Below are 128,389 nucleotides of genomic sequence, written 5' to 3'. Positions count from 1 at the left end.
AAGGTGCTATGTCCCTGCTGCTTTTAAGTTCAAGTGTTCATACAATTCTGCTTAGTATGTATCACCGTGTTAGTCCCATTGGTATGCAGCTGTGGCAGGTCAGGTCAATTTTTTAGTGCTGTCAAATTAAAAGGAAGACTTGAGATTTACTTCAGGACCAAAGTGAGAACAGGCTTTGAATCTTAACATGCATCTGGATGACAAAAATGAATAAAAGTTTGGCATTGGCTTTCAATCTTGATAGTCTTAAGATGCTCCTGCAGCAGATGTGGATACTTACAGATATCTTTACAGTATTTATCTCTTTCACTTGCAGAGAAAGAAACCTGCAAAATTGTTTCTCACCAGATAAAAACTTTTGCTGGAGTCCTAGTAGAAGAAATCATCCCTAATTTCTACCTTTACCTTTGAAGCTATAAAGGCAAAAAATGAATTGGTGACAGATTCTGACAGCTGGTTATAAAGGAGCAGGCTGTGTTAATTTGCAGTGAAGAGGAACAGGGCGTTCTATTTCATGTGTCAGTGTGGGCAGGGAGTGGGGAGAGGAAAAGAAATGGGAAGAAGGCAATGCTAAGTGCTTTGCCTCACTGTAATTTACAGGACATTCTGGTTGCATACCATTGCTTTTGAAGGACCAATGATTTCCACATTCAGTTAAAATCTTTTTGAATAAAAAACCCCACACAGATTAACCTGACAACTTTTATTCTTGGAAACAGTGCCATTTTCAACTGGCAAATACAGAATTGTGGACATTGATTCCTTATTTCCTTAATGCCAGTTATCAACAGATTACAGTGGAATTTTCTTTCTGTCAAATACACACCTCTCTGAATTCTTTGTCATGCCAACATGCAAAACCTTGTGATAGAATTTTATAAAAAAGCAAGAGAATTAATTGAATTGATTTATATTGCCCAACATTCAGAAAATGAATGAGGATTCTTGGAGTGAGTCCAGAGGATTATTCTGAATTTGATGGGAAAATTACTAGAAGAAAGGATAATTTTGTGAATACAGTGGTGAAGAAAATACAGGAAAGCTCTGTTCTAGAAGACTGCTCAGGACTTGGGGAACATTAGTGCAACCAGATGTCAGGTGAATGCTCCTGTCTCTAGAGCTGTTTAAGCCCAACCATGCTTATTTGAAGGATGATAAGCCCAGCCTGTTGGCTAGGCCTGTCAGAGCCACAGGATTTGTGCCATGACCTGTTCAAAGGCACATGATGAGCCCCAGGGGAGCCATTCTTTGTTTAAGACTATTTTATACTAATTCTGGATCTGCTGATTTTTTAAAGAGTTCTCTCGAGTTATTAACATAATTGAAACATCTAATTTAAATGTATGATTTTTCATTCTTTCCAAAGAGAACAAAAATAGTTGCTGAGCACTCTGTTGTCACCAATACTTTTCTTGCCTCTGGATAGTAATGAACTGATGATGTTGCTGAAATTATTTGTTGTCCTTGGCAACTTTCTTAGCCATTTGTCACAGTATTCACGCTAAAGTGTTTTCTGTCAATGTTTTAAGGTACCTACAGGTTTGGAAATTTTCCGAAGTTGAATGTAGCTTTCGACTCCCTCTGGTGGTCTGGCAATGGAGCTGGCAAATAGTTTGTCCATCGCTGACTGCAACAAGCAAACGTTTGAATGCAGTATGACGTATTTTATTTTACCCTTAAAATAGGAATAGTAAAAAATGATACATGGCTGGTTTTCTGTTTTGAAAAGTGGAGGCCTAATAACGTGCAAAATCGTTCTATCTTTCTAAAAACATACAATTACTATTTTTTAAAAATCCCTAGTACTATTCTGGACACTGTTTTCGTTAGTCAAAGAATAGGAAAACATCTTTGTCTCTGAGGTTCAATTTGCCTAGGAAGATTTTCTTTTATGAGTTTAAGCTAGAGATTAAACTACACTCTGGATCACATCTAGAATTTAGCTGACCTGTGTCGTAAGTTTTGTTATTGTGCAAAGACAGTGCGGGGTCCCTCTTCATCTATTTCCCTACAAGCTGTGTTGGAGACCAGTTTGAAATAGAGCAGGAAAGAGGCTTACCATGAGAGTAGCACAATGAAAGACTCATTATTAGACCCTACCCTGGCTTTTCCCTGAACTTAAAAGTAGCCAAAGCACTTATCTAAAATCCTTAGATCTTTGAACAAGACTGAAATGTTTTACACTGGCACAATAAAAATGAGAAACAGCAAGCTATGGCATTTTTCTTCCCATTTTGCTCCCTATTTCTTACTACATGGTAATATAGGATAGCAAATTTACTGACACCATACCATTGTAAAAGTACAGTTGTGGAGCAAGTTGCAATTCAGATATGAATACATATATTCAGCCTCTGAAAACCAGTGGAGTGTATTTTTTTTTTAAATTCTGGGAGGTGACTCTTTTTTTTGTGTGTGTGTAAATATTTGCATTTGTGGTGCAGAGGATATTTCCAGGCACGGTGTGTCAGATTTAAAATGTAGTATGAAACACTGAGCTGGAAGAATATGATTTTAGTAGATACTGGCAGTTGAGTGATGCTCTGTTGCCCTTTCACTGGCAATGCTGGCTCCCATTTCACATGGGTGGGCTTAGAAAGGACCTCTTTTGGAGTGCAATTTTTTTTCAGCACATTAGGTAATTAAACTTTGGATTCATACAATCAATATCAATGACAGCTAGTCCCTGTCATTTCTTAAAGACTGTGTCTGTGAATTAACATAAGGGATTTCATAAAATAGTAAAAAATATGTTTGCCTGATTGTGCAGGCATACATTCCATTTTCAGTATCAATTGCCCATTATCTCACAAGTGAAGTGCAGTATGAACTGAATCACTTTGAAGGCAACAAACTACAAAATCAAAATCCATTGTGAAGAAAGCTTTTTGGGTTCCTAAGTTTTCTTGAATTGTTTTGTGTATGATATTAACTTTCAAATGCCATAAGGGCTTAATGGTTTACAAAATAATGTACATTTGCAGATGTAACTATCCTGTCTGTAAGAAAATAAACTCATCTAAGTACAAAACCTTGAAATGTTGAAATAATTTGATAAAGTTTATTTCATTTTTTACATAGCTGTCTTCCTTGCTATGACGCAGGGGTGGCAGGTTTTATAACAAAAAGGTTTTATTCCTTTTTGTCACTGTTGATTTAGTGGATACTCTTCAGTCTCACTTTCCTTCAAAGAACATGTTTATACTCTCAAAAAAGAGACAAATGTCACTGTGAAATTCTTTCCTCAAAGAATTTTCATATGGTCTGTTCTCAATTTCATTGAGATTACTGACTTCAGTAGAAATGGAGAACTGTGTAGTTCCTCCTCTTGCCAACAGTGTTGCACTAACTGAAAAAAAAGATGACTTGGGTCCCAGTAAAAGTTTTGCTTCTGTTAATGGCTATGAGCTATGCTCTTCATTGTAGAGAAATTAATTATTCCACTAATGAGTTTTGGCCTGAGAATTTTTGCACTTCACATTTAACAAAATAGCAGACGGTAGTAGGAGTTGATTCTGATCGCCTTAAAATACAAACAGTATTTGAATTGCATCTCTGATCACTTGCAGTAGGAATATATTTAACATTCTAATAGGTACTACAATGTTGATTTTAATTGAAAGACCAAAGATTGGTAAAATTATCATTTGTGTTGAGGAAAAGCTTTTCAATGTTTACTTTTTTGTTTTGTTTTACTATGAATATGAAAAAAGGACTTTTATGTTGTCTTCTGCAGCATCATATTTCCCTCAAAATTGTTTTCTTTCTCTGATGTGTGCTATAGGTAGAAAAATAATTTTAAGAGTCAGATTATGACTAGCAGTTCCAGACAAACTTTTTGGAAAAAAACAGCAGACCACTGGTCAGTGTGCCAACCTAAAACCAGAGTAGTAGGTAAAGTTGCATATTAAACACTTTTTCTTTAAATAATGAAACAACACTGGCATTAAGGTCACTAACCTTTGACACAAGTTGGCTGTTAATCTTGGATTCTTCCTCACCACTGCAGTGGTGAATAGTATTTGTCTAAGAAGCCAAAAATGTGGTCTGGAATAAAAAACTCATTGACCCTGTGAGTTTACTTGCAGGAGGTTTTTTCCTCTCCTCTGGGTTTTCAGCAGTCTATTTTCATATGTTGCCTTTATAAATGCAAGTAATTTTTGAATTGATTTTTCTGATTCCTTGTTAAAGAATGTTTAATATCTTAGCAGAGATTAAAGTGCTGCTTTATTTAAGTCAGTTTATATTCTCTCTAACATTGTCATCAGTTTAAAGGCCCATCACACCTGTTTCTCATAGATCTGTGTGGAGTCTAGTGCTGAAAGTTTCTTTACCAGGTTTATTTTCAGGTTATGAGAAGTATGAGAGTACCATATCAGTGTGTGTATTGGGTTGGTGTGGCCAGGTTTTGGTAGTGGAGGGGACACTGCAGGAATAGTTTTTGTGAGAAGCTGCTGAGGCGTCCCTCACATCCAGCAAAGCCAGAGCCAGTTGGCTTCAGGATGGACCCGCCTCTGGCCAAGGTTGACTTCACCAGAGATGATAATATAGCCTCTGTGATAACATATTTAAGAAGGAAAAAATGTTATTGCACAGATGTAATTGTGACCAGGAAGAGAGGAGTGAGAATATGTGAGAGGAACAATTCTGCTGACTCCAGGAGGGACAGGAGGTGCTCCAGGCACCAGAGCTGAGATTCCCCTGCAGCCCGTGGTGAAGACCATGGTGAGGAAGCTGTGCCCCTACAGCCTGTGGGGGTCAAGAGGGGAGCAGAATTCCACCTGGAGCAGGTGGGTGCCCAGAGGAAGGCTGTGAACCCATGGGAACACGCTCCTCACCTGCAGACCTGTAGAGAGAGAAGCCCATGTAAGGGAGAGTTTGACTTGTGACCCTATGGGGGACCCACACTGCAGCAGTGGGTTCCTGAAGGACTGCATCCTGTGGAAAGGGACCCACGCTGCAGCAGTGGGTTCCTGAAGGACTGCATCCTGTGGAAAGGGACCCACGCTGCAGCAGTGGGTTCCTGAAGGACTGCATCCTGTGGAAAGGGACCCACACTGCAGCAGTGGGTTCCTGAAGGACTGCATCCTGTGTAAAGGGACCCACGCTGCAGCAGTGGGTTCCTGAAGGACTGCATCCTGTGGAAAGGGACCCACACTGCAGCAGTGGGTTCCTGAAGGACTGCATCCTGTGGAAAGGGACCCACACTGCAGCAGTGGGTTCCTGAAGGACTGCCATAAAAGACCCACACTGCAGCAGTGGGCCTGAAGGTGCATCCCGTGGAAAGGGACCCACACTGCAGCAGTTCATGCACAACTGTAGCCCATGGAAAGGACTCACACTGGAGCAGCTCATGGGGAACTGTCTCTCATGGGGAGGACTCCTCTCCCTGAGCAGTGGCAGAAACAACAGGTGATGAACTGACTGTAAGCCCTGTTCCCTGTCTGTCTGCCTGTGCTGCTGGTGGGGGGGAAGGTGTTTTCATTATTTAGTTTATTTCTTATTATGTTTCTTTGATTTTGGTTGGTAATAAATTCAATTTATATCTGAAAATTGAATCTGTTTTGCCCATGACATTAATCAGTGAGTGACTTCTGCCTGCCCTTATCTCAGCTCATGAGCCTTCTGTTGTATTTTTCACTCCCTGATCACTCATGGAGGGCAATGATCCGGTGGCTTTGGGGAGTACCTGGCACACAGCCAGGCTCAAACCACCACAGTGTTTGTTTTTAGCTGAGTAGTGAAAGGTCCTGTTTCTTCATACCAAGCTCATCAAATTGCACTGAACAACCCACTTCTCTTCCCCCTGTGTTTGGGGGGATTGGAGTGGGAGAGATGGCATAAGGCAAAATGATAGAACAATACATCTTAGTTATTTTCCTGCATTTTAAATTTCTCTCCTTTTCACAAACAGGTATGTCTCTATATTTGCTAGCAAGCAGACTATTTCTAGCCAAGTGCATGTATGCTTTGGTCTGCCCCAACAGTGTAATGAAGAGGCCATTTCCAGAAAAGAGCACTTTGTTTAAGGCTGAAAAAAAGGAACATTTAACAAAATATGCAGGATTGTGCTTCTTTTCTCTTTTACTTTTATGCTATCCATTCCAAATCCATTATTGAATTCCACTATGGGTCATCTACAATGGAATCTTCTCAGAACAGTCTTGGGTGCATGGAAGTTTCATTAATGTTAAAGCAGATTTCCTAAGCATTTCAAAATGTGCTAATTCCTTTTGCATAGATGTCTCACTTCATAAATAGGAGCTGTTGAGATAATAAGCCTGATGAGCTGTAATGTAAATATTTTAATACTATTGCTGGTAGCTTTTAGTGAAATGATGTGATCAGTGCTAACAAAATGTGTTAGAATTATTGTGAATCAATATGAATAATCTTCATAGGCAAATTAGCTCTTTTAGAAAGTTGAAATTTTAGTTTTCATAGTCTTATCTGTAAAAGAACTAGTAGTTATAATATCAAACTTTTAAAATTATCATTCTTCTCCTTCCTAATTTTTAACTTATCTTTTCTCCCCCATAAAAAAAAACATGTTATAATCAGTTTGACATTCTCTGGATCTTCTGAAAACTCATGTATGAAAAAAATGCTTTATTATTTATTTATCCTTTTGTTTTTGTTACATTATTAAATCCTCTCTCCAATTCCTGCAGTACTCCATTGTATTTTTAAACACTGTTATGTTCTGCTACCATTTCATTTCGCTTTTAAAACCTGAAGGATATTTTGTTTGAAATGGACTGTAACCTGAAGGTGCTATAAAAGCATCTTGACTAAAAGGCAAATTACAGTATCTGAATTTTGTGTTGCTGTGCTTTTAATAACACAGGGAATGAAAAGTAAATTTGTTGAAACACTGAACAAGATATTTTATGCCTGTCATAGAGTTGCAATAGTTGTGATGGTCTAAGGATGATGGAAGCAAAACAATATTTGCTGGAAGTAGTACTTATTACATTGAGGGTATAACTGGAAAACACACTAACAAGCTTTTAGTTGTGTAAGCCTGGGTTTGTTCCTGGTCAATTCAATGGAAATTGCATCTCTTTAAAAAAATCCATGCTGTTCCTCATGTTTCAGCTGATGATCCAAACTAAGCAAAACTTCAGATAGCACCTCTCTCTAGTATAAGTGAACACACAGGAAGCAGATAATTGTTTAGAAATTCTGTTATGTAAACAACTCTCCCAATGCCCACAGGCAATGTCATATTTGTATTTAACAGATCTATTTATAGAACAGTCAGTAGTTTTACGTTTGCCCAAATCTGACTTCTGACTTTGTGAACTTGTAATTTCTGGAGATTAACACATGCTAGATCCAGAGAAGTACAATGCATGTAAAAGCAAAAATTGCATCCAGCCTGTTTTTTGAATCTTCATCACCATCTGCGACAGCCATCCTCATAAACTCAACCAAATTCCTGTGGCTTCACTGACTTCTCATTTCTGCGGATGAAAGAATTGATTGTACAAGTTTGCACTATGACCCAAGGATGTGGAGTGAGACACTTGAATTATTTGAATTCATGTTGTATGTAGCTACACCATACCTCTGCAAAATCTGTTCCTTCTGTCAATGGGCTGTATCCTTATCTTGTGAAAAGTAAGTAGCAATTCGTGAGATTTTTTTTTCCCCCACAGCTATGTCTTCTTGCTACTTTTTCAGTGAAAATCGGTCATGGCTGCAGCTTCGCAAGATGTATGTAAGTTTGTGCAATTGCTGTGTCACGTTTGTGTGATGCAGTGTTTGATGAAGATACACAGTACCATTGGAATTGTTTCAGCTAGTTGTTTTTATTCTAGCCAAACATTGGAAATCCATTTATTTTCTCAAATCATAGGGCATAATCTCTGTACTTTTCTTTCTCTCTGGTTTTTGACTAAGGCACAGGTGAGCCCGGAGCAGGTGGCCGTGCTGGGCTCTGCTTGGTCTGGAGCATGGTGTAGGCTCTGGGACTGCAGAGACCACGGCGTGGCCACGGAATGGAAAGCGCCATTAAAGGGACTAAAACTAAAACCCTTCGGGTCAATGCTTTCAAGGTGGGCGAGGAGGTGACCAGCGACGGGCAGGAACTAATTTTAGTTACCTTTTGTGGAAGGGGAAAGTGTAGCAGAAGGAGGCGGTGTGTGCTCATCCCTCGCCTGAGGAGGAACAGAACCAGCCGAAGGTGCCATCGCCACCCCTGGTGTGAGCGGGCTCTCAAGGGTCAGTTCCTGCCGGGGCCCGCTACCAGCGGCATCTTCAGCGGCGCGGCGCTGGCATTAGAAGGCTCGCTCTCTCCCTCCCTCCCTGTCCCTCCTGCTCTCCCTACGCCTGCCGCGGGTGCCCGGACAGCGCTGTCCGGCGGGGGAGCTGCCGAGCGTTCGCCCCCTCAGCCCGGGCCGCGCTCCCCGCCAGGCCGGCCCGGCCCCGCTGCTGGCCCCGCCCCGCCCTGCGCAGCCGCCAGGGGGCGCTGCTCCCGGCGCTCCCGGGGCCGCCAGCGCGGCGCGGCCGCGGCGCTCGAGTTCCGCCGCTGCCGGGGCCGCCGCCGCCCGTCCCCGCCTCCCCCGGCCCGCCGCCCCGGCCCCTTCCCCCGCCGGGGGCCCTCGGCCCGACCATGGCCACCAGGAAGGCGGGCTCGCGGCTGGAGACGGAGATCGAGCGGTGCCGCTCCGAGTGCCAGTGGGAGCGGATTCCCGAGCTCGTCAAGCAGCTCTCGGCCAAGCTCATCGCGAACGGTGCGGCGCGGGGCGGGCGGCGGCGGGGGCCCGGCAGGTGCAGCCGGGCGGGCCGGCGAGAGGGGCCTGCGGAGCCCGGGGAGGCGGCGGGGCCGCCGGCGGGAGGGCCGGGCAGCGGGTCGGGGCGGCCCGGCCGGGCGGGAACAGCGCGGAGGGAGGCGGGAGCCGGCCCAGCCCCGGCCCCGGCCGGAGGTTCCGCGCACATCGCCCGCGGACCCCCGCGGAGCCCCCGCGGAGCCGGGCGGGCCGCGCTCCGTCGGGCTGGGGGAGCAGCGCGGCCCTGTGCGCTCCCGGCCCGCGGCGCCGAGCAGCCCGGGGGTTATCACGAGCCTGCAGTTTGCAGGCGCACATGCTTACAGTGTGCATAAAGCCCGAAATGTCCTTCTGCCTTCTGTGCCTGCCAGAGGGTCTGTGCACAGCGTGTTTTAGCAAGGCTTCCGTCCTTTCTCTTAATAGCAAACCTCTGCAATATAGTACAGCTTCATTTATTTTGTTGCAGAAGCTATAAATATTTTGCTTGTTCTCTTAATTCTTATGTCACAAACTTCTATATGTGTAACTGAAATAGGTGAAAAGCAGTCCTTCGTTCTGAGTCATGGAAGTATGTAATGAACGAGGGAGATACGGGGAAGTTCTCTTTTACATGGATGCCTTAATTCTGTGTGAGAAAAAATATGGGGATAGTGTGTGCCTCTCTGAGCTCACTCATCTGCTTGAGGTGGACCTAGGGGTATTTTCAGAGAGCAGTCAAGTCTGTGAAGACAGAACTTGGTGTGAATTCAGAGGTGATAAGTTAACAGAGAGGATGAGGCATAACATTGACGTCACTAGAAGTTTGTTGTGGAAGCAGTGATAGCTTTGCATGTTTAGATGGCGAAGAAAACTGCATGATTCAGCTCTATAGAAATAAAAATAAAAGAGGGAAAGCCTGACTCAAAGAAGAGAAAAGAATTTAAGAATAAATGGCTAGTAGATAACATTTATATGTGTTTGCCTTAAAAACAACTGAGTGGTGTTCCTGACACTGGTGTTATGCTAACTAAAAATAAACATGAGTGAAAAGATGGAAGGTAGTTTTAGTTTCAGGACGTGCATCATTGAGTGATAGACTATGAGCTAGTTAGAGATCACTTCAAGCAAAGGCAAATATGATCTTGCTGTTTAGTTGGGAAGCACAATCTTCATAGTTTCAATATGGACTTAGGTATTTTAGACAGGCAGGGAGAGCTAGGCAGATGTTATTGACAGTTTGACTTAAATTTCTCTAACCTGTGTATGCTTTACCTAGCTGAAGCATATCAAGAGAAAATGTTGCAATCTGCATAACTTTACACTTTAGTGGTTTTCCTGTGAAGGCGTCTTCTAGATTCTGTACCAGTCAAAATACAAATTATGGAAGCATTTCCTGATCTTTAAGACATGGGAAAGTATCATATGCAGATTTTATCACTTTCTGACAGCACATGAAGGATTAAGTCAATGTGCATGACTTCCAAACCTGGCTAACTGAGAACATAAACAGAAAATTAATACATCATATGGGACTCTTCTTCTGTATTGGAGTAACACAGGAGGAGAGTAATTTATTTAATGAAATGTGTTCACCTGCTGTTGAGAGTATGGAAAACTGGAAGGTTGTGTCCCAAATCCAGGTGTACCTAACAGGTTGCAGGCCAAGGTTATCAGCTAGTAAGACTACCAAGGAGAGGCAGTGCCTCTGTTCCTCCCATGAAGAGACATGTGAACTGAAAGGCACTCTGATGCATATCCCTGTTGCTACCTAATCTGAAGCAATTAACTTAAAAGTTCAGTACCCTGAACTTTACTGCATCCTTCTGTACTGATGTTCAGTTTTGACTTGGGAATGGATAATAAAAATCTGTTTTTTGGCTGAATGTGTAACAATACGGAATATTTAAATCATAGGAATGATTTAAATCCATAAAGCATGGGGGAGAGGGAAGAGGATCTTTATTCTTATCATGTATTGGTGTGTAGGGAATTGGCTTCAGCTCTTGAATGCTGGAGCATTTTAACAGAGGCTGTCAATATTGCTAGGAGTAGTGTTTATTGCTCTTTGAACATAGATGGGAATTAATCCTTTTGGGAAGCTCTCTTGAAATCTTTTCAATCTTGCACTATTGCAAAAGAATAGACTTATTTTACTAGGACTCAGTAACAGGTCCTTTTTGGAATTGGGATTAGACAACTTGATAAGAAGTTTAGTGGTCCAAGTTATTATTTGGGCTGTTTTGCATTAGCAAATTCCCATCTCTTGACGCTGCAGCCTAAATAAGATGCAGGAAGAAACAGCAATGACAGCTCCCAGGACAAAGGTCTGTGTGGCTACACAAGGCAGTGTGTACTTCTGATGAAATGCAGCACTTGAGAAGTGCAGTGTTTGGAGTGGACTTGATTATTGTATTGTTTACTCTGTTTAGTTCTGGTGATGGATCCCATCTATTCCCTAACAGAAGCCTATGTATAAAACCTGGCAGTGAATCAAATATAAATGACAGTTTAGGTAGGATTTTGGATGCATAACAATGACCCTAGAACAAATTTCTCTGTCTGACTGATGGCATTTGAAAGGTTTTCTGAGCTTGCTGAACTTTAAGTAAAAGAGAGAAGAGAAATATTCATGAATTGCTATTCTGTATGTAATAGTCACAATTTGGATCACAGAAAATGTGTGTTCTGTGTCAAGCCTGTGACTTGCTTTGCTTTTCACAATGGGTAAATAGATAGATGGATTAAAAAAGGGTCTTTAGCCTGACTCAGATTTTGTTAGCCACTTAGCCTGTTTGTATTGTATTTCTCTGCTTCAGAGCCAGGACTCGGTAGCAGTAATGAGATTCATGCCATGTAACACAAATCTTGGTCTGAGCTCTTTCTTCATCAGCATTCTGCTAAAAGATTGGGTTAAAACTGTCATGTGCAGGGTGCTGAGTTAGCCTTGGCTGACAGCACATGCCCACCCAGCTGCCCAGTCTCTCCCCGTTATTAGAGGGGCAGGGGCAAAATGTAGAGTAAGATTGGAGCTTCAGATAAAGACGGGAAGATCACTTACTAGTTACTGTTCTGGGCGAAATAGGCTTGATTTGGAGAACTGAATTGAATTTGTTGCCAGTTAAAATACAGTCAGATACTAAGACAGAAAGACAGACATGAAAGTTACACCTTTTCTCTCTCCTTTCCCAGGCTGAACTTCGCTCCTGTGCCCCTCCCCATGTGGTGCAGGCGGCAAAGGGGTCGTGGTGCAAGATAGTTTCTTTCTGCCTCTCCTCCCTTGTCATGTTTTTGCTCGGCTCAGGATAAGCTCCCCACTGACAGTGGTCCTGCTTTGGAACAGGCTCTCCACGTGGTACAGTTCCTTCAGGGCATTCCACCTGGCTCTTCCCTGGCACTGTGGAACACCTCTGTCCCTCTCCTTCTCTGACCTTCATGTTGTGTTTTTCTGCTGTTTCTCACTGCTTTTGTTCTCTTTTATTTTGTTCTGTGGCATTTTCTGCCCTTTCTTAAATACACTTTCCCAGAGGTGTTGTCAGTTGTGTGGAGGGCTCAGCAGTGTCTGCTGTGGTACTGTTGGAACCAGCTGGGACTGGGGCAGGGCAACCCCAGCTTCTTCCCCCCAGAGCTGCTCCTGCAGCCCCTCTGCTCCCAGCACCTTGCTGGTTATAACCAGTAGAGCAGGATTTTTCAACAATTGTAGCAGCTGGCAAAGAAATCATGGTGCTGGCAGCAGAGGGTCACAAAGATGCAGTCCTTGGATAATCTGTAGCCTGTTCCGTGCCGTCCGCAAGTGTTTGGTGTTCACTTACTGAGTATCACCTCTTGAATGGAACTGAGAAAAAACCCCAAGTTGTTAGAAATAAAATCTTAGAGCAGTTTTCACTAATGAAACTTTGTGAGTGTTCCCAACTGGTTTAACTAACTTAAAAAGTTCCTTCTAAGAAAGTGAACTGAAGAAATTTTCATTGCTGGTTGAATTTTGTCTAACATTGCAAATGAACAGCGTGATGGTGAAGCATGGGCATGACAGATAGTGGATGCTTTGAGTACATAATTGCTTACTCAAAGAATATTGGGAGAGGTTACTAAATGCTGGATATCTGAAACTAATCTAAATGTATTTTGAAGTGCTCCCAGAACTGAGAAACACAACTGGAAGCTAATGATCACATTGCAAAGCTGATTGCGAGGCCATAATGTATTTTTGATGAAACAGTAGTGTCTCATAGGAAGTGTCTACAATGGAATTCAGTATGAAGGTTGTATCTGCTCAGGGCATTTTCAGGACATCAGTATTCTCGTGCTTTCTTTCCTTCCTTTGGAAACAAAGCAAGGAAACCGTAGGCTGGTTCAGTAGCCAGCTGAATGGATAAAATAAAGGATCCATGAATTTCCACGGGTGTTTCCGGCCATTCATTGTTGCTGTAATTGGAACGTGACCTTGCTCAAGTTCAGTGAGATGGATGGCTCTGTCTGGAAAAACACTGAGGGGGCGAATTTTTATAGGTCAAACAAGGTAGAACGGTGTAGTTCTGTAGAAACCTTAGCCAGTGCGAAATATTGCATTACTGTGGGGAGAGAATGCATGCCCAGGAAGTTTACAGATCTATATGCTACCAAGAGCATTGTGACATTGCCATGAAAATAGAACATTACCTACAGGTATCAAGTTCGCTCATGGAAATACACCAACATGGTAACACAATGGTTTTTTACGTAGTGAATTTCTTACTGCTTTCTCTATCCCATTTTTGTTTGATTTGTCTTATCTGGGATCTCTTTGCTGACTGCCTTTCCTCTCAACACCGTGTTTCTGTAGTCTCCTATCAGACCTAGCCTCACATTTAGCCCGGCAGAGTAATGGAACACAGAGCAGTTAGGAGCAGAGTAGCAAACCCAAAAGATTATGAATTATTTTACATGAATAATTTTGTTGGCCAACTTCTATGCTGTTCCCTTATTTTGATGTAAGTAGGACCTAAAAATAGAAACATCTTATCAGTTTTCATCTGTTTTGCAGCCTTGTGAAATACAAGACCTCAGATGTATGGTTAAAGCTTATTCTCAGAATAAACAAGGGATTTCTAAACCTCTTAGGACTCATGCCCTACTTAGAAGGTGTTTACCAAATTTGTTTGCTTTTATACATAGAGTTTGTAGTGTGATTTGTATATGCAAAGCTTTCCTAAGAGATTGACATCTCTACCAGAAAAATGTGCAGACCATGTGACATGCCTTTTTACATGTCCTCCACAGTAGAAGTGGAGGACTCTCTTCATTTGTTATCTTCTTTGTTTTCCTCCCGTTGCATTCACTGTCACATTTATAGTACAAGATTACGAAGGACAGACATTTTTCTGAATGAAGAGCAAAGGTGGTGACAGTACTTAGATGTGTTGTCTTATTTCTGACTGACAGCTTTGTTTCTTCAGATAGCCAGGGGTGTTACAACAGTGTAAGTGACGATGTGGATCATCTGCTTGTACTCACGCTGCATGTTCATCTGGAAGAGAAAATGCTAGCGTGTGATTTCACAAGTATCCAAGCTGGTCTAACACCTCACTGCTATTATGTAGAGTAGTTCTTTCTTCATGCCTTTAATCAAGCTGCTGCTTCTCTGAGCAGCTTCTCCTGGTTGTGTGTTCCTGGCCTCTCCCTTCTGTTGATGAACACCAGAGATGGGAATTACTGTGCTTGGCCAGCAGAAAACTCTGTGCTTCTTGTTCTGGGCCCTGCTGTGTTTGCTGGCTTGCCAAGCTCATTTGCCTCCCGCAGGGGCCTGAGAAGTGTAACAGCTGGTGGAAAGAACAGTAGCAGCAGCCAGTGGAGGGCAGAGGTGAGGGGAACTGTGAAGGAAGCATGTAGTTGGTCTTAGTGGAATGAAAGGAGTATTTTGGATATTTGGGGCTTATAACTGATTACATTTATAAGGATATTTCTATATATTGTGAATGCAATTATTTTTAAAATTGGATGTCTCATGTAGTAATGTTAGGTTGATTGAACTTTTGCCTTGTTTAAAAGTTAAAAGAAATGGTAACCAGATTTATCTGTGAATAGATACTGGTATATATCTGTATTATAGTTGCTGTCAGTTCCTTTAAACAAACTTCAAGGGTTAAAGGTTAGGATTAACTTTTCTATAGGGAAATAAATTCACTAGCATAAACTCAGGGTCATTGATACCACTTTTGTTTGGGTTTGATTTGCATGGCAGTAAAGAAGGGGGCAGAAGGTGCATAACTTACCAAATTTGAGCCATTCTCCTTCCCTGCCAAATCTGGGCCATTCCTCCTCCACACAAATCTGTCTTTTTAAGAATAAAATATTAGAATTTAGTGATTCAGTTCTTCACAGTTTTCTCTGCACTGAATGCTATTTAATTTGATAAGGAGTGACTGAAGATAATAACTTTGTAAGAAGCAAAATGGTAGGATGCTGAGATAAGTTGGAGGAAGTAAGGATGTTGTCTGACTAATAGTGTGAGGTGGATAGTCAGACCTTTAATAATTGGAGAGCATTTGATCTCTGCTCCAGGCTGTGGAGGGAGATGCTGAATCTGGGCATTTCTCTGGTGTTAGCAAATGTGTGGCAGAATGCATAGTGGCAGTTTTTAGTAGCTGCTCTGATCAGCAATGTTATCAGTTGCTCAGGAGTTACTTCAGGAGGTGTTGCACGAGTTTCTGCAAGTTCCCACCCCAGTGATGACCTGTGTGTGATTGGTATGACTCCACTCAGAATTTGTATGCCTAAGCTGAAATCCTTTACTATAATCTCATATTATCTGGAGTTGTAAACTGTGCTTCTTTAACAAAAAGTGGATTGAAAATAGCTTTTATTTCTAGAATTTTGAATGCAGCTCACCTGAGACCAATAACTTGGTTTATCTCCATAAAACTTTTGCAGTGGCAGCCAAGATATGAAAACAACAACAGCTGACAGGCCCTCCCATACTTTTCTGCAGTTAATTATATGAACAAGTTGTAGCTCATCTTTTAAGTGTGACTTATCTCAAACTCAGATTTGCGTGGGCTTAGCTTGCAGCTACACTTCTGGTTTTCTTTTTACTATTTAATTGCAGTCTCTTTACCTTAATGGGAAGAAAATGGTGTGCATTAATCAAGCCTTTAATGGGACTGCATTAGAGCTGGGTTTAAGGAAAGGCAGAATGTGGACCTGTTGTTTTTGGAACAGCTGGTACAATAAAAACATAACAAACAAAAAACCAAAATGAAGCCCCACCAAATCGGCAACCAACCAAGCTGCCAAAAGGTACTTTCTGTGTTAACACTGGTAGTTATGTACCTGAGGCAATTGTCTCTGAGACTGACAAATGTAGGGTACTGTCTTTCAAGAATTTACTTGAGGCTTCCAAGGTGGACCTGGAAAGTTAGGAGGAGAAGATTGGAAATGGTAGAGAACTTCAAGATCTTGCCTTCTGGGGAACAGAGGCTCATCTGTGTGCTTTCATCTGAGCTTTGGGTCACCTCAAAGACAAAAAAATCTCTCTTCTGACCTGGCAATTAGTTAGTGATTTCGTTTTTTGTCAGTGATTTTCTTTATCTTTTTGTGACAACAAAAGTTGGATTGCGTTGTCATCATCTCTCAAATTTGCACTGTGCTGCAATATACCTGTTTGGTAGAGAATGGACAGGAGCCATCCTTATGACATGGCTTGGTTTTTGCCTTCCATCTAATTGTCTCTAGTATTTTATTGTTGTTGTTAGTAGCAACAGGAAAACTGTTTTACCCTTTGAGAAATAAGTCATGGCAAGAAGCAAGATTGGAATGAATTCCTAGCTCTCGGAGCATGTGCTTTTCCTGTTCTCCCAGTCATTCCTTGATCTTTGTAACCTAAACAAAACATAGATGAGAAGAAGCTAAATTTTGATCGTTCTTCCTCGGTGTGGTTGATAGAATTGTTTCCAGTTAAACACTCGAAGATGATGGTGGTCCTGTTTCCCACACTTTGTGTTCCCAGTCTTGGGTTTCATGTGCATCCTATTTCTTGGTTTTACATTGTATTGGACTGAAGGGGCCAAGTTTGATTCAATTGTAAGCCTGTCAATCTTCTAGATGATACATTGTGACTTCCCTGGCTTGATTATTTACTGTTCTGATGGCCTTAATATTTCACAAAATTTGGTGAGCTTGACTATAAAAAAATAGTTTGAAACAGTTTTCTGTTCATAATATGTGTCATCATAAAATAAATTTCAGTAGTAGTGGTACTTTGAAAGTAAACTTGCCTATGCATAAATAGATTGGAAAGCCTGTAATATTTTTCTTCAAAGCAAGTTTTGGCTGTCAAGCAGGAAAATTGTGTCCATACTATATAGTTGCTCAGTAAAAAGGTGGCATGCCCACTATGTACTTAAGAGGCAGAGAAATGAATGACTGTATATAATTAAAGGTGTTAGTGAGTAAAATTAAATTTCTTTGAACAGCTGACTCTGTATTTTCTGCTTCTGGTTTTATATGTGTGACATCTGCATCAGTGTGAAACCTTTCTACCAGTAGTGCTTGTTGGGCTGCGCATATTCTCTGGATACTTTCCTGCTGTCTCCAGAGACCTGGCTGGACAAGATCCTGGGCAACCTGCTCTAGTTCATCTTGCTTGGATTAGGGCTATTGGACTAGATGATCTCCAGAGGTCCCCTTCCAACCTCAGCCATCCTCTGGTGCTCTGAATTCTTGCTAATAAGTAGTCAGTAATGGCATCATAAGTGACTCTATATATGTATATTGTTTTTCTTCTTTTTAATATAAACCTTGTAGAAATCTAAGAATAGTTTTAGCATTCATTTTGATTTAAGTAGCTCCTGGTCCAGATTTACTGGGTGCTGAGCACAAAGTTGAATGAGTACTTGGAGACTTGTACTGACACTCCTCTTCAAGCTAATGCTCTTACTCATGGTTTGATACATTGTGAACAAAGCAAATGCATGCTTTAAGTGCATAGTCAATTTGTTCCTGGGTGAAAAACCATGTGGTTCATGCTTTTTCTGCCAGATGGATATGAAATCAGTTCTGGATCCAGGATTTCCAGATCCCTCTCTGGAAGAAAGCTCAATTTTTAAATGGTCTTCTTAGTAACTGTTCTGTGGGAGGCTACAAATTTTTCTTGTTTTTAGCTGTTTTATAGAAACGTCACTCTGAAATCTTTGTCTGGCTACTATATAGAACAAATGACCTGTTTGGGATTCTTCTTGCAGTATACCACTCCTAGATAAAATTCCTTAGGGTTTTTTTGTTGTTGTTGTTGTTTTTGTTTTTCTGTTTGGGTACAATGATATTCTGAAATGTTATAGGATGTCTGAGGGAAAAAACATCGTAAAATACTGCAGCATGCCGCCCTTTAGGTACTCTGAGCTTTTAATTTCACCTTTGAGAGACTTAAGAGTTTAGCGATTGAGTAGGGATAGTTTCTTTTCTCAATCCCAAGCTAGTTTCCCTCTGGGAAGGCTTGAAGCACCAGAAGGGAGTTTCCAAAGCAAATCTCAACTTCCTGGAATTCTGCACATCAATGTATGGTCCCTTTAGGATCCTGGAAATCTCATACTTGTCCTCTTTATCCCTTGTCCCTTTCACATCCTGATTTTTTTCTTTTTTATTTTACCTTTTTTAAAAATAGTCCTGAGTTAGGACTTCAGTTTTTCCTCTTTTTTTTTCTTTCTGGGCTCCAGGACCGAGCAGTTGAAGCAGCAGCATCTTCTATTCTTACAACTCCATGCTTCATCTGATTAATCTCACCTGATGCAGTCTTCATTTGAGACTAATGATAACCATGATCTTTAAACTTCAATGCACTTGGACAGTTGGGCTTTTTAAGAGTCTAAAATATGTTACCTGAAATATTTAAGATTTAGGTGAAGAGTGGCTGAAATAATACAACATGGGATATAATGTGCTTCTAGATTTATCTGCTTGCTTACAAGGAGAGATTAAAGTTTGTTTGGCCAGTCAGATTCTGTAGGTATTTTTCTCTGAATTTCTTATTCTTAAATGCATCCTATTCAAATTCAGATCCCCAGGGCCTGAGTCTGAGGTTGAACCTCTTTGCTTAAATCATTGTGGTAGGAGATTTTATCCTAATTATGCACTATTTTTCTTGCATCTGTGTAATTCAGAGGAAAGGGAAATGAAATACTAAAAATATTTCTTTTGATCTATGCCATTTGGCATATAAGGGAGAAGGGGTGCTTTTCTGCATAGTCCTTCTTGCTGTAGATGTTGAGTGGTTGAGGGAGGTTCCATAAATAACATGTAAGTATTGATAGCACAGGATCATGTGTATTCTTGCAAGTGTTCCACAGCAGCATGATATGGGTGTTTAATTGCAGAGAAACATCTGGTGCATGAAGACTTGATAACAGGACCAGGGTTGTTGATAGTTGTTGCCATAGTTGTGATAGCTGTTATCCACGAGGTGTGTTTCCCTTATACCTTCCAAGTATTTCCTTCTGAATAAAACTAATTATCAGACTCTTAAAAGTTTTTCTGCATTAATAATAGGAACACTTGAGAAGCCACATATATAGTAGTCATGATCTGGACAAACATCAGTGTTTTGCTTTGGTTTTTATCTGAACCACCACAGGAAAAGTAATCCTTTACCAGAACAGTTACTTGGTGCTCCACAGAACAACAGGTAGCAAGCAGGTTCATTAGTTCTATTGACACCATGTCATCATTCGCTGTAATGTATCTTGGTGTACTTTGGGATTGAATAAACTTTTAAAGTCACTTCTTGGAGTGAATTCTGAAGACAAGAGAGATCTCCTAATCTGTATTCGGCTATGCTTTTTTTTTTTGTAATTGTATGCAATGTTGCCATTCTTTTCTTTCTCTCTCCTTCTGGCTAACCTTACTTTTAGAAAGGAATTTAGAGCTGGATATTCCTCTCACCTAGCCTGCTAACAACCCCTGGGTTATTCAACAAGTGCCTGGAGGTTGTGGTAGCATTCATCAGAAAGATGAATGTGATTCAGTGGATGGTTCAAGATAGACCGTGGTTTTAACCTAAGTAAATATTAGTATTATAAGTAATCTTCATCATTCTTGACCAAGGATAAAAGAAGACTAATCCTCTATTTTAATTCTGTTTTTCTGTGAGTAACTGCTTCAGATCCTGATACTGTGGTGAAGAATTTGCTTCAACAAGCAGATATTAAAAATAAAGTAGCAAAGTGGCTTTCATTAAGATATTTTTAGAGACTATTTTACAAAGGCACATTGTTGTGTGCTTTTTCCTATCCCCTATTTATGCCAGCCTGTATTGTTGTTTTGAAGATGATTCATATTGATCCATATTGCACAGAGGGATAGCCATGTGTACACAAGGCTCTTCTCAAGCCATTTTGTACAAATGTCTAAGCTTTCTCTAAGCTGAAAGAAAGCAGCTTACATGAAGTGTCTGTTTTTTATTTTTGCTTTGGATGGTAAGAGAAATGGGCCTTTCACCAAAGCATTCTTGAGTTTGTCTTGGAGTTCCAAGACGCTTGGAGTTGCCTTTGATTACAGGCAGAGGACATCCTATTAGTCAGGAGATTGTTTCAGTGATACTGTGATGTTGCAGAAGCAGATGGGCAGGTTAGGCTGTTCTTGTCCAAAATGGTTCTGCAATGCAGCCGTGATGTAAGTCATCAAATACCCCTTCATCTGCTAAGTAATTGTTGTTGATGAATTCTTCAGCAGAGAAATAGATGAATAAGAGGGAGTCTTTCCTTTAATCAAGAATTTTATACTAAGCCATAACTGTGTGAATTTTCTGAAGGTGGGATATTAGATTTCATGGTACTGAAACTGTTTTTGAACAGTTTTTCTTCTGAAGCATCTGCTTAAGCTGGCTGAAGGAACACTAATCTTCATGTTATCAACTTTACACAGTTTAATTCTGTCTCTATAAAGTGTCTAATAGAAAAATATAATCTAGATCACTCATACTGTGTTGGAAGAAAAAGAAAAGCAATTTCTTCTCAAACAGTTCTTACATTATTTCAGGATGTCTTAAGGGATAGCTATAACTAATGGGAAACTCTGCTAGAGCTATGGCTTTATAAATGGTTTCCTTCAGAAATGTCCATGTAATTGGAATTTTGTTACAAGCACCATTGAATGGTTGACACATAAAACCAATGCTTTGTTAATGAAGTATTCGCTCAGTAATAATTTGATTTAAAAGTTTGTTGCCAATATCTGGCCCTGATTGACTGACTTAGCAGATGAGAGACTCAGTAAATAAGAAAATTCTGCTTTGCAGTGGCTTTTATGGTTTGCAGTCTGTGACCTGTTGTTTTCAAGTGTTAGTCAGCAGCAGCTGCCCCAGAGCAGCCCCCCTGCCATGAAAGCCAGTCTGGCAGTAACTCTGCCTCTGTGTCTTTCATGGTGCTGTGTCTCATGACACAGCTACAGGGAAAGGCTGAGCTGTGCTGGGTATGAGTGACCTGGAAGAACAACTTTTGTTTTGCTGCTCAGGTCTGTGTGTAAGTTGCAGCTGCTGTTTTCTCCTCTCCCACGCTTCCTTTGAAGGAAAGCATGGGCACTACATGTCACTGCACTGTGACTGTCTCTAGCTCTCTGTGGATCATTAGCTTCTCTGAGGGGCATCAAGGATGGGAACAGAATACCTGGCTCCTACAGACTACTTTGATTCTCATCTTAAGGTGCCAGGATAGTTTTAGAGTATGTGCCAGCTTGAACTTAAGGATTTCTTCTTGCTTTTGTCCTGTCTTTAGAAACATTAAATTTCTAAAGTTTTCAAGTCATTTTCAGGGAAGTGAAGCTTATCTTAGGGTCAAGGTGGGAAGATGAGAGAGGATAAATTGAGTTTTCCAGTGATGGCTTCTTGTTTCTCTCCTCTTCCTTTCCCCATTGTGAGAAATTCTGCAGTGTGTAAGAAGAGAAGAATAATCTTACAAGCTTTCTGTAAAGTGCTAGATCTATGTCTATCACTGTCTTGTTCTATTGTGGTCCCACAAATGGGTGAGAAGATGGTCTTCCTCTTTCTGTGGTGTAGCTGATGTGACTACACTTTGCTCTTGCATGTGCCAGTGTTGTTGTTTGGTTACTTTTCCCCATTACTAATAGAGATGATTTCAGCACTTTGTTTTACAAATCCTCATGCCTCAAGGTATGCATTTTCATACCTAGCAGTGAGAGGTTTATTTTTTTTTTATTTGGTGCCTGACCTGTTCTTTGGCTCATGTGTTGTAAGAATCCAAACTATTTGTTTCACATGCCTCCTTGACAGTTTTTCAGTTTATATAAACAAAACACATCTGGCAGCTGGTGCTGTTCTTAGCTCAACAGTACAGTTGTTCTTACCTCTTTCTCCATAGAGACAGATCTACTGTATCTAACTCAAGTAAAGAAATGCTTGTTACAAGAGTGTGGACCAGAGCAATTTTTAGGACCTACTTGAAGGGCTGTATATGAGAGTGAAATGTACATGTGATACTTTCTTCTTTGGCACTTCTGAAGTTCTGCTATTTGAAGTGTTAAAGAATGTCAGTAATAGACCTCACTCTTTTCATTGTAAACAGCCTTGGTGGTATTTCAGCTCCTGAACCAAAGCCCTTGTTTTAGAGCATCATTTAGATTCCTTGCTATGTTTGACAATCTTGTTTCCTCGACCATCTTTGGAAATGGAGCTTGCTCAGTGAAGCATTAAACTGAATAAAAGGAAAGAGAAATGTTACTTGTTAAATGACATACTTTGGTTTCAATAAGTACAGATCAGAGAGAAAGTATCAACTTGCAAATCCCTTAAAACATAAAGTAACCAGTTTGACATATTTTCACCCTTTTAAAAAGTTGCCACTTAGCTTTAAAAGTACAATTAACAAAATTAGTCTTCATTGTTCTTCTTCCAGGTGGGACATTACCATGCTGACCTAAAGTATTATGTTCAAGTTTCACTCCTGTTTGTTAATCCCCTTTTTAAAGGGGCTCATAAACAAAAATTGTTTACTCAGAACAAGACTCCGGAGTCTTCTGAATATTATGAGTAAAATACCTGTCTGGAAAGGACCCACCAGTGACTGACTCTTTGAAAGGCAATTAACTGCCTACAGTGAACTGAAGTTCAGTTTTGTAAGTTTGGAGTGGGCCTCTGATCTCTGAGAGCCTTTCACACAGCCCATGTTAAACTCCTTGAACCAAACTAATCTGCCTTGAATTGCTGTACAGAATCAGTTGTCTGCTTTTTTGAGGAGGAAGGGGAGAATACTGACTTGAGGTTAATGTTTTAATTCTTAGAACACAGGAGACTTGATTCTACAGTGAATCAGGCAGGGAAAAGATAAATTGAAAAGTAAAACAAAATATCACGTGATGTGATAAACCCCAATACTTAATGTTGTGTTTGCTTTGGTTAGTTTGTGTTTAAAATCCAGGCAATGTTAGTGAAATAAAATTATTTCTAATACTTCCTGTGTTTGTTGTTTTTACAGATGACATGGCAGAGCTTCTTCTTGGGGAATCCAAACTAGAACAATATTTGAAGGAAAATACTCTTAAACACAGTAACAGTCCCCGGGGCCCCCAGCCAAAGCTGACCGAGGTCAGGAAACATCTCACGGCAGCGCTTGATAGGGGTAATCTCAAGGTATGTAAGGCGGCCTGAGCACAAGTTAGAAAAATTGACATTGATTGAAATATTGAGGAAAGGTTCCTTAAATTATATTTGCAGATTCTGAAAGTGAGACTAATACAAGAGAATATTTTCTAATGTTCATAACCATTCTGGTCCTTCTTCTACTTAGCTGTTGTTGTACCTACTATGTCAGCTTACCTCTTCTGTACTCAACATCCATCTTTTCAGAGATCAAAAGAAGCTTCTTCTACACTCATCTGTAACATTTTGTTTTCAGTGGCTTCTGGGAGTATTAATTTCTCTTTCTTTTCTCTCTTCATTCCTTCATTAGTTCTTTTTTTCAAGACATTTATTCTGCCCTGATACTTTGAAATGGTGTGAATTAAATATGTAGGCTGTGGAACATATATCATTAAGTTTTGATGCTATGTTATTTTCAACTGTGCTTGTGTTAGAAAAAGAAGTCATATGAGGAGCTGTAATGATAGGCTGCCTTTAAATAGTTTTATCACCTGGAAAAGCTGGTTTCCAACTGAGAGGTATTTCTGGTACCCATGTAAATACGCATGTGAATATCTAAAATGGCTGGTAATGCTTTTCAGTAGCTTGCTGGAATGAGATTTAGTGAATTCCCCCCTACTTCAAGCTTCTCAAATATTACACAAGACAGGATTTTGTTCATTTGTTGCTCTGTTAGAAGAGATATTCTGGGGGTGACAGAAAACATAAGTAATAATTATCAGAAAAAATTAGGTGTGTTTTCTTAGGGAAAACCCTTTCTTATTTCTCTTCCTTCTAGCCAGAATTCCTACAAGAAGCCAACCTAATAATGGCCAAATTAAACTATGTGGAAGGTGATTACAAAGAAGCTCTGAACACATATGCTAGAGTTGGTGTTGATGACCTGCAGCTGACTGCAGTGGCACCGTATCGGCTACGGATGATTGCTGAAGCATATTCTACAAAGGGTAAGAGTGCTCTTTCCAGTATCATCATGTGGAAGTAGTTTTTAAAAGTTAATTTATATCTTGTCCAAAGATGAAGAATTTTTTTGTTTGAATGTCATCTACACAGTAGTGGAGTGCCATATTCGTAGATAAAATTAGAGGATGGTTTGGGTTCTTTAAATTATTCTGAGTTTGTGATAGTTGACAAGACTTCTACCTCAATTAATATTCTAACTGTGATATCACTGTACTATGATCTCATCAAATTTTTTGAGTGTATGTATTCAAAAGTCCTCTCATAAATGTCATAGTAGCTGTGGCTAGTTGCCAAAAGTATTATCACTGTTGCTGAAAATTAAGGGCTACAAAACGCAGTGCATTTTTGTGCTGGCTGTGGGCAGAATGGAGAACTTTGATTCACAGTGATGCCTTTTACTGAATGTTAAAATGCTCAGCCTAAGCTAGGTTGTGTAGTTAAATTGCCTCTTAATTGAGAAGAGTATTAATAACATGATAAGTGATTTAAAGCAATTCATCACTTGTGCACTTTTAATTTTTTCTAATATGAATATAGATTTTTAAAAAAATTCAGAAAGTAAGGTAGTTAAAAACGATTTTCTTCTTTACTACTCTAGTATAGTGAAAATTGTAATGCTGGCCTCATGTCTTAAGGTGGCAGTGCCACTTCAGTTTAGAAAACTGTAATAGGCTTAGGGCTGGTCAGTGTGTGGAGAGAATGGCAGTTTGTATGCCAGGGGCTTATTACAATTTACTGAGTGAAGTGTTTGCTTTGGTTTGCTGTGTTTAAGCATGGCTTTGGTTGCATATGTACTTTTTGTTATGGCAAGAGGAGAGTCAAAGGCAGCAAAAGATTTGTGAGAGACTTCTATAGCTTTGACTGACAGGTGATGAAGGATTGTTTTCCACCAACACTGTCCTCCAGTAAATGTTAGACAAGCATGAACCATGTCCTATAGAGATGTCAGGGAAATAAGGGAACTAACTGGTAGCAGGGACAAAAGGATGCTTCATAAGTCTGGTCACTAGATTAAAGTGAGAAGTGGGAGTATAGGGGAAATTCTTGTATATGATATAAATCTGCTCACTTTTCTCAAACAGCATCTCTGTGGGCTTTGGAGCAGTGTCTGCTTTGGGTACACTTCCACTCAGGGTTGTGGATTTTGGCTGTTCTTTTTGTTTTGTTTTTTAAATCTATGAGGATGTCTGTTGAATTTGTCATGTTCTTTCCATGGACTTGAACAACTTTAAGAATCTAAATTTGCTTTTATCTCCAAGGAATTTAATTGACTCTTTTCCCAGAGCTCAACTCTTCTGGCTTTGTTTTATTTGGCCTCATAAGGATATAAACCAGTTGAAACCATAGTGGCATAAATTTTGTGCATAAAATTAGTATTATTAATTTTACTTTATTCAAACATAATGTATTAGAAAATAGAAAATAGAAAAACAGATACCTGTTCTACTCTGGAATATTTTGTAGGTTCATATTTTTTTTTAAAAAGATGACAACAGATATCCAGCATATTTTCTGTCTAGATGTGTGGGGTTTCTTCTTCTGATTTCGAATTTTATTCTTAAAACATTGAAATCTGTCATACAAGGCCTGATTTGTGATAGGGTTTCATTTCCAGTTTGAGTGAAATCGCAGGACAGTTTGGGTTGGAAGGGACCTTAAAGATCATCTCATTCCCAGCCCCCTGCCATGGCCAGGGACACCTTCCACTAGACCAGGCTGCTCAAAGCTCCATCCAACCTGGCTGTGAGCACTCCCAGGGATGGGGCATCCACAGCTTCTCTGGACAGCCTCTTCCAGTGCCTCACCACCCTTGCAGTAGACAATTTCTTCCTGACAGCTCATCTAAACCTGCCCCCTTTCAATTTAAAGCCTTTATCCCTTGTCCTGTCCCGACATACTCTTGCAAAATGTCTGTCTCCATCTTTCTTGCAGGCCCAGGTACTGGAAGGTGATTTAAGGTCTGCATAGAGCCTTCTCCAGACTGAGCAACACCAACTCTCTCAGAAGATTAAAAAATTTTAATTTCCTTTCTTGTCATGGTAGAGGATTGCAAGAATATAGTCTTCTGTGTGATATAGAATGAGGTGGTAGTCACAGAGCAGTCTTAAATTTAGTATTCAAAGTCTGGACAGGTTTAGAGTAGCTGACAACTAAATAGCATATGCTTTCTACCCAGTAGTGTACATTTAATTCTCACTCTCTTCCCCATTTCTGGTCAATGTTTTTCTTTCTCCTTTTAAGAGTGACTGTAAACTTTACAGTCTGAATCAGAGTCTCTTCAGAGGTGGCTGAGGCTTGTAAGTATTACCAAACTAAATACAAGTTATTCTTACAGAGGTTTTGTGGTTCACTGGGATTTTTATTTCTGCTTGTAGGTACAGGAATAACTGCATTATAGAAAGTTTGTAAAACTCTTCAGAGTATTTAGATTTTATTTCTTTGGCAGTCATAGCACTATGTTATTAAGCAGTGAGGGACTGTCCATGCCTGTTTGCAAGCATTGGCCCAGCAGCACCATTTAATGCTGCACCATGCAGTGAAAGATACCTGCTGAAATTTCCCCATTTGAATCCAGTTCCAGTGGATTTGCAGTCTTGTATACTGTTGTGTATTGGTCAAATACTGATGTTCTTACCACTGAGAAAGGCAGAGGGCAGATAACAAATGGTAGTTTTAAACACCTTAAAATAGTTTTCATTATTTAATGTGGGACCACCTCCATGTACTTACCTTTTCACTGTGAGGCTTCATTCTGTAACCTCAGAGGTGATGGATTGAGAGGGATGCAGGAGTTGACATATTTCTTCTTCTACAGTGGTTATAGGGTACTTATATGAGCGTGTTGCAGTGTAACCATAGACAGTTCCACAGCTCACACCAAGCCCTTGGAAATGAGCTGCTTTCCAGATGGCTCATCTTCCTCCTGCACATGGAACACACAGAGCGTGTCTCCCTGTTCCTCACAGCTAAGGAAGGGTCTGTATGAGTGTATGCATGCAGCAAAGTACAAGATGGATTCAAAATTTTGCTGGAGTTTTATCTACTGACAGCTAAAAAGAAGGGGAAGAACAGCAGTAGTGACAATGGTGGGGAGAAAAAATGGATTTGGAACATGAAAGGGAAAACCAGAGAACTGAGCCATCTACTGCCCATGGTGCAGTCATGAAAGGGGTCCTCACATTTTTATTACATAAATGAGTTAAATGCTTATATATGTATCTTTAAAATAATGCTTTTAGCTCTTTATGCTGCTTACAGCTTTAGTTGAGGACAACATATTTAGGAGACTGTATATGAGAAGAGGCATAATGTGAAATGATAGTAAGTCAAGCCAAGGAGTCAAAGACTCTCAAACCCAGCAAGGAAGATTAAATGATTGTTATTATTTTCTTGGAAATACCTAGTTAGTGAAATGCTGCTTCAGCTCTTCCAAAGAAAGTTTCTTGCTAGATTTGTCAAAATGGAACATTGTAAAGTTTCAACAAATTTAAAAGAAAATCCTATCAACTTACCTTTTGAAATATTTTCTATTTCCATTACATGTGACTCTTTGCAAGCCTCCTGAAAGATTCCTGTGGGGAATCACAAGCTCTCAGTGCCCAAGAAGTGCTGGAAAGTGGTTCCTTTCTGTTGCTCCTTCTAGGGAAAGTGTGCAAAATTGCTGCTGTGGTGATGAAGGCAGGAATGTATTTTATCAGACTGAAATAGCTTATAGGACAAGTTGTTTGGTTTTAATTTTTTTTCCTGGCTTCTGGCAACAAAAATAACTTCTAGTAGTGATGTCTTGTGCTTTATCCTGAATTGTAGAAGATGTGGGATGATCTGATGAAAAGGTATCTGCTTCTGTGTCCATTAAAACAATGCGGAGCAGACTAACCATGTGAATGTATGAGGCAAAGCCCCAGAAACTTGGTTAGTATAATTCAAATATTTTCCTGCCTTTTCTTCACACTTTTCCTCAAATTCACATGTTAAAAACAGAGTTGTAGAAGATGATTTTCTTTTATGTAGTTAACTTCAAGGACTAGCATACCTTTTTGACTTTACACTGTTTTTATGTGTATGCCCATAGAATGATTACACCTAGTGTTTTCTTTAAGGAAGGAGCTAATTTTGATTCTGTGCTTCTGAGTAATGATTCTGTATGGGTATGTAGAAGGTGTTGTGTGGGATAGAGTGTTAATAAAATCATAGTTTTTGTATTAAATACATATTTTTTTAGAATTCAAAGACTTGCTTGAAAACATGCAGTGGGACATATTTAAAATACAGTATAAAACATAAATTGAGAAGATGAAGCTTTTCAAATCAATGGACCACTTAGTATTTGCAAAAACATGAGGATACTTATTTGAATCTGTTGGTTAGCTTTTCCCCCATCTGCTTGTAAATTTATTTAACACATAAGCAGAGGAGAAGCATAGAATAAAACAATTTTCTGTAGCAAAATGCCTATGGTTGGAGTTGCCAGCTTGTTTCAAGAGGGTGTGATGAGGGAGAGAAAAATAGGCATAAAAGAATGACATTGCTGAGGAGACAGGCAGGTTTGCATGACTGTTGTGGCAATGTGTTAGCCTGAGAGCAGATGTATGAAATTGCTGGAGCTGGCTTCCTGGAGCTGTTGCCTGTTGGTCACAGGAGCATGTCATACCTTTAATATGAAATTTTAAGGAACACTAAAAAAAAAACCATATTTTTTTCTTCTGCCACAAATATAACTAGGCTATCAGTATGGTTATTAGAGATGTCTTATGTGGATTGAGCAAAGCTAAGAAATGAGGCTGGGCAGGGGAAGGAGGAAGGAAAGACAGTCTTGAGATTGTGGTGACAAGTCTTGGCTCAAAGTAAAACGTAGAGGTGTTTTGCACATTTCTGGATGTATTAAATACTTGATATTTAGGTATCCTCATAGGAAGAACTACTTTCTGATAGGTGGGGAAGGTTTCCTTGTTCAAAAGGTTAAGTTTGTCTCTTTAGGGTCTATTTGTTTACTTTCTTCCCTAGATCAGTTTAATTGTCAGTGCTCAGTTCTGAGATTGAGGTGGATCTTAAACTCATGAAGAATTGAAATATGACAAGTTATGAACCCATGGAAAAGTAAAGAGTATGTATGTCTTTTTATGTTAAGCTTGTTTTACTAGCTCCAACTTTTCCTACTTCCTTCTCTTACAAGACCAGTCAGAAAAAACTTTTATGTGCTGTTGCCATACAGAAGCATGTATTTTAATACTAGGTGAAGCTAATAATCCCCTAGGGTTGTGGCCTCTGGAAACAGAACAATTAAGTTTCTGCAAGTTTTCAGCAGTATATGAATGAGGTAATATACTGGAAAGCATGCATAGGCATTATTCAAACACTGTGCAGGCAGTATCTCCTATGTTTCTAAGCAACTTTGCTTATGGAAGCAGAGATGAAATGCATGCACAGTGGGATATTGAGGTGTTATTTTGGGGAAGAGCAACTTGTTGGGAACTCTGCAAGAGCAAGTTTTTATTTAAATAGGAAATAAGCTTATTGAAATTTTAGGTAACACAATTCTGATACTGCTCCCTTAGTCAGAAGACATAATTGAAAAAATGAATGTATAATACTTGGCATTATGAATTAATGACCCTTTCTAAAAATGCTTGTGGAGTAACATAGCAATTTACAGGTCTGATATTTCTTAAAGTCTGCAACTTAGTCTAGATTTTAGTAAAGAAAATGTGTTTATAATTAACACACTGTATAGATTCACAGACAACTTCAGGTGCCTGTCAAGATGACTGTATTGCATTACAGTAATGAATTCTTGTTAAGTGTGTGAGGGATGTTGTTTTATAAGTAAGATTGTGACATGACCGAATTTTAGTCTTATTGCTGCAGGTCATTTTACATTTTTATTGCCTACATCTTTGTTTGAATAACTGTGTTTCAATTTAAAGGATGTATGTTGAGAAAGGTGAGGCTGTCTTTACTGCTGCTGACCCATATTCAAATTTAATGTTGCATTTACCAAGTTAAATGATTGGCTATTAATTAGTTCTGTTTACAGAAACATGGAAATGCTCATTAGGTTCAGCAGCAGTGTCAGGTGCATGTGGATTGCTACTTTGCAGCTAGGGAAAGCTGCTGCACTTAACTTTAATCATATGCAATTGTAATGGGATCTTGTGCACTGCTAGCCTGTGTCAGCAGACACCAAGCAACTCTCATGGAAGAATGCTAAATGAAAGCTGGTTTAGTAATTATGCTGGGGATCTCTAGACTCATTAGGCAATGGGTCAAGAACTCATGTTCCCCCCCTCCTCCTGTCTTGCTGTGCAAGTGTTGCAGACTGTCAGTGAGCATTTTTCAGACCATGGATAGGAGGCCTGTGCCATAGGGAGTTCAAATTTTCTCCATTAAAACTTTTTTCTTTCCCCAGACTACATTTATGACATCTGCTCTACTGGAGCAGGGACTGGAAGGAACCCAGGCATTTGTCCTGCTTTCCTAAGTACTGCTTTTAGCTCTCTTGTTTGAAAGCTAAACTCTAAAAGAGAATACTATATATCTTATTAAAATAGAATTCTTTAGGACTTGGGCAGTTTGGTGTGTCTTATTCTTAGTTTCTCCCAAATCTTTAGAATTTCTTCAGAATCCTTTCTTTGGCAGAGTGAAGAGAGTTTATAAATGTTGGGCTCCAATTAAAAAGTAGTGATTCTGGCCTCTTTTTCTCATGCCACAGGAAGAACAGGTATCACTGTAGAGCTTTGTCTTTTTTCCTTAGAGGTGCTTGTAGGAGCAATCCTGACACTTTACAGAAGAACAGTGTAAATTCCATAGTTAAATAATTTCCTGTCCCCTGAGCAAAGAGCTTCCTTGACGCCCATTCCATATACTGGTGTGCAGCATTTCTGCCTTTGGGGAATGTTCGGCAGAGAGAAGTCCAGGATGTGCAACAATAACCAGTCCTTTTTCCTGCTTTTAGCTCTAGTTTGAACTTTTTCAGCTCTGCCACAAGATGCTGGCCTGTTAAAGGGCTATACTGTAGCAAGAATTGGCTGGCATATGGTTATTAAGAAACAAATGTGTGTACAGAAGAATACTGACCTCTTCTATTTAAAAGATATTGCAGAAGTCTGTTTCTTAAGAAAATACAAAGATTGGAATGCATTATATTTAGAAGAAAAGGGTGACCAATTGTTTCACAACAGTTGTCTCAGATGATGTTAGAAGAAATCCCAAAATGTTGTTATGCTTTTATTGACTACTTGGAGTAATAAGTAGGTATTCAATTCAGAAAAAAAGGTATTTCTCATTTTTCATCCCTTTTTAGCTCTGAGAAACTTCAAGACACTCAGAAGCACTAGCATAACTATGGCACTAGAAAAGCTGTAGTAATGAAATGACATTGCAGTTTGAGCATGCATGATAAAATGCTCTGTTCTGCCTGAAAGATTGTGCTTCTATTACTCTGGGTTTAGTCTAGAATGGAATTTAATGCTCTGTAAGTAGTCTGTGTTTAAAAGAGTGGGTAGCCAGAGGAGCTTCCCTTAAAATCTAGTGTGCTAAGAGCAGGGGATATTGGCCTTTTTCCAGTGCCTTTCCTGGAAAGCAGGTGTACTAAACTAGCCATAAAATAGCAGACTTTGCATTCTGACAGTTGTTGGAGATGGTTTCCCTCGAGTCTTGGCATAATGGGATGGGTAGTGCAAGGTACTTAAAAAATCAGAGAAATTATTATTTTTTCCTTAAATTGTCTAAACCAACAGGCAGCAGGCAATTGGCAATCCCTACAGTGTATCTGGAGTAACTGTAAAAGTAAAAGGTAGTTTATTAAAAATATATTTGCTTACTCTCTTTTCCTTTATAATAATTACTTTGCAAATATTAGTAGGGAATTGAAGACAAAAACAGCCCCATGCTTTGCTTTCTAAAAAAAATCTCTGAAAAAATTCTCTGCAAGCAAGAAAAATCTTTGATTGAGGACTTAATTAGTCCTTTCCTTCAGTGAGATTAGCAGTGTATGTTCTAAGTTCAGAAATAAATAAATGTGGGGGTTCCTTGATAGCAATAACAATATGCTAAACATGAAGTTTCTTTAGAAGGAGGTGAAAAGGGGCTTTTTGTGTACAGCATTTGGAACACTTACCATATAATGTATCAACACTTTGCATATCATATATAGGGAACACAAAGTTCTGTGTACTAAAATACACTTGGATTTTACATGTCTATGTAAGGAAAAGAGGAAGCAAACCCAGAAATCTTTATGTATCTCTCTCTCTTGAAAGAGCATGCTTACTGATTTAAGTGTAAAACAGTAGTTCACTGTTTTTCCTCTGTCCTTTGATTTCTCTACTGGAAACAGGAGATAAACAATGGGGTCCATTATTATTTGTGGTATCTAAAATGTTATACAGACAGGGTACTGCCTGGGATCATGGAGAATCTTCAGATACACAATACTCTAAGTGGTTTTGTTGTTTTTTTTGGAATGATCTCAGTAGTGGTCTGTGTGGTAAGAGCACTTGGTAAAGATCTGAATTGTGCTGTAGATTCCCTTTTGGCCATCAAGCAACTTTTGGTTTACTCTGTATGGTGAAATGGGAGTGTGGCTTAATTGGTTTCCCTACACAACTGAAGTCTGGGGGGTTTTTAACCACCACCCATAAAAATGGGTGTGAGGACTTCTTAAAAATAGTTTGTTCCTTGTTCTTGCTGAGGCATCCTCTTTTTTTGGGTAGTGGTCAGTTTCTGCAAATGTGGTGGTAGGGCCAGCCTGGTCTTCTATTTGTAAAAAATGTTTACTTGGCTTAACCTTGGCCACTGATTTGAGACTACAGACACAAGAATGCCACTTATTCCAAGTGATAAAACTGTCTAGTGTTTGCTTTCTGAATATTTTACAAAATATAGGTAACTTTTTTGAAAATTTAAGGAAAACCTTCGCAAGTTACCACATAATTTAAATATCAGTACTATTATTTTGTTGTCCAAATGCTGTTTGTTGCTCTTCTGCTCTTATGACAATCAATTTTAGAGTTACCTTGCAAAACATGTAAACTTAATTAGTATGGACTCGTATTTGTTTCACTACTTCTCACTTTCTTTTCCCTTAGGAGTCGTCTTGCTTGATATCAGGACTAGATATGTATGAGATAAGTGTCTCCCAAATTAAAACTGACCCAGTTTGTTGGAAGCTTTTATCTGAAAATTATTTTAACTGGAAGGGCTTAAATTTAAAAGCCTTGAATATCAAAGTCAACTTGTGATACCAGTTGTCATGATACTCTTGAGTGCAGAATCAAACAACATAAAAGTTAAATAAAGCAATAGCTATGGCCTTTTCAGCGAATGCAGTAACATTTTATGGCAATAACCTGTACTTTTTTTCCAAATATCTTTAAGTAGTGTATAAACAGTTAAAGAAATGCCTATCCTTTGGGGGAGAATGGCAGATTCCTGCCTGGCAGGTGTGGGAAGAATCACAAAAGGGACAATTGACTTGTCTGATTCTATGACAAGTCTTCAGCAGATAAATAAGGGTTATATGTGTTTTTTTGAACTTCATGTGTTTCTCTTTTGTATATGTTACCATGTGCTTGTTCTTGTTTTTGAAGACCTATTATAATGATCCCTATTTTAATTAACTCTTCATCTCTGTGTTCTTATGAGGAAGTGGGCAGTATACCATGTAATTGTTGTTGCTGTGTATATCAATTTAAATAGTACTTTTAAATACTTTAATACATTATTAATTAAATTTCATCTGTATTTAAGAAAAAAAGTTAAATGGGTAGTCTGGAGTGACTTGTTTTAACAAAGTCATAATTACAAAAAACATAATTTATTAAAGGTTTCTCCTCTAGTTGATATGTTTTCATTTTGAATACAGCAATAAATTGCAGTTTTTACTTGTGTCATCAAAACAAATGCAGCATGCAAACCATTCTTTTAAGTGGTCATTTCAGAATAGATCTCCAAATAAACTTCCTTCTCCAAAGCATCACATGCTTAAAATATATATAATTTCCTGGGTTTAATAAACATACAAAAAAAAGTGAGTGCTAGTTATACAGAAGCATTTCTGTAAGAAGTAGTGTTCTGTACTTCATCAAAGAACACTTAAAATTTAGTATGTCCCTGCTGCATTACTTAGAATTTCTGAGGTGTTTTCATATCATAATGAAAAATTCTCAGCTAAAATAAGAAAATGTCTTTGTAGTGAGTTTTTCAGATTTAAATATTATAGTTATGGCCATAAACTGTAAAAATAGAAAGAATATATCTGACTCAGATCTACAAATAGTTGAGTAATTTGCTTGATGTAGGAGATGGTTACTTGGGGGCATTGCCTGTTCATAGTGTGGGAGAGAAGGAATGAGGAGGAGAGATTCACACACAAATTACCTGGTGCTTTCAGTCATTTGATGTGTTTATTGCAGTGCATTTACTGTATTCTTTAGTCACCTCTGAGTTTGAAGATGTAAGTGTAGGATTAGCAGGACTTTTAGTACTGGATTCAGAATTTTGTGTTAACTGGATGTATAGCACATAAAACTGTAAGATATGTGTTGTTTGTACTGGTAATAGGGTGGTCTGAAGGGTAAAGGTGGCCAACAAACTGATACAGACTTAAAGCATCCTCTCAAGCCTGAAATCTGGCCAGAAATCTGGATTTGTACTACTTGACATTCTGCTGACACATGCCCAATATATAACTATGTGTTCTGTTGATGTTTTTTGTTTTTTCTCCAGCAATGGATTCGCAAAACTTTCAACAATGAATAGAGAATACAGTAATTTAAATTGTGGATTATATTAATGTGGGAGCAGTTGAAGGCACTTTAGGACTAGCATTTACTCCTGGCAAGCTGGGAGAATGACCTGAAAGAAATCTCCTAACATGTGGAAAGTGCTACTGCAAATGCAATTAATTATTCAAATAAATATAAGATGAAATAGTTGGCTTGAAGGATATGAGCTGGTGGTCTCTTGCAGATCATAAGTGGAAGATAATTTTTACTAATATGTAAGGGAAGGCACTGAAGTTCAGCTGATTTTTAATACTTTTTTAAAAGTATCCCTTATGAAAACCAGGAGGTCTTTCGTCTTCTCTGCTCAGTGCAGTTGAGGCCTCCAAGTGGAGCCATGTATCCTCTTTTGGCCCAGTGAGTGAAGGTAGACATAACCAGTTGGAGAGTCCAGAGGAGATAAAAATGATGAGCTGTCCAAGAAGCATGAAAAGAGAAATTGGTGAGAATTGGTGTTTTTTCTTGTGAGCATCTCTCTCTCTCTGGATGAATCAAAGAATATTCTGAGTTGGAAGGGACCCGGGAGTCCAACTTGTACATGAATGGCCCATAGGGGGATCAAACCCATGACCTTGGTGTTGTTGGCACCATGCTTTAACTTGCAGTGTTTTGTGAAGAACAGAATAACCTTTCTATGAGGATGAATCAAATTAATTAATCTAGAGAGGGGGATTTAAGAACTAGGAAAAAATACTATTTGTGAGAATAGTTGAGCTCTGTGGTAATTTGCATATGAAGGCCAGGGCATTCCTATTGTCAGAAGCTTTTAAGAACAGGTTGGTCCAATGTCAGGGGTTGGTTGATTCCTCCATCAGATAAATGGATTTATATTCTCAAGGTCCTTTCCAGCACTTTAATTATCTTGAAAATAGCTGTAATAGAAGTGACTTGTGTAGGAGTTAGTATTGATTAGTAAGAGTTGTTGGATTTTTTTTTGAGACAAGTGAAGATTTTTTTTTACTTCAAAGCACCATAATGCATTTGTTGGGAAGGTCCTGAGCAGAAAAGACTTACATGGCCTTGATGAGTGAACTACCTCTTCTAAATTTAAATACAAAAATTGCACCTCCTAACACATTGTTTATTTTAAATGTATTTTTTATGGATACTTTTGTCTTGCACAGTGACTGGGTTAGTATTACCTTGAGTGCCTTTCATCATTGTACCTTGGTTTCTATGACCATTCTGGAAAACTGAAGACATAGCAATGTAAAGCTGGTATAGAAAGACACTATATGTTTTTATGGTAGATTGTCAAAATGCCTTTTAAATCAAAATTGCTTTAAAAATTGCTGCTTCTGGATTTATACTTATTAAGAAGGAATAATTTTATTTATATATTTATTAGTGTCTGTTTTAGGGAACCATACCTTCATTTCCTTTGTTTCTTCCCCTGAACTAAAGGGGCTGAACCTGGACTATGTTTTAGCTTCTAATATTATATGACATTAGTTTTTAATGCTTTGTTTGAATTTTTTTTGCCTCCCAAGGTCTCTGTCTTGAGAAGTTGCCAATATCTTCCTCAGCGAGCAATCTCCATGTGGACCGAGAACAAGAAATTGTCACATGCTATGAGAAGGCTGGGGATATTGCTCTCCTGTATCTTCAGGAGATAGAAAGGGTAAGCTGGGGTCATTTTATAAACTGAAGATTTAAAGATTGATATAAGTGCTTTTTTGAAAGAAATTTGTGTGACCCTTTATTTCTAGGAGTTATACACTATTGCTTTTTATTTAGACTTTGAGGTACATTTGGACAAAATGCAGGGGCTGTGTTCTTTGGCTTGTGAATACTGTTAGAGTGAAGTGAGCTGGCAATATCCATCTGATCCTCTTTCAGACCCATTGCTTGCAAGCCTCAGGCCTGTCACTTCACAGCTGTCCTTGAAGGAGTTAGAAGACACATTTAGAGTCATGAAAAACAGAAAAAGGGGGAAAGAAAACTGATGTGATGGGGGAAAAAGTAATTCATACTGTTCTTAAAATACATGCAGGTTTTTATTTTCTGAGGGTTTTTGCTGTTTGATTATTTTCTTGTAGTGGTTGGTAGACTGCACCACTGAAAGCTGATTACATTTTGACAACATTTTTAATGCTGATGTAATACAATTATTTCTAAATGTTTACAATTATTTCTAAATTCCTTTTTGGCAATCACTCTAGAGATAGCTTTTAATCTTCTTACTGCTCTCTGCAGCAGTCTTTTCTAACCTAACAGGAGTTTTAAATTTTTGAATACCATCACCTCCTGCTACTGAATAAAGTTGCAAATATGCTTTTTCATATTCTTCTCTTTTGTATACCATTCTTCACAAAAATTTCTGAAAAAGTAGTATAAAATTTTGCTTAGCAGTATTTCTACTTGGTAGATTAATTATCTCTAAAGGGTACAGCCAAGAACAAAAGGGTTTATATTTAGGTGGCAATGGAGGTAAAGCTAGAAATGGTCTATTAGCCACCACCTACAAATGGCAAAGATTTCTCCAACATTAAATGTTAGCTTCCATGGAAAAGTACACAAACCTTGATTTTAAGTTTTTTTTTCTAAATACACTTCCCCCCCCCCCCATTTCTTGTGTTCTCTTAGGTAATTAATGCCAACATACAAAACAGAAGCCCTAAGCCAGGGCCCACTGCACACGAACAAGAGCTTGGTTTTTTCCTGGAAACAGGACTTCAGAGAGCACATGTTCTATATTTCAAGAATGGGTGAGATTTGACTCGTCTTTTATTGTGTTTACTTTTTTGTTTAGGTTTTGTATTTGTGATTTAACTGGACATAATTTTTAGCAATTGTGGATTCTGTAATTCTCTTGTTAATAAAGTAGTAACATTTCAATTAAAATAGTAGGGCTGCCCACATTGTATTTATTTACATATTGGAAAATTGTTTAGTCAAAGTATATTAAGCAGAAAGCATTTTATAGTTTTGTTTACTAAATGTACGAACTTAAAGTACCTTAAGCTTTAACTATTTGAAATTTACTATCAAACACTTAAAGAGTGATTGTCAACATATTGAAACTGTTGATATTTATAATTTTGATTTTGTAATTTTTTTCCAAATCTCTTCAGTTATCACTTATTTTAACATTATGCTGCAGGATAAATGTGCATGAAGATCAACAGTATGTATACAAGTATACAATCTTTATTGTACCTGCTCTGTAGATCCCTTTAGATTCTGCATGGGACTTCCTTTATAATTTATTTTAAATAAGGCTTTGCTTAAAAGCCTAAAAATAAATTCAGTTGCCACACAGAATGAGAAAAAGAATACAACACTTCATTTTTAAGAACTTCAAAACTTGGCACAAATGGGTTTTAAGTACATTTCTGAGATTTGTTGAAAGCACGTAGTTTAAAAACTTGTGTCTGGGGCTTCTTATTTCATTAGGAAAATGCGATTTTATTGAAATACTGGAACTCTTGATGGGACTACTATTTTGTACCAAAATGTTTCTTATTCTTTCAAGTACATAAACCAGAGATAAAGGAAATAATGCAGTGTCTGTAAAGAGTTCGAGATTTTAATGTACTGAAGGTAGGGTAAAAAAACTAGCTGAGTTTTAAGCTGTCCAGAAATTTCAACATGGAAACAATCACTACACTTCTGAAATCTCTTTCTTAAAGTATTGAAGTAGTGGTGCATTAACATGATCTGAGACTTACACTTTAGTTCTGTTTTCATAATTTAATTGCAGGAGGAATGGAATGTTCTGAAAGCTAATTTTTTTTCATTTATCGGAACTAAAAATAAGATCTCTGTTTTCATGTCTGCACAAAAATATAAATAAAATACAGTTACTGCCAAAATCCCAGTGGCAGTCATGATTAAGAATAAGCTAAGAATTCCACATTTTGAAGGATTTTGTTTGGAGGCCAGGGATGAAAATAGTGCATTTAATCTGACATGTTTTGTGTAAAAGCAACCAGTAGTAGACATAGCAGATTGCAATTAATGAGGAAAACAAAAAGCAACTGCACAAAAAGAGTCATGCAGTGGATTGTTAAGGAATATCCAGACAGGAGTGTTTTCCTAGGCTGTATCAGCTGGTCTGGTGTGAGCTTTGAAAGATTTTATTCCATGTGCATTTTAATTCTTCACAATGAAGTTGTTGGTGATCTTGTTAACTCCTATACAAGCATATATTTTTATTTTGCAGTCTTTAGTACAGTGGTCACTTGCAGTTTATAAGCTAATTCCACATTATATATAGAATTTTGAATTTCTTCTTCTAGTTCTGTTGGTCAGTGGTACTGTTTTTGTGGTATGATATGAAGCAAGGTGTTAGGAAAGATAGCTCTGTGATAATCATTATTTTACATATTCCTGCTGTTACATCCTTTAGTTTCCTTCCTTAATTCGGAGTCAATCACAATTCTTTCAGTATTTCCTAATATAGTCATTGTTCCAGGCTGCTTGTTATGTGGCTGCTTTTAGGGACTGCTTTTTTATTTTTATAATTTCTTATCTTGGGTTTACCAGAACTGAAGAGAACTTCAAATATATACTTTTTCTAATAGGGTTAAATTATAGCCTGCTTTTTAATAAATCTATTTTAAGGATATCTTGTTTCATTTTTAAATGTATCATCCCTCCTGATGTTAGGTTACAGAGAGTAGATTTGAGATCTTTCCAGGAAGCTTTACAACATACTTCAAGTTTGAATGTAATCTAAAATCATCTTTGTACATGTGTGTCAGTTTCAAACCAGAAAACAAAATAAGATAACTTTTATATGTGCTGGAAGACCACAATTTCAACAGTGACATAGGGAGTATTGCTGCCTACCTATAAAGTTGGTTGATCTACTTAAATTTCCCTTTCATTTGTTAACTGTACAGAGATTTTCTTTTAAGTCGAATAATCGAGATTTTGTAGAGAATTCAGTCATTATCTTTCAGGTATGCATTATCTTGTATAAAAAACTACAAAGTGCTTGAAACTTAACTTAGCCTTTCTGCTAAGTGGTGGTATTTTGAAAATACATGGAAATGCAATTAGCTAAAAAAAAATCGAAGTAGAAATAGTCTGAACCAGAAAAGTGTTACTTTAGTGCTAATAAGACACAAAACTGAAATGAATGGTTTCTTCTGAAGCGTGCAGAATTTTATTAAAGAAACAAACTACATGCCCATTTTTCACTTGGGAGATGAGGAACATTTCAGCTTGGAAATGTGTAACAAAGAAGTGGAGGAAGTTGTTCTAAAACTTAGAGTAGGGTTTGTGTGTTTTTTTAAAAAATGTTCTGAAATGTAACTTTCCATGCTTTCAGGCTGATTACATAACTTGTATAGTAGTTGCTTTGTAATTTCATATTGAAGGAGTTCAAAGCCTTGATGTTTTTCCAAGAAAAGCTGTGAGCACAGGAACTTTGACATTAGTATTTAACATAGCTATTTTCAAGTACAATGCCCCTGAGAAAGGACAGCTCTTTAGATACCCAGTGTTTCTTCTATCCTAGTATTTGTGTTGTTGTGAGATTTACAAGTTGATTTTTTCTTGTTTTTTTATGGTTTTTTGTTCTTGGTTTATAGTTTTTATTTTTGAGGTAGTAGTATTCACTAATATACTGGAAATGTATGCTCTTGAAGCAAAGTGGCATTTTGGTTGAAGTCTAAAATCAGGAGGCCATCATGTGAAAATCAGACTTAGCTAGCTTTCAGAGCAATTTTTTTGGCTTCTCGTTTATTTTACACCCCCTCCAAGGATATTGCTCTGGATCCAGACTGCAGTTTGGTCTAGTCTCCCTTATGGTTCACATACTCAGTCAAAACCTGAGCATCCCAGAGATGGACCCATCATGGTCCTCATGGGGCCATTACCTGTGCTGGCCCTGTCACAGTGAAGCAAGACATTCCTGGTCTCCTCCAGCAAGTTGTTTCTTATAGACTTACTTCTTCATAGAAAATTAGCCCTGAAAAAAAAGAATAAAAAATATAAACCAATTTTTCTCATTTTTCATATAATTGAGATAATTGATTTATATTGACTTCACATGTTTGACAAGCACAACAAAAGCCCTCCTTAGAGTATGGGACTTAACTATGTAGAATTTTTTAATCTGTTTTTTTCTTTTCACTATAGCATATAACAGAAATAGCATAAGAACATTGCTCTCTTTTTGGTAAGAGAGGAACAGTGGATGGGAGGCAGTCTGTAGGTGCTTCTGTTCCGCAGGTATATCCATACAGTGCTCACTGATAGGGGTTTTACTGGGATGAAGTCCATGAGAGAAAGGTTTATGTAAATGCTTGACATAAATGCACATGAAGATCCTGTAAGATCAGCTCTCTGCTGTATTAGAATATAGTGCTAGATACCCATCACTCTGCATCTCTTGAAATCCTTTTGCACATCCTACATCAGTCTCAAAACAAGTTGGTGTTTAAGTAAAGAATAGAAAGTAAGATGAAAACATTGAAATCCTACAACATATCACATTTCTTATATGTAAAATATCACTGCTGTGTGTTGGAAAGCAAACAAAATCACTTCTGTTGCAGTTTTCAACACAGCTTTGTTTTCTATATGCCTGCTTTTGTGTTTGTGTGGTTAGGAAGCTAAGGCAGGAATATACTCAAGATAGGAACAAAAATAATTTCTCTGTGATTCCTAGCAAAAATAAGGTTTCAAAGGATACTTTATTGTCTGTCATATCAGATGCTTTCCTCATCCTTGTTTCCAATACTGTTCTCACCTATTAGTTTTCATTGAAAAAGCTATTTGAACATGAGAGGAAATTATTATTCCCTCAGGTATTTAAGATAAAATCATCCATTATGAATGCTTTCTCTTTCAAACCTTACTGTATATTTATTGCTCAGAATTGTGTCCTACTTCAAGAGTTGAAAACAAGATTCCATTGTGAAGTTACAGGTGGGAAGCCTGGCAGTGTTACACGGAAGACTAAGGGGGATATAAAAATTAAGGAATTACTTCTATTCAAAATCTTATCAAGTTTTGTAATAACTGGTTATACAAAGAACAATGAAAGAGTAATGTTAGTATCTGAGTTATGTTCAAGACTGATACTCTTAATAATTTGTAGTTGGAGTTCTGACTCCAGCTCACTTCTTCCAAGAAGATACTCAGCATTTTTTAGCCTATGTACCACATGTCTTGCTGACAGTGGCTGTTGATTGCATTTGCAAGCATCAGATTGAAGGTTTTGGTTTTATGTTGAATTGAGATGGCTGACAAACAAAGTGATCTTGGATCCTCAAATAGGGGAGTTAATATTTCGTACACTTCCTCTACTCCCCTCAAAATGCTCATTTTACTGCCCTACTTAATGCTCTTGTTTTTCCACTGTACAGAGATGTTAATATTGTCATTTTCCTCAGACCCACCCTCCTCCTACCCTCCTAGTGTGCATTTTCCTTGTTTGCCTTTTGCTGGTTGGAGTGCTTGTTTGGTTCTTCTGTGGAGTTTTGTTGTCAAAGAAATCAGTGACAGTTTTCTGTCATTCTGGTGAGAAGAATTGATTCACTGGAAGGTTGATAATGGCTGGTGTGGCTGTCAGAGATGGGACCATGCGATTGAGAGTAGGAAAATATCAAGAAGGAAGAATGGTGGGAAAAGGGAACAAACACTAGGAGATGAGAATGGGGAGGATGAGATCTTCCTCTTCAGCTGGTGAACCATTAGATGGACTAACTACCAGTGGAACTGCAGTCTAGGCAGCAAGTGTTTTCATTTTGAATGCATGCATGCCAGAATTCCTGCTTGATTGTGCTCTTTCAAATACTTAGGCTTGTGTAGCTCTAATGGCACATTGAAGATGTTTTATTTATAATCTCAAGCATGTGTTAAGAACTTTCAGGCATCAAACAAACATGATCTTCTGTAGTAAATTTGAGGTATCTGGGAATTTTCTTTCTGCATGAGAGAACAATGGATAAAATAAGAAGTATGCCATGATAATTTTTTAAAGTAGACTTAAAATTTTTTTTTTTTAAAAAGTGTAGTTTAGGTCCTGGCAGCAAATCTGGGATTTTCTACATTTTATTCAGAAAATAATGTCCAGTGTTAATTAGTATTTTCTGGAAATTATAATATCGTGGGTGTACTGAAAGTGTAAGTATGAAAGGACGAGTGGGAAAGCACAACTGTCTGAAGTTCCAACTATGCTGCCTCTCATAGATAGATACCTAAATGCTTACTAGGATGTTTTTCTAATTGTGGATTAAGTTATACTTCTCCACCCTCTTAAACCTGATGGAAAACAGACACAGACATTAGTCACAATCATCCAAAGCACCATACATTGAGCAGAGTATGTAGTCTTGTCCATTTGGTCAGGCCTTTAATAAAGTTATGGAAGGGAGCCACAGAATTGTGGTCCTTTTAATTTTTTTTTTAATTTCATCTCTGTTGGGCTATAGAAAGCAGTAGGGTAAATTGCATACCTTGGTATTAGGATGTTATTTTACAGTTTAAGAATTAATATCTTGATTTGTCACCTTTCTTGCTTTTTGCTTATGTGGTAACTTATTTTAATGTGAAATTGTTTCTGGCCTTAATACTGTGTAAATGACTCTTAATTGGCTAAAAGTAATAGCTAGAGTATATGGATTTTAAGAATTACTTTTTTTGTAAACATGTCAGTTATACTGAAATTACTGAGATGTCACTGTTCTGATTGGCATATTAAGAGTTTCACTTGCCCTTACTCCTTACCTCTAAAATAATTCCTTTCTTTTCTTTCATATTTGAGTTTTTGAGAGGAAAAAAACCCCAAACTTTAAAACTTGCAATGTACCTATGGGTTTACAAACATTGCATTTCTTTTTCTGTTTATAAATACAGACAGAAAGAGAAAGCACAAGAGAAGGTGGAAGTGAGCTCAATTCCAAAACCAACCTCTACTTCATTGCTTTGGTCAAGCTGTGTAGATTTCATTGTTATTGGTTTTTCTCTCCTTTTAAAAGATTAATATTTAAAAAATGTGATATAGTAAGTCTCAGCAATGAAGTAATAGGATAGTATAAGTAGCTCAGCTTATTTACCGGCATGGTTCTGGATGTGCTTTTCTCTCTTAAATGGGAAAAACATTGACAATTTAGCCACAAAATTGCAGAGTAGGTGAGATTTGGTTTAGCTCAGTATGCAAAAATTTATTCTAATTAAATTTTTAATCATTGAAAGGCAGTGGTAGACTAAATATTTGGGGTTCTTGACTGAGAAGCATAAAGGAAATAACTGACAAACAAAGTCCTTTTCACTGATTAAGAAGTTATTACCAAAACATGCTGTAAATATGGAGTAAATTAATCTTATCAATCTTTCTAAGGTTAATTTTCAAACATTCCTTTTTTAGTCTGTTTTGAGTATACCATGATTTGATCTCACTAATTTTGTTATAGGCAATAGTGTTTGGGGGTTTTGTCCTAATATCATTCAAACATAGACTGCTTTTTGTTGAGCAGTTTCTTTCATTCTTTTCTACTTTTTGAATGTCTTTAAAACCGCAAAAATAAGTATTGGTGGGGGTGAAGTTTATCTGGACCAGTAATGCCAAAGCACTGTGTTGTCTGATGCTAAACATGCTTTTTAAAACCAAGAAATGTCTTGGTGATGATGGTGACAAATTTGTTTGTGCCTAAAGTTTGCTACTGCTGGCCTTCATGCTTATATACACCTTTTCTGATCCTGCCTTGAAAGCTTATCCTTGATGCCCCTTAATTTTCTTTCTGCACTTTGCTTGTATCATATCTGCAGTTATTAATTTCTGTCACCTTTTATAGGTGCAGATATTTGCATTATTCTAAACAGAAATACTGTCTGAAATTTTTTTAAGGAGCCTAAAAGCTGATCGTGTATCAGAATAATTAATTAGGTTCTAACATGAATATTTGGGGTTTAGGGTGCAAATATGTAGACACGAGGATGCAAACAGGCCCTAAGGGCATGTCTGTAGAGACTTTCAGTAGATCTTGGTTTTCAGCCTAACTGGCAGATTGCTACTTAAAGGGTCAAAGTAGGGGTGTTTTTCTTGAAGATTTAAAGCAGCAAACATTCTACTTGTCCTTAAAAATGAGGAAGATACAATTCAAAGGAGTTGATTTGAGCATGTTCTGGCAGAAGGCAATCATAGAAACACACAGGTACATTACTATCAGTGTCCATCTGTGGGCTGTCTTTGTCTTGTCTGAAATCACTGAAAACGTGTCAGTTCCAAGTCAATGTTAATGTACCTTAAAATTCCTTGTCCCTGAAAGGAAGGGATCTCAAAGTCTTTTACAGACACTCTGGGACATTGCTGTCTAAGTTAATGTGCCCTTTTGCTCTGGCATTCCATCAGCACAGGGAGAGCTGCTGACATGAAAGCACATCCTAGTGAAAAGCAGGTAAAAGCCATGTGTGTCCCAGGCTAGGAAGGAAACCACGTAGCAGAGCAGCCATCACTCTTCTCAATGTTACAAACTGTTAACAAATACGGGAAATGTACTTGGCTAAAACCAGTGTGGTGTGGAGATCTACCATATTATTAATGGTATATTTTGCTTCATTTCTTGTCTCTTAAAGCATTTAACTCAATTTTAGGGTGATTTAGATTGTAGTTTTGAAGGGTTTTCTTAAGTAAATTTCATGTAGAAAGATGCTTGACAAATCTGTTTTTGTTTGTGTTGATGTGTGCAGTGGATCGCTGTTAAATGCTTTATGAAGCAAAAGCTAATTCTGTATTTTAACTGCTTTCTTTCTTGTACAATCTTACTGCTTTTTCCATAATACAGTAGAACTTCAGTCACAAGTTTCATTCCCTTGCAGATGCTTAAAAAAGTGTAATGGGTAACTAAAAGTAGCCTGTCATGAAGTATTTGAAGGCTTGTGAAAGTTGCATGCATTTTCATAAAGTGTTTTGTTATTGTTCTTGTAACCCATCAAAAGACATAAACTTCATATGGAAAAAATGCCAATTCTTAACATTTAATGAAGTTATTGTGATTTGAAGTTCTACTACATAGTATGTGTTTCATCTGCACTGGGAAAATAAAATTTCAAGCTGACAAGTTCTTGCTCATAACTCTTTTTCAACAATTTTGCAGGGAGCATTTCAGTTGTTTTTTTTTTTAATCTTGTTATAAGGACACATTTGTGACTTTGCAATGCAGTCTGTGAGAGAGAAATCCATTAATGAGAAATGCTCACTTAGACCAGAGGACTTAAAGCTGGGATTCCAGTGGACTGGTTTTGTCTCTCTAAAATATTTGGAATGTGGCATTACTGAATGATATTTTGGCTTTACAAAAGTGCTGAATGTATCCAGCTTCAAATGAGTTTGGAGGTTTTTTTGAAATTGACCTAATGACTTTCTGTCCTTCCTTAGTGTGTGAAGTTGGTGTAATAGTCATCAGCTATTGAGGCTGCCTGTTTGAAATGTAGAAATTAATACAATTTTTCACACAGTTGTTTCCATGCAGATGTTTGCACAAGATGAATTTTATTTAGTATGTAGTAGCTGGTCACTCTGTTTTCAAGCTCTGCTGTAGCACATGGGCTTTTTACAAGCAATTTTTATGTCTTGTGTGACTGGTGATGATTTCTCTTTAGGCAACTGGTGGCATTCTTTAGCATAAATTTGAATCATTCATATGGGTTTTATTACTTGGACATGCTACTTCTTTTAAAATGAGCTTTTATATAAAAGTATTTTAGAAGGTGAACTTGTGCTGATGAAAGATGATGCCCGTGCTAGTGAAAGATGTGTGGAAAGTTTCTGAAATATCCTGATAATCCTTTATTATGTAAAACAGAACAGAGATGAGTGCTGTCATGTAATTTGAAGAGTAAAATAAATGAGTAGGTCTCTAGGTAAAGTGATAGGAGTTCTACAGTCCTATAGCAAGATCTCTTGCATCAAACACTAGTTTCAGATCTTCTGCAACTGAATTGAAAGAAAGTATCTGTTTAAAAAATGCTGACTTTTTTTTGAATTTGTATAGAGTTGCAGTTCAAAAGTCAGTATTTTAAACATATTTTTAAATACAGACAGCAGACTAAGGAAGGCAGTTTTAACATCTGATTTATAGTGCAGTGCAATAGTGCTTTTACTTATAGAAAGCTTACACAATATGTAATATTTCTTGTCTGTTTTGGCTCTGTCTTAGGTAAATGCTATGCAGCTTGCACATAACATCACACCTTAAGACAGTATGTGATGTAACAGCAATGATTTAACACAAAATACAGTTTTGATGAAATAATTTTATTTTGTAACTAACCCTGAAATAGTGAAATGGTTGTCCTATCTGTTGTGTTCACATTGCAGAATTCTGTTGTTCAGGACAGCCTAAAGCTCACCCAATCCTTCACTAGTTCAAAGACAAATTGTATTAATATAAAGTAGAATATTCTCAACTGCTTTTGTGTACAATAAAACCTCCAAACAACTGATAAAGAGATGAGAAAAAGGTAAAGCTATAAGACCATTCAATATAATCTATTGTTTGAGAAGAAAGTTCAGACCTGCTAAAATATCAGTGATGCCTCTGGGGGTCTTGAATCTCTGCCAAAGCTGTTTAGGCAGTGGATGTGGAAGAAGTGTAGATGGAGAAACTTTGGTTGCAGAAGCCACATGAAAAGCAAGTCAGAGTCAAGAACAGAACACTGATGCCCCAGTCCTCTTCTGGTCACACAGTGGGCCTTAAAGTGTTTGTGCTCTTATCCTTTTGAAAAGGAGTTCAAAACTTTTTGTCTTGCTTTCAGGGTTACAAGATTTACTCATTTCTAATCTCCCTGTTTTAAGGTATCAAGGGGCAGCTAAAATGGATTTTTTAAAGGTTTATACTTGAAACCTAATGTAATTGAAAACTTAAACTACTGTAGCAATGAGAACAACTTTGTTTTGTCTTTTTTCTTTTTGAGATGGTTGCTTCTTACTTTTTTCCTTGCTTTCCCTTGATCTATCTACTGATCATGAAAATGTTTCTTTTTTTGATAAACTGTCAGGGAATGTTGTTACAGTAATCAGTGGTGAGGTTTCCAGATGAACATCTATCTCTATATATCTATCTCACAGAGAGGCAATGAGGCTATGAAAGAAAAAAAAAGGTAGCATGGATTTTAACAACTTTATTGAGTAATATTTTAAGGTGTTACTTCATCCGAGTTGGAATTCTGTCAAATTCTATGTTTATATACAGGAACTTGACAAGAGGAGTTGGTAGATTTAGAGAGTTACTAAGAGCTGTCGAAACAAGAACTACACAAAACCTGCGAATGGTGAGTTGTATTAAACCCCTTTCCTATTGTAGCATCTGAGTTTCAGTAGGCAGAGAAAGCACAAATACAGTGGATGAGTTAGAGACAAATAATTGGATACGTAGCATATTGATAAGGACCTGTTAGCCAACACTTTATAAGGTTACATTTCCTGGCTTAAGGATGATTAATGAATGATTCAAGTAAGGAATATTTGGTATCCAGTCTCCCCCCTACTCCTTTTTCTTGTTTGTGGCTATGATTAGAACCTGACTGGTCTCTGATTGACCATACTTTCAGCCTTCGTTATAATTGCCCTATTTATGAGTCAGTGTAGTTTTATGTTTTTGTAAGGTAGTGGGGGTGAGAACAGAAAGCATCATTTTTGTGTGGTTTCTATACAGTTGAAGGCTATCAAGTTCCATCATGAATGTTTGTTACTTATATTGTCAGAACCTTGAATCTTTCATATAATAAAAAGTAGAGGCTCACATTTTGCTGTCATGTAATTATTTTCAAAATATCCTAGATTAGTTTCCTAATACTGGGCCTTTAAAACTTCCAAACTTGTAAGGAAGGTAAGTGAATCCTTAATTAATTCAATAACTGATTCCTAGTAAATATATTAAAATTATTTAGTAATAGACTTTCAATGGAGAGGGATAATATTGCACATTTTAATAGAAAAGATGAAGAGTTTCTTATGGTATGGGAGTTAAGGTGGAAGGTGCAGATCTTATGGTGCTGTCTGTGACTTAAACATTACACATCTGTTTTTGGGAAGTGTTACTGGAAATGCTGCCAATTTTGATGCAAATTTAGATCTTGCCTTCTTTCTACTGCCCTGACAGAAAACCTTTGCATTTTCATCATCATGATATGTAGTCGTGGAGGGTCTGTGCTGTGTGTGGAACATTAATGAGGAGATTTACCTGATAGCTATGGATTATAGGATGACTTAAAAACTTTAAATTAGTATTATTTAATTTATTAATATTTATGTAAGTATTTCTACAGGTAAATATGTGGTGACAATAATAGTTGGTCAAAATAAAACTTTTCATGCTGATTTTCAGCCTTGTTTCAGTCTTGCTGAGCTTTAACAGTAGCTAACACCAGCACCTTCAAGTATGAGTTGCCAGAAGCCCCATTCAGCCCATAGACTATAACTGTCTGTGATAGGTTAACCTTGTCTGGCTGCCACATGCTTGCCTGGCTGCTCTCAAACTCCCCTTCCTTAACCGATGGGGAGGAAATATCCTACAAAAGGTCCGAGATAGACCCAAGATAAAGGCAAAGAGTTTGCTTACCAGTTACTGTCACAGGCAAAACAGGCTCTTCTTGGAGGAAATTAATCTATAGTCACTTAAAAGAGAGTGGGATGGTGAGAAACAAAGAAAAAAACTGAAACACCTTCCTTCCACCCTGTTTTCTCAGGTTCAACTTCAGTCTTTGACTTCTGACTCTTCTACCTCCTCTCCCTACCTTCCCATTCCCTGAGTGGTGCATGAGGGTGGAGGGTTGTGGTGGGTTCCTCTCTGCTGCTCCTTGCTCCTCACACTTTTCCCCTGCTCCAGCATGAGGTCCCTCCACCAGGCTGCAGTTCCTTCAGGGAATATTATCCTGTTTTTCCCGTGGTTCTCTTGGCAGGCTGCAGTTCGGACTGCTCCACTCTGGGCTCTCCCATGCAAACAACTGCTCCAGGTCTGAAGAGGCAGTAGAGGTTATTGAGCATCTTAGGTTATTGATTTTCTTAGGAACAGCAGCTGGGTTGTTTATTTTTCAAAAGTATCTGGATTAACTGATAAAATGGAAAATTGTTTGTTATTGCTGTTATTTTTCTTTGTGTTTAGAGAATTGAACTGGGTACTTTTACCTTTTAAACAGCATCGTGCTTGGTTTTTTTGGATGTTATAGAATACAAAAATACATTCTGTATAAATAGTCCTCATTAGAAAATATCTGGACATTTTTTAATAGTTTGTATTCAGCATTTCTAGGGAAAATATTTATCTTTTGCTTTTACAGACAATAGCAAGACAACTTGCAGAAATTTTGTTACGAGGTATGTGTGAACAGAGTTACTGGAATCCCCTGGAAGATCCTCCTCACCAATCACCCCTTGATGATCCCCTGCGAAAAGGTTCCAATATGAAGAATTATGCACTCAGTAGGAGACCACGGGTATACACTGGAGAGAAGTATGGCTGAGTTTAAACCTCTTTTGTTTCCTTAATTGCAATTGTTACCAGTGCACTGGATAAGTTAGTTTGCATTTTTGAAAATGTAGAAGAAATTTGGCAGTGTGTAGATAGATAGATTCCCTGAGGAAAACCAGGGAAGAAATATGCTTCTCCCAGGGGAAGTTTGCACTGCATGCATTAGACCTTTTGTTCTCAATTGCGGAAATATTTTTTTCTATCCTGGTGTTTGTGATAAATTCAATATCTCTTATTATATGTGGGATACAAAAGAAAACATGAACCGGGTAGGAAATCAGATATTGCACATTTTAAAAGTTATGTGCTGCTTCTAGACATCTATTCTGCTTTATCATAGAAAGGAAATATTCAACAAAATGGAGATTCAAGTTGGTCCAGGAAGCATTATGAAAAAAATAACGCATCTAGAAATTTATCCAGCAGTTTCAAAGCTAGTTTATTTTCCCAAGGCTAATCTTTTAGCTAATAATCTTAGATTAGTTTTGCCATTTCTTTTATGATTCCACCTCTTTGTTCAGTTTTAATCTTTCATTGAATCAGGTAAGTGATACTTTTTGGTTCGTTTTTGTCTGGTATGTCTCATAGTGAATTCTAGAGTAGCTATGGTATGCTCTTCCTTCTTGAAAAATGTAACTTTTTTTTTCCAAACTAATCACCGTTAGGATTACTATTAAATATAGATAGCCATTTCCTTGAATTTGAAATTTTTCTTTGAAGTTAGTATCTTGACTATAGAAGTAGCCCTACTTACTTAATGGAGGGATGTTTTGTTTTAGTGTTTGCTTTATATTGTATCTTTATATTGTAACATAAATGCCTGCAGTATGACACCATTTGAGTTGTTTAGCTGTATTTATTTCAGAGCTCTATTAATGAATCTTTTATACAGCAGCAAGCCCACATAATTATGGTGTCTTTACTGTTATTAAGTAGAATGGTCTTTATCTTCAAAGACTTCCAGCAATTCTCCTTCCTGCATCCAGAATAGTTACAGGAGGTTTCTCAGGCTCAGTCTTTCAAACTTATGTTCTCCATTCTCAACTTGTCCTTCATAGCAACATGCTTCCTGCAAAAGTGGGGCTTTGTTCAGTTTAGTTCTCTTGTTCTTGGCACATGCAGGTGAGGAGTTCCACAATTTCAACAGAGCATATAATTAAGCCCTTTCATCAGGTCAGACTGGTTAATACCATACCACATAAAATATGTCCAGCCAAGCATCTCATCTCCAGCAGTGACTGAAAGCAAGTATCAAAGACAATGATATCTAGGAAATTTCTTCCTAGGTGTTCTTTTGACCACCAACTCTGAATCTGCAATGCACTGTTTTTTCTAAGTATGTTGCCTGACATTAAATAACTGCATTGTGTTCTTATGAGGATTATGGGTGTAATTTGGCTAATGGCATTTATCGTTTTTTAGATCTCTGTGTTATTGCCTCTTCAGTTTACTTGAACCAGTTCTTCAACTGAGCATAACTTCCATGGTTTGCCTTTGGTTGATAGCTGTTTCATGTTTTCAGTTGCTTCTTTTACCCTGTTACACTGAAATTACTTTACTCATGTGCCTGCATCTATCAGGACAAACAGAAAATTAGTTCAGTCAACTTAACTGAGCTTTTTTGCTTAGGTCAAAGAAATGTCTCACTAATTTCTGCATGGGGAGGATCTTGTTGGAGACAAACATCAACATATCTACAAAAATGTGTTTGAAATTGCTAGAGGAAATAATGTTTGCTTTTGTTTTGATAAGTGGCTTTTTAGTAGTTCTCTTTGGGGAAGCATCCCTTCTTTCTCTGAGAGAATAATTTCTCCAGCAACTCTTTCCAGTCATTCTTCTGCTTTCTGGGTGCCATTGTCAGTTGGTCAGGTTAAATCTTCTTCCAGGTTGTTAAATTCTGCATAGAGGAGTGGATTGTTAAATAAGGAGCACTCTGATGCTTCCTCATCACTCCTCATTCCTTATCGTGGGTGGTTCTTATTCATGACTAACTGTGTTTTGAAATTTCTTTTGTTATGTAATAACAAATTATGTGCTAAATTCTAAGATTTGGAATACTCTTAAAAATCTGGTGAGCAGTTGCATTGATTAAAAAATAAATATACAACAACAGAACAGCTGCCCTGGGGTCTTAGCTGTTGTATATTACCACAATACGTTCACAATGTTGCTTTCAAATTGCCTGGAATTAAGATGTCTTTTAGTTTCTATTTTTTTCAGGCATTGAATTACTGCTGATATTTCTAGTGCTTTAAAAAAACTGAAAAGATGTTTTAATGTCAGACAAGTTTGGTTTCCTGTCTATAATGTATTGTAGTTTAAACATCCTTCGGACCATAGGAATTGATTACTAACAGCAACAAATTAGTTTCTCCATTTAAATAGGTAATTGTGGAACTAACAGACTGAATTAACAGGAAGTAGTACTTGTGCTAATTCAGAGATAGTTTAGAGGAAGAAAGCTGAACAGATAAAATGTAGTTGCTGATTTGGGGGGATTTTTTTTAATGTGTATGCAGATGGATGAATGAATTCCTGGCGGTACCCAATGCAGATTACTGTTGTCTGTCCACCAGCATAGAAGAGTTTTCAGAAAGCATCCAGTATTCAGAGAAAGCATTAAAGTCTGGAAACTAGTCCTATGCAAACCTTCAGCATTAAGTTGGAAGGAACTGTACTTCATTACAAGCAAATAATTCTACTACTTGGAGCTAAGAGTGGTTATGGCAAACAGGTGGAGATTGTCATGGATCTATTTAAAAATATTCATAGTTATTGAAAGCATCAGGAAAAAATTCTCAAGCATATCTCATAGAAGACTGATAGAAGTGTTTCTCCACATATTGTCTAAAATACAAAAGCTCTCCTGTTCTTATGTGAGAGTTTCCTCTTCCAGCACTTGAATCAGTGATGCAGATGGAGCTCAGACAGATTAGGTGTAAGAGGCTAGTTAAACTATGGGTTTAGTGTTTACAGTTGTCATATTGTAAACAATTATGTTCAATTTTGGGATATTTGAATAAGTTCAACTCTGACAGCTGTGGTAGTTTTGTTCTTTTATTATGTTCAGCCAACTTTTCTGAAATGCAAATATAGAGCATTGCAAAGAAATGCATTTTAACCAATTGATCTTTCTATGCAAGTTACTTTCCTTTAATTTTTTGGACATTTTCCAGTTTTTATAGTGCTTTTAATATATGCGTGTGAACTACTCATACAAGTAATGTGTTCTGCTTAAATAATTAAATTCTCATTTTGAACAGCATCTTCTGTCCTCAAGAAAATACAGAAGAAGCCTTACTGTTGCTGCTTATTAGTGAATCTATGGTAGGTAAAATAGAGTGAATGTGCATTTGCTGTATGTGTGTGCTTTCCTTGTTTTGTTTGGTTTGTTTCATTTTTAATTAAAATAGACCCCTTTTTTCCCTCAAGCCTTTGCTTTTTCTTTTATTTTCTGTTAGGAAAGCAGGCAGTTATTTCTGAAACTCAAGTTTTTGTTCCTCTGAGCCAGCTAGATGAGGTCTGCAAGTGTTAGGGAGTTTTTCTCCTTTGGGCTGGCTGTACCCAGCCTTCTTCCAGCCATAGGCAGGTGAACAAGCCAGGTCCTTCATTTGGCATCACTTACCAATATGAAGCACTGGTACACCAGCTGGTTGCTATTCAGACAGACACAAAATCTAAGTTATTTTTGTTGTAAAATGCAAATAAAAAACTACTAGAAGAGCATAATAAACATCATCAAAAAGTACCTTCCATTGTGCATTAAACTTCAGTCACTCAAATTTGTAAATGATTTTTAATGATACTGACATTCAGTCTTGGTTACTGAATTATTTTTTTAGATGTCCCCATTTCCTCAATAAATGATTCCTTTCAATGGTCTACTTGTGCCCTTTATCAACCTTCCATATTTTCTGCTAGTCATCAATCAACTGCCACATACTGACATTCTCATACCATGTCAGTTTTATGTTCTCAGATAAAATAAAATGTTGGAGCTTTTGCCAGTTTTTTTTTAGCTACGGGGTGAAACCTCTACAGTCTCAGGCATCATGCAATCTGTCTCACTTCACATCAATGAGATGTAGTCTTTTAAGTTCTACAGGTGATTCAAATGCTTACATGTTTTGGCATAATTTCTGTTTTACTACAGTTAAATAGGATCAGAAGATTTTAGTGAACATTGTCCTAGTTTAACTGTTGTAAAGTGGCAGATATTTACATTGTAGTGCTAACTGCTTTCCTCATTCCTAGGGATCTGTCTTGCAGTATTCATGACAGAATCTAGAAATTCTGTCTAGATTCTGATTTTCATAATACAGAAAAATCTGCTGAGCAAACATTTCCACTTATCCTATGTTGGTTTTGCTGCAGTATGTGCTTAGCACTGAGAGGTGCTGCCTGTGTCTCTGTAATGTGCAGCAGTGAAGATGTAGAGAATTCTGATGTGAGCTGTGGTCTTGGTGTGAAGTGAAAGCAGTCCCAGTTCTGCAAGATCTGACTGCTGATTGCTGTGTAGCTCGTTACATATCACCATTAAGAAGCCAGAAACCAAATTAAAAGTACTGCCTTGTTAAGTGTCAATTCAGGTTACTTACAGCTTTTTGTTTGTGAATTAGTTCTGCCTAATTATATCAAATGCTGTCACTGTAGAGCATATACCTTTAGCAAGCCTTCAAATTTTTTTACAATAATTATTGCAGATTATTTCAGGCAAAAGAGTTTGTTTCGGGGGAGTATAATCTTTGACATGATTGACTTACTTTGGGTAAGTCATCTGTTCAAATTAGTTTTGGAGGGGGAAAAGGGGAAGATTGAGCATAAAAATATTCATCATTACAAACTTACCTTTCTGAGAGTTGAGACCTGTTATTTCAGTGCATGCTAACTTTCTAGCTGTAGTAGTTGTGAAGTAGTATGTAATTTATGATTCTGAAACCAGTATCTGGGAAAGAAAGAACACTTAGAGAAGACTGAGTAACAGCTGGTGTTTTGATATGCTATTGTGTAATTTAAGTACTATAATCCCTTACTTCCATTTTCTGTGAACTAGTAAGAAAACACCCCAATCAAGGCCAGGTTGGACAGGGCTCTGAGCAGTCTGGTCTGGTGGAAAATGTCCCCACCCATGACAGGATGATCTCTAAAAGGTCCCTTCAAACCCAAAGCATCCTGTGGTTCTGTGATCTGACATCCTCAAGTTAACAGTGCATGTATGTGTTGCTGCATGTCAGCTGAGTTGTGGCAACAGAATCACAGAATGATTATGTTTGGAAGGGACTTCTGGAGGTCATTTTGTCCAGCCCCCTTGCTCACACAGAGCCACCTGGAGCAGGCTGCATCTCTGTCCAGACATCTTTTGAGTATCTCCAAGGAGAAAGATTCCACAGCCTCCCTGGGCAGCCTGTGCCATTGCTCATTAACCCTCACAGGAAAAAAAAAGGTTCCTGACCTTCAGAGGGGACCTTCTATGTTTCAGTGCATGCCTATTTCCTCTGGTCCTGTCACTGGACACCACTGGAAAGAGCCTGGCTCTCTTTTCCTTGTATCCTCCCTGCAGATATTTCTAACCCTGATAAGGCTCCCCTCCTGAGCATTGTCTTTTCCGGGCTGAAGAGTCACAGCTCTCCCAGTCTTTCCTCATAGAACAGTTCCTCTGGTGTCTAATACAGCCTGGTGGGCATTTGTTGGACTCTCTCCAGTAGTTCCATGTGTCTTGTACTAGAGAATCCAGAACTGGACCCAGTACTGCAGGTGTGGCCTCACCAGTGCTGACCAGAGGGGAAGGATCGCTGCCCTCAACCTGCTGGCAGCACTTCTCTGATGCTGCCTGGGCTATCAATGGCCTTTTTTCCAGCTGGGGTGCCTTGCTGGCTCCTGCTCACCTTGGGTGTCCACCAGGACTCCCAGGTGTGTTCCTGTCAAGCTGCCTTTGAGCTGGGCAGTGCCCAGCATGTATGGTGCCTGGGTTTGTTCCTTCCCACATGCAGGACTTTGCTGAGGGCTTTGCTGAGGTTCTGTCAGCTCATTGCTCCAGCCTGTTGAGGTCCCTCTGCATGGCAGCTCAGCCCTTTGGCATATCAGTTCAGCAAAAACGCTGGGGATCAGGCCCAGTGTCAATCTCTGGCACACACTGCTAGTTCCTGGCCTCCTGCTAGACTTTGTGTCACTCCTCACCAGCTCCTGGGCTCAGCTTTGTGGGAGATTCTTAACCAGTGGGAAAGTGGCTGAGCACATCCTTCCTTGCCCTGAGGCTGAGCTGAGTTACACTGCTCAAGCGTGTTCCAGGTGTAAGTGTGGCCAGATGACACATTGCAGTTTGACTGCCAGCTCAGAGTGTCTGAGACCATGGCACCTCTGAAATACTGAGCACTTCCATTGCTACATACTTTCTTTTTATAATTACCAAGAAAATGATTGTTCAGATACACAAGATATGTGTAATAATTATGAGACATCCTTGTGCTTTGGCATTGTCAACCACTCTTTCACAAGAAGTGCTAGTTCACAGCTTGTTCAAAACTTGCAAGGAACTGAGTCAAATAGTGATTAGAGGTGGAGTTAAAAAGAAGTTCTTGAAGTTGACTGAATATTTATGCAGTGTAAAAAGTAAAAGCCAAAGACTCCTTGATCAAAAGAAAGCAAAATGTCTCTTTGGGGGTGTGTGTATATGCATGTGTGAGGTTGTTTCAAACTAAGATGAGGATTTTTCAGTTGATAATTCTTGAGATGTCTGTGCATTTTACACTCCATGTATCTCTTAGAAAATTTTTCAGTATTTATTTATTCCAATTTTAAAGATGTACTGAGTTTGTTAAGAGCTTAAAATGTTACCCTGTTGAAGTGGAGAAAAAATTTATTTTCCCTTATTGTGTGCCATTTTTTGCATCTATAAGAGGGGGAAATAAGCAACCTATTAAAATTTAGTAGTTTTAAGTAAATATGCTAAGGGGGCCATGCCTTGTGAAATTAAAAATAAAGAGGGGGATAAGGAGAGTGAAGTATCTTTGACTTCTGATTGCAGACTGCCAGATATACTAGCATTTGTACCAATGTGCAATGGGAATATTAACACCAAGAAAAATAGAAATAGATAGGATAGCAAGATAATGTGTTTTCAGAAGCTTGATCATAAAGTGGGAGAAGCACTGGGTAGTTCAGGGAGGTACTAACTACTCTGAGACCTGAATTTTGTTCTTTGCTCTTGAACATGGTTTCTCTGTGAACATGGTCAATTCATTTAACCCATTTCTAGCTCAGCTTTCTTCCTTCCAAAAAGGAATGCTTTACTTAAGGAATTAGGTTTGCAACATGTCTTTCACAAAACAAAGTACAAGCTCTTACTGCAAACATGGCCTGATTCCAAAGCTGTGCCCAGAACCAGGTTCAGTTTTCACTTCTCAGTAGTAACTGCTGAAGGTGATAGTGGGTTATCCTGGGCATGTTACCATTCACAAGTGAGATGGGTGTCATAATGTTGTGAAGAGAAAAGAAGTTGATTGCCTTATTTTACAAAGGCTGGAATAGAGGACTTGAAGATCCTTTTAATATGTTTTGCTAGCACACAAAAATAAAGAGATATTTTCGTAGATGTATATCCATTATATTGAAAATATACCTTCTTTTTTTTCTGAGAACTCTTCAATAACTTTAAATACATTACTTAGATTGTGGAATTAGAATGAAGTAATTAAAATAGGTCCATGTAGAAACACCAGTGTTGCCACTAATACATAAAATTGGTAATTCTTTCTATCTATAAATTAGTATCAGATATCTTTGTATCCCTTATAGCAACTACTGACTGTGAGGTTGAGTAGAATGGTAATAACTGGGGTGAAAAAAATATCTTGAATTATAATGGCTGTCTTGGTTTCTTTCTTTGTGGTGTGTTTCAGGCTAACCGTGATGCTGTACTGAGCAGAATACCAGAACACAAGAATGATCGCATCATCAGTTTGCAAAGTGCATCTGTAGTCTATGATTTACTTACAATAGCCTTGGGAAGAAGAGGCCAGTATGAAATGCTTTCAGAGGTTTGTTGATAGTAGTGAATATTCATCTGTGGCATTTTTGCTGTTTTCTGTTAATTATGTTAATTGTGGTAGTAAGAAAGGGCTGAAACAAATATAGCACACTGTTATTCTGACTGCTTTATAAATACAGGAGGTAGTTTCCACCCCAAAATGTTTACTGTATAAATTTATACAAGTGACTTGAGGTGGCCAAACAAGAAAAGTTGTGTGTGAAGTGTGGTAAATGTTTAATGCCACAGAAATGCACATGATTTTTGGGTGGGGATGCATGGATCTGCTTAAAAGGGTACACATTTAATGGAGAGAGCAAGAAGGAATGGACAAAAATAAAAGTGGTTCTGGATATAGAAAGGATAAATATAATTTCCTAGAAAAAATATTATTAATGAATGAAAAAGGATTTTAGAGGAAAACTTTCTCTTACACTTCTTATATTTGAGGTGATCCATAGTCCTTACAGTTTATAATCGTTTGAAAGTTAATAAAAAGAAAATAAAGTTAATGAAAAAACTTTCAGGTCTTTGGGAAATGTGTTACTTACCTCAGTGTCTGTTTCATTATATAGCATGCTTGTGTTTTGTTAGATTGTGGCAACTTCTTCAGGAAGCTGCCAAGTATTGTTAGAAGTTTTGTACCTGTGAAACAGCTACAGCTCTTTGGGCAGAGCAGATCTTTCTACTGCTGAAACAGTGCTCACCCAGCAGCAGGGTACTGTTACCGACCACAATTAATTATTAGTCTCCAGAAAGAATATGAAGGCATACCCAGGAATTGATTTGTTGAGAAATGGGTTCTCTCTACCATATCAGAGGACTTCTGTTAAGAAAAAGATGAAAAAAAAAGTGCTCTAGTTTTTCTCTGGTATATGTTGATGGTCACCAATTTATCTGCATCTCACATGACATTAAACCTTCAGTTTGGGTGTTCTTTTTCTTGAAAGTACTTCATAGCTGCCAATTGGGATGCGAGTCAGTTTAACTTCCAGTGTTTCACAGAACAAAGGAGTACAAAACTCACACAGGACCAGCCCCACAACATAATCTAATCAGGAATATTTCCATTTACTTGTGACTACAGACACAATCACATTCATGTAGTTTTAGGTGGTTGCACTAAAGGTGCAAGAGGTGGCCACCCATATATTTCAGTCTGGAACTTCCAAAACAAGAGATGTCCACAAGTATTTAAAAAAAGAAAACAAACAAGAGACCAAAAAACCTTGAAAACTTTCATTTCTTTTTTTTTCCCCAGGTGACTGACAGCCTTTCAATTTGATATAGTAGACTAACAACTGGGCAGGGATGGAACAGCCTTGGGTTCCAAATCTGATTCTTACATTTTGTCTGGTGTCATAGATGGTTTTGTTGCAGGGCTTTTTGTTGTGGACTTTTTGTCTTTTTTAGAATGTTAAAGAACCATCATATTTATGGGAACATTCCAGGTTTAGTGAGTAGAAGATACCTGCCCTCAAATCCTGCTCCCAATAGTCTGTAACTTTTATAATTTGAAGTATTGTAATAAACACATATTCAGAAATGTTAAAACATTCTGTTCAGTTATATAATAGGCATTTAATTTTTTAGGGCTTCATTCTCTTTGAGCTGATTTTGATTGCTCTGGTGGAGCTGTTGTAGATTAAATCAGAAATTGGGAAATTATTCTAACTGTGGAAATAGTATTCACCCACCAGTTCCAGTGTCTTATTGCTGCCTTCTGGTTTAGCTAGAGCTGATTACTTACAGAAGTAGTTGGTTGTTATATAAGAATATGAAATGATCAAAAATCTGTCTCATCCTTGTTAAACTGTTCTAATGCAAAGTCACGTTCTTAACTGAAAAGGGTTCATGTTTTTATCAAGTTTGTATATAATGGGCTTTCAGTTTCTTAGGGTAGCTTCAACTAGATGAAGGAACTTTATACTGTCAAGTCTTTCCTAAACAATCATACTCTGGCTGTAATCAATTTCATTTTAAGCTTTGTAGGATGCATGATATTGAGCTTGTAAGTGTCCCACAAGAAGAGATGTCTTCCAGACCTGTTAAATTCTTTTCTATATAGAATCTGGCAGCTGTTTTAATGTATTTGAATAATTTAATGTTTTTAGTACATGTATGTTAGGTAAGAGTCTATAAAAATCTTAATACTAGTGTGTCTTCTCAATAATTGAAGAACATGAGCGTAAATAACAATTCCCCCCCCCCCCCCATATTTAGTGTTTAGAAAGAGCCATGAAGTTTGCATTTGAAGAGTTCCATCTCTGGTATCAGTTTGCATTGTCCTTGATGGCAGCAGGAAAAGTAAGTCTAAATTTTTTATATAATTCTTGTATTGATGGCGTTTGATAACAATGTTTAGCTTTTCCATAATTTTCATCTGTAGTGTTTTTGAAAATAATTCTAATCCTTGAATCAACAAAGTATGCTGTACTCCTGAATTTATTCCCAGGACTGTACAAAGAATGTTGTTATTTGAGTACTTTCTAACTTAGATGATGATAACAACTATCTTGCCAATAATCTTAAAATAAGCTGATTGAGTATAAGCAGTGAATTATACCAGGTCCTATTATCCTGTAAAACTTGTTTAAGTGTGCTTTTGATGACTTAATTTATTTTATACTTAGGTACAAATTAATGCTAGTTCGTGATGCTCTTCTTTTTTTTTTCCCTTTGGAAATTTCTGACTTTATCTTCTTTAATATTACTGCCTTTGAGACTGTGTATTCTATGCAAATAATGGATTTTTTAAAAAAATTATATAAACCAGGAATTTAAGCTTTTAGATGCAATTCTCTGTTTTCAGTTATTTTTGCTTTTCGCTGTCATGTTACAGAAAATGCATTCACATGTAATATAAACAACTAATTTTCTTAAGTATAATTTTCAGTGGGATATTTTGCTTATTTTCAGAATGGGGGAAAAGAATGTATTTTCCTTACAAAATATTTTAGCAACACATGGAATCTGAAGAGATTTGATTTTTCTTCCAACTCTATTTACTTTAAGTTATCTTCCAAAATGTGATTGGATGGAGCCAAATAAGTTAAAAAAAAAAAAGAGGAGCAGTGCCATTCTGTCTTATATCAGACCTATTCCTGTGTGCTGTTTTAACTCCCAAAGAACACCAGAACACTGCTTGTTTAGAAAACTCTGTCCCACTCCTTCTCTTTCATTTATCTGGCTCAAATGCTGTAAGTTTGCAGGCCTAGCAAAGTTTTAGATGCATCTCAAAACTGAATTGTGTACCATTGGAATTACATTTTTCTGGGGATGCTTAATGAATGTTTGTAGGAGTTAAATAACAATAGCAGTGCCTAAAGTCTTGTCTTTTACTGGCTTGAGGAGCTTTGACCAATTGTCCACAAAATATGTAGTAATGTCTCCTTTACAAAGGAAAAATAAAGTAAATGGTGGAAATAGGAATTGTGTATCTGTGAAGCACATTTATGTTTGCAGTAATTTAAATGGAAAATGTTTTAAACAGTCTGCTCGAGCTGTTAAAGTCTTGAAGGAATGTATACGTTTGAAACCAGATGATGCAACGATTCCACTCCTTGCTGCAAAGCTCTGCATGGGATCTCTGCACTGGGTAAGGTCTGCCCTCTGTCTTCTGAGCAAGACCTGTACTCAATTCTTGATTTAGAGAGGTAGCATATACTTTTGCACAGTGACTGCACACACTTGGGCATATATAAAAACACAGCATAGAATGTACATGCACATGTACATCCCTGTTTGAATGGCTAATTTGAAATACTTGACAGAGGTTAGGTTTATCAAGGTAGCATATTCTGATATTGGTCTAAGGCATAGCTTGACATATATGGAAGTTGAAACATTGGAATACTGGAAGATCATAAATGCAACTTAGATTTTGGTTATTTTCTGCAAGGGAAAAATAACTTTCTGGAAGATAATGAGGCAAATCTCTTACAATCAAGAGACTCTTCTGGTGGTACCATGTTTACAGGTAGCTGTGGTTTATGAATATTTAATAGGGACAGTTGAGTATTTTAGATAAACTTGAAATGGGTGTATCTGTACAAAAACATTACAGTGATCAAAGATCATCATGTTTTCAAGATACTTGTGTAATTTTTACAAGAATTAGTATATTTGAAAAAGAAGGGAAAGGTCACGTATAGAAATTGAGAGAGTGGTGTCGTAGCACAAACGTGACTTGTTGAGGCTGAAAAAATACAGCCTTGATTAAAGTATATCCTAGTTCTGTAAATTATTCCCTATGGATGGAGTCCGTATGGATTTGCTTACTGTACTTAGCATTTACAGTTACTGGAATGGATTCAAATGGGCTTTTTTTCTTTCTAGATTATTAAATAATGTGCTAACATGGCAGCTAAACCTTGATTTTTTAATGTGTTTGTCTGTTTATGAGTTTGCATCCATTCAGCAATACAGTATTTGAAGCAGAGTTCTGCATGGTATACTGTTTTTTTACAGGTTAGTAGCCATAGTTCTTGTGATTGATTTTCCTAAATAAATGGTTCGTGGGTCAAGAACTCTATTTATAAAGTGAAAAAATGGTAGGTGGCATATATGGACCAGAAATACCTTTTTAAGAAAGAAAAAAAGAAGAAAAAAGGCAAAAGCACAGTAAGTGTGCTTTGTGCCAGATTTCTCTCAATCATAGGAATACGTGTTTCAGCTTAAAATCTGTGGTTTTTACTCAGTATTTAGCAAGAAAACTAAGTCTAATGAAAAATGAAGTATTCCTTCAAAGCAATCATGGCTGAGATTTTAACAGGTTCAGTGTGCATAATATACATTCTGAGCATTCTGAGAATTCTTATCATTATAATGTAAGATTTAGGTAGTTTTAGACTCACATGGATATTTTGTAATATTTTCAGTTGGAAGAAGCTGAAAGATTTGCCAAAGCAGTTGTTGATCTCGGGGACAAAACATCAGAGTTCAAAGCAAAAGGCTACTTGGCCCTGGGATTGACTTACAGTCTGCAGGCTACTGATGGTAAGATAGGAATAAACATTCACACTTGGAAATTCCCATGCTGCCTAAAGAAGGATACATGGCAGAATAGTAGACATTAAATCTTCTGTGTGCAACCATTTTTCAGTCAATGTATGAAAGCTTCTTCAATTAGTGTGTGGAATGAAATCTCCTCATTGTTCGTGTCACTGATTAAATATATCCTTTTCAGCATCTTTGCGAGGGATGCAAGAGGTCTTGCAGAGAAAGGCTCTTCTTGCATTTCAGAGGTAAGTGGGTGTTGATCTTTCCATTTTGTTCTGCTATATGTAGTGCAAAGCTTTTATTATGTTCTAAAAAGAGACACTTGTAAAAGATGGTGTAATGACAACTTCACCTCTGGGGGTCTCCCATCATGAGAACAGAATGTATTTTTTTAGCATTTATTTCCATCATTTTCTGCCAGCATTACCTAAATTTATTTCTAAGGATTTCCCTTTATTTAAAGACATTTGTGTTGCTCTTTAGTATAAAATATTTGCTCAAATATCTTCATCTAGTAGGAAAAAATATACAGTGTAAGGTTTCAAGCCATGGTTCAATGAGATAATGTTTCTAAGAGCTGTCCACTGATCAGATTGTGTAGGAGGCCTTTGCAATTATCTCTAGAAGCAGAGTAATGATGGAGGCTGTGTTGCTGGGGCTGAGAGTGAAGTGCAGGTTTTGAGGTAGTAAGCTAGGGGAAAATGAAAATTCTATCTGGAAGTGTAACAGTGTAGGCAATGGCAGTGCAAATGTCATATTCCAAGTGCATTACCTGGAAGCAGTGCCATTGGGGATGACAGTAGTTCATTCTCATGGACTCTGCAAATGAAATGACAATAAACAGGTGAATGAGGACATTTCTACCCCAATTATGGAAGAAACAAATCTTGGTGACAAAGCTGGCAACAGTGCTGCCACATTTAAATAAGTCTTTAATGTTCATATACCCTTGAAAAACCTTATTTGGTGAGATACGCCTAAATGTAGGGATACAGATTTGTGCATTAATGTGAAAATGAAGCCCTGGCTTTTTGGTGGTGATTTCATATCTGAGGAGATAGGGTTGAAAAAGTGTTTTGCAGGTAACTTCAGAGTGAGGCTGGTATGTGTTGGTCCTTCTTTTTCTGTCTTGTCTTAGCAATTCCTCTGTATGTAAGTATGTTTTAACATATCTTTGCTCTTCTATTCCTTAGTGCTTTTAATAGGTTTTTTACTACTTCAGTGTTTTCTCCATGTTGAAACTGAACTTTCTACCTCTTGGTTTACACCTCAGTTCCTCACTTTATCCCTCTTACCGCTACTGACTTAATCATCCCTGTTTCAAAAATAGTATGCTAACCATTTTTCACCAATTCTGTGCATTCACTACTTTTGAGACCCTAACAGTGAATTGCTTTCTTTTGAGGGTTCTTTGAAGCAGCAAGGGAAGAAATGGACCATAGTGTTAAGCTAACCCATTCCAGTTCGGTGTTTGCTGACCCTATTCTCCAGTTCAGAATAGTGATTCTCAGAATTCTGAGAATCGATTTTTTGGATGGCTCAAAGCCATCTTCAGCCTGGCCTTGAACACTGCCAGGGATGGGGCATCCACATTTTCTCTGGATGTGTTCCAGTGCCTCACCATCCTCATAGTGAAGAATTTCTTCCTAATAGCTAATCTAAACCTACTCTCTTCCAGTTTGAAGACACCACCCCTCTTCCTATGAATACCTACCTTTGTAAAAACCTCCTCTCCAGCTCTCCTGTAGGACCTCTTTAGGTACTGGAAGGTGCTGTAACATCTTCCTGAGCCTTCTGTTCTCCAGGCTGAACAATCCCAACTCTCTCAGCTTGTCTCTAAATGAGAGGTACTTTAGCCCTCTGGTCATTTTGGTGGTGCTCCTCTAGACTTACTCTGAGAGGTCCACATCCTCCCTAAGCTGGGGACCCCACACCTGGACACAGCACTCCAGATGGGGTCTCATGAGTGTGGAGTAGAAGGGGAGAAGCACCTCCCTTGCCCTGTGGTCAGACTTCTTTTGATGCAGCCCAACACATGGTTGGCTTTCTGGCCAGTAAAAGCACATTGCCAGGTCAGGCCAATATTCAGCTTCTTTTGTCACTGTAAAATTACTCTTTCTCAATCCTTGTTCAAATGTTGTTGCTTGGTTGCATGTTATGTCTTTCACCCAGCACACCAGTCATGCCTACTTTCTCTTACCATATCTGAAAAATAGAAGTTTTCCAGGAGATGGAAGTTAAATTCTCTGTCTTCTACCAGTTCATAAAGCAAGCAGCCTGTACTGGACTCGGTATTTTGATGTGCCTTTTTTTTTCCTAATAATTTTTTTTGTGGATTTTTAAAATCACCTACCTAGAGGGCAAATTCCTGAAGAAATAGGGGTCCTGAAGAAATACAGTTGCATTTTGGACCCTTGCCTGAGCCTGGTGATTTCAAGGCTCACCAGTTTGCATTGGTGGCCATTCAAGAAGGTGTTTGTTGCTGTCTTCACACAGTACTGAGGGGTGTTTATTTCACTAACTTTTTTTTGGTTAAATTTTGGAAGACTTTCAGTGCTTTTTCTGTGGCAGGTGTGAATTGGAATTTCACAGAACTCACCAAATGGTAGATAGATTGTAATAGTAATAATTCTTTCACTATCTGAAGTTTGGATTACTGAAGAAGTACTCTCTAAGTAAAAATCTCTTATTCTTGTTTAGTATTGCTTAATTTGTGAATTTAAATTTTAAAAAAGGACTGGTCCTGGACCCTGTTAGGCTTTACCTGTGCATCTCGTCTCCAATTTACAGGTGAAGTTAACAAAATCTAGAGCTGCCCCTTAATAACTTTAAACTTTTTTGACACATCTTGGGTGTAGTTACTAAGCTAATGGACCTGTACATCTCTTTGGACTTGAAAACAGAAATGCACAGGTCAGAAGCAGAAGGTTCTCTGTGGTTTCAGTGGTTTAAAGGTCAGTTTTGATGCTTCCTCCCAACGGAAGTGACTCACTAGATGTTCCAAAGATGATTATTGCACATTAGAGTTCTAAATGAGACTCTGTTAAAAGAATGCAACAAATGTAAATAAAAAAATAGTCCTAGGCTTCCTGCCCAGTACTTACTACACATCATTTGGGGTACAGCCGTAATTTTTTTTTTGTCCTTCTGCTCAAGCATCCCCCTGCTAAAAAGCTCTCACCTTGCAGCAGAAAGATTGTATTACAGGGAGAAATAGTAGACTGTATTACAAGAACAATTTCCATGGGCTAGTAAAATGACTAAGGCTTAGAGTGTGCATTTGACCAAAATATTAAAAAGAAGATAACAAACATAATTTTTTAAAAGGTGTAAAAAAGTTGATATTATTAATCTCTTTAAAGGCATGATGTTCTGGGGAATTCATGTTTGGATTTTTTTCCCCTTTTTTTCTGTAAGAAAACTTTGTTTAATGAATTTTTCTTAAGTAATGACATCTAGTGTTTGCTTAAGAGTAGTATAATGTATTTGAAGAATTATTTTGTATTAAAGATTTATTTTAAGATTTAAGCAGAAATGACATAATTATTTTCTATTGAAAACGACTTTTCATGTCCCAAGGTGCTTCCTTTAAATCAAGGATGATTGAGAAGCATAAGAAAAGTTGCTGAAATGAGCACCACTTGTAGCAAAATATGAGTATACATGCAGTGAAGAGATCTGAATATGAATAAATGAATATATATGCATTTATGGGTGTGTGTAACCTCTCTGAACAGGGGGAAAATTAATTTTTGTTTTGTTTCTTTGTTTTTAAGGGCTCACAGTTTGTCTCCAACGGATCATTTGGCAGCATTTTACTTGGCACTGCAGCTTGCCATTTCCAGACAGGTTAGTTATGCTTTAAAAGTGCAGCATCATGCTGCCATACAAAGATTAGAATTTGTGTCTGTTGATGAATAGAGATTAATATTTCCTCAATAAAAACCTTGTTTTCCTTGTGCACATATTCACATATATGGAGAAAAACCCTGAAATACTCTCTCCAAACCCCTTCAGTCTTAATGCAGTTCTCCAGAATTCTGCCATTATTTCCAGCTCTAGGATCAGAAACAAGACAGAAGTAATTCCACTTACTTCACCATTTATGTTGCTAGACAGAGAGACAAAAAGTCAGTTTTTAAGGTGTTTTTACCTATTATGTGTAATCTCTGTTCAGATCCTAGACAGAGGAGCTCTTGAATCCAGTCTTTAATGATCTTTACAGTGCTTAAATCTTGAGTACCTGCTAATATCTGTGCCCATCCTGAATGCCTGTGTGAGGCTTGGTTATTATGGACAAAATTAAAAAGAAGTGTTTAAGAAAACTGGAAAATATTTTATCACTGTAAAAGAGATCAGAGCTTAGTCCAGCTTGTACAGCTGTTATGTTTAAGGCATTCTACCATACATCTGATGAATTTGGATAATGTGGAACTGCTTTCTGTATATCATGGTAAGTCTCATCCTATGTTGTGTTTATTTCACAAAGTAGCCCTGAGCACAGTTGTTTACATTCTCTAGTGACTACTTCTCATTGCTAATGAATAGTGCACAACTTGGACTATGTCACTTAAGACTGGAATGGACTGTCACTTTACTAGCACAAAATATTTTTGAGGAGCAGGCTATGACTGCTCAGACACATTCTGAATTCCAAAATACTTGTGTTGCTTAATTAAATTTCTTGATTTTAACACTTACTGTACCTACTTTGAACAAAAACACAGGCAGCTGAGGAGGCAATGAAATTCTACATAAAGAAAAGTTACTGTTGCTGTACATTTCAGTTAAGCACTGCAATTAAAATATTTTCAAAATCATATAGAAATACAGGTAGGACTGGAAAGAGAATATTTTAAAGGGCTGAAGGTAACTGTTTTATAAAAACATTCATCTTACTTTCCAGGGTTAACGTATTATTTAATTTTCAGTGTTACTGTAGAGCATTAGGTCCATTTTAAACTTCTGAGTAGTGTCTTACAGGAGTGAATAGAATTCTACATGTTACCTGAGTGAGCATTTTGAAATTTTGGTTAATGTCGGTCAAGTAAAAGGCAATACTTTTAACAGTGATGCTTTCTTTTTCTGCTTTTTTTTTTCTTTTTTTAAATCAGATACCAGAAGCTTTGGGTTATGTTCGTCAGGCTCTGCAGCTACAAGGAGATGATGCCAACTCTCTTCATCTCCTTGCACTCTTGCTATCAGCCCAGAAACATTATCATGATGCTTTGAATATCATTGATATGGCCTTGAGTGAATATCCAGAAAATTTTATGTGAGTGAATGTCATGTTTCCTTTCTGTGCTTTCTCTCGTATTTATTTTTCCTGGATTCTCATCTCATTCATTTCAAGAGGGGATGGATTTGAAGATGGGTCAGGTTTTTTTTTCCAGCAGTCTTCTTTCCTGCCCATTTATTGCAAGTCTTCTTATTAAAGGCTTGTTAAACAGTGATAAAGGATTTGTTTTGGAAGGAAGGGTAGAACTGGATAGTTAATATTTGTTTTTTCTACACCATCTGTGTAAACAAATTCCCCCTGTTGCATGCTTTGTACTATGTTTGTGTCTTCTATTTTTATGCAATATTGCAAGAAGTATAAACAGGACTTTACTATTGGCTAGGCTGCATTTATCCCATCTTACAGATAACTCTATGGATGTTGTATGGAATCTGTTTTGTAAAATACATCATAAAACAGAGAATCTCATTTGCTTAGATAATAACAGTCATCTGAAATTGGCTGATGAACAGCTACAAAAGTGAACAGGGAAGAAGCATATTTGCTAAATGTTCTCTTGCTTAAGAAAGAAATCATTCTTTCTGTTTATTTTTCAGGTTAAGTACATCTTAACATACATTTGGATTTTGTTCTTTTTTAAGGGTTTTTTTTGTTGTGGGTTTTTTTTTTTTGGTTGGTTGGTTTTTTAAAAAATTATTTTCTTATGAAAATCTAATAGGAAAATATCTCAGGGACAGCTTCCATTAACTCATTAACTTCCAGTCTTCTGCTCTGGTGCTTTACCAACTGTCACTCAGGTTGTAATCCATAATATTACACATATCCTACATGCTTATTTGGACAATTTTTTGAAATTACCTCATTCTTAAGTTCTAAATGACCAGCCTATATCATAAATTGTTATTATATCAGCCTACCAGGAAAACATGATTTCTTTAAGTATTATTCATTTGAAAATAGACTACCCTATTATTGTTAAAGACAAATATGTTCAAAGCACTTTGACTGTCATCTTCTGTCTGTTCTCATTTCGTCTTCTGCCACTTAGTGGCAATGTAAATAATGTAGCTGTAACTGCTATGTGTCTAGAGTAGTAATAGTCCAGAAGTATTTCTGAGACTGTACTTTCAGAATTCCCTATTATATTAATCTCTGTTGGGAGAACAAGGGTCCATTCAGTAAAATGTTTAAAAATACTCTTGTGAGCATTCAGAAGGTATTTATGGCTTTTTCAAATGTGGTTCAAGGCTTTTCCAGAGTAGTTTATACTGCAACTCTGGTTGTCAGAGTTGTTCATTACAGTACTGATCTTTGTATTAAGGTATGTGTGTATATAAATATATATGTATATGTAAAAATACATATATGTATATATAAATATATATATATAAAAATATGAAATACAGGCCATAGTAGTGGTTCTAAATTGTTGGTCCTGTTGTATAATATGGACTCTGTGGTGATACAGTGTACTGCATTACAGTGTGCTGGTACAGATCTGGGAGTTTCTTGGCACTAGTAATCACCATCAGATGTAGTAACAAATGCTAAAGAATCCAAGGTGAAACAGTTAAATGTATCTCTAGAAAGTCTTTCAGAGTCTTGTTTTTAGTGCTGTCAATTTCCCAGAGAAGTCGAAAATATGATTGAGATTTCTTGTCTGCTCTCTCCAATTGATACTGACAGCCAGACAGGCACATCTGGTCAATAATACAAATTTGGATTGATTCTGTCATGTAACTGGGTTATTTTTGCAAGGATTTATCAGCTTTTGAAAACTATATGTAATGCTCTTGAAATGGTTGGCAACGTGTACATGCATATATATAGAATACAAAACACATCTGCTTAGTGTATTGGTGAATCCATGTTCTTATTTTGAAACTTCTATAAACAATATAATCTCATGGTATTTCCTGGTTGATTGGGAATAGATCCTCTTGTGTTCCTCTACAGCTTGCTGATTTTTAGATACACTGAAACATTTCATTATTATCCTGTGGTGCTTTATTGGGTTTCATAAACACTTCAGATGTCTTTATGCTTTATCTTTCAGTTATGTCTGCAATCCAGTCAGCTAAATACTATAAGAGTTCTCTTGATATTCTCTGTGTTTCTGTCAGGATACTTTATCACAGCTTTATGCAAATTGATACTGTGATGGCTTTGCAGAGTAATAAATCTCTATACTTGGAAATATTAAAGCATAGTGCTTGTGATTTATGTTATTCCTTATTTCTCTCATTTCTTGTGCATTATTCTTATCTACACACCTCTGTATGCTGTCATTGCATTGCTGCACTGAGTGCTGTCATTGCTCTCCTCACAGCTGTACGTTCTTTTTGATTTGCATTGCTTTAAAAAGAATTACAATTTCACAAGTTTAATACTGCATCTTTGTAAAATGCCAGAGGTTGCAAGGAACTCATAGGATACACCATGAAAAATGCAGAGAAGTGGCTCCTTTCCAGCACTCTTCTGTTGTAATCAATTAGTAAATATGTTGTCTGTCAGTTTTTGACATTTGAAAACCTGGTGCATTCCTGGAGTTCAGGTTCAATATTTGAAGCGTACAGCAAGCATACCTTTGGATCTGCAGTTAATATTACCCTTCCTGCACTATAAAGCTAGAGAGTTGGCCAATCAGATAATGATTTTGCCCTGGGCATCTTAGGTCAATAAGCAGAAAGAAATTCGTCAGAGCCGAAGAATTCTGTCCAATCGTTTTCTGAAGGAATGGAAGGAATGAGCAAACACACTGGGCTGTTAGCAGCAAGGTATAGCTTTTTCTTTGAATAGAGAGTTGCTTGTTCCTCCTATATTCATTATATTGGCAGCATAAATGTGCAGTTTGCTCTGAGATATGAATAGGTATTGGGAAAACTATTGGCAAAAATCCAAGAAACCTGTAAAAGTGAAATAGATATGTAGTATTTTTTTTCAGAGATACTAAAAAGAAAGTTTTTTGCTTGAATATTTATAGCACTATTTTTTCAGACTTCTTGTAGTCTTAAATTGCTAGGTTGTAGCCACTCTATTTATATAGAAATCAGCTGTGTGAATACAGTCAATCTCCTTTTAAATGCTGGCTAATCTTTGAAGCCTCCTGCAATCTGATCATGCTTTAATCTAGGGACAAAAAGATCTCTAAACAAAAGATTATTGAACAGGTTAAGAACTGAAAAGTATGAATACTGTACTCAGTATCAATACTGAGATGGGTGGGAATAAGATGCCAGCACTAATAAACCTGAATAGGTAATCCCAATCAGGTGCTACTTTGTTGGAATTCACTGAAAAGGGTTTTCTCCTTTCATTAGAGAGCTTGTCCCAGTAGTAGAAATAGGAAATTCAGCTCTCCAGCTTGGCAGGATTTTAACCCACAAATGATGCAGCTCAGAGTCCTAACCATCAAACTATGTGGGAAGCTGAGTGAGATGATCCCTTTCTCCTCCTGAAACAGAAGCAAGGATGTGCTGCCCTGAATGTGAGACTGGGCAGGAAGGAGCCAGGATATATCCTCAATTGCTAACCTACTTAGCTATGAGTGGGGCTTCAGGTCTCAGTTGCTTGGGTTTTCCTTGAGTTTTGTTTCTGTTAATCCAGTGGTTTCCCACTCTGGATGTGTAAGCTGTCCCAGAGGTGTGCATTCCTGTCTGAGGGCGTGTTCAGGGTGATGCAAGATAGTGGTGGTTGCATTGCACTGGTTCATATTGGCTTGTGATATATACAATATATATCCTGCATGTGCAATTACCTGAGCAGCCTTATTTACAATAGTCCCTCTTTCTTTTATCTGCTTGTTACAAGGAATTTATATCTTAGTGGTGTATTGAATGATGTGAAATCTTGAAACAACACTTGTCTGTTTTTAATTCATAATTAATACATATATTTTTATATAATTTAAAACATAATTAATCTCAGTCAAGAGAGATGGAGTCAGGCTTCCTAGTGTACTTGGGATATTGTTTCCTTAATCTTAACTGTTTGGGGTTCCCTTAATATTTCAAATGCCAGGGCACTTAAATACAAATACGATGCCTACCATTAGTGTAATTGGGCAAAATAAATAGTAAATTGCTAATTTTATGCTAAAAATTGGAACTGCAATGGATAGCAGCTGACAAGCTTTTAAAGTAGCAGAAGTAGAGAACAGCAGATGGGTTATTTGAGGAGTGCAAGCATGTTATTTTAATGTTAAGTACACTCAAAAAGGAAAGGCATATGGTAACAGGTTTGAAGACAACTGAAGACTTAGTTCACAGTTTAAACATTTACATTTCTTGAAGTGTGATGGAAATTTTTTTTCTTCCAAGAATATTTCACAGAAGCATCAGGCCAATATGTCATTCCTCTGAAAACTATTAAATCTTTACTTCCTGACCCTCAAGGGCTCTTTTGAGCTGCATTAGATTTCCCAGAATCATTGGGCCTTTTAACATTCCTCTCAGCTGAGTGAGTAAAAAACTTGTTTCCTTCTTGGAAATGTCCAGGTGGGCATAAAAAAGAACTGGTTGGTACAGGCAGTGTTGGATTATACATATACACAAAATGTTTTGTGGGACAGGAAGATATTTATCAACTGAAGGAAACAGACTACCCTGTTCTGCTTTCCCAAGGTCAGTTGTAGTTGCACTGCAGTGTGTGGTGCTGTAAAAACTTGTGCTTTTGTGGGTTTTTTCTCTTGATAAATAGAGCACCGGGAATTATTTGAGGAAAAGATGATAATATAATATTGGACAAGAAGTAGTGATGTTCTGTGCTTGCCAAAATCATGCCTTTCAGGCTTGTGTATGCATTCTTGTCAATATTTGACAACATGAATTTTCAAGTTCATTCAATTTTGATCCTGTTTCTGTTGGGAGTTAAATGAATTTGTTCTCAGGAATGATTTTTCTGTAAGTCATGAAGCACAGTATCATTTGCTTGTGTTTTTTCTTTTTATCCTGGGCTATTCTATCTCACTCCCCGATCCCTCTTCCCCTTTGGTTGTTGTTATATGCTTTTACTGAATGGTCCATTAAAAAAGACATCGTTGATAGGTAGATATTACTTTATATAACAAATTGGTCGTTGGCCTCGGGGTCTTACCCCTGAATTATGTTTGCTAGGCTGTAGATTTTTGAAACTTGATTGAAAGAGTCCCAGTTTGGGTCATGAGCTGGACGCTGCAGGGAATTCAAGGCAGGCAAATAAAAAGTTTTCAAGTATAACTAATTTGTTCTGGCTTTAGTCAGAAACTATCTTCATTATAGTTTAGAGATCTACATTTTCTTAAGGACATTGAGTTCATAATATGGAATACAGTATTCATATACTGCACCAAAAATCACAGATCTGACTGCTCTGGGAACAAATATGTGGGGAATAATAGGGTGCAAGGAAGGCCATCCAATGGATACCAAACATATTTATGATTTCCACAAAATTTTGTTATTTTGGGGCTTGAGGGCTGGTTTTGTTGCTTCTTATGCTTTTTTGAGAGTCATGCTTCAAATAGCAGTCTGAGCAGCCTATTTTTATTTCATCCATGTTTCTGTGTGTATATGAGCTTCCCAGTACTTGGGATCTGTGCAGCCAGTGTTGGAGAAGGTTTGGTGACTGATTGAGAAACAATTCAGGACATTTATTTTTTTAAGCTAAATGCTTTCCTAGAGATTTTAAAAAACTAGATTTGTTTGCTTGACCTCCTGTTGCCAGTGTTGGGCATTTAGTGATTTCAAGGTACTTACAAATGATGATTTTTCATGTTTTATAATGAACTCTTTATATTTATGTATTTCCTGGTAATGGAACTTTCCTTGAATACTCAACATGGAGTAGACTGACTGTGCAGCAGCTCATTTTGCAATTGCAGAAGACACCTCTATAAGTTTCTTTCTGTACTTTGATTATCATGGTTGCATCTAAGATCTCTGAATGCATAAACACATCCTTTATAAATCTATGTATCTTTCACAGTCTGTCCAGTTTCATGTTGTCATTCTCCCTGTAGGTTAAATTTTTACGATTGTGTCATTTTGTGTTTTGCTGATGGGGCAGGTATTTGGGAGTGGAGTAATGTGAAACTAGCTGTAAGCTTTTTTACAGCAAGTGTTAAAGGGACAGCTGTCAAAACTGCATGCTTGAATTAATAGTTTGAGGCCAGGAGGATCAAGTCTTAAACCCCCTGACTGTCTATAAATTAGAAATTCCTACATTTGCTTTACTTTTTATATTAAAAATAGGTTTAGCTAAAGCATCTCTTCCAGAGAACTTCAGTCTTGATAAGAGCACATCAAAACCTGGAGAAACCATTGTAGCATGTGGTATCTTGTTTCAGTGCTGGAGTTGCACTCTTCATTAAGACTGCATTTTTGTTTTTAATTTCAATTTATCCCTGCTTGGTTTCTTTCCAGCCATTGGTTTTTATATCATAATTTGCTAATCCCTCTGCAATCCTGGTGCCTCCATTCTCTTGATGGTAGCTTTTGTAAGAAGACCACCTCCCAACGTCCTTTCTGATGTTTCTAAGGGCATGTTCTCCAGCCTTTCAGTTATGCCTGGCACTGTAGCCAGTTTTCATCACATGTGAGCCAGAAATATTTCAATAACATTTATTACATCATTACACAGAGAAGCACCTGCGTCGCATCTCTTGGGAAGGGTTGTATTAATTACTTTGAGCATAATTGCTTCACTGGGGACTTTGATTCAACTACCTGTTTGCTGGCATTCTTATTTGCCTCTTGGTTTGTTATTTTTATGATGTGTTTCCACATATAGATTGCAAAGGCACATTTGTTCCAATATCTATATATTTAATTTTTAAAAAGAAATTTGGCCTGACAGCTATTAAGCCATGCTGCTGAACAGTTTCTTCATGAAGTTTCCTACTGTGTTTTATAAGGATCTTTGCATTAGGGGGTGTATTACTTGTAAATTAGAGTTCTGTTGGATTCAATTGAAATTCTCAAGTGAAGAATTTTAAGGCAGTCAGCTCTACCTTCTCCTTCTAAAAGAAGCTATCAACTTGCAGACAGTAAACTATTGTCAAAATCTGGATTGTGAATGAGATAAACACTGGGAACTTCAGGATTTTCTTCTAATTTTACCTTTTTTCTTCTAAACTATTCATTTATGAGTAATTACAAGGATTTTAGAAGGGCACTTGCTCACAGCCTGTACTGACACAAAGAAAACTGACCATGCCAAGGTTTGGCTTCCCTCCTACTTCCTCATTTCTTATGGTCCCTGTCAATCATCGGAAGTTTTCCTATGTATGTAATTGTTGAGTGCAAGGACTGACTTGCTAACACTTTATCTGGAAAGGTCAATAGATTTATATTCCTGCAAATAATCAATTTTGAATAATATTTGTTCCCCTAAATTTTGTGCAATCTGTGTACTGCTTTCCCACTTCAGTTATTCTGTGGGATTTCAAAGTTAACCTGCTTAATTTGCGCAAGCAGTTGACACTATCACAGTTTGTTACAGAAATGACATCAAACTATATGAAGTATGTGAGTGAATGTAAGCTCTACATCACCATATTTATTTTTCCCTTAAATTCAGATAATCTGAAGTCTACATTGTCTGTAAAAAAGAGTTTCTTTTCAGAGTTCAGTATCTTTAGCATTACATTCTGCATCGTCCTTTTTGTGGTTTTTTTTAGTGCAGAATTATTGTCAAACCAGTTAGTCTAGGATTTTACAAGTCATGAGATTAGACTTGGTGAGGGGGTTTTTTGGGAGTGTTGTTTGTTTGATAGTTCTTGTTGGGGTTGGTTTTTTTAAGGGGGTTTTCTTTGCTTTTTTAATATAGTGCTTGGTTTTAAAGCCAGAACTTCTTTTGAATTCTTCTAGCATTGGAGGATTTGAAGTTGTGGAATGTATCAAATAAGCACTTAAAAGTGAAATGCAGTATTATAGAACTCCACAGAACTGGTATTTGCCACATTTCTTTTATGCTCTCGTAAGTAACAGGCTATCTATCAGAACTGATTACATATCAAGTTTATTATTCTAGTTAAGCTGTTGTATAAATTGATGTGGTTTTCTGGGAGATCAGACTGTTGTTTGATACTTTGTGTGGTTTGTTTGTTGCTTGTACTCATAATTATGGGACTGCCAGTATATTAATTATGTCCTAACATTTTTAATAATTGATTGTCATGTAAAAAATACTGTTAGCTGAAGTTACTCTCAGCAAACTCTTCAATTATTTAAAAAGGTTCTCTTAAAACTTACTCAGTTTACTCCAAGTAGGTTAAACATAAACCAAAGTAGTTGTATTTTTAATCCTGCATTCTAAGCAAGTAGATTTGATGCATTCTTTTAAATTTTATTTTCCTATGGTGGTTCTTAGGTTTCCCAGCAAGGCTTTTGATGCTTTACACTATAATTTTCAATGCATATACTTTGAAGAGTTATATACAACTCTTTCTTATTTTCTTCAAGCTCTGAATGATGTAAATCGTTTGTATAATAAGAGAATAATAATGAAATTTGCTTCCAACACTAACTGAAAATAGAGCATTCTGATCAGTTTTGATCAGGATATGGGGAAATGGACTCTTCAAAAGAAGTCTAGTGGAACTATAAGTTTCCTGTAGGGTGTTGCTTAGTCTGAGGGACTTTAGGGAGATTCCTGATTACTACTGCACTGAGTGACAGGGCTGTAGCAGGCAGGTCTGGGGGAAGCATCACAGTGTGTCATGTTGCTTGATTTGAAGAAAGGATCACAGAATGTAAGGCAGGTCTCATCCATGCAGTAGTGAATTAAATACAGATATCCAACTATGGCTGATCCAAGCCATTGTGCTCTTACAGTGCACAGCAACTTGTGGAAATGGCTGACTTGATCCCTAAAGCAAAGCAGCAGGTTTTAAAATGATGCTTGAGGTGAGCAGTATCTGTTCACTGATATAACCAAGAGTTTTCAGCATTAGTAGTGTTACCTGTCACATAGCAGGGCTCAGTCTTCCATACTTCAGATTTTTGTTTCATTCAACAGATTAGAAATACCTTCAATAGCTTAAGCCAGTATTGGACCAATCAACTTCTGTTGATCTCCTAACATTGTAAGAGTTGCTATGGAAGGAAATTGGGGTGGTTGCAGCATTTTCAAAAAGTGAAATGGGCTGGATGAGAATTAGGACAACAATTCTATTTTGGAGATTCATAAGTTCTTTGCTACAAATTACAATGGTTGGATGGTAAAGAAAGCTTCAGATCATGGATTAATAGATTAGTTTGCACTGATTAGGCAATACAGCAGTAGCAAGAACCTTAGATGGCACGAGGCCCCATTATTATAGTGGTCCTATCTGTAATACTTTTCATGAACTTACCAGTTGTATTTTAAGAAGTTCGGTTATTTGCACCACCTCTTCTGTGGTGAAAACAAAACAAACTGTGAGGAAGCAGTCCTTTCTACAAACTAATTATAAATTAGGAGACCTGATTCCCACCCTTAGTGTTTTAGTAGTCTGAATGGCCTTTAGATATACTTGTTTTTGTGGAAACAATTTCCTCTAGGTAAATTGTTCTTTTCCCTTCCTGCTGCTTGTCTCATCTGTATTTATAGAAAGAATTTGTACTTCTTCTCAGCTTTTTTTTTTCTGCTAGACTGACTAAATGAAGTATCTTTTGTACTCTGTAGTTTCCAGGAAATGGATCACCCTTACAGCCTTTCTGTGCAGCTGCTCCAATTTGAAATTCCTCAAGTGTGTGGGTTTTTTAGCTGTTGCAATGAGAATTACATACAACATTCCAGGTGTGGTCTCACTGGGATATTGTACAATGCCCCTGTGTCTTTCTTCTTCTGTTCCAATGAGTAGTCCCTGAATTGCATCTGGACTCTTCACAGCTGTCTTACCTTGATGAGCCCAGCTGATAGGCAGCTCTGGTCTGGAATAATGGTTACACAGGTTGTTTGATGCTCCTTCCCTCCTGACAAAATCATTGGCAATATAGATGCTGTTCCCCACTCATTCCAGAAATGATGTTTTCTTTGAAGTTTTACTTTAAAAAGGACAATCCTATGCATCATTGTTTCCATAATTCTGAGAAATGGATTATTTTTTTACTGCCTTTAGTCATTCTTAAAGTGTTCCTGTTCCTCATTTGTCATAGTTTTCATATCTCAGACAACATAGGTAAAGATTATGGTGAAGGTTGGGGGTTCATTCCTGAATATTCTTAATATTCATCCCCATTTAGTAAATACATTTTCTCCTTTTTCCTACTTTGATACAAAAAAGCCTTAAAAGACTACAATTTTAGTGTATAATTTTAGTGTTCAAGTGTAGTTTAGCTTTCCTTTTTACCAATGTACATAAGATGCAGCTTTTTGTGTTGCTCTTTTGTCCCCTGCTATTCTTGATAGGATCTCTGCACACTTCTGATGTCTTACTTGCACATCTTCTGAATGATTGGCTTGTCACACATGGAGTTTTACCCATTCAACTTGAGACACAGATCCTTAAATGTCTGAGCATCCTTGTGTTAAACACCAGGCTTCTGCTGCATCTCGGATGTCTTTGCTAACTGTCGCTATCAAGTTATGTGTCACTGACATTCAAAGACCTAATTATAAACCTGTTTGGAATTTTTCATTCTTTGTTTAAATAAAAATCCAGTAATGTATGGATTAGGTTATGAGCAGCTGTTTTATAATATCCTCATTAGTTAGTGAGAACAGGCTGCAAGTAATGGAGTCATTTGCTGCTTCAGTAGCTATTTCATAAATTTATCAGCTATTAGCTCCAAGAATAACTAAGTCTTTCCACTTAAGAGTTTGATTTGTTCTTCATTTTATGTCTGGGTAATTAGTCTCCTAAAATGATACAATTCACTTTATTTTTAGCTATGTTAAAGATCTGCATCCATAGAAAACACTGTTGCTGGAACAAATGGTCTATTAGTCTGTCTTTGAAAGAACCTGTTTTACCTACTTCCCTTCCCCAAAGGATTTGACCCAAACAGATTTCTGTTCTTATCTGTTGTATTTATTCTACATCTCTGACACACATTGTTCTATTCTTAATTTCTTTCTTGAATATTGTTTTTTCTTCAGTACTTCTATTCTTAATGGAGTGTTATTCCAGCACGTGCCAGTAATTTAAATTTCTGATTTTTTTTGTGTCAAACAGGCACAAACAGATAATGATGCTCATAAAATCTACAGCTTAATTTTTATCATCCTGTCACTTGATAGTTTTTATCTATTCTTCATAATTTTAGTAGTGTATCAAAACTTCTTGTAAGGTTTAAAATTCTCTGTGTCTGTAATGCAGGCTGTATTCCAGAAGAGCTGTTTTCACAGATGCTTGAAGTTGACCTTTCAGAAAATCTTTTTTCAGATAACCTACCTCTTGGTTTCTAAAACTTTCTTGGTAATACTTATCCCTGAGCTGCTTATACCTCCAGCCATGTTTCAAGGGAACTTGATAAAATAGAGGTAATATGGGAGATCTCTTTGTCATATGGTGTTCCTCCTTTCTGTTGCCTCCTTCCTCTTCCCTTCCCCCATTTGTCAGGTATGCATAGTTGGCAGGTTTTCATTTTATTGTTAACATCATGTTTCAGTTTTCTGAGGTGTCTTAGTTCTTTTAAAATTTATAGTCCAAATATTAATTGGATCCAGGGAAGCTGCTTTGTGTGGCTTTATAAATGCAACCTTTTCTACTCACAAGATTATTTTTTCTATAGTGTGGATAATCCTACACCAGTGTACTTTATTTATTAGATACAATGTCCTAGCCTTTCTTTATTAGAATTGCAAATATTTGTTTGTTTGTTTGTTGTTTGTATTTTGGAAAATATGTGAACACCCTGTCCTGTTGACTGCCATAATGCACAAGAAACAGGAATGATGTTGCAACATGTGCATCCAAAAGCACCAAACTGAGGTGTTGCTTTCATTCTTACGAGTATATTTGTCTTCTGCTGTCTTGAAGCTGAATCATACACTAGTAGCCCATGTTCCAACATTTTTGTTGCACTGATTCCTGTTATGTTGTACATGTGCTTTTAAGTAATTTCTTAATAACCAAATCCCCTCAGTTTCTATTCTTTGCTTCATTTTTCCTTTTAAATTTTGCTTGTTGAATCTTAGCATTTTGCTGACCCTGTGCCTTCCCTCTGCTACAAAATCCCTAAAATTCTTAAATACTTGAATACTGTTAATGGAAATTCAGTCTATCTGTAAACTGTACATAATAAGGTATATATTATGATTATTGACTCTAGAATTACTTGCAAATTCAGTGCTTCTGAATTGATTATGTTCCATAACTTTTGTAAAATGCTTTATGATCACAATTTTAAGAAATTGAGCTTCTCTAGGCTCCTCAAAATGTCAAATGTACTATCTTACAGAGAAGCAGGAAGGGGATTGTATGAGACAAATTCCTGTGATTTTGGTTGCAGGTTTTGATGCCTAGGTCTTGCTCCTCTTTGGGTGAGGCTTGCATGTGCATGTGTTAAGGGTAGAGTAGATGAGGGGAGTGTGAAGGAAGGAGGATGTTATTTATCATATTTCCTTCTCTTGTGAGTAAAATGATGGACAGACCTGGACATGCTTTTTTTTCAGTGATATAGTCACTGTTAAATGAGTATCTAGAGAGGACATCTCTGCCAAATGAAATACAACTTTAAGTTATCCATATATTCCCTTTATACTCAAATCCAATTTACTGATAGGAAGAAAGCTAAGCTAGTATGACTGCTCTACATTACAGGGTGATTACACTGCTCTACATTCTTACAAGATATCAAGTGGGACTTTGTATTACATTCTGTACCTGGCAGGTGCTCATTTTCTTGACTAACACTGCAAAGTGCCTTTGGTTTCTTCCTCAGTCCCACAATGCACACATTGCACACTTAAGGTTGTGTGATTCATTTTTGGATTTACATGCTGGGTAATCTCTGCCAAGGATGCTCAGTGCAATGCTGAAGATTTAACTACTATAACTTGATGTAATTTCTTATTCTTGAGAAAACTCTCTGCACTTTTCAGTTACTATTAGCAGCCTCCAAGTTTGTATTTGGGATAAGAAACTTCTGAGCTTTCACACATCCCCCCTCTACACCCTTCTCAGTCTTCCCACGCAAACCATATGAGCAATCATATAAATTTTTCACTTAGTATGATTAAGGTTGCAGTGGAATAAAATGCCAAAGTACACCTGGGTTTTAAAACAGAAAGTAGGCTAACAGTTTTATATGCATGCTCTCCTCCTATATATGCTATGGGCTCTTTCATCTGTGATTTTGCTAAAAATTGCCTTTAAATTAGCATTTTTCTAGTATTATCTGTTCCTAGGTGCTGTCACTCCTATAACTGTGCCTACCAATGGACTAGCTCCTTTATTGTCACATTGTATTTATACTCTTTAAATAACTAGGAAAGCTATCTAGGTTAATCTTGGTGGAGAGCCTACAACTTGATACATCCTGTGGATTCCTGTGGTACTGTTAATTTCAATAAGCTACACTGTTTTATAGCTTTTTTTTTTAATTAAAATGAAAATCCTGTCATCTATTGCTTCTGTCCAGTCAAAAAAGGCATCTTGTAAAAAGCACTGTTACTTTGATGGCATTAGATATTTATGTTCGTTAAGCTTTAATTATTACTGTATTTGAAGTTTAGTTTTCTCCAGTTTGGTGTGATGCTGTCTTTAAAAATGTTTTTCTTGAATTGGAATCTCTTTTAACTTCTTTTTCCTTTTCACTAGATTGCTGTTTACAAAAGTCAAATTGGAGTCCCTATGCAGAGGCCCAGATGAAGCTCTCCTTACCTGTAAACACATGCTCCAGATTTGGAAATCCTGCTACAATCTAACTAACCCAAGGTAAGATGCTGTACGGTGCTGGGCTGCTCACTACCTTGCTTAGTAGCTTTTCAGGGCAATATTAGGTCAGAAGTCTTGCATTTACTTGTTTTGGTATTTCATATAAACAAATGAGTCCTCTGGAAATCTAGAGAGTGATGTTCAAAGATGCCAGTTAATGGTCATGTGGAGCTACCCAGGGTTCTATGAGGTAAATGCCAAAGCTACTAAATTCTGCAATGATAAAGGCTGTTTACACAGATTGGGTAACTCGAATGAGTTACCTAATTCTAAGTGTACTGGTATGGTCTTGTTTTGTTTCCTGATCAGGGTTTTAGTCTTTTATATTGGCTAGTGGAGAGATTGCTGTAGTAGGAATTTAGTTCAAGGGTTTTCACTGAATAATATGTAAGAAGACAAGACATTAAGTAGAACTAATGGAAGCATCAGTGGTCACATGGATAGAAATCATGTGCTTGCATAGTCAGCATGGCTGTTTTTTTCAAGGGAGGTCTTGCTTATGAACCTATTTACGTTCTTCATAGGCATTAATAAGTGTATAAACATAAGTTGTTATAGTACTGTTAGAGTTTCCAAAATGCTTTTGTGAAAGACCTTTGCCGTATATATTTAGATAAGCTGAGAAACAAATGAGAAGGCTACCTAGCAGAAATCCATGCTGGTATTATTCAATATGTTTATCAAATACCTGGTGAAGGAGACAAGCAGAATTTCCTGCTCTCTGGTTGTTTGAAGGGTTGACAGCCTCTGGAGAAGACATGCTACAGCAGAAGAGCTATGTACCAGGTGGCATCAGATACCTGTGTAGCAGTATGATGGGCATTCAGTTTTTGCTGTACATTGAGTGCAGGCATGTAAACACATGCATCTCTTAAAGATTGAGAGAGTTGACCTAATGGCAGAAGAGGGCAAACTGCTTCTCTGCTTAGGGAAGGAGCTAGTGAGCATTCAGAGCAGCAAAGTTTGGAGGGTGTGGCAGGAAAAACCTGGGAGGGCACCTGAGTCAATCACAGCATACTGAGACCCGACACTGCATTGTGGAGCAGGGAGCATCACTCAGGTTACAGAAAGCAAATATGTCAACAACCAGACAGGCTTGAGCTGAATCTTTTAAATTCAAAGTGACTGAATGAGGAGTAGGGGCCAGGGAGAAAATTTCTCTTCTAACCTAGTGGGTGGTGCTTTATTTTAGTTAGCTGGTTGTGTGTGTGGGCAGGCAGGGTTAAGAGTTTAGTATCAAAACACTGCACTTTGCAGAATAGCTACAGTTTCTGTTCAAGCCTAATTTCAGACTGGCTTTGCATGTACTCCAACACAACTTTTCACCTTCCATCTCTGCTGTTATCATATCAGGGCTCTAATCATAACTTGTGATTACTGCCTTGTTGTTCTTGTGCTAAGAGCTACTGTGCCATGTTAAACACACTTTAAGTAATGCCTCCTTCAGACATCAGCAGGGACTGTGAAAACTTACTCTTGGCTGTGTCACCTTCAAACAGCAGTGCTTGATAACTCTCCTTGGCACCATTCTCCTGCAAGAACATCTAAGTGGAAAAATTAGTGAGGATTACTTTTCATGTGATTTTTTTTTTCATACTGATTTTTTTTATCTTGACATCTAAGTCTTTTCTTGAAGTTATGGTAGTGCATTAAAATCAAATTTAGAATGGAATGAACAGGAACTGTGGATAAGTGTCATGATAGAAGGAGCCAGGTTTCCCAAATCACACATTTAGAGTTACATCAAGCAGTGAATGAGGATACAGATTTGGAGTCTTCCTTTGACTGGCCTGTGGGAAATGGAAGGACTGAGTACCCACATACTGTATCACAGTGATCCAGATCCATCCACCTCTTACCATGGGGTAACAGTTATCACTGAGACCTGAAACGTGACTGGGAAGTTCTGTTCACCCAGCTGCCCTCCTCTTGTACTGAAGAATGATGATGTGGGATTGTTGTGAAAACTTTAATTTTTCAGACTTTGTAGTTTTAACACAGACTTAATTTTGTTGCAAAGCATCATTTAAAAATTGTGTCTCCTGCTGGGAATAATGGAAGCCTTTTTAAAAAAGTTATTTGAGCCAGTAATAAAAGGTCTTTTAATAATTTTAAACGTTTTTATAACATTGTTCTTCAAAGATTTAAATATCTTTTATGCTTACTTGAAATATCTTTTTCTATTATGATTTAGACTGAAGACTAATTTGGTGTATCATTTTCCTAATAAGATAAGAATTTACTTTTTTGATAAGCTGTGGTTTATATTAAATATTTCTTCTGCAGTGAATCAGATTTAGTGGGAACATGGGTTTAGTGTCCTCAATAATATTTTAATAATAAAAATTAATCACAAATACCTAGACATACCTTAAAAAGGGCCAAATGCAATACTGTGAATTACCTTTGTTCAGTCAATATAGAACTTTTGTCTTTAATTGAAATACAAACTTTTTTCTCATTAGATGGTTAATATTAATTTTAAAATTATTTTGTTGTGCAAGCCTTGGAAGATTTAAGTGTCTGCCATTAGTCTACTGCTTAAAATGCATTAGAAAATAGTTGAATTCCTTTCCACTTCATGGTTTGCATTTGAAAAAGGAACAAACCACAGTGCCAGTGCTGTGCTTGGAAGATATTGACAGTAGGTCTGGCTCTACTTGTCAGCAACATTTGGCGTGTGGTTGCATGTGGATTGAGGAAGTGATTACCACAGAAAATTTACACCAAGTGATGTAACAACTATAGCCTATAGTGCACGGCCCAGAAAGTTCCCCTCTGTTTCTTGTGGATTTCTACAGTGATGTCATTTTGTAAGGAAATAATGCAATAATGTCATGCTAATGCAAAATTTTAATTCTACCGTTTTAATAACAGCTCTAAAAATAGGGAATGTTGTTTCACTGACTTTTGCAACTATTATGAACTGTTGGGGGATTCTTGCCATTACTTCAATCCAAATTCAGAAGGAGGCAGTTGTAAAATCAAGGCAAATGGAGAGATGTGCTGAATTCCAGGCTTGCAGTTTAGATTAAAGTTTCTCAAGCTTTACTTTAAACTTGTAAAAATTTAAAGGAATTTTGTACAGTTCTTTCTCTTCAGGAGAATCAGACAAAAAAGATTGCACTCTGCTAAGTTGGGCTAACAGTTCAACTGCTTTAAAGCTTAATTACTTTTAAGTTTGTGGGGTAGTTTGTTTTTTTAATGAGGTTTTAAAGAAAATATTTATTGATAATGAATAGTACTAGACTTAACAATCCTAAAAATGAAATTACTGTATTAACCATAGAATGTTAAAGAAGGAATGCCCGTATGTGCTTCCTTAGACTTTGCTGACAATGTGTCTCAATGCTTGCCTCATCTGAAGGAGAAAAAACATGTAGTTCTTCAGTCCCAGTTCTTGTGCTGAATTTTTAATAGTTGGAGGAGCAGTTAGTTTTCCAGGAGGCATATCTACAAGAAGTCTGAGGGGCAGATACTGATTTACTGCTAAAGTAGAAGTTAAGTGTGTTTGCCCACAGGTGCAGTCAGTAAAAATCACAGCTGCTGCTTATGCTCCTGAGATGTTAGAAGTGTTTAAATGTTTCTGCTATGCTGTTAGAGTCAAGTTGAACATTAGACAGTTAATATGAATATGTGCATATATTTAGAAAAACTGAAACCACAAAACTAAACCAGCCCTTTATAACATCTTTACCTAAAATTGGATGTCCTGGCTTTAGCCTTTCTATTCATTCCAGAGAAAGTGTGGATTTTCAAACTTATACCTGCCCTCTCAGCTTTCTGTGAAACCTGTACCCCATATCATATTCAAGGTACAATAGATTCTTTCTGTAGAGGTGTTAGTTATGAATTAAACTAAAAGCCACTATTCCCTTTTTGGTTGTATTAATTATGAAAACAGAACTGCTGAAGTAAATAAGGATTTAATTTTGCTCAGCTTAATTCTGTTTTAATGCAACTGGCTTAACGCTCTGTGAGTGGTTAGTGGTGCTTGGTACTAAATTTGGTCATAGCAGTAACTTTTATAGCAAGAACCTTTGTGGGAGTAGGGCAGCATGAAACTTGTATATCAGTATATAATTTTGTATTTTAATAGCTTACAATTTCTGTACTTCATTACAGTGATTCTGGACGTGGGAGCAGCTTGTTAGACAGAGCTATTGCTGACAGACGACAGCTCAATACAATTACATTGCCGGATTTCAGTGATCCTGAAACAGGTAAGAAATGCATATGAGTAATAAAATAGGTTAAGTGATCTGGCTGTAGCTAGATTTTGCATTAGTTATTTTTTTGATTTTACAGAATGAAATTATATTTTCATTATTGTCATGTAAGTGAAAATAGACATTGTGTGATATAAGATTTCTTTTTCTTCTTTTTAACTTACGAACTACTTGCTGACCATGTTCTCTGTAAATTAAAATATCTAAGGTATGGATCTTGCTGAATTTAGTAGTATTTCCTTATGCAAGGGCTAATAATTAGTATGCTGAACTAGCCTGCTTGCCAAAGTCCTGTGCTTTTTCGTTCATTCAGTATTTGCATATTTTTGTTTAAAAGATAAATTTAAAAAGAATCAGAGAACTTTGAATGTCAAAAGAATAAAAGACATTGTTTTTAATTAATTAAAATCTCACATAGATGTTAAAATATAATTACATGGGTGGCTAGGCTTACTGTGGACATACTTTGACATTATAAGCAAAATAAATTTGTTGTAAATCAAACATACTGTGGTATTTTTACATACATATAAAAAATGGTGGTGCACAGGTATGCTACATAAAAGCTAAAATTGTTACATGTCTGTAAATACTGACAATATATAATTTGCCTGTATTAATATATTCAGTTATCCCAGTGCAAACGAATATTCCTTAGAAATGATGCAATCAAAAAGTACGTGAGCCATGCATTCTGCAGAGATTGCAGAAGGAATTATCCTGATGCTGCTAATTTCAAAACTTTTGCCATATCTTACTTGTGTTCTAAATATTGAATTTTTTTTTCCTGAGTTTTAAAACAACAAGAATGTTTTTCATGGGACCTTTCAGGGAGGTATTTCTGCTCAATCACTGTTTGCCACTAACAGCTTATGGGAAAATATGCCAGCCTATGAATTTGAGTACCCATAAATCGAGACACATTGAAATGTGTACTATATGTCTAATATCACAATAGTGCAGTAGAGAAAAATCCAATTTAGTTATTTAACTTTTGAAAATTAAAATTTGATTGAATGTTCAATTTTGAATGTAAAGTAGTGTTCTGTGCTTGCACAGTGCAAGCAGTTTTGATTGCAAAGATCAGGTCTCTTGATTTCCAGACCAGCAATATGATATGGAGTAATTAACATGGAATCTTCTGTCTTCTTGTATTTGTATAATTAAAAGGGGTAAGATAACATTCTATCATGCTATGGTGATCATTCTATATTCTAGTCTAGCTGATTGTTTCATTTTTAAGAGCATAACTATGTTATATGGATTTCCTACATATATATAGATAGACATAACTATAGATAAAGTTTTATGCCTTCAAAAAAGTGCATTGGGGATGGGTGTTGTGAAAGGTTTTTTGTGGTTAGTGGTGGTTTTTGTTTGTTTCTTTTCCAGTGAGGACATACAGCCCTTGATTTATACCTTCAGGGTATGCCTGCCATACTTGAGAGCACAGTGAATGGGTGCACTTTAAAGATTGCATAGTCCTCAATGCTTTTAAGTAAAGATGAACCCTCATTCAAAACAGTGAGCTTTTCAAGAAGTTTGCTCCATATTGAAATCCTGCAGCCAATATCCTGATCCAAATAGGATCTCTGCTTACATTCTGATTTTTCTAGCAGGTCCAAATTGAATTTTTTTCTGAATCTCAGATGTATTGTTAGAACTTAACTCTATTGTCAAGGAGAACAAGATGGAAAATTTAAAATATGGGATCCATTTGTTATTATTTATCTTCTAAAAGGTAATTGTGGAGGATCAGTAGGTAGATGTCCCTTATGTTTTTTTGGTTTTTTTTAAAGGGAAGTTGGAGTTTATTTTGGTTGTTGGTGGGATTTTAATTGTTATTGTTAATTTTAGCAGAGAAACCTTGTTGCAATACCAGTACTCAATTTCTGGCAAGGACTAGAACTTTGTTATCTACTGAATCTATGTAATTGCATATATAAAAAAGCTCCACATCCAGTATTTGTCCAGAATTCTTCATCAGAATATTATATAAACATTTTGCAGGAATTGAAAAATTATGGTACTACAAGAATAAAAACAGTCAAGCTTGCCCTAGTGTTTGAGAAAGCTTAAGCAGACTGTCAATAAAATATTATTCACAACAGATAGATGATAGAAACAATAGATGGTCAAGATGTTAAACCTTTGTAGGGCTGAAAGGGCTCATCTGCAAAATCTGTGGATCCACAGCATTTAGAAATGCAGAAGGAATTTGGCAAATTAGTAAACAAATGTTAAAATGCAAAAATGTTCTGGCTGAAAATCCTCTCCGGATGGAAATGTTTGATCCCCTCCTCGTGTAATGCTACTTTGTGAACACATTTGTATGTCTGGATACATGTAAACTTTTGGAAATTTTCCTCTTCATAACTTTGCTTGCCATCGATGATGATGATGATGATGATGATGATCTCCTTTGCCTGTCTAGTCTGAATTCAGTCATCTAAGTATCAAGAAATGAGAGCTAAAATTCAAGTTTGAAGTTTATGTAAAATCCTTCAAAAAAATTCCAAGTGCAATGGGTGTAAATCCTTCATATTTTTAAATTTATCAATTAAGCAGAAGCTAACCTTTAAAAAAAAAGGATTGAAAACTTGCTTTATATGGAGCTCTTACCCATCCTATAATGATAAAGTGATTCAAGTTTAAATTTGTGTAGCCTGTAACGTATCAAAAGATTGTATTGTGGGTTTCTTACAAGGCTAGACTGTTGATTCTAATGTCCTGATCAATAACTATGTCAAATTTACTTTAAGCTTGTCTGTTTCAGTTGGCTTGCCATGAGTGGCATGCAGTTATATTTGTATATATCAATGAAGGAAATAAATGTAGAGGGGGGGAAAAAAAGAGCTTTGATGAATCAATCAATCTCACAGGGACACAGACACATTTCATATTCAAAGACAAACAAAAAAATACAAATCTCTACAGACTGATTGACTATTTGCTTAAGGTATCAATCAATCAATCTTTTTAAAACCTTTGTTCAGTTTGGTTGCAGCCCACCTAGTTTATCATAGGAAGAAACAATATTATGTGAGTTTTAGATTTTGGCCTTTTTTCTCCATAAATATATATTTTTTAATTCATGCCTTGGAACATAAGGACAAAAATACTTTATTGCTCTTTAAATCTAATTTAGTATGAAAGAAGAGCACATATAAGTAAAGGGGTATTTTTGTTGTTACTTTCAGAAGTGATGTTTATTTTATGTAGGAGCCATTTTGATCTTACCGAGAAGTGAAACAAATGCTTTGCAGTTTTGGCATCCATGAGTCCGTTAAACCCTGTTGGATCTTTTTTCTTTCCAGTCCCCCTCCACACCCCCTTACCATTCTCTTTGTTTCGCTTTTTAGCCTCTGATACTTCCTCATCTTCTCTCTCAAGAACAGAGTCTCCTCTCCAACTGTTTGTATCTTCTCATCTTCCTCATCCTCATCCTAAACCAGACACCTTTGTCTGGCCCCATGCAGCCTCTCCATACTGTGACCAAGTTCCTGAGCCCTGTTCACCTACTCACTGTAAATTGGCTTTCTATTCCTGATGAGCATGTTTGTGCTGTATTATTCTGATAATCTTCACAGCTGATAAACTGTGGTTGAATAGATTATGTTTCAACAGTGTCAGGGAAATCTGGCCTTTCAGCTGTTTTTTATTAAATACTGCATGGGTTTTAAGAGTTTCATCAGAGAAGACTGTTTTATTCATCCCAAAAGATGTAAAGCTACAGAAATATCCATGTTCTCATGGATGTTACAGAGAATTATAGGTGTTCAGTGAAAGAGATTATTGGTCAAAGCTGCTTTGTAGCATTTACAGACGTAAATTATTTCCAGTGCTGGCATCTTTTGCCTAACAAGACTGTCCCTGCCACAGAATCTCCTATTATCTGGACAGTTTTTAATAACTTCATTTCATAAAGCCTTTAACTAGTTATAACCAAAACATTCCCTAAAAATTCACATGAAAAGAACCATTGCCTAAATATCAGTGTATCATGATGCAGGTAGGCCATATTGGAATGATTTGGAGGAGGCATTAGAGCAGTGAAAATCAGCATTCTGCTGTTTCAAGTCAAGAGCCTTTCTGTTAATTGAAATTATGCCAGTTTAAACGAGCTGTAAGATCAGTCTCCATGGTGTTTAAATACAAAGTGTACACTAATGCTGCCAGAGTAGTTCAGGTGGCAGGGTAAAATCAACGTAGTTTTTCAGCCATTACCTTTTAACTCCTTTTAATTTCTCTTAAATTGTCCTTCACTCATACCTTTATAAATAGCACTTCTTTTGTCACTGGATTTACTATAATCTGATCTTAATTTTGACACCTAGTCTTTAGACCGGTTTTATGTCAAATATATTTATTCCAAGCCTAATGTAGCAAATAAATCTTTACGTATTAGCAAAATTCACTTGTTAAATAGCTGACATGAGACCAGGGTTTTGAAAACTCTAGCTCATATGTAAGCCTGTAACTGTAAGTGCCAGGAAATCTGTGTCCTACAGAAGTTCGAGTCTGACTTCCTTGAAGCATTTGAATAACTGATTGGCTGCTATTACAGGTTTGGGTGTCATTGAGCTGAGCTTCTTCAGACCTATGCCATAAACAGTACATCCCAGTTAACATTAAATTACTTGTTCTTGTTCTTTGCAAAGCTGTTAGTAAGAACCTACTCAAGAATGAAGGTGAACTGAAAGAATGATGAAGCCAAAGCACAGATTCCATTATGTGAAGCCAAAGTTTTCCATTTCCAAGCTCCGGTATCCTCAGGGAAAGGAGCTTCTACCATTTGTATGAGAAGTAGCAGAACCATGAAAAAGAAGAAAAAAGATATTGGAGTCCTTTGTATGGTGTCAATAATTAATGAAAGTTAAAGCTCTCTGAGTAAGGAGCAGTTTCCCTAGATGCCTATAGTATGTTAATATAATTTTAGGGGCTGAAAATCTCATCTTCGATATATTGCTCAATTCAATTTTTTTTCTAGTGAAAAAAGCCAAGGGCATTTTGTGTTATTGACTTGACTTCCAATTTCTGTTGAACAGGAACATGCTTTTAGAGTTGTAGCATCTTATTTAGCTTTTTTATCTTTTGAAATCCTGTCAACCTGATTTACAGTTTGAAGGTTATCAGAAATCCTTTGACTTTCTTACAATTTCTGCCTTATATATCTCTATGTAACATTTTTTTCTTCTTACCTTGGATTGTAATTTGTGGTTTGATCTATCCAAAGGCAATCCATCAGATGCTTACTTTCATGGGGTTTACTCCCTTTTTTCAGTTTGTAAGTAGTATTGACTGTGCAGTTCTATTAATTTCTGAAGGACTAAAATCACCTTTTCCTTTAGCACAAGCCGTACATGTTTTGTCCATCAGTAGTTGAAGCTTGTTAGTGTGTAAAGCAAGGCTGATGCTCTTTGCCCATTCAGTCACCCTAAGGGCTGTAATTTATGAGACCTGAATGCACTCAACTAACACTTGCATTTAATAATTAAAGAGGCAGTATTCATTTCTAGAGGACTGCAAATAAAGATATATTAGGCCGGTCTTGTGTAACACAATGGCCAACTGCCAGTACATTGTATTATAGCGCTGCTGTTCCTAAAGAAGTACGCTGATCCAGAGCACAATACTGCAACTACTGACATGACTCATAATAAGCTACTACTTTCTTTTGTGGTGCAAGTTTTGCTTGTAAAATAAATGAAGAGTACATTTTGAAATAATGAAATTATTAAAACAGACTAAATAAGAAAGAATGAAGAATATAGATCTATAAATAACTGCTGTTTTAATCAGGATATGAATTAATATTCTTTTTCTCTAAGTGATTACCTAATAAAGCTGTGTTCATAGCATTCAATTGTATTTTTCATTGATTACTTTACCTTTGCATAAATTTTTTGGGGTAGTACAGGAGATCAATTTGGTGAAGGAGAAAAAAGTAAGAAGATACATAAGCCAACATGTTTGACAGTGACTAAGCACAGAAAGTCTTTTTCAAAGAGCTGAGAGGATGCTTTGTGAATGATGCTGTCCTTACTTGACTACTCTCATCTCCATGCACAACTTTGTAGTAAAAGATAGGATAGCTTTTGATTTGTGAGTGTGAAAGGTATCTCAGACTCTTAATGAATTTTAGATGAAAAAAATTGTGAATTTTGGCTAAATCTGCCAATCTGTCTTATCAAATGCATAATTTCAAGGATGTATTAGTCCTGCAGAAGGTGCTGCCTCTTTGTATTATGTAATTGCTTTTCTTACAGTTCTCTGTGTGTCACACCACTAATGTTCTTACTTCCAGCTCTTTGAGTGCATGTAAAGTTGAGTCACGGGGGTTTTCATCTTTTCTCCTGCATGAGCATTGGAGTTAAAGCATTTTTTTCTTTATGTAAATATTGAAATGTTTATAATGGGATGAATGTAAAACTATTGAGTAACATTCTCTTTTATGGTATAAAAAGAAATCCTGCCATAGTGGTTTTGTGAGTTGATATGAACCTGTTCCATGAAGGATGACAGTCTATTCTATTACTCATTTTCAGAAGGCAAATTGATGTACATAGCAAAGTGATTTTGTTTTTCTCAAAGCTGTCATGCCATCTAGGTCCTGATAGAGTCCACATATTAGTTTATGTCCATTACACTGCATTGTGAAGAGTTTATGTGGAAATGACCAAGGAAAGAACTGAAGAAATCATGACATCATTTCCATAGGGTGTGTGGTATTTATAAATGGTATTTAATGGGTGAGTTCATGTGGACTCTCGTGTAACATTTACAAAAAGCCTGAAGATAATAAATTGAATACGTTATTCACAAAAGTTTAACTGTAGGTGTGACTTGGAAAAGACAGGTTGCTGTGACATGACAACTTCTTGGGTAAATTGTTTTTGTTTAAGTCTCTTGTTAGGTTTTCTATTTCAGACTGAGTTGAAACATTGAATCTGCAGCATGGTTGTTGAAGATAGGATGTAAGCATGATGAGAAGAAACTAGACTCTGGGCAAGTGCCATTATAGGACTTGAATGGGAGGTTATACCTTTTTGGTTTAGGAACATTTTGTCATGGTTAAGACCTTCTGTCACACTTTGTAGTGTGATTGTGATTCCAGATGTTAATCAATTTAACTAGTGAATTCTAGGTCTTGCAAAGACAGTCCCTGTTTCACACTTGGCATTTTTAGTATAAACAAGCTTCAGAACAAAGCTAAACAAATGAAAGTGAGTATCCAGGATCTATTTTGGTGATATGTTAATTTTCCAGGCCTCATGATTTCCATTTCAAAATAAATATTTGCTGCTTGTGTTATTTGGAGGGAATTTTTTTCTTGAATCTCAAATGACATGCTCTAACAGCAGGTGTAGAAGTTACCCAGAAAGAGCAAAGGTATTCTTGTGCATGAAAGATCATTAAAATTTTAAATGAGAAATTGCTGCAATTCTATCTGAGCATTTGAAGGAAGCTGCAACATAGTGAATTGGAAGTGAAAGTGAGGATATGTTTGTGTTTGGCTGTGGGTCCTGACCTCAGACCAAAGAAAGCCAAATGCAGATAAGACGGAGACAAGGGAGCAGAGCTGGTGACAAAACCAGCAGGGAACCTCCAAATAAACTGGCTACATAGGATCTATAAAGCCTCAAGGAGATTGTAAGACATACTTGTTACCCTCAATTTCTCACAAGCCACTTTGTATCTTTACCAGTTGTAGCTGAAATTACTGTAGGTTTTAGAATTGTCATGTGAATATAAAGATCTGAACCTGTTAGGACATCCTTGGTTAGGACAAGATACAGATGAGTTAGTTCTAATATGAAAATACTTGAGTAAAGTTTGAAGGAAGGTAGGAAAAAGCTTCTTAGTGCACAAGATCTTTAAATGGTGTTTAGTTTATTAAATGAGAAGTTTACTAAATGTGTTTTAACAAAAAGAGCCAGAAGAGAGTCAGATGACAGCTAATTGTGCAGTACTAAAGAAGTATTTAGGGCCTTATGGGTTAGAGTATTAGCATGAGTGCAATGTCCCTGAAAGTTGCCTGATGGGCCATTGCTTTGTATATGTGTGTGTTTTCTTCAGAGAACTAATTGCTGCAATATGTTAAGGGATACCTTTTTCCTGAAGAGAAAATATAAACAGTTTGAATAATACCACTTCAAAGAAAAATTTTAGAAATACTTTTAAACTTTTTTTCCTCTTTTTATGCCACTCTATAAGGTCCAGGGTAGGAAGCACTCAGTATTCGCTCTGTTTAATCTTAATACAGATGGCACAGAAACTCGTAAGAATCTTATCACAGTATAGTTTTTTTTTAATAAGTAAATTGGTATTTAAAAAGTTTTAATAATGTATTATTAAGTGTGTTCTATGTTAAATACTGGAAGCTTAAAATCCAACAGCACACTTTCTCCATGAAATTACTTGTGGCCTGGCTAGCAGCCAGAGTCCTTGCTTTAAATAATAAAAAAATACAGGCTCTTTTTAACACTAAATTGCATACTTGCTTTTCCAAAGGAAGAGGTTAGATGATCTCCTTTATGGCAGTGAATTGCACCTTTTCTTTACAAATTGTTCTGGAGAGAAGAAGGTGCTTTCACTATTAGTCCCTGGAAGGCTAACAAGTGCCAGGCTGCACTGATGTGCTGTGCAGAAATGGCTGTCAGACAAGAACAGGGTTACTCGTGACTGCTGCTTATTTTTGGTACACTTGCTAGTATTTTTCTTATAACACACTCCATGTGCTTCTTGCTTAGACTTCCCTTTTAAGTTTCTTCTGAATTTAAGCTTTAAAATAGGGGAAACAAAAACTATAGTGAATGTTCAGCTGTGGAGGCTGGACTTTGAGTTGTTTCATCAGCCAGTAAAAAGGAAAGCAAACTCTACTGCCAGAGACTGTTACAGATATCCAGGGTAATTCCTTGTTCATAATGACATGAAATGCTAATTATGTCCTGTGCTGCTTTTCCTTTGTTTCTTTCAATTAAGGGAACTATGATGCATATTTTCAGACTAACTTCCTCTTCCTACTGATCTGTGTACCAGGAATTTCTGGTGCTTTCTGGTTTGTTGGTTTATCTCGTCATACTTAAAAATGTATGTTTCATGTGACAGATCTCTTCTCATTAAAATTCTTAGAAAATCTGCCATATTGAGTGAAGGTTTTTTTCATTTCTTAACTTGTAATGATGAGGACAAGCTTTTGGGATGCAGTTCAACTTGTACAAGATTCAATAATTTCTTTTGGAGTATCTGCCATAGTTGATCATTATGGATATAGTGATGGAAATAGACAATTTCTCATCTGATACATTATGGAATATTTTACTGCCTTTATTTTTTAATCAGGCCTAATCAGTATGAGATTTTGTAATTTGTAATTATAAAACAGCTAGAGATATCCTGAGGCTTAGATGACAAGAAGGAGTGTAGTTTAAAACATTCATGGTCTTGATTTTAAAAAAAGTCATGACTAAGTATGCTGGCAGTAATTGACTATCCAAAGTACAGTTGCCATTAGATATTCTCTAGTCATAGAAGCTTTTTAATTCCAGTACTTTGAAAAGGTTATTATTTGCCAATGAAATTCTAATCTGACTTGGAAATGATACATTTTATGGGAATTATCCTTAGTATGCTCTGGGAATGTTTTCTATGCAAAAAAAACTTTGTGGACTTTTTTGCCACAAGGTACTTTAACTCAGCCTTCTTGATTAGGCAAGTTATACATTCAGTGCAGTTTAATGGTGTACTTGTGATAGTGTATGTTGTGATCACTGTGTGTATTTTAGTTCTCTTTTTTGTTCTGTTATTATTGTAAAATAATCCTCTAATTGCACTCTGTGGAAAGATGTAGTTAATACTAACATCAAAGTGAATGCAGCAACCTGAAGACTACAGTGTGTGATACCATCACAAACCTTTTTTGGATTGCACATTGCAGAAAAGAGGTGTCAAGTTTAATAGAGAGTATTCATAGTAACAACCCCAAAAAAAGTCAGTTACCAAAGTTTAGTGTGTTTTTATATAGATTTTCAGACCAATGCAAAAGCTTTCATAAGAAAATTAATCTGGCATTTTAAAAAATTCTTCAAGATGGTAAATGTAAATTAAAGATTGAGTTTGGGGTACAGCCTCTTACGAAAAGGGTTGCAATTAAATGTTTTATGCCATGTATATGGCCTTCATTATTTCTGTGCTGGTAAATTCTTTTTGTTACTTCTACAGGTTCAGTCCATGCCACATCAATAGCAGCTTCCAGAGTGGAGCAAGCATTGTCCGAGGTTGCCTCTTCCCTGCAAAGCAGTGCCCCCAAACAAGGTCCCCTGCATCCTTGGATGACTCTGGCTCAAATATGGCTACATGCAGGTATTGTGATAGTAACACTTGTTTTTTATGCCCTCCCCTTTATTGCTAGGCTAAGGACTTACCAAAATCTGTTTGCTTCATTCAGAATCTGTTATCACTTATCAGATCATATTTTTTCCATGTGTGGGGCACTAAAACAAGTCAAGAATAAAAAGCATGCTTGAGTTGCTCTGTGTGTAAGATCATTTATGAAAGATAAGGCGGTGGTTTAGAATGTAGCTGTTACCAGTAGAGTCATGTTTTCTGTAGAACAAATACAGTACTCTCTCCCTTATCCCTGAAGAATTTAGTTTCTGAAGTACCTAGAGTATCTTAGGACTTGGAGATCTAGGTCCTTGCAGACTCACAGAATATTCTGATTTGGAAGGCACTCACAAGAATCATTAAGTGCAATTCTTAAGTGAATGATCCATGAGGGGATGGAACCTGTGACCTTGGCATTACCAGCACCATACTCCAACCAACTGAGCTAATCCCAGGTCACTGATTCCATCAAATGGAAAAAGATGTTTGTAAGATTTTTTACTAGAGTTCCTGTAACTACAAGATTTTAAAATAGAAAAGAAATACCTCTGCATGTGTAGGGAAAGAAACAGTAGTAATCCTACAGAGCAACCTGTCCCTTCCAACTCTGATAATGAGCCTGAATTCCATTCTTTTCCTTCTGGTTTCATTAATGTTAAAGATTCAGGGTTGTTTGTCTAAATGTGGAGTCATGTTGAGTGGATTTAGTATTCTTATGATGCCTCAAGCTAACTGCAGTATCACAAGTAGCTGTTACATAAAATTTTAACCAGAAAATTATGATCCAGTGTATTTTTATACAGTTAAAAATGTATAACATGAAATTGTTTTCATTGATAGCTGGATCAGAAAGATGTAATTTAGAAATCAGCCAGCAATTGTTATGCTTTGTTCTGCTTTCAGAGCATTTTTCAGTGACATTTTTTTTCTTTCGTGTTTTCAACTAAGCAGTGCTTTATTTAGCATTTTTATAGCATTTAAATCTACCTATTTACATCTACAATTTTGTGGTGTGAAAGTCATTGCAGGGTAATGGCTCCCAGTTATAAATGGTTTAGTGGTTTAGAGAAAAAGCCCAGAAGATTGGAAAGAAAGCAATTACAGTGATTAATAATAGTGATCTCATTTGGGCTACTCAAAAGCAACACAGATTAGAATAGGGCCAGGTCAAACAGGGTGTAGTAAAGTCTCCTGCTCTGCATTGTGGCAGCATTGACTTTAAATATTTATAAACTGCCACAGATGACCCTCTACAGTAACTCTTAGCATCTATAATGCTGATAATTTCTCAGCCTTCTGTGGCAGCTTGTTCCACTATTTATTTTCTGTTTGGTGGGGGTTTTTTTTGTTTTTTTTTTTAATGTTGTGGGTTGTGGCGGTTTTGGTTTGCAAATCTGAGTTTCTTCTTTCCCAGCCAACGCACCAATTAATGTAGTGGGTTTAGTGCTGGCCAAATTCCAGTGCACTCACTAGAATTATTTACTCATTTCCTGCTGTGAGATAAGGATTAGGAGGAGGCTCAAAACTTTAAAGGGTATAAAGAAAACTTTATTAACAGAATTAAAAGATAAAATAATAAGAAAATCAGAATAAACCTTCAGAACACTTCTACTCCTCCCACACCCTCTTTTCTTTCTCACTAACAACGTAAAGAGGCAAAACCTGGGACTATCAGTCAGTTTACCACCTCCAAAATAGTCTTTCTTCAGTTCTCTTAGGGACAAGAGTCTCTCTTGCCGTGTCATGGAGACTTCTCCTCAAGAAGAAAAAAAATCCAAGACTTAAGATAAAAATAGCAAACTAGAAAGAGTATTCTGGGGTTTCCAACAGCTATTTAGTTGCAAAACCTGATACACTTAGAAAAACAACTTTCCTGAAAGAATGCATTTAAAATAATTTAGGTAATAATTTCTTTTTAAGATGCAAAATTTTTTTAGGAAAATAGTCTTTATCTAAAGTGAAGCTATTTACAAATAAAGCACATGTGACAACATCTAGTCATGGTATGATGAAGCAAGAATCATTAATTGGTCCTGACATTCCTTCCACAGCTGAAGTCTACATAGGAATTGGGAAGCCTGCTGAGGCTACAGCATGTACCCAGGAAGCAGCTAATCTCTTTCCAATGTCACATTATGTTCTCTACATGAGGGGTCAGGTGGCTGAACTTCGAGGAAACATTGATGAAGCCAAACGCTGGTATGAAGAGGCCTTATCCATTAGTCCTACCCATGTGAAAAGCATGCAGAGGCTGGTAAGTGTTGAGCCCGTTCATGAGCAATGTCATCTCAACTGGTCACACTGTACTGTGAAGTCCTGACTTGGTGTAGGTAACCTGTAACTTGTGAGTTTTAGATCTATATTCTTATTACAAAATGCTTTGGAAACAGTCTTTCCTGGCATTTATTCTTTGTGTGTTGGGACATACAAAGGATTTGTAGGCCGTAAGACTGTTTCAAGCCTAGTAGAAACTATTGAAGAGGAAGCAGTTTGCATCTGCCTAATATTCATGCCATTGGGAAGTGGAGGTGGTTTATGGTAAGAGAAGAGTTGGATACTGTACAGGAAAGACCAGTCATTTTGGTATTCTGAAATAAAAGTCAATTCATAAAATCATAGAATGTTTTGAGTTGGAAGAGTCCTATAAGGATCATCAAGTTCAACTCCTGCCCCTGCACAGGACATTCCAAGAGTCACACCGTGTGCCTGAGAGCATTGGCCAAACACTTCCTGAACTCAGGCTGCTGCTGTGACCACTGCCCTGGGGAGCCTGGTCAGTGCCCAACCACCCTCTGGGTTTTCCTGATATCCAACCTAAACCTCTTCTGACACAACTTCAGACCATTCCTTCAGTCCTGTCACTGTCCACAGGAGAGATCAGTGTCTGCCCCTCCTCTTCCCCTCACAGGAAGCTGTAACTGCAGTGGGGTCTCCCCTCAGTGTCCCCCAGGCTGAACAGACCAAGTGACCTCAGCCCCTCCTCACACAGCTTCCCCTCAAGGCCCTTCACTGTGCTCATTGCCCTCCTCTGGATGCCTTCAGTCCCTTTATATCCTTCTTACACTGTGGAGCCCAAAGCTGCACACAGCACTCGAGGCCACACCAGTGCAGAGTACAGCTGTTTTCTGCATTCTGCCTGTTTATTGATTACCTTTGTGCTATGTCATTTCTTGGGTTTTTGAAAGGTAGAGAATCAGTCTTGCCCCTAAATGAATGTATAGCTCTAAGTACAAAGGTACCTTCCCCAGTATAAACATATGTTTGTTTATATACTTCATGGATACATACATGTATATATTGTGTGCTTCTATGTTAGGAAAATTACTTTTAATCCAGTTTTCTTCCAGATAGAGCAGAACAGAACAACTGAAGTCAGCTTCTTACCCAATCTTTTTGTTCAGAAATAGAAACTGGTTTCTGCCTAGGTACTTATGAATTATTCAGATAAATTTCTTGTGCATCCCTGAGGGAAACATATGAGACAAAAGATCAGATAGGAAGGCAGCACAGAGAAAGTTTTTTGTTTCACCTTTTTCAGCATTTCAGGATATTGGAGCCTGCTGACAAATGCCAAAAGATTGCCTTTCCTGAAGAAGCAGGCAGTCAATCTAAAGCAGTGTAACTCAGTGAAAATGAAAGCTCATGTTTTGCTGCATGTCTTTTTGCCCCTCCTCTGAATGCACTATTGAATAAATAGTCTGTAAACACACAGTGCTCTTCAGAATGACTGAGAAATTAGCTGTCTAAGAGACATGTGTTGTGAGATGAAAATTGCTGGGCTTCCAATCCAGGTTTCCTCTTCATGAGATTTTCTGTTGAGTCCTAGCTTGAAGGTAACTGTTCATTTCATTGGATTGGACAATCCTTTTTAAGGATTCTTATAATTTAATATTTTGTTTCTAAGAGCTTTTTCTACTGTTCTGCACCTTTTCTACTCTAGGATGATGTTTTGAGTAGATTCTGAGAGATTTATGCTGCTTAAATACAAATATTGCAGACGTATGCTATAAAAATACTTGTCTGTGTAATTTCATGTAGGAGAAAGTACAAGCTTCTGTATCCTTCTTGACCTTTTGACTATTGCAAAAAGTATTTTAATGAGGAAGCTTGCAGTGTTTACTCTTGCCTGTGTGTACAGATGAATATCTGTACATCCCAACACTTTGTTTGTATATATTTACCCATTTATTAGTAAGAAATATGATCTCAGTGGCAGGGGAGCTATCACAACAGAAATGTGGAGGTACCAGCCTCTATGACAACAGCTCAAACATTAACTTCTAATATTTGTATTCACAATTCTAAGCTGACAGTTGGTTTATGAATGAAAGTTCTGTGCAAAAAACTCCTTTATTTTCTGTGATTAATTTGATATTTAAAAATATTTGATATGGCTTTCTAGCAGTGCTTAGAAAGTAATATCAAATGCAACTGTTTCCACATAAAAGTTACCTTAGAGCCTATATTTATTTAATAAGTTTTGGTGAATTTCCTTTTGAGGGGCAAATACTGAGTATAAATCATAGTAGCTTCATGTATAAAATGCAACAAAAAGCAAGAAAGATTTAAGGATGGCATGAATTCTAGCATGTCACATCTGTATCTAGGCCTGCTTCTCCAAGTGAAATTACTTGAAATATTTGAATTGGAAATCAGTTTGGAAGTACTTTCATTTGTTTTTATTAAAATTTTAGAATGAGTGACACCTGCCACTCAAGAAAATTTCCTGATGCTAATGATTTGAGAATCTAGATCTTTGATTTGAGAGTCTTTGTAGTTGTCCAGAGGGGGGAAAAAAAGCTAAATAAAATGTATGTTTCAATCTGTATGAACAACAATAGCATATTGGGAATAGGAGTTTTCTCCTTTTATAATCCATGGTTTTAATGAAGTTACATCACTCTGGTAAGAAGGATGAAAACCTAAACTTAGAAAAATTTACTATTTTTCATATAACATTTCATACAATATTTTTACCATAAGTCTCTCTAAGTACCTATCCTGAATATGATCTACTGTTTCTATACAGAAACAACCTTGTTAATTTAAATTACTGGAGAACTGTGTAAGCAGAGATCAGAAAGGTTAGTTTTGTGGCTTCAGAAGTGTTGCACTTCTTCCTGGGAGTTACAGCATGTGCTGTGCTTTGGAGTTTCTGCCAAAAGACTCCTGCATTTGTGTCTCATGCAGATCCACATTCTGTCAGTGTGACCATGAAGACTCTGCAGAAAGTCTAGTGTATTATCTGAATGAAATTGCTTTCTATTGGCTGGCATCATCGTTTTTGCAAAATTACAATATTTTTAAAGAAACAATTTCTTACTCATTTTGCTGCTGCCTCTAAGGTCTTCACAGATTTACTCCTGTTTCAAGAGAGTTACTAAAATGAAAACCAGGAGATCTTGATGATGGTGTGAAAATTGGAACAGTTAAGAGTGATGAAAGAGATCTGTTTGCCAACAAAATGATGATCACAAATGGGAGGGTTTGACAGGGAAGGTTTTTACCTTACTAATGAAATGCCTAAGACAATATAACACCAAATGTTGGAGTCTTGATCCATGAGTAAATGAAAAATGGTTTAACTGTATTCTGCTCAACTAAACCTGGGAATGGAGCTGCTTGGGCCATCCTGTTGCATTGCCTAAGATGGGAGCTATTCCAACAGAGAGCTGGCTGCAGGGGCGGCGTGCTCCTGTTCCTGCTCACTGCTATTTCCACCCCTTCTAAGATGTTGGGGGCCTTATTAATTAAATCAGCCCAACAACAAAACTAGCTTTTTCCAAGGAGAAATGCTCTTTAAATTCTCTGCAGTTCCTTGTGGAACTAAATTATTACTAAATTATTATTCCCTGCACAGTTAATGTTTTAATCCATATATTCATTTAATTTATTTTGCTGAGCAATGCTCATTTTAAACTCTGCCTTATTCTCAGGTGCTATTTTTTCCTGTTTGTCACTAACTGAAATTTTCTCCAAGGCAGAGGTTATGCCAACTTGCTATTTGGCTAGCTCTGACTGTTCACAAGATGTCAAGAGGGAAGCAATAACATGTCAGTATTAATTAGGTGTACTTTACAGAATTCTTTTGAACAAATGCAGTGTCCTTTCTTCTTTTTAAAGTTTGTATAGTGCACTCAGAAAAAACAACGTGAACTTGTGTTCTAAAGCTTTGAAATGCTTTGGTTTGTTTTCTGTATTTCAAATATTTTTTTCTCACACCTAATGAAATTTAAAATTTTCTTTAATTACTTAATTTTTAAAAGATGATTTACACTTCAGTGTCATATACCTATGGTTATCACCTGCCTGATTTTGGCCAGAATGGATTTATTTATACAACTTTCTCCATTTTCCCTACCCTTTATCACCACCTCCAGATTTCTGCATTATTGCTGCCTTCCTGCTTTTCTCATTGTTTTCCTCCCCTGCAAAAAAAAAAAAAGGAACAAACATTCTTTTATCTTCTGCAGTCAGAGTGCTGTTGTGGAAAGTAGCCCTACTGCTGATGTCTGGAAACTCCTGAAACAGACCATCATTCACTAATGCCTGAGATGGCAATGAATATTTCAATCCATTGTCCAGGAAACAAATCTATGTATTCTCTCTCAGGCTGAAAATTTACTACTTAAATTTAGCTTTGAGATGAAATAGGTATCCAGCATTTGTATGCTGTTATAAATCCCAGAAGACTGTAGTATTTCCTGAATATAAAAAAAACACAAAAAAACCATAGCACTTGCCAGTTAATTTTATTAGGAATTTAGGTTCTAAGAGCAGAAAACTAAAACAGGAAGGGAGAAATTACATAAACAATTTGCTCATGTAGAAATTAGTTTTCAAAAAGCAATATCTTAGGGAGTTACATTTCCTACTTCACACTGTTAGATACCTGTTAGTTTCCTATGATTATGCATAGCTAAACCAGATCTCATAAAGCTTAAATTAACTATGTGTGCTTTAACTCTCAGTTATAAATACAGTTATTTATTTCTTACTGTACTATACTGACTTCTTATTTTTTTTTTCAACCCAAAGACACTGCCAGAAAGAAGTCTGGTATGTATGGGTTGTGTGTGCTTGTGAGCCTGTCACAGATGTTGAGTTGACTGAAAAAAAAGGAAAGACAGAGAATACTTTATAACATGAATTCAGAACCTGTTTGAAGGGGTCATGGGAGTTAAGGAAGAGAAACACAGTCACCCAAATAACTTTTTTCTTTCAGTAATTCAGTATTCTCATGTGGAAAACATTCAGTAACTCATTCGATTTTCTTCCTCAGGCCCTGCACAGTAATATTGTTGGTTTGGGCCTCACAGGTTTGTCCTAAGCACCTTGTGCTGGTTCTCATGGGTGGTTTGGGTTGTAAGTGGTTACTACAGAGCTAAATGCTGATGCCAAATTTCAGTGCTCCTTTGACTCACTCTCTAAGTGCATCCTTATGCACAGGGTGCTTGACGAAGAATGGAGAAATTAAGATCATTGTTTTGTTAGATTTGTGTGTAAAATGTTGTGGGTTTGCCCTTCAGAAACTTCAAAATAATTTCACAAAAAAGTAGAGAAAGCAAAATACGTTTGGACAAAAACTCACTGCTCCTTATAGAGTGCATTTTACTGTGATTTGACCACATCTAAACATCTAAATATTTCAAGTGATTGCATTCAGCACCCTAAGAAAAGAATGGCCATTCTGCTTCATTTTGAGGTGGAAACCATTGAGTTCAAAGACCATTTCGATACATTTTAAATACATTTTAAATACTTCATCTGCTGTGAGGCACTCATAGGCTATATTCTCTTCTGTCATGAAAATATTATTTCCCCTTTTAGCCTTACAAGAGAAAACCATCAGTGCTTGGTGCAGTAAAAAATTGCATAAAATCAACTTGTATGGTCATTAGTGCTTGATATATATTACAGTGGAAATCAAGGGGAAAAATTAGGGAAGTGTTTTTCCCTGTTTGTTCTAATGTTATTTTATTTTTCAATTGAGATCAAATACAGCACTTAAGTACTTCATACTGACTTGGAGAAAGGTTAGTAGAATTTCTTAAGTCCTAAATGCTGTATCTGAATTTCACAGTACTCTTTTAAATCAGATCTATATAGGTTCAGTATTTGACAACAATAACTGCTACAAATCTGAGTTTAAACTAGAACCTGGTTTCCCTTTTGGAAACAGAAAGTGACTGTAGGAATTTGCAGCACTAATTGTGTTTATAGCTTGAAGCACTGAGCTCCCATTTATTCAGGCAAGACTGTGTTGATGCCCTGTGAACTGTTGTTCTGTATGTGGAATTATGGGGCTGATGGTATTACAGATCCTGCTTCATAACAGACTTTCTTTTCACATGACTCTGTATTTACTCCAAATGCCTTAAAGCAGCTGTGACAGGAGCAGACCTTCCAACAAGAAAATACCTCCATTCTTGGATGCTTTTCACCCTGTGATTGCAAGCTCTCTAAGGTCTCTTCAGCTCCTCAGTGCTGTTCTCAGCTGTCAGCCATTCCAAGAGGAATTCTGCAGCTTGCTTAAATGTTTGTTTGGTTTAGACAATCTGAGGAGCAGAAGATGCAAACGGCAATCTGATTTTGTGCTGCATACACAGTGGTTGCATTGAGTGGAACTGGACTCATATGGAGAAACTAAGCTGTTGAGGTGTACTATTTATTGAGAATCTAGTAGCAATGGTTAAGGCAGCTTTCTGAATACAGAGAGAAACTCTTTCAAGTAGAAATTCCAGGAAAGTTAATTTAAAAGTAGACCAAAAAACCCACCCCGAAACACTTAAAGGCTCAGAAAGCTAGGCTGGTTGTTTGCTTGGTTTTTTTTAACTTTCGGGGTTGTTTGTTTGGGGTTTTTTCCTTTTTTTTTTTTTTTGATTGTAGGGGTTTTTTTAGCAGAAGGATTTTTGCCTGCAATCTAAGCTTTAAATTTCTGTTTTCATGTTATCTGTGTGATAGATTTTTCCACAGTTTATCTATTCAGGCACAGCTTGCCAGAAACCATTTTATCACTTCTGTTTGTTCCCATTTTAAAAAGTGGAAAATTAATTAGTGGCAGATGCTGGCAGAAGGAAGGGATGCTTTGGCTAGAGTTACTGCTCTTTATTTGGCAGGTCACGAATCATTCCACTGTTTTATTGTATTGTGTGGAACTGATAAAATTTCACCCACCAGATAATTCATGACAATTTGCTGCTGAAGCAGGTCAGTCTGCAATGTGCAGTATTACTCCAAAGTTCCTTCTCTTTGCTTGGAAGATTTTAAGAATCTTTGTTTTCAGTTTTTGAAATATAAAGTAATGTTCATCTCAAGCTTTGATTCACATTTTATAGGATAAAACCTTTGAATTGGGTTCTGTTATCAAAACTGAGCTATTATTAATTCACTTCATATACAACCATGCAGCTATGGATCAAATATTATAATTTAGGAAGTAGCAACCAAGTATAGCTTCAATTTAAGGAAAAAATCCAAGGATCACGATGGCCCGGTCTGGAGCAGGGCTTTGGTTTTCTAGACATCATAACAAAGCACCTGAGGTGGGATTCCCTGCCCTACACTGTTTCAGGTAATTGACAGGAACAGGAGCATGATGAGATAGCATTTGTGTGATGGTGACAGTATTTTAGATGCACATGTAAGATGCATCCACTTGCCAAGAGTTTGTGGGGGTCTCACATCTTTGGAGATACTTAGAATCTGACAGCCCTTGGCAACCCACTGTAGGTAACTCTATTTCAAGTTTGGCTGTACAGAATCTTTAAGTTCCCTTCCTACTTCTGTCATCCTGTGATTCTAGGAATGCAAGCAAGGCAAGCTTTGTAGATAGAGGTAATGCTTTGTGTTAGGAAACATGATGGGAACACTTTGTGGACAAAGTCTTGTTACATTTTCCTGTTATGCAAGACTTATTGTATTTTTACCAGTGGTAAAAATCTATACAGCACAAATTTTGCTCTTCTCTTGTTTCCATGGTACATTACCCATAGCAATCATGGAAAGAAGGTGCAAGAGATTCATATACCTTTCTCAACTGATGTCACTCATCTTAACTATATGCATATAAAATACCCACATGTATGTATCTGTACATACATTCTGTCCTACAAATCTGCCTTAATATTTTGGATACATCTTATTGTCTTTGCATACAGAAGTGTCAGTAGCAAAACAGTGCAACTGAAAACCCTCAATTGGGACCTCCAGAAATTAGGTTTTTGGGCTTCTGTCTCTCTCAATGTATTTCTTAATGGTCTGTGTTGAGGCTCCTATAGGCAGATATGCATCTAATATTATTTAAAGAAAACAAAATGTTTATTACTCTTTACCATTTTTACATGGGAAGTATCTCTCTTGTAGTACTAAGTAGAGATGATAAAGAGCCAGCAAGATTGTAAAAGCATCTGACCACAGCATAATGAAAAATTTCTTTTTTTGGGCTTTTTTTTTTTTTTTGGTAGGTTTTAGGAAGGGTAATTCCTATTAAAAGTCTTTCCTGAGTCTTTCCATCTTCTTATGCCTTTTACCCTCTGAAGGGCTTACTACGTTAAAGTCATTGACAGATGGGTTTTGTTGACATCCCTTTTCCTCTGTGCTTTTTTTCTGGGTAACTGGCTGCCTAAAATAGAATGTAAAACATACAGATTTATATTAATAAAAAATATTAACAAGGATGACTAATTTAACATAAGGAAAATGTCAGTAGTCTTAGTAATTCAGGAAATGACCAGGAGGCCTTGTGTCAGTGAAGTGCTAATAGTTGTTCTTGATATTTAAGTTCTCCTTATTTTCAAAAAAAGAACAAAAAGGAAAAGAGAGAAGGCATGGAAAAAATTGAAAATGTGCGCTCTTCCCTGCTATCCTCTGTAGTCCCTTTTCATAGATACTTGCTGGTGCTTTTTTGCATGGATCTCAAAAGTTCTATTTTTATTTTGCTCCATGTAATTGCCTTTCAATATGAGAATTGCTTTGCAAAACACTTTTTAAATTAGGTCATTCTGCTGAAGTATGCACTGAGCTAATTATGATTATTTTGCTTCCCTGGGCATTTTTGTGCTCATTGAATTTATTAAAGTATATCTGGGGCTGAGAACTTACACAGCAGTAAAAGCTATGTAGCACCTGGTATGCTTTGCTTGTAGGTAACATCTGGCATCTAATCACTTATAATTGAATTTCATATAATTAATAAAGAAATATTGTTAAGGATTGGGATGGGGTGTGTAAATATAAAGAAGGTGAAAAAGGCTTTGAGAGAGTAGCCATCCTCATCTTTAAATGAACAAGAGATATTTTATTTTCCTTCTCCTGAGAAAGGTTCTGTTGTAGAATTCTGTAGGTGAGAACTCTTTAGCTACAGGTCATTTGAAGCCTGCAATCATTACACATGTTTTCTCTTTTTTTTTTTCTTTTCTTGTGCTGCATAACTTTGCAAATTGGTGAAATATAAGTAAGTGCTACCATCAACAGCAATCTGAAAGAGATAAACCATTCCATGTGGCTTAGCTGAGGTGGTGAGTAAATGAGTGTCAGAAACTTGCAGCACCATGCCAGGTGTCTGAGCCCTGACTCTTTCTCAGTCTCTCTTAGAATGACCTATTATTATAAACTGGTGCAGGAGTTATCAGTGCATGTATTTTGCTATAAATCTCATGCAGTTTTCAGTGCATTTCTATGCACTGGTTAAATGATCTTTTGCTTTTTGCTTTGTATTTGTCACAGGGGAGCTTTACTTGCTTTGGCAAAAGCTATTTCCTGAGAAACCAGACTGCTCTTGAGAGGAGCAGAAGTTACCTAATCAATTATAATTATTTTTTTCGGACTAGGAACTATACACAACTTGTTCTTGAAAATTGTGCTTTATCTTATCAAGCAAAAAGTGTCTTACCTTCATGCAGAACTAGAGATCTGGAAGCAACTGTCCCCCAGGAAATAATTTTAATCCTCATTTTTGCAGGGTTATGTCAAGCAGCTGTATTCCCCAGATAAGTTGTCTGCTCTGGTTCAGTTTTTTCTGCAAATCCCCTGTCTGGAGCAGTCTTCTTATGTCTCTCTCTCCCTCTTCAGCTCATCTCATTTTAAATTTTATTTGAACACCTCTTTTCCATTTGCTGAAGCTTAGCTTCTCTGCTAGCCAGTTTTATACCTAAGCAGTAATTCCCCTGCTCGAAGTCTACTGTTTAAAGATGAGTTACACCTCGCACTTTGGAAGAATTCAACCAACTTACTATGTGTGAATAGCATAATATATTTTCTCTAAGATTAGATTTCTTTTAAAATAGACTGTGTTTTCTGGTAGCAAACTTGTGCTAGATGGAGTTAGGGAATTGGCCTTTAACATTAGTGATGGACTATATTTTATGTCAAGTTATTTGTTTAATTTAGATGAACAAATTATTAAAGAGAAAGTTATTTTGAGGAGCTTTAATTTGTGGGAAAATCTGAAGTGGTTTTGTGCATCTCTGAAAACTGTGTTTATTTTGAAGGTGTGATGATTATTTTTCCATTATTATTCCTATTAGAGGATATTCTCTTCAACAAGTAGCAACAAATGGCATGAAGAAAATTCTGTGGTGATACTATTCAGAAATCTGCCATCTCTTGATTTCTCAGCAGGGAGAGGAGACATGCTCTCTGGCCATCTTGTGTACTTCATCTCACTGGAAAAGACCTGACTGCAGATTTAGAGTTGTTAATGCTTTTAATGCTACTTCTATCATGGTAAACAACATGGTTAAGCTGAGATGAGTGGAAAAATACATCATGAATGAGAATAAGTAATGATAAACTTGAAAACAGAAAGCTGTTTTCAGCTTTCATCACTTTTTCAGTCAGCAGTACAGTGTTGATCTGCACCTTTTAAATTTTGATACTAATATGTGTGGACTTTATAGAGAGCCAAGAGGTAAGGGCTCTTTAGTTTCACCAGTTAACCATGACTCTAGTCTGTGTGTTTTGTTAAAACACTAGCTTTGCTTGAAACTCTTGGCATTTGAAAAAAAAATACCATTAGTTTTAGTTATTATATTTTCAGGCATGAATATTTAAGTATCTGAGGAAATTTGGAAGAATAAAACATAACTGGCTAAGCTGAGCCATCTGCAAGTGTTATGGCAACTAAGAGTTGGTATGTCAGAGAGTAAGACAATAACTCCAATCTTTTTTACTCTTTTTCTAAATCAAAAATTTCGATATTTTTAAAAGGTTATAGTATTTTTTTCATAATAATTTTGAGTGCTCAACATGTTAAGTTTCAAATATGTTTGGCCGTGAACATGTATTCCCAGTAAGAAATGGGGAAACTGAAGTGTAGGTGCTGTGACTTACCTGGCTTTAAATACAGTACAAACATCCTGATTTCTCATTCTGAACATCACATTCATGGGACTCACATTTAATTCCTGTGATTATTTTTTCCAGTGTCTTTGCAATGTGAAGAAAATAATTTTCCCCATAGGCATCTCCAATGTCAGTCTTGTATCAGTATTCCCACTGCCTGCTGAAAGGAGCCTGTGGAGTGTCTTTTGTGGGTTTTGACTTGCAAATGATTGGCAGACTTTTAGGAGGACTTTCCCTTATGATATTTAAATTTAGTTCTCTCACGGATGGACCTCCTATTAAAATGTAGATTATTAAATCAGTTCTATCATTGAAAATTATACATTTGATGGTTCTTGCCTTTGCCTGTGGAGGAGATCTGTGGCAGCTCCTTGATAGCCATTCAGCTCAGCTGTGTAAAATGAAATCCTTGTGTGTATCATTCACTTTCAATACTCTTAAATAATATATCAATTCACTTACCTACATCTCTCTCCCAGTTCCTTTATGGAAGATTTGTCAATGTTGGATTTGCTCAATGAATATCTTATTTCCCAAGTCATTGCAGCTGAGATGCTTGGTGCAGGAGATGGCTGGATAGCAGACTGGTTCAGAACTACCTGAGCCATCAGAACATGGTTTCTGTGATTACTTTTGCTCTGCTTTTGATAACTGAGTTAAACATTGCACTGTTTTTTAGTAACATACTTTTTTAGGTGATAAAGGTAAACTACTTCTATAAATCTTTGTTTCTTATCTTACATTTTTACTTGGTAGTAAGATAAAATTCAAGAAAAGTTAACTTCAAACCATAACTAAATATAAAGTACATGGATATAGAAATCTAAAGGAAAAAGGAATGCTGCTTTTATACAATTGCTTTTTATTATACAATGAGAGGTTAGTTTTTCTTAGGTGTTCTGTTCAGGTCTGTGCTTTGGTGCATCTTGCTACAAATGAGAATCATACCTGGGTTTGAAGAAAAACTAATTAAGTCTTAATTAACTCTTAATCCTCTTTTATGTCCTTGGGGAAATTGTAGACTATTATAGTCCCTAACTTGAATTGGTGAGCACAAATGTAACTCTGGAATGTTTATTTGTGTGTAACCAGAGTCAGTTTTCTCTGTTATGTTGTTTGTGTGCTTATGTAATTACCATTATATGCAATAAATACCGTTTGGGTAAGACTTTTCAGGCCAGCTTTTCCCTGAAGAGGGATAAAACCCTCTGGGGAAGATCAGTTTGGTAAGAAATGGCAAACTATAACTGTGCTCCTGTTCTGTGATTAGTAGGAGGTAAACAAAAGAGGGCTGATTAATACCTTGAAGTGTGTCACAATGGTTGTGAGTATATACTACTGCCCAGATGTTGAGGTTGAATGTAGTTTTGTACTAAGATGCACTTATTGGAGTCTTGGGAAATTGAGAAAACTTTCTGCATCACACATTACAGCTTCTTTCTGCTAATCTCTGATGTGTAGTTTATACATGTGTGGCTTTTTCACTAATCTCAGAAATCCTGTGTTTTGGTAGATGCTGGTGTGATGCTTCAAGGAAGGGGACTTTCAAGAAATAGCCCTTAAATTAGATTTGAAGTTGATTTTAGGAGGAGCTTTTCTTTCTTAAGAGCTGGTATAGAATTGAAGGAAAAAGCAATATTAGAAAAACACTGAGTTAAAATGGAGTGCTCATATTCAAGAGGCACGTATCTATACAGAAAGCATTTGACCTGGAAGAAATCTTCAGTCTTTCAGTACTGCTCAGCTGAACAAAGCAAAGCAATTCATTAGCAAAGCACTTACTTGGCAAAAACATGAAAACATGTACATTGTTCACACTGTTGAAAGCTAAGCCCTGCAAGGAAAAACACTACCCAAAACCACTTGAACTTTAGTAGGCCCATTAGGATGCAGATACTTGATTTTTTCTATTTTTTTTTCTAAATATTTTGACGAAAAATCGCAATGTTAGTGAATTTACAAATGCTTCTTTTATGGATGTATCTGACATTAACATGTGAGTTCCAATTTTTTTCTGGGTTCTAATTAATTAGTCTTTAATCAGATTTGTTGCAACTCAGTGTGTTCAGTCTTCCTCAGCCACTACTAATACACTGTTTCCATCTCACACATTGAACTTACTACTTAAGACCAATATCCTTAGGAAATCAGTCATACAAAATCATTCTTTAACACTTTTGTTTCATCTGGACAGAAGAGGGAATGATGAAAAAAAAAGGTTTGTGCAACTATTACAAAAATAGAGGCAGGAGGAAAGACTACCAACACTTTTTCATTATTTCAGATTTTTATTAGGTATGAGCAAACACACAAGAGTGTTTGTAAATTCTCTGCTGCAGTGAAGTAAGGCACAGTCATTAGAAACCCAAGCCAGGCTTCACTGCAGTCAGTGCTGTTAAAAGTTGATGGTTTAAAATTATTCCAGAACATAACATAATGTATTGTGCTACATTAGCTTAGTTAGCTGTATTCCTGCATTGCATAATATGTTTAGATGAAAGAGTGAATTATGTGTGATGTAAAGACCTTATCTGTAGAGGGCTATAGAAATAACAAAAAAATCATGTGGATTCAACATTTCTTCTGTACAATATGCCATGTGAAAATGGTTTCAAAGCTCTAAATCTACATGGACAAAGGTGGTGTTAGGTATCACTTTGGAAGAATGCTTGCCACCTAAGAATACTTGCCATCTATCAGAAGTGATCTAACCTACTAAAAGAATGGATTTTGCCCTGGCTTCTGAATTAAAATGTCCCTGATGGTTAGTGGGTTTTGCTACCTTAAAATAAGTATTTTAAAATAAAGACACAAATTTAAAAGTACATTCTCTCATTTAAAAACAAAACAACCTTATTTTCTTAATGGGTGCAAGTAACAAATTAAGGCAGATATTGTCATGTGTTTACAAATGTTCAAAAGATGAGCAGGTGAACCTCTGTCAGCTGCAAAGTCATTTCAATTTCCATTTTTCCATGGTCCTTGTTACAGTTTGTCCTGACAGCTGACAATAGCTTCTTTGGGATTCTGTCTGGTTTTTAATTTATGACCATTTGAAAAAGTGATAGCCACACTAGTGTTGGAACAGATGGCTTTGTGAGGGTCATGGACCCAAAGATTTAGCAGAGGGCTATGAAATGCTATGACACAAAGGCAGTCTGTGATGCTGCTTTGTTATATTAACTGAATGCCTAGCCACAAGTTGGTAGGTTACAGTTGCCAGAAATAACTGGTTCTGATATAAAGTAGAAAACAGTATGAAATGCTGTCAGATCTATTAAAGTAATTGACGTGTCAAACTTCATTTCCTTTAAAATTGTGATATGGTAGTATGAGCAGCTGGTGATCTCTGGAAAATAAATGAGGTAGCTTTAGTTTGGCCATCCAAACTCATCTCATTTGCTGCAGAATCAAAGCCTAAGCTTCAAAAATTTAGGCATGTGTTATGAATAGGTGTGGTCTTTCTGCCATGTGGATTACATTTTATTTAATATAAGATTTATATCTGAATATTTTTGTGAAGATAAATCCATGGATGTTTAACACAATAGCTGGTAGGAAATGTTTGTATCTCACCTCAGACTCAGCAGCTCACTTATTTCCAGAATTCCCACCTTCCCCACCAAACCCATGCTGTAGTTCTTATGCCATGAAAATCCCTTGCTTGAAAAGTGGAAGCTGCTACTCTGCATTTCAGCTCTTTACTCAGAGAGCATTAACCTCCCAGTTTGCTTACTCTGATCAAATCCTAGCTTTGTGGGGGAGTGCCTTTTCTGTCACTCTTGTTCTTCCTGCCAACTCTGCTCCAGTGAACTAGAAAAGTGACTCAAATGGACAAGGCTCTTACACTCGGGGAAGCAGGGCTCCAGTTTATTCAAGCTGCCTGTCAGCTGAGTAGTAAACCAAAGGAGAGGATAAGGAAGAAACTGCATTTGGAATTACATTTTCTCTGCAGATTCCAACCTTGTGCACTAATTTATTATACAGTCTGAAAAATGTATTTCAAGAGCCATAAACCAATGACAAAATATGATTTAACATGCAGTGTCAATCAGAACAGTGATGGATATCCACTTACAAAAAGTCCATAACTGCAAGTCATATTTTGCCTCCATCTTCAACAGGAATGTACGATTCATCGTGGACGGCAAAGGTAAAATTAACAGTTGAAATGAAAGTATGGAAATGATGGCAAGTACTTGCTGGTGGAAGAGTATGAAGGAGTTGACCAGAATTCTGGAAGAAATAGTTGATGGAATAACTGAGGCTTCACTGAATATTACTGGATTTGTTAACAGAAAATTTTAGAATAGTTCATGCAGTACCTCTACTGAGTGAGAAGAGTTGCATGACAAAGGCCAAGTTTGACTAAAAGTGAGACTTGGAGACCCTTCAGTGAAAGCAATAAAATAATTTTCGTAAATGCAAGAGCAAGACTGAGTATGGAAATGACTGGGGAGGACAAAGAGCTGGAGTTGTACTTGATCAGAGCTGCATCTCAATTGTGCATGAGTTGGCTGGGCACAACATGAGACATCATCTTGTCCCTGTTATCAGCATCATCATCTTGTTAAGAGTGCAGTCTCACCTTTTGTTTTGTAAGCCTACAGATTCTCCTTCCCTTGTGGAATGGCGGTGTTTGTGCTCCACTGGTTGCTTTAGGTACCCAGAACAGAGGCTGCTGTGCCCAGTGAGACCAGCTGGGGCTGGTCTGTGGGGCAAGGGAAGCCTCAGTGTGCACTGAGGCAGGGGTTTCCCTTTGGTTTCTCCCAGGCTGGGGCTGTGATTCCCTTGTAATCCTGAGTGATGTGGCTGGATGTCAAACCCAGTGTGTGGCTTGGTCAGTGCCAAGGTGACTGCACGGCACTGTGGCACTGGAAATGTCTGCAGCATTTTCTGGGAGGAGTAGGAAACTTTAATAATAACACATGATCCTTGTAAACATGAGAGGAATATGCATAATCCAAATAAGGCTAAGTGGCATTGGCACTGGAGTAAGTGAAAACAAACTAGCTAGGGAAAGATTTCAGAAGATGATGTGAAGAGGATTCCTAGCACTTAGAGGGTACTGTGGAGCATGACATCTTGGTGTAAGTTTGTCCATAACAACACGGGATAGAATTGCGTGACCTAAGAGGACTCTTCTGATCTGATATTGATTAAATGGAAAATACCTTACTTTTTCAAGTTTTAAATAAAAAATTAACAATTAATCCACAAAAAAAAAAAAAGAGTTGAGAGAAAATGTGATAGGCTTATATGGAATTTAACTATAAAACTTAGGTGATGCTTCAGTTATAGTAATGTGTTTGCTTCCAGGTCAGTACTAGCAAAAGCTGATTTGTTGAGGTACGTTGATGTTATTCTTAGCTCTTTAATAATTTTTCCCCAAAATACTTCTGTTTGGCTTCTCTCTTTAGTTGTCAGAAGCTTTTTTTCTGTAGATTTTTCAGTATGTTCAACTTCTTCAAATTCGTGCAGGGTAAGTCAATATATAGGGAAGTGTTTGATTTTTCTGGAAGTGCTAGAAGCCATTTCTTATCCAATGGTTAGGCTCTGGCTCTTCTGACCTGTACCTGATGGTGCACAGATGGGAGGGTGTGGGCCCTTCTTTCACACTGAAAATAGCTGTCCCTTAAAGGAGAATCTGCTGGCAGCTGTCCTGGCAGACTGGCAGGTTAGCAGCTACCTACAGTTTCTGCCTTGCCTCTCAGAAACCAGGGAGAGAGGGGAGGGTTGTGCACACTGCCATGAGGATGCCCTTGCAGAGTGTGCTGAGCCCGAGCAGCAGATGGCACTTCACATCTGCTTTGTGGGGGAGGAAGTGGTCTGTTTCCTGGGGATGCTATAAACATATATATTTATTAATACTGCATTAAAAATAACCTCTTTTCTTAGAGGTTACTGCAGTGCCAGTGTAGTAAGTGCTGCTGTGGTATCATAACACTTTTGAAACAGTGACATTAGTCATAGTTATAACATATGTATGCACATATTTTTATATGCAGAATTCTCTTTGGCTAAGGGGAAAAGGAATAAAAAAATGAATGATGTGCTTTAATCTGAGAATTTATGTTTTATTTTAGTAATGAAAAGATTGGTCATCTTTTATCTAATACCACAGTTCTGACTTTGAATATTTAATACAGCATTTTTGAGAATATTTGAGAGAAATGCACATGCATAAATGCAAAAAGGTACTTCAGAAGAATATTATTCTCTTCTGATTCCTTTTCCATAGTCTCAAAAGTTCAGACAAGTAAGTGCTAGTTTCTGTAGTACTGATGGACTGCAAGTGCTGGCTTTCAGTACAGTGGCAATCTAGTGAAAGATCTCCAAAGCTCAATTTGGACTCTGACAGTTCTATTAATTATAAATTTTACTTACAGAGCCTAGTACTTGATCTGCAACTCTGGTTTTCCTTTGATACACAAACTAGTCCCCTGACTTCAGATTGATTTCTTCATTAAAACACTTGATCAATTTTTCTAATTACTATTTCCAGAAGCCACATACAATGCAGTGTGTTCAATGTGGTTGTATAGAACTGTCATTAATGAAAAACAGCTTCTTAAAAAGTCACTGCTTGCTATTTCTAATTATTTATTCTTTAATTCTATCTCTAATTGACTGATGGACATAAAAACATAAAATTTCTTGACATTATAATAGTTTTGCATGGAGCACAAGCTTTCAAAACCAGGAACCTTCAGGTATTCTAAACTGAATCTTAGTTTTAGCAGTGGAGTAAGGACCCTGAATTCCTGGTATCCTCAGTTCTTGTGAAAAATCCAGCTTTTGCTCAAATAATTGAATATTGACTCAGTGGGGTGACTTTGAGGCTCCTCACTTCAAAAAACTTGGTCTGTTTATCCTGTTTAGCACTTGTATAATTTTTGGAGGATTTGGGGTTTTTTATGTTACTCCTAGGTTTTGAATAACAGAAGTACAGTTTGCTATACTTCTGACCCTTTGACTCAATACTGGAAAAATAATGGCATCAATAACAAACAGTGCTTTGGAGTCTCTGTATGGAGCACAAGTGGTAAACTTGGCCTTGCTTTGAACCCAGGCAGTGTTGAAATACAGCTACAGATGAGACTGATAACGTGGCAGGATTTCTGTAGGGAACTCACTGGGGTGTGTTGATATCTATGAGCTGTCTACATGGGGGAAGAGGTGGGGTATGAATCACAAAAGACAAGAACATACCAAAATACAGAAATGGCTCTGGGCCCATTTCATAAACAGCACGGTGTGAAGCTGTGATCTCCTGCACCCCTTTTCACCACAGGTGCATGTATTTGGTACATCTGGGAAATCCTCATTTCTGGTTTGTGGAAAAGGTGAGAAGACAGTGATGTGACTTCAGTGCTGGGAGTGGGGGAAGGGAAGATGCAAGTGGTGCCAAATGGAGGGAGGTGATCCAGAGACCTACACACACTTCACTGTCACCTCATGGTGTCACACCTGGGACGAAATGTAAAACTTTTGCATCAGATGACAGGTACTCCAAGTTTAGGACTGGCCATAATCTGAGGGCTAAGGCTGTGGTTAATCATTCCCTGATGCCAGTGGTGATAAGTACTTGCCACAGCTGTGGCCATCTGACTTCTGAAGGGAGAACCATTGTGGGGTTACTATGTTGGTAGCCACAGCATATAGAATAAGGCCCTCCATGTAATTTTCAGATGGAGATAAAAAGTTAAATAAGCTCTGGAGTCCCTACCTGCTTCATTTTATCATAAGGTGTTTTATTGTTTCCAGTGTGCTTGGTATCGTCAAATTAGTTCTTGCAGTGTAGCCTGGTAGTCATGCTAATTTTTAAAAGCTGATAGGACGTTCATATAAGGGGGAAATCAAAATTACAGCAGATTATTGCAGGAATATGTTGTCTTAATAGGAAAAGAAGTCCCCCAAGGGCTTCCCTCTCAGTGGAAGACTGCAATCAGCAGTTTTTAAAAACAACCTTCAATTCTGAACGTTTCTGCATTCTGGGCTGTGAGCAGTAGGGAACTAAAAGGCAATCACATCCTTGTGGGAAGGGGTCAGTCATTTCCAAGGGAGTTACAAGTGCAGAGATGCACTCCCAACCACACGGGTTCGTTATTTCATGCTGGTGATGTGAAGTTCAGTGAGTAACAAAGCCAAAGTTGTTGTTTTAAAAATCTGTTGCCAAGCAGTAGGTTTTCTCCTAGCAACAAGTGTTTTGCAGCAGGGGAAGCAATTGGATACCTTAGAGGGTATGTTAGCACTGGGGGAAGGGCAGAGAAAGAACAAGCTGGGGCTCCAGGAGGGCCACGGAGCACACAGAGGGTGGGCTGGGCATGGAGGGAGGGGTGGGACAGAGGGACATGAGGCACAGGTGATGATCTGGGATAGGCTCTGAGCAAAAGGGTTGGCTCAAGGCACAGGTTTGTTCATTAGCTGCTTTGTTTGGTTTAGCGAGTGATCAAATGTGGTATTATTAGCTGGTTGTTCTCATTTAAAAATGAAAATCCATACTGAGCTGCTAGGAAGTTTTATCAGACCATATTTGAAGAAATATGCTTTTTATTTTTCAAAAGAATTGCCTTGTTAGAGAAAATAAGATAAGTAGATTTTATTCTGCATTTTGGAAAACAAGTTATATATATAATGTGTTATGTATATAATATACATGTTGCAGTTTCTTTTCCAATTTTAAAAAAAAGTATTTATTATCACCTTTACTTGTAAAGTGTATAATTGCCAGTCCAGTTGGTTTTAAACCTTATAATGTGGTCACCACCCTTCAAAATCTCTGCATTAAAATGCAACCTGTGTCTGCAGATACAGAGCTATGTTTATTCATCATTTTTCTGATGGAATGGTTTATTTCTAACTGATGTACTGTGTCACAATCTTTTCGTACTTGCAGAAAATAATCATGCACAATGACTCAACATGCATGTGCCTTTGAAAAGAGTTTATAAATGATTTCTTATGCAAAGTCATACTTTGACTAGATGGACATGTTTCAGCACAAAGTCATCAGCTAAAATGAAAATAGGAGAGCACAGTATATAAATAATGTTCTGTTTCACTCTGTGTAAGTATAAAATATTGATTATAGACTACATTTAAAATGCGTATTTTTATCACAGAGGTTGGAAAGCATCAGCTGTAGAATTTTACTTATTTTTCCATATATCATGGCAAGTTCTCATTTTGCCTCAGTAACACTTCTGTTTCATTATTATAGCATAACACTGTCAAGTCTCTGGTAAACCTTCAAGTTTGATAGATTTGTTTAAAAATAGCAGCCACCTTAACACTTGCAAAATAGGCTGAAAAAGCAGCATGTAACAAGGGGCAGTTTTTTGATGCTAAAATTACACTGCATATGGATTTGCAATGCATACATTGCACATCGAGTTTTGTAACTATTTATGGTCATAATCCCTGATTTTTAAGTTTTTAGATAGGAAGGGGATGTTTCTAGTGTGTCCTTCTGATATCACAGCTTAAAGTTGATTGTCTCTCAGGCTGGGACCCACTTTAAACAGTAAGATAGTGAAGTGGGAAAATGATTGAGAAGTTGGATGCAGTGAATTCTTTAAATCTTTTGTACCTTTTAAGAATCATTGTTTTCCACATCTGAATAGCTCTGTCTGCTTATACATTGTCAGCTGTTAGCTTATTGGGCTTCAGCAGCTCATCAGCAAAGCAGGCCACTGTTCTTGTGTCTCCCTGCTCTTATCATTAAAAGCAAAATCAAGAATTATTTTTATTGTCATATGTTTATAATGTTTTCTTATAGCTGTTGTTTTTACAAGGCAAACTTTTAGCTTTGAGGGGTATTTTTTAGCTAAATAAGATTTGTATCATACAAAGTATAGAAAGCTTTTTAGTAAACAAATCATGTAACAGACCTGCCGGGAATAAATTAATATGAATATCTTACCTGGTACTACTCAAATCTTCATATTTGAGCCTTCTGTAGGTCAACAGACTGCATTTCTTAATCATGGTGAGAATCTCTGGCACTTTTTTGTGTGTTAAATGAGCCACATTTCTTGTTCTGTCCATTTCTCCCATTTCCCAGGTTTCTTCTCTGCCTCCCTGAAAAAGGCAAGAGTGCAAACAGACTCATGATCACAATTCCCCTTTTTCTCACTTTTAAATAGATTTCTTTGCACTTGAGAACATGTCCCACTTCTAGTCTATATTTTTCTCAGAGAAAATTAAAAGATTCCTCTTGATATCAAGTGAATAAAGGTAAAAATCTCAAGTGGTGCTTCTGTTGAGGCTGAGAACTGTTTCTTTTCAGGCACAGTGGAGAAGTAGTCAGACAGTTAAACCTTAAGGAAATCTCCTTCTCTCTTGAGACAAATTTTTTGGTTATGCTGGAGAAACCACCGTGATATTTGTAGTGTTGCCTTTCTACCCTTTTTTTTCCAGATAATGCAAATATAGTTTAACACTTCATGATAAAGCTCTGGGTTGATGAGACATATGATGGGCAATAACTGTGACTGTAATTTTTTCAATGTCAGTTCCATGGAAAAAAATTTAACGTTAGCTTCTCATTTGCCTAGCAGCAAATAAAAAAGTGACCTTAGTAGACTGCTGTAAATGGCTGGTGTTAATAATTCTTTTAATAGCTATTTTTCAAAATGAAAAATTAGTTATTTACAGAATTTTAGTCCTATGTTTATTTGTCTAGATATGTGTTTTTCATTGACTGTCTGGTTAATCATTATGACAGGTTAATTTGGAAAGAAAGAAAGCCCTTCTGCAGAAAAAAGATACCTTTGTAGTTAAGACTACCCTACATGCTTATTTAAGCAACTATGACTTCATAGAATTGTTTATTATATGATGTTGTTCGGGTTCTGAGTCATGATATTTTATTAATAAAAAATAGTGCATTTTCTAACTGGAAATTTTATTTCAAGACTGTAATGCTCCATTTGAAAATCCAAATTAATCGGAATGTTTTCCTTTTAAAAGATGCTTACATTTGTCTAATGAACAAATGGGCCCTGTTTGACTGAGCATTGTAAAAAACAGTCCTTGAAGAGATGTTTGGGTGAAATAAGCAAATAATAGCAGTTTTGTATGTGGGGCAATGTAAAATGAAGTGTAAATGCAATAGCTGAGGGAGAAAACACATGTAAAATCATTGCCCAACAAGAGGGAGACTTTGTGACTCCAGACTGGATGAGGAAAGAATTGTCAATATCTTGAAAATAACCTGTGGCAAAAGTTGGAAGGCCTTTCCTCTCCATTTTGATCAACTTCTAGAGGGTTTTGTTCTGTTAGGATGTGAAGTTTGCATAGAACCTGTCTGTGGTGACAGCAGTACCTCCCTGTCGGGGCAGCACACAGTGTTACACAGTGTTGCTGTTTTAGAAAGCCCCTTTGGAGAGCCCCTGGAGGCTCTCAGAATTGCAAAATCCCTTTTACCCCCAGCTCTGGCTGGGCACTGTAAAGGGCTGTTGACCTTTCCTTGAGCAGAGAGCATCTGAACTCCACAGATCTTTGAGTACTGTTGATTATTCAAAGTGACTGGTATAAATATCAGCGGACTGCACTGGTTTCATTGGTTGTGAAATGGCATAAAAAAGTCTCTTTGTTTCTTCAGATATTCTCTTCACTTTCTGCCTGTGCCATTTCTCATTAGAGTTCTCTCTTGGAGTTTTTTGAGTTACAAAATCCACCCCTACAATGCAGAACTGGCTAAAACAAAAATTAGGTTTGCCTGGAGAGTTTGCAACATACAGACATCCTAACCAGAGAGAAAGTGAAAGCCTTAACACCCTAGGGGAGACCAGTGATTTGACAGGAAAAAAATCAACCTCAAAGGAACCCCCAAATTCTCAGCAAACCAAACATGGAGTAAAGTAATAAGCAGCATTTGTACTGAGCTGCAAAATGAAGAGGTTTGCACACGTTAGAGGCTTTTATAACTGTGTTAGAAACAAATGTCATACATTTATTGTTCTTTCATGTGAAAGAGATGCAGTAGCAGGAAAGATCCTGCTTTCTCCTGCAGATGCCAACAGTTGTCTTTAACACCTCTGTCAAGTACTGCAGCATTCTAAAGTGTACAAACAACAAATAGGTTGCCTTAGGAACTTACTGGTTTTATTATATTTTGTTGACTGGATATTCTTATTTGCACAAATTATTATATAGCACTTTTTCTAACTGATTCAGGTTCCAGAATCCCTCTCATATTTTATATTTTTAAAGATTTTTAGAGGGGATATACAGAAAAGGCATTCTGCTTAGGTTTTAAGGTAACATGCCAAGCCTAAAGGTGTGAACCATATGTCACTTAGGTACCCCTCTGTGTTTCTGCAGAGCTGATGTGTTTTTCAGGCCCATCTCCAGCCATAAAGCAAAAGACTTCTTAACATTATTCTGCAAATATATGTTGTCTGTACATCTGCTGCTAAATAGATGAAGGCCTGAACTGGTAGCTTTGAGATTTTGTTTTCAGTCAGAAAGCAGAGGAATATACACAGTGAAGGACAGGGATAATTTAAATAATAATATAAATTTGATAATTTCTGGAAAATCTTAGAGGAATTTTGGTTTGGGGAGGGTAGGTTAATTTGGTGGGTTTTGTTGTTGTTGTTGGTTTTAGTGGATCAGGTTTTTTCCTGAAGAGTTAATGCAGAAAGCAATTGTATGCTGACAGCTGGTAAACTGAAGTTGGTTTTCTTGGATGAGTGTTGGTGTGAGGTCACCAAAGGATATTGCTGTGTGATAGACATGCCTGCTCCTTCTGCCTGTGGTGTGTAATGCTTAATAGAGCACAGTCAGGCAAGGACTGCAAACAATTTGAAATGTTCTGTGCCTCAGAATTGTAATGAAGTCATCTGGGAAAGGGATTTACAAACTGACACTTACAGTGCATGACATCTGACCATCATTCTGAGAGAGTTCATGAATCAGAGGGTGTTTTGTGTTCTTTCTCTAGATCACTTATTTGAGTTCAGCCCACAGCTACAGTGATCAAATGTCACTATCCTTTCAATGCTCTGCATGAAACAAGTGTAATTTTCTGTTGGTTCTTTGGAAGCAAAGCTTGTTGTCCCAGGGCTACCACCTGAGGCAGGAGTCTTCATCTCATCCCAGGCTGAGGCACCAGTGAAAGGCTGACTTTCAGGAGGCACTCCCCGGAGAAAGCTGTGTCCCCAAAACATGAGGGAACAGCATGCAGCCTCATTGCCCATGCAAGAATGGTTCCTTCACTATTGCTATAAATGCTAATTTCAACACTAATGCTTGTATTCTTAGGAAAGTATAAAAGCAGGCAAACTGCCAGTATTTGCTCTAGTTCTATCACCTGGAAAATCTCAGCTATCCTTTTTGCCGTACACAATAGGGCAGTTGTGATGTAATATGTGTCTCTTCTTATGAACAGGCTTATATCTGCAAAATTTGGTTTTTCTGTGGTCTGGAAAAGAACAGCTTCTATCCTTAGCAGGCAGGGAAAATGGCCTGGCATATTTAAGAAAAAAAGATATTAGCAGTATTCAAGTAATTCACATGTTTAATTACTATTAAATATAGGTATCTGCACACCAAAAAAAGCAAGGCTTGTGAAAATTTTCTTATCTTGAAAAATAAGAACAATTAAATTTTATTGAGGTTAGGTGCATTGCAGCAACACCGGCTTTGTGTATTCCATCTTCTTGCTTCATTTTTTTGTAGTTTCACATCTGATACCTACCAGTCACTGCCAATCACTTCACTGCAGGGTAAAAAAGCTCTGACCCTGAGAGTTATCCGGGTTTTGTATTGGAAGTACTGTTCACTTTCTCTGAAAATGCTGACTCAATTGTCAGCTCAGAAGTCATCCAAACCCAGAAAAGCCCTCTAGCACCTTTATGTGAGAACATCTGCAGGCTGATAGAAATGAGCCTGCATTGCATTTATTTATTCACTTGCCAATACTGTACAGCACTCTTTATGTTCTTCTATAGAGCAGGGTGTGCTCAGTTGTTCTGTAGGATGGAGTTAACAGTCTTCCCCAGCTGAAATTCAGCCAGGTGGGCACAATTCCAGAAATGTATGGTGGATAATTCAGGGGCTGCATAGAATGTCAGTACTTTCTAATCAGCGGTGCTTAGGTTAATAAGGATTTGAGGGACAGATGTACAGAGAGATAAAAGAAATTGTGGTCCAAGGAGTGGGGGCTGGGAGGGCAGAAGGCACAAGGCCTCTGTAAGCATGTAATTGGGACACCCCTCTGCAAAACAAAGATTTGTACTCCATATGTGTTTTGCAATACAGAATCACAATGTAAAAATGCATAATATTGTTAGGATTATTATAATCCCAAAATAAAGCTCTCTTACTGGGTCATTCCATGACTTTTCTGGCACAGTAACATAGCTGAATGTGAGGGATGGAGATTTCCATGGCCTCATTCAGCCCATATCCTAGTGGGTTTGGACATGCCCTGGATTGTGTAGTGTTGAATTGGATCACATCTCACAGAGGAAGATAGAGGATCTGTAACAAGTGGGCTCATGAGGAGGTTCTGTGCCTGCTGGTGTTTTGTGCATTACTGGGGCAATATCAGTCCCTGTTCCTGCTCCACAGATTAAATCGAACACCATGGTTGTTGCCCATTGAGCTGAACTCAGTCTTGTTACAGCTATCCCCGACTGCTGCTGGTGCTGTGTATGGTCTCAGATGTTATAGGGCATGAGCTGGGTGCTGAGATGCACAGGAAGGGTGTGAAAACTTCAGGGCACACATCTTAGGACTTCAGATAACAGGAGCTTGCTCAAAAGCCCAGGTACTTCCTGCTTCTTGGCAAATAGGTGGAGTTTTTGTTATTTAGTCTTTGTTTCTTGTCCAAAGCCACTTGACTTTGTTGGTGTGGAGTAGCTTGCTCCAGTCCTGCATCAGGTAATTTCTTAAATTTAAAAAATAAATAAAAATTACATAGTGTAACACTTTGAGCCCAAGAGCTGCCTACCCTTATTTCACTGCAGTGACCTTGTTTGAGCTTCAGGAAAGCCCTACCGGCCATTCTCAGCCATTTTCCCTTTGTTTTCTTGCAGGCTCTGATCCTTCACCAGCTTGGGCGCTATAGCTTGGCAGAGAAGATTCTCAGAGATGCTGTCCAGGTGAACTCCACAGCCCACGAGGTCTGGAACAGCCTGGGAGAGGTGCTGCAGGCCCAAGGCAATGACGATGCCGCCACCGAATGCTTCCTGACGGCGCTGGAGCTCGAGGCCAGCAGCCCCGTGGTCCCTTTCACCATCATCCCCAGAGTCCTGTGAGAGGGCATCTCCATCAACAGATTTTTGGTCTTGACTTCTGGGTGAGCAAACCCACTGTGTGAGACTGCCTGGTAACTGGTTAGTTGGAGAACCTTCAGAGCTACAGGTAACAAACTCCACTCTTTTGTGGGAAAGTGGCCAAAGCAGGGAGGTGCCACCATATGTTGATGTCAGGCTGAGAGGACAGAGTGGTGAGCCAGAGCCAAATCACTCTTATTGCCTGCAGTTTTGCCCTGGTAGTTTTAAAACATCGTTATATTGTTCATGGATGATGTGCCATATTTTGTTAGTGAAACTTGAGTGTTACATAAAATTATAATGGAATCAACTACCAATTGTAGAATAAGTTAAGATTCAGTGGCAAAGCAGACTATTTTTAACAAGGCTGTTAATAAAACTGTTCTCTTCCTGCCTCTCAACCTCTTTTGGCCCAAAGTCAAAATGTGAATTTTCTCTTTCCATCTCTATTTTAGTCCAGGCCAGAAAATCAGTTGAGTTCTTGTTTTTAGTTGTTAATAACTGTGATGTGTGGCTAACTGTTATCTAGAGCAAAGGCTGAGTACAAGAATATTTATATTTTACCAATGTATGCCTGTTAAAAAAAATATATTAGTTATTTAAGTTTAACTTTTTTATGTGAATTCAGAGTTTATTTATCAATGGAAATATGTAAAAAGAAGCCTCAAATGGAATATTTACCGACATTCCTTATACATGAACCCAGACTTGGCTTAATGGGAAGATTATGTTAATAATAAAATGATTTTTAAATGGAACCTTTCCTGTGTCTTGGTTAAGAATCTGGGGGAAATAGATGGCTTATGATTGCATTTTTATGAGGTGGCTGGCTGGCCTTGAAGATGAACAACACCAAAATTAAATATTCTGAGGCCAATCTAGAGAAAAGAAGCTGCTATACTCTTTGCCAATGGTACTGTTATCTTAGATTTCAGTTTTCCTTAAATCTTCACAAGCCCTTTTTTATTCCTTCCACTCCAGCTCTTGATGAAGCCAGATTACACTGCCTCTACATAATACATGGACATTTACATACACCTTGGTAGTGCTTGGGAAAAGCGTGTTAAATATTTATAAAATATTCTTTGAGGTTCTTTACCGTCCTCATAGTTCTTTCTCAACATCTCCTGCTCTTTGTGTCCCTTGAAAGAAAAGTTGGCTGGTTTAGTAGACAGATACTTGCCAGAGATTCTCTGGGAGGTGTGAGAAGAGTCATTGCTGCATTGACTCTTCAGGGTGCGTGAGCTGGGGTAGCAGTGTCCACTCATTTACAGCGTCGGACACATTTGGAGCCTGGGAAGAATTCCAGGTTCCCCATTAGACTGGGTGCTCCCTGATACTTGGCTGATTTGTCATAAGTGGTTTTAAAGTGCTTAGCACAGGATAGCAGATGATTCAGGAAAATAACAGCAAATGTATATATATATATATATATATATATATATATATATATATATAAATAAAACACATGGAGGATCCTTGCTGTGGCAGTGTGGGTTCCCAGTGAGCATCTTCAAATGGCAGAAGACTTAAACGTGGGGAGCTCTTCAGTTTTCCCCCTAGCATTTCAAATGCCTCTTAGGCTGAGGCTACTTTGAAATTGTATCTGCTTGGTATTTTGACCATATGTTCTCTGTAAAATGGACCAAAACCCTGTAATAGGTAGTGTTTTCAAATCTATTTTAAAGGCAGTAGAAATTGTGTCATCTTGCTCACTGCGAAAAACATCAGTTTTGTTTTCCCATTTAAAGTCCGTTTGGCATTTTTTCTTCCTACTGTCCTTGGCTTTCTTTTTCTCTTTTCTATTTGCCAACTGTTCTGTTTTCTAGTCCCAGTTCGTAATTTGTGTTCTGGCCCTGCTGTCTTTTGGCACCCATTATATGATAGCAAAAAATAGTCCAAAAACCTTTATTTGCTTAATTCAGTTCCTCCTGAGTGCTTTTCCTGTCCCAATTCCATTAGTTAACTTGTGATACCTTTCACAGGAGTGCTCCTTCACAGTATTGACTCACCTTTTACTATAATATCAAAGCTTTTCTATCGAGGCAATTTGCACCTAGATCTGAGGCAGGTGGTCTTTTTCAACAGAGCTTCAGACAAAAGTAGAGAATAGGAGAATTCTGTAACAGAATTCAGTTTAGATTCTTCTCATTCCATTTCAAGTCCTGGCCTCTTTTGATAAGCTCCCAATGTGGAAAGGTTAGCAATCTAATTGTGTCGTGTCTTTTATTAGTGGAGAAGTTGTCACTGGTGTTGTGCATGTCAGGTGAACCTGAATATCTGTTTCCTTTTTCTTGCACTGGAATCAGTTTCACTGTAAATCCACAAGCTTCTACCTCTTGGGAATAGCCTCAGCTACCTATTTTTAAAAATGGATTATCTCTGTAAGGCTGTACATTTAGGAATTTTCAGGCAGAAGTGGAAATCCTTACAGCATATGAATTAAACAGCATTGCTTGTTTAAACATAATTTTCAAGTTAAAACAACA

General features: G+C 37.3%; 1 protein-coding gene across 3 annotated transcripts; it reads left to right on the top strand.

Moving 5' to 3' along the window:
* The first annotated feature begins 8,515 nt into the window (after positions 1-8,515).
* On the top strand, positions 8,516-126,658 carry TTC7B (tetratricopeptide repeat domain 7B). 3 transcript variants are annotated; one of them, XM_030950558.1, is made up of 22 exons: positions 8,551-8,738; positions 23,204-23,358; positions 24,146-24,314; positions 36,602-36,732; positions 37,698-37,819; positions 48,263-48,341; positions 50,349-50,521; positions 53,803-53,866; positions 58,438-58,575; positions 60,789-60,872; positions 62,059-62,163; positions 63,446-63,563; positions 63,754-63,811; positions 67,343-67,415; positions 68,681-68,841; positions 82,532-82,648; positions 86,774-86,871; positions 90,240-90,404; positions 92,114-92,164; positions 97,102-97,242; positions 99,318-99,520; positions 125,661-126,658. In XM_030950558.1, exons 1-22 carry the CDS (start codon positions 8,618-8,620, stop codon positions 125,880-125,882), a joined length of 2,748 nt encoding a protein of 915 aa, XP_030806418.1. In that variant the 5' UTR covers positions 8,551-8,617; the 3' UTR covers positions 125,883-126,658. The 3 variants fall into 3 exon arrangements, with proteins under 3 accessions (XP_030806416.1, XP_030806418.1, XP_030806417.1); XM_030950556.1 differs by lacking the exons at positions 90,240-90,404; positions 92,114-92,164 and having other exon boundaries at positions 8,516-8,738; XM_030950557.1 differs by lacking the exons at positions 8,551-8,738; positions 90,240-90,404; positions 92,114-92,164 and having other exon boundaries at positions 23,226-23,358; positions 24,150-24,314.
* Positions 126,659-128,389: the final 1,731 nt, after the last annotated feature.

The sequence above is a fragment of the Camarhynchus parvulus genome, chromosome 5 (genome assembly GCF_901933205.1).
Source record: "Camarhynchus parvulus chromosome 5, STF_HiC, whole genome shotgun sequence".
NCBI lineage: Eukaryota > Metazoa > Chordata > Aves > Passeriformes > Thraupidae > Camarhynchus > Camarhynchus parvulus.
The sequence above is the reverse complement of the archived record's forward strand: the minus strand, read 5'-3'. Positions and strand labels throughout refer to the sequence as shown.

Excerpts from the sequence above, each read along its gene's own strand:
- TTC7B (XM_030950558.1), top strand. The coding sequence starts at position 8,618 with ATGGCCACCAGGAAGGCGGGCTCGCGGCTGGAGACGGAGATCGAGCGG. Across the intron at positions 48,342-50,348 it reads CTACACAAAACCTGCGAATG|ACAATAGCAAGACAACTTGC; the intron begins GTGAGTTGTATT and ends TTGCTTTTACAG. Across the intron at positions 86,872-90,239 it reads TTTCAGTGATCCTGAAACAG|CCTCTGATACTTCCTCATCT; the intron begins GTAAGAAATGCA and ends TTCGCTTTTTAG.